Here is a 130,063-nt window from a genome sequence, read left to right as displayed (position 1 = left end):
TGTGTGTGCCCTGATTTGTCAACCCAGCTGCAAACTTTTGCATTGGTGAACTGGTGCAGGTGGCTGAGGCACATGAATATGATATAATAGTCGAGGCGTGATGGAATAAAAAGCATTAGTGCTTTTCCTCATTTTTTCCTTATTTTGTTTGGATGTCAAACATGATGCCAAGATTTTTCATTGCAGATTTCACATTTGGAGCACACAAACCTATCCCATCCAAGGCTCTCATCGTAATCTCATCATTCCATAACTCCACTGATAACAGCAGAGACATCCTGCAGCCTTGCTGCAGTCCATCATTCTGAGCAGTGTGTGTGATATAGACTTTTCATGGACCATGGGGAGAAGCAGTCACCTGTGCACATTACAGCTGCTGAAAGAGGAGGAAATGATGGATGAGAACATTTTCAGACATTTTTGGAACATCTTGATGACTTTTTCTTTTTTGTTTTTGACTGCATGATGCATAACATAGAGAGACAGGAAGTGAAAGCCCTCATGTGTTGTCTCTGAACTAAAGTGGGGTTAGACAGTATGACTGGAACAGAAGAAGACAACAAAAGCATCAGCCCATTGTTCAGACCTGAAAACCAAACAAATACAGCTGCTTCACATCAGGCAAAGGCTGTTTTTTATGGAATTAAATCCCAAATTAATGGACATGCTGTTACATTGTCAAGATGAGAATCTATCTATCTATCTATCTATCTATCTATCTATCTATCTATCTATCTATCTATCTATCTATCTATCTATCTATCTATCTATCTATCTATCCAGTTTGTCATGAATGTTGCATTACACATTAAAAGAAGTTCACAAGTTTACAAGTCTTCTGGCAACACAGTGGCAAGACTGTCGCCTCACAGCTAGAAGGTCCCGAGTTCGATTCCCAACTGGGGCGTTGTGGGTGCTGAGGGCGTGTCCTCCACCATGCCTTCGGTGCCTGCTGCCCCTTATCTTGAGGAAAGGGGCCTTTCTGTGTGGAGTTTGCATGTTCTCCCTGTGTTCACCTGGTGGATCCTCCTTAAAAAAATGAAACCCCCCTCTAAAAAACATGCATGAAGATCACCACCTGACCAGTGGTGATGAAAAAGGAAGTGGGTCCCCGGGCGCCAGTCAGCTGGCAGCCCACCAGTCGTGGTCTGCCACGGAGGAAGATCTACCAGGAAGGGTCAAAAGCGGAGAAGAATTTCACTAAGCATGGCATGTGTGTGCATGTAATGTGGTGTGACAAATAAAATAAAGGCATGTCTTTCTTTCTTTCTTTCTTTCTTTCTTTCTTTCTTTCTTTCTTTCTTTCTTTCTTAAAACACTACTCCACTGAGCATTTCACTCCTACGACATTTTCAGCCTCACAATAGACAGAAAACAAGGGTCTGAGGCAGCAGCACAAGATAATGTCTTTTTTATTCCACTCATTATTCTTCCTGGTCAAAACCTGGTGCCTACATTACCCACAACGCAACTCGAAAGCTGCAGGTTCAGTCAGCAATGGGAGTCATGACGGCGGCACCTAATGTATGTTTGAGCCTCTACCCTTGAGACATGGAGTGGGCAAGATGCAGACACAACCGCTGAGCCGATGATGAATATGATTCAGTCGTCACAACAGGCGGGAGCAAACTGGACCTGGTCTGTACCAGTGTGGGTGAGCTGGTGCTGACAGTTGGCAGAAAACTCATATAGTGTGTGATATGGAAAGTCTTCAGATCCAGTCGTTGCCAGTCATTCTCATAAAGATTTTTTCAGACATGTTTGATATTTGCATCTGACATTAGCGACTGATGATGTCACCTGTGTGTCACCTGAGGGAGACATCCTAGTAAATAATTAACAGCTTCACCTGAAGTTACCTTTGTTTTCCAAATCTCACTTATCTCCAGTCCCCTCTGTAGGTCGCCTCTCTATCCAGCATCCCAGCCTCATTTTTTGGCCTTTTCAGTCACTGCACAGAAACAGCACAAACTGCTGTTGGTTGCTGGTTGTTGTCTGTGTTTGTATTGGCACCAGAACACCATCAGTGTGAGTTCTCACAGGATTTGTGGGTTCGTCTACTGCCAGAACCCATGTTGGTACTGACCGGTGATGCCTTGTGTATTTACTCAGTCGTACTGTAGGTTCATACTCCTTTTGAACTGCCACAGACTAAAACATCAGTGCAAGTTGTTGGAAACAACCTTTATGTTGGTTTGTCCAGCTTTCACAGGTTTCAGCTAGTCTTCAGTTTTGTCCATAGATTTAATGTTTTCCATTTTCAAATGTCTGTTTCCTCAAGCAACACTGACTCAAGTGACATCACATGAGGCACACATCTCCCTCTGGATCCGCAAAAGGATTAATAATGCAGGATCTTTTTTTTTTTTTTTACATATTCACTAGTACTCCCCAACACTGTTAAACATTTCGATGTGTAAAACTGGTGCACTCCCCCTTAAAGTTGTGCTCAGGTGGCCTACTGAAACAGGATCTTCTTACTGTAATCATTCTTCCAGTACGTTAAGAGATCCCTTGCTAATACACCTCCAGCATAAACGATGGGGGCAACAAATCTACAGTCCTCATTCTGTGGAAAAGTACCTTCCAAAGTGTTTCTGAATCTTTAGCATTTATGAGTTTACAGAATCCTACTGGAACAACCCAGGGTTGAATTTGAGAAGTCAAGAGGTTATGGAGCTTTAAATATTTTGGTTGCATATGATATGAAATTGACAGACAGATGGTTTTAGCTTCCATCCAGAGCTTCAATGCTGGTAGAGAGGAAATACTAGAAAGCAGAGGAGAAGTGAGTGATGAAAAGAGAGCAAGCAGAGGTGAAGAGAGGAGGAAAGTGGTGGAAAGTAATGGGAGAGAGAAGAAATAGAGAAGTGGAGATGAGAGGAGGAGGAGAGGGAGACAGGAGAGAGAGCTAATGGGTCCCCCAGACATTAGATTTCAACATCTGGTTTGTTACTCTGAGCCTTTCAGACACACAGAGAAAAAACACAATTCATAGACACGTGAAAATGTTGCTGTGGTCCACACAAAATGATGGAAGTAACACAAACATAACAAGCTGCTCAGGTCGCATATAAAACTGCAAGGAATTGGATGAAAAGTGTAAAAGAGTTGGAGGCTAGAAGATGTTAAATCACACTTTAATCACACACTAATTCAGTTTCCAATGTCTCTCTGCAGCCAGAGTTTGGGAATGTAATAAGAAATAAAAAGTCAGAATTAGCTTATTTTGAACGCTGAGTTCCTGCATGAATCTGCAAATATTGCACTTTTGTCAGACTCCTGCAGTTCACTGCCAAAAACCTTTTCCATTCTTTTGAGTAATGGTTGAGCCCCCAAAGAGTGAAAATCACCTTTCCTGTAAGTCTAATCAGGGCAGCAGATCTGATCTGAGCAGAGTGCTTTTAAAGGAGAAATCCCGTCTCATTCTCCCATGAGCCCACAGAAACCGCAGAGTCACAGGGTTGAGGGCTTGAATGTGACTCACATCCTCCATCATGTCACCCCTTCGCTCTCCTGCTGTCGTTCCTCTAGCTCTTCATTGGGTCAGCTTACAGGAAGCAGGCTAATCAAAGTCATCTTTAGTCTGGAGAAAGCAATAAGCAAAGCTAGAGTGTCAGACATCCACATGAAATCTGTGCTTATTTAGATGGTACTAACGAGTCCAGACGGCAGCAGGACACATCTGCTGCATTAATCTGATCTGGTTTTCTCCAAACAGTCAGTCCTCTCCATCCCAAACTCACTGTTGCTTCTTCTGTGCAGGGAAATGACAACACTAACTTCAGTCTGCAGAAGTTTATGACCTGACAGTCTGCTTTAAAGTGGTTAAAGATGGCTTGTCTTACTCTCAAGTGCATTTTTCAAAATGCTTGTACAAAATATAGCAATCAACCTTTCAAACATAAATGTTTCATATTTTCAGTAATCTGGCAAAGTCATAACACCACAACATCTGAGAGCAGGTGAGTCTTCAGATTCAGTTTGTTACATGTTCATCCTTGACCCCTGAAAAAAAAAAATCTATATACTTAACAAAAAAAGGTGAAATAACTGAAAACATGTTTTATATTCTAGTTTCTTCAAAATAGCCACCCTTTGCTCTGATTACTGCTTTGCACACTCTTGGTATTCTCTCGATGAGCTTCAAGAGGTAGTCACCTGAAATGGGTTTCACTTCACAGGTGTGCCTTATCAGGGTTAACTAGTGGAATTTCTTGCTTTATCAATGGGGTTGGGACCATCAGTTGTGTTGTGCAGAAGTCAGGTTAATACACAGCCGACAGCCCTATTGGACAACTGTTAAAATTCATATTATGGCAAGAACCAATCAGTTAACTAAAGAAAAATGAGTGGCCATCATTACTTTAAGAAATGAAGGTCAGTCAGTCCAGAAAACTGCAAAAACTTTAAATGTGTCCCCAAGTGGAGTCGCAAAAACCATCAAGCGCTACAACGAAACTGGCACACATGAGGACCAACCAAGAGTCACCTCTGCTTCTGAGGATAAGTTCATCCGAGTCACCAGCCTCAGAAATCGCAAGTTAACAGCAGCTCAGATCAGAGACCAGATGAATGCCACACAGAGTTCTAGCTGCCTGGTTCCCACTGTGAAGCATGGAGGAGGAGGGGTGATGGTGTGGGGGTGTTTTGCTGGTGACACTGTTGGGGATTTATTCAAAATTGAAGGCACACTGAACCAGCATGGCTACCGCAGCATCCTGCAGCGACATGCCATCCCATCCGGTTTGCGTTTAGTTGGACGATCATTTATTTTTCAACAGGACAATGACCCCAAACACACCTCCAGGCTGTGTAAGGGCTATTTGGCCAAGAAGGAGAGTGATGGAGTGCTGCGGCAGATGATCTGGCCTCCACAGTCACCGGACCTGAACCCAATCGAGATGGTTTGGGGTGAGCTGGACTTCAGAGTGAAGGCAAAGGGGCCAACAAGTGCTAAACACCTCTGGGAACCTTCAAGACTGTTGGAAAACCATTTCAGGTGATGACCTCTTGAAGCTCATCGAGAGAATGCCAAGAGTGTGCAAAGCAGTAATCAGAGCAAAGGGTGGCTATTTTGAAGAAACTAGAATATAAAACATGTTTTCAGTTATTTCACCTTTTTTTGTTAAGTACGTAACTCCACATGTGTTCATTCATAGTTTTGATGCTTTCAGTGAGAATCTACAATGTAAATAGTCATGAAAATTAAGAAAACACATTGAATGAATGTTGTGGCCATTTTCTATACCGCCTATCACTTTCGGGGTTGCGGGGGGGGGGGGGGGGAGCCTATCCTAGCCGTCAACGGGCGAGAGGCAGGGTACACCCTGGACCGGTCACCAGTCGATCACAGGGCACAAACAAACAACCATTCACACTCACACCTAGGGGCAATTTTACAGTCACCAATCAACCTAATGAGCATGTTTTTGGTCTGTGAGAGGAAGCCGGAGTGCCCGGAGAGAACCCACACATGCACGAAGAACATGCAAACTTCACACGGAAAGGCCCAATCCAGGTATTGAACCGGCAACCTTGTTGCTGTGAGGCACGCGCACTACCTGCTGCGCCACCGTGCAGCCCAGCAGAAAGCATTTAAAAGCAATTCAAATGCTTCAATCTGTGATGCTACAGGCCAGCATTAACAAATGTGAACTCCACACAGGAAGATTTAAACACAGAAGATGATAAATGATGACAGAGAAGAACACACAGAAGATCTGATCACTATTTCCAGCTTGGCACCTTTCACCATATTTATTTACCAGAGGAACAGTCAGCAAGGCCATTAAAGGAAAAATCCAGGCATCGTGACAGCACACGTGACAACAAAAAAGAAATCACTGAACATTTTCTGTGTTTCCAGCAACATCTGGCATCTGCATCTCTGCTCTTCACTTTATCACTGCAATCATTCATTGTCAGCGTTATCAGCAGACACACCATTACAGACGTTCAGGGGCATTAAAGTGAGAGCATCGCTGTCCTGGGACGCCACCAACACGTCTCTGCTCACCAGATCAGTGACTGCAAACACAACCATTCACTTCAGTTAAGATGCCTTGTAAACGTCCTATTGAAAGCACTTAAACAAGGATTTCTTAAACTCTGAAGCTCTTACAGGCCATAAAGTTAAATAAAACCACCTCAGGACAGAGGAGGATGATACGTTTATGGACAGTTGGAGCATTTCACCCAGCAGCACTGTCTGCCAGGAGGAGCCCAACATCCCAACAGACCTGTAGAAAATCACTGACTCATTTAAGCTTTTAAAATGAGGTCTGACATTTCATAACATGTTGTAAAATAGCATTATAAGTATCAACTTTAGCCTCTGCCTCAGAGAATATAAAGTGTGAGCCAGCTGTGAACAGACAGGCAGAGAGCATCCTGTCCCACAGCTTTTAACTCCAGTTCCATTAGAACAAAACCGTCAACTGTCACATCACATCCTACAAAATCTGAATGCCATGTTTCAGCCTGACAAAGCCACACGTTTGCATTTTCATTTAATGGGTCTCAACCAAATTTTACCTCAGCTTTCGTGATAGCAGGTGATGTTGAACTAAGTGTGTAACTCTGCTGATATTCTCTGTTTTTCCTTCTTGTCAACACACTCGGAGGTACAGCCTGTGCCTGAGTGCCATAGAGCTCCGCTGCTTTCCAAAAACCATTAAAACACACCAGTGAGCCACAGTGCTGCACTGGGTGACATGTTCCTCCATTACACATCACACACTGTAGTTTCTTTGAACTCGGTCCCACAGATGCGTCCTGTTGCCAGGAATACTCACCAGAGCACCAATGTGAATTATTCTGCTGCTGAAATTTCCCAAATGAAAAGCCTCCAAAATATGGACCATTTCCTCCTGTTTGAGAGACATTTTAGGAAAAGTACAGCATCCAAACACATAGTCACACACAAAAACACAAACATGCTGCATAGATTACTTATTTTGAAGATATCTGTCGTTAACATGTACCAATGGGCTCGGGGCTGAGTATAATGGAAGATACAGACACCCATTCAAAGGTGTGGAACCAGGCTAACATTAAAGTGCAAGTGAGCTTTTCTAATTGCTTTTATCTTGTGTTTATTTTGAATTCTTGTCTTAGATTTGTAAAAGTAACTTAAATTCCACATATACAGTATTTGACTGCTGTTAACCAGACTACAGCCTCATGTTGAAATTAATTTAACATGTTGTATTTCACAGCCTGGGCTGCCAGCCTGGAGTCTTTGATTAGCTTCATTGTAGAGATGCAGCAACACTCAACCTGAAAGTGCATTAAATGCACACAGTAGGATGTTTCAAGTTTGTGCATGAAGGTCGTTACTGTTCAATGGCAGACTTATGTCATTGCCACAAAACATTAGGCCGCTACAGATAGTATGAGGTATTTCAGCTCGGTGGAACCGGGCTTCCAGAAACGAGCAGCCTTTTTTGGAAAACGTCTTTTCCTTCTCTGATGATGATTGCTGTTGATGTGGTGAAATATCAGTTTCACACTTCTCTGTTTTGGTCTGCGAACGCAGTATTACAGCATCCTGGATAACTGCTCATATCCCACTTATGGTCTCATGTGTTGCTCTCTCTCGTACACACACACACACACACACACACACGCACACGCACACACACACACACACACGCACACACACACACACACACACACGCACACACACACACACACACACACACACACACACACACACACACACACACACACACACAGTAAAGTGGGAAGTCCCCTTTGATTGATTCGTAATTCCAGTGCTTATGAGAGCATGGAAAAGCTGGACCGCATCGCCCCCCTCTCTCTTTCCTCTCTCTTCTTCTCATTTTCACACATTTTCACTTTACCTTATTTAAACCCTTTTTCCATCTCTTTTACATAACCCTCTCTTTCTGTTGGCAGTCACCGTTGTCACCTCCTCCTCTGTGCTCCACAGTTCCAGTGTGTGTACTCCAGTTTTCCAGGTGTGCGTTGGACAGAACAGCTGAGTTACAGTCCAGCACTGGTGGAACAACCTCACTCAATACCACTCGATGTAACAATCCACACACTTTACTTTGACGCTCACATGGATCTGACATCTGGACTCGCTGACACTGTCACACTGAAGAGCCTGCACACAAAAAGACTCTGTGCATGAAAAACTGTCCTAGAGATGTGTGTAGTGGTGGAGCTAGAAAGGATAAGGTGTATACTGTATGTATGCACAGGTAGATGGAACCTGAAATACACCTGCCCACAGCTGACAGTTAATGTCTGATGGTTCATCTGGAATAATGACTTTATTTAGAATTCATTTATCTAACAGCTACAGTTTCAGTCTTTACCACAACTCTACAGTGAGACCAAAGATGAGGATAATAAAGAAAGCAGAATTAAAACAATTTATATAATGATCTTATCATCCATTTTGTTGTGTGATGTGCGATTACTGCTGAAGAAAAACTTTGTTACTGTAAAATGTGGATAAGCTGCTCAAGCCTCATCTGAAGAGGTCTCTGTTCCAGACAGATTATCATGTGTCATTCTGTTTAGTTTTCCATAATAATCACTGCTTTGCTAAGAGGCTTGTTTATCTGCAGAGAGTTGAGTTTGCTGTTACAGACTCAACTCTGCTTCAGCTCTTTGACGGGTTCAGGCGGCAGAAGCACTTCTCTGTGCTCATGGAGCTGATGCGCCATCTTATGGCGCCTGCATGTTACTACAACTAATGTTTGGCACAGCCCTTTCAAAGCAGGAGACTCCATGGGAAAACAGCAATTTCTCAGCAGTGTTTTGTTCATGCATTGTTTTTCTAAATGATACATGTGCTGTTTGAATACCAAGATAACAACATGCTGCATGAAGAACATTAAGGCAGCAAACTCAACACTTTCTCTCAGCCGTCCTCTGGTATAACATGAGGACGCTGCTCCTTGTTTGGTCCACATTTGGCAGCTGGGCTGAGTCACATCTGGCACCGTCAGCCAAGAAACTATGACACTGTTTATGTTGATGCATTGATGTGTGAGCAGCGTTTGCCTGCTGTAGCTGGATCAGGTGGAACTACATTAAACTACTTTACATACAGTTCACTGGTTTAGTCCAGTGGTTCTCAGCCCAGGGGTCAGGCCCCCTCAGACAGGCACAAGATAAACTGTCAGGAGATGATTAATGGGCCAGGAAACACAACAAACAAACAAAAGTTCTGTCTTGGACTTTGGAAAGAAACTTAGCTTTTTTGTAAATTCATTGATAATTCGACCTTTTTGTGCCTCAAACATCAACTGAAATGAAACCAGAAGTTTTGAGGGGAAATAACACTTAGGCAGAACTCACACAACTTCAACCAGATACTTTTTTTTTTTGGTTGGGGTCGCACGCTGCTTTACTCGTTAACAATGTCTTTGTCAGTCTTTAAAAACTCATCCATGTGTTTGTCATGCAGTCTGAAAAGTATCAAGCAACTGCAGCTGTCAGAGGAATTCAGTGAGAAAAAGTACAAGACTATATTTAGTGATATAAAGTAGTATAAAACAGAAATGTTATGTACCTGGAAATTGGACTCAGGTACAGTACTTGAGTAAATGTACTTAATTTCCACCAAAAGCTGTGTATTGAGTACTGTGGTGTCCACGATGATGTGTATCTTTATTGATATGTAATGTTGACAGTAGTGGACCACCGTGTTATGCTTTTTTATTGTCCATCTAGCAGCTGTGAAGTACTAGCAGTTGAAAATCCTTAACAGGTGAGTTCTCTCTACATGAATTCCACTGATGAGTTTTGGTTGAATTAGACCTTCAACCCCTCTAAATAGATCAGCAGAGGCCCCTCATGTGGACAACTGTGATCAGAGGACAGTTATTTTGCAGCTGTTGTAATTCTGCCTCTCCACCAGCTAAAGCAAGGCGATAAATCCCAGTGAACTTGAGGGAATATGATGGATTCAACATAAAACACATTAACATATTCATAAAATTTCTGTGGAAATTCACCTTCTCTATGAATCACTGTTATTGACAGGCTCCAGTGAGTTTATCTGGGCTGCAGTTGTAGAAAATGTTATGTCATTTGAATTCCAAGTGAAGAATGTGCTGTGTTTTTAACATCAGCCTGTCAGAAACCAGAGTCCAGAGCAAATAAATCAGCTAGAATTCATCCTGATGTGATCTTTGTGTTGGATCAGGCCATCGCTTCAGCACAGTCTGTCTGTCTGTCTGGATCTGAACCAGAACAACACTATCTGGAGAGGACCAACAGTGAAGAATAATCTAGAAACAAGGGAGGAAGAATCCAGACAGCTGTGTTTCCATCACTTCAGACGATATTACATAATCTGACCCCAAAAACCTGGCCTCAACCCCAAGGCTTCACCCTAAATTTAAGGATTTACATTATGGAGACTTGCTTTTTGTCCCCAAAAGGAAGGCGAGTCCCCACAATGTGACTGTCAACAGATTTATGTCCCCACAGCATGAGGAAGACATGGCCACACACACACGTACGCACGCACGCACACTCGTGGGGACATGAAATAGCCTTACATTAATTTCCTGGAGCCTTATCCCAACCCTAACCACTATTTTCCTATTCCTAACCTAACCCTAACCCTAACCCTATCCTAACCTAACCCTATCCTCAGTCTTCACCCTAAAACCTAATGATTTAAATTGTGGGGACCTGTATTTTGTCCCCACATGTGACTGTGTAAACAGATTTTTGTCCCCACAACGTGAGTAATACATGAGCGCACACACACACACACACACACACACACACACACACACACACACACACACACAAAACAGAAATAAAACCTAAATATCCAGATTAATTTGGACAGATGGCAGCAGACGTATTTTTATAAACAAGTGTTTTTATTCGTCGTTTATTTACATCATCTGAGTGTATTAGAGAAGAGTCAGATTTAAAACATAGTGCAGGTCGTGTCAGCTGAACCCTCCTCGTACGGGACTCTTAGCTGTGGTACAAAACTGACTGTTGGTGATGGTTAACTCGTTCATTGTGAACGGCTGCATGTTATATAAGCAGTTGTGGGGTGGGTAGCAGGTCTTCCACTGCTGTTCAGGCTGCAACAAATCTTTTTTCCTTAATTTATCTATGATGTCAGCAACCATCCACAGACGTCTTCAAATTGTCTGACCAACAATCCAAAACCCAACAACACTTAATGAACAATGAAACACATTCACATTTGAGAAGCTGTAGTCAGTGAGTAGTTTACCCAGTCACTGACTGATATTTAATATTTATCCATATTAACAATGGTTCTACAAATGTGTGCGATACAAAAGGTGACCACTCAATGGAGCTTTTTCACTGCTTTTAGCATATCAGATGAACACAGACATGAATGATAATGTTGTTCTAGTGAGTCTCAAACTGTGTCTGTGTGCTGTTTCGTGCTGAGCAGGTAGTGGGAGCTTCTTCTCGGAAAACAGCTGCCTGCTGCGGCCAAAATGACACTAAAAAAATGCTATGAGAGCAGTGAGAGCGGACAGTTCAGATACGCTGTGGGTAAGACCGTTAAACAATGAGCTGAAACTCATAACCAGCTGATAAGTAGGTTCGTCACTGTGACTGACTCATCACACTGTCATTTCATACATTAGCATGGTAAAAATATCCAATCAAACCAATTGACCGATGTTTGGATCAATCAAATAACTGATTGTTTCAGCAACATTTCTGTAAAATGTTCACAGTCCTTTAAACATTTGAAAGGCCTCCTGATGTCTTGAATTTTAGAGTTGATGTTCTTCTTTCTTCGGTCAACTTCGAAAGTGCCCCCCACTGATCCCTCCTACAGGGTCTGTACACTCCAGTCACATGTGGAGCCAACAACAAATAAATGCTGTTCTTCAAAATCTGAGCAAGACAATGGAAACATCTGAAAACTCTATTTCTTGCTCAACTGTGTGTTGATGAGCTGGTTCTTATCTCTGTTTATGCTTGCAGAGACTGCATTCGTTTGTGTGTGTGTGTGTGTTATTTCTGCATGTTCAGTTGTCGGATCTCATCCACTCTGTTGCGATGCAGCTGGAAGGCGGGAGTGACCCAGCGACCACACGAACACTGATCACCACACCAGCTGAACGAGCCCAGCTTAGAGCTGCACTTAGGACACAGCAGCTACACACATACACACAAACACAGGAAATGAGAGGAGAGGACCATAAGCGCACAGATAAAGAGACCAGTGTGTTTTAAGAAGCATGTGTGGGAGGATGATCATCATCAGGTGTTAAAGTGGGTCAGGGCTGTCCAGGCTCAGGACTATTCACACCCAGAATATCAGCCTAACCCTATAGGACACAATTATGAATGAAAAGATTCATCTGATTAGAGGTTCCATATGAGGCTGGGAACATCTATCATAGTATTTTATGTCAGTTAAAACCAATGCATTTCCTGACGTGTGTGTGGGTGTGTGTGTGCGGACATGTGCATGTGTGTGCATTACCTGTCCATCCATCACTCCAAGTAAAGCTTGTTCCATCCACTGCAGTGGTTCAATGAAGTAAGAAGTACACTGGACGTCTCCTACACAGCAACACATTTCATATCATTACTCATGATAAGCCACACATTCCGTGTGTGACCACTGCAGTAAGATAGTTTGACAGCAGGTACTTTGACTTGTGACAGCAGGAAAAGCAAACGGTTATTAACATCAACAGTCGCTCTGCTCTGTTCAGGTGTGCCAGTATGTCATGACAGTGTGACAGAGAGCCAGCATGAACAGCTGCCGAATGTCACAAGATTTTGGCAATCATATTCTGATAGGAGACTAAAATCCTTAAGTTGGCACAGGGGGCAGCTCTGAGTGCAGCAGGTGGAGGTGAGATGGTGTTTACTGATGGTAGTACTGAGGTCAGGCTGCAGCCTGCAGTGCGAGTGCCTCTGTGTGCCCCTCATTCACCCCTGCCGCCCTGCTGAGGCCTCAGTCTGAAATGCTCTGGGCTCGATGAGCTGACCCACAGTATGGTTGTGTTCTTACCAGTGAGGTTACTGGACTTCTTGTGACCAAAGGCTGGCGCTCCTTCTCCTACTGGGTGACTGAGAATACTGGAGTCACGGAACAGAATTCGTCTGCAGAGGAGAAGGTGGAGCTGGAGTCAGGATGTCTACATCCCAAAGTATTCCTTTAACTATGACACCAAGATGATTTAGGCTCCAGTTCATTTAAAAACAAATGCACCACTTTCAGCACTCAGCCACAGGTGCTTCCCTGATCTTAGGATCAAAATTCATGAAGAAAATGGTAATGTCAGTGAAAATTCCTACTTAAAGGCATTTGACTGTTCTAATGTGACATAAATTCATAAATTCAGCATCATTGGAAAACTTTGCTCCATTCAGCCACAGTATAAACATGTCCAGCTCTCACCTGCACTTCCTGCAGCGATAGGACACTTCAGAGGAGCTGGAGTGAGCAGGGTCAGTGGCAAACAGCTCCCTGGGAACATGCTGCAACTCTGCTCACACACACACGCACGCACGCACGCACGCACGCACGCACGCACGCACGCACACACGCACACACACACACACACACAGAAATACGTTGGACACAATTTATGATCCATGTAGAAACAAAAAGTGTGTGTTGTTATTTTAGATGTGAGGAGTTCCATATGAAAATGTTCTGGATCTACACGCTGGTTTCCCCTCTGCTTCTCTGATGTCCACCCTCACTCCTCTTCAGATATTTTCACATCTAATTCAGAGAATTCAGAGTTTACTTCAAACTAACCGGACCTGGTGATGGTTGGAACAGTTAAAGACAAACAAAGAGGGTTTTGATGAGTTTTACGTTGTTTCTGTGGAGTTTGAATGAAGTGTGTTTTACGATGATAAAATTACAGTTTCTGTAAATGGAGTCTGGTGGCTTTGAGAGGTGCAATATAGCGGCTGTTTCTGTTTAAACAAAAAGGATCTTACACTTCATGTTGTCAGCCACTTAGAATAACAATCTGAGCCTGTCAGTGGCAAAACAAGCACTTAGGGTGGACGTACACTGCAGCCTGTTGGCTGCCTTGTGCAGCACTCTCACTCAGTACTGGACCAGTTTCAGAACTTGTCTCCATTAGTCACTTGGACACAAAAACATCTTCCAGGACACATGGACCGAAAACTCTGGGGGTGTGTGTGTGTGTGTGAGAGAGAGAGAGAGAGAGAGAGAGAGAGAGTGTGTGTGTGTGTGTGTGTGTAGTTACCAGGGTACTTCTCAGTGATCTTGGTCAGTCTGTACTGTTTGTACAGAGGACTGGAGGTGTCCACTTCACACTGCATGGACTCATATAGACACAACTGCTCCTCAAAACCACTGTTGACCCTGAAACACATCGACCAGCTATCAATTATCTGTCCTGAGGCTAATATTAATAATAACATCGATTCTGACAGACTCTTTCAGGGCCAGTTTACCCAAACTACCAAACAACCCAACATTCCAGACATGTTTTCAGTCAGTTCAAGCAGTCAGTAAATTAACGAGAAAGTGCATACACACATACACACGCACACCAACACAAACACACACAGAGGCACTTACTGTACATCCTGTTTGACTCCCTTCAGTCTGCGGTAAGCCTCAGTGAAGCTCAGCTGGTATCTCTTCATTAGATAAGCAGTGATGATGGTGGCACTGCGACTCCGACCAGCCTGGCTGACACACACACACACACACACACACACACACACACACACACACACACACACACACACACACAAATAAACATTTAAAAGTCCTTCACAATCATTTTATAAATCAATTCATAACTTAAAGACAAGAATTTAAATTTGATACTATTGCAAGTTCATTCATCTTGCAGCTGTAAAATGTCCCACTGAGGACATGTCCTGCTGATAAGTCTTTAATAATCAAATGATCAATACATTAGTCATTGTGCAACATGCACGGCATGCCTTGACCTCTGACCCTTACCAGTGAACAAGTGCAGCTCCGCCTCCACCCACAGCCTCCTGAATGAACAGGAAGCAGGCGTCCATGTGACTGAGGAGGTCAGATGTCACCTCATCCAGAACATTAATCCACTTCCTGCGGAGGTCCCCATCAGCTGGCAGCAGAGGGGTGGGGTCCACGGAGTCCACAGACAGGATGTGAGTGACGGCTGCATCGGCCAATGCCTGGATGTCGTTGAGGTCAGCCGCAGTGCCGATATACAGACCGGGGTCCACCAGGAGCATGACTGCAGAGACACAGAGCTGAACCCAATCCTGTTACAAACCTAAAACCAGGCCTCAGAAAAATTCTTAACTTCACGTGATCGTGTTTTCCACGTCTGCTGATTGTTTGAGCAGCTGTTACGTACTTATTTGAAAAGGCTGGATGCCCACAGAGCAGACAGAGTCGCCTCAGGTACTCCTACTGACACAGACATGTGTGTTTGTTTGGATTTCACGTACTTCATTTAAGTTGAGGAGACGTGAAGATACTGAGGTTGAGCTTGTTTGTTTATACGTGGGGTAAATGTGTGTTGTCCCGTGTGCTATGTTTTGCTTTCTTTTGCCATTAGGGGTCTTTGTTTTGACAATGCGGGAAGTGTACAGTATATGATGTAAATGATATACGTTGAGATATTTAAATAAAAAGCACAGAATTCATTCATTCATGAAAGATACACATTCATGCATTTATCCATGTATCCGTGGCTTCCTGGGCTCTCCCATGACAGGTGTTTCACGTCCGATCTGTTTTCATGCTGGTTTTACAGACACAGGGTGAAAATGACTACGACCAAACTTACAGTCTTAAGTTTACTCTCCATTACTAATGAACCCACAGTCAGACTAACCTTCCTAAAGCCGACAAAACAGATGAAAGCAAAGCAAGGCAAGTTAAAAATAATGTTTTTAACGACATTTCCGGACTTTCTTCTCGAACATCTTGACCAAAGTGTCGCATGAACACCGTCGCTGCGGCTCCATGATGGCGGGCTGTGTAGTCTGAGCGGACGCGGGGCTTCACTCACCTCTCAGCGGAGCTCCGCTCTCTGCTGCCGCTCAAACTCTCCGCTGTTCACCGTTGTTAACATGTACTGTGCTGAGTAAAGAACAACTGTCCACAACGACACACAAGACGGAGTTAAACAAAAGGGAAAACGTGTGGTATCCCAGGTGTTTGGTCCATCTTTGACACTGTCCGGGCGGAAACACACAGGAGGAATCTTTTGTTCCGGTGTCATCGGTGTTCATACATGTAGAGCACGAACATTGCACTACTCAGTTGTATTAAATATCATGAAGAAATTGGCACTCTCTGTTTCATTGTATATAGTGATGTCAGAAACTCCAGGTGTTCAGTAAACATAGTTTCAAAAAAGAAAAATATTGGAAAATCTAGCTGAAAACAAGCACAGAACTCATAGAAAAATCTCACTGTTGATCACGATAACCATGCTCCTAATGAAAATCCTCTGTCCCAAGTCTGCTTACATTTTTAAGGTAGAGAAAAACATCAAAAGATTGATCTGGCATTTTCTCAGTTTGGATTGGGTCCATGTGACCACACACTTAGAGTAAACAAAAAGAGAACATTCTTTGTCCGTGAAGACAATAAAGTTCACCATGAAACTGGCCTCAGCTATAAAGCTGAAATAATGAGTAGGAACAAGTGAGGGCAGAGAGGGAAAGATACCAGGAAGATGAAGTAATGCAGGCAGACACCGGTCAGCAACCCACAGTCTCATCAGAGAGTCATTACCAGTGTCAACTGAAGAAAGTAGGAGCTGTAAAACTGCAGAAAGTAAGCCTGGATCCACAAACATCCTGTCAGCTCCCAGAGCACTACAGAGAGACACATTACTCAAGTGAACTGCCTGACTTTATGGATTCAAGGACCACTGGGGGAAGAAGGATTGAGATCCTTTACTTAAAGTAAAAGTACAAACACCACACTGTGAAAATATTCCACTATGAGTAAAAGTCCTGCATTCAAACCGCACCTTAGGAAAAATATGTAAGTATTATCAACTAAATGCACTTAAAGTGTCAAAATTAAAAGTACTCATTGTGTCTTAAAATGGTCCCCCCCAGCTGAAGTAAGAGGGGTTTGAAATAGTTGATTTAGTTTAAGGAGGAGATTTTTCTGTCCATAAAGGAACAGTTTATCAGGAAAAACCCAGTTCAGAGTCGCCAAATTTGGACGTACATGGCTTTCACTGGACAGGATGAGAACATTTTAATCTGAAAAGTAACTAGTAAGTAAAGCTCTCAGACAAATGTAGTGGAGTAAATGTAAAAGTAAAAATGGAAATACTCAAGAATAGTACAAGTACCTTGGATGTGTATTAAGGTACAATACGAGAGTAAATGTACTCAGATACATTCCACCACTGTTGAGGACTAAACTTCAATCACACAGTCAGGTTGAATGAATCTATTCTTCTTTCAGTCATGTTTGCTTTGCCAGACACTCTTTAAATCCATGTTTCATAATGTCTGTCTGGCCTCCTGTTTCTCAACACCTACCAAGCGTGTGAAATATGTGTGCGGTGCTCTCTGCTGCCCGGCAGCGTGCGTCCCACTCCCACTGTCTGTACATGGTCACAATGTGGGGTGCTAATAAAGTTTTATGAGCTGCTTTAATCTGACCATCTGACCAATCACAATACCTCAGTGTGACCACACCCCTCCCTGAGGGCTCATTAGAGGGCTGCCCATCACACATAATTGACTGTTAGAAATGAAGCACATGAAAACAACAGAGCACACATGCATGTCGTCAGTCAGGCCAGCAGGTGAATGGGAACAGAGTGGGTGTGTTGATGTGTTTGCGTCTGCTGTTCTGACTTATTCACATTGTATTATCTCCCTAGCAGATGGCCTGTAAGAGTGTCAACACTCTCATTTATAACAGACATCAAACTGCCTTTTCCTACTTTAAGAATACTTTTGTCAAGCTTCAGTTTTCATGGAAGCCATACGTGTAAGATTGTTGAGTCTTTCAGTGTATGAGTCTGAATGTGTTGGTGTGTAGAAAAATGAATCTCGCTGCAAACTGATACAGTTTGTGTTTTGCTTTCAGCCCATTCTCAGAGCTCCAGAGATATCAGGTGCATCAGCATGTGATGCTTTCTGCCATATCGTCTTGTTCATACTACTGGGAGTTACAGAGGTCACACATTTTTAAATCCTACACATACAATTAGGCTTTTAAATCACATTGGATTTCATATAGACCTGAAATTGGCCTTTCATTTAAATACAGTGTCATCTAATGTGAGGATAATCTTCAGTTTATCTAATTACCATTTTGATTGCATAGCTGATTGATAATACAGTTATTATAAATGGGAAACGGTGGTTCCACACCTTGCAGTTTTTTTCAGTGCTGGGTGAAAATGAAATGATACAGTAGTGTAATTATCAGGCTGATCTTTCTACTGAACTGACTCTAATGGGATGTTTTGATTAGATCTCACATGTTCAGCATAGAGATGATCACCCCAGCACTGGCAACAGCTTTTACAAAACTCCTCATTTACATGGTAGCATACACTATATGGAGTTAATACACATGTCTAACTCTGATGAGGATTTACATTATATATCATAAAATAAACTTTCAACTGCAACATGAAGTGGAAACCCAAGAGCTCGTCTTTCATTTAATAATATTCCTGGTATTTACTGTTTGGAAGTTTTCTTTGTGATTTCAGGGTAAGGAGAGAGTTTTACAACACAAAGTAAGTGAATTCAGTTTAGTGTGCAGTCAAAGCTGAGCATGACTCATTCTTGACCTTGGAAATCATAGTTTGATAAAATAATCTGAACTCGAGGTACACTTCCTTGCTCTTTCCAGAGTTTTCTACTGCATATCATCTTCAGCGGTGGGTGAGCTTGCTCTGTTGTCATTGGAATGGATGAGATGCCCTCACACAACCAAAGTATGGGATTTCAGCCATGTGAAAGCAGGTGGTCCCATGCAGTCAACTCCATGACAACAGTGCAAAGTCCACCATCTGAAGAAGACAGTGAGATGTGGCTCTTGAGTGTTTATGGGAATCAGCTGATGTTATTCATGAAGAATAGATGTTCCTTCTTTGTTTCTACACTTTATGATATCAGTCATTTTAACTGTGATCATCTTTCTGCATTAGCCAGCCTCCCTTGAGATTTCTGTGCTGATCTTTGCCGGTCTTAATGCTAGGAAGAGATTAAATAACTGAAAAATTAAGTAGTATATCCACATTAAATGAAGTAAATACTTCACCAGATTGACCCCTATCATTCATTTTCTCTCTTTCCCCTCATCCCACATGTAGACACTTTTTATGACCCAAGGACTGAGCTGAACAATTGAAAGTCCACCATAAAATTGTCAAAACCACATGACATCATTCTGGCTGGCTCAAGCAACTCATTCCTCAGGCTGGCTGGCTGGGAAAATGTGGCCAAAACACAACAGGTACGAGTCACATCACATGTGGGCGAAGCCACAGACCTCACAAGTGGAAAAAAAACACTGCAGTGGTGTGCTTGAGTTTCACAGTGCTTTAGGTTAATCCACCTCTGACTGAAAGGTAGTCCCCAGTTCATAACTGCATGTTGCTATTAAGGTGTGTATATGATGCACATCCTATTTGCTCCCAGGGAAACGTGGGAGATTTTAGTTGATTTATGAGTCAGTGAGAGTGAGGCGTCTGCAAAGAACAAGTGAAATGTAAAACACTATTAACATTGAACAAAGAAGATGAAGCCAGACTCTGTTGGGATAATACATAAATGCTTTTAAAGTAACAGGAGTAACATGTAATCAGTTACTCTCCATTGCTGGTTTGAAAGGGGTCACTGTGTGTAGGAGTTCATTTACTGTTGGTGTAGGAAGTTTAAATACGTCTTGGTGGTTTTTAATTGGTCTGTGGGTGTAGTATGAGTGTGCTTGTGTGTGATGCTAATTAAAAGCGTCCTGTCTCAGAGAGTTTCTCTAATATATAAGACCAACAGGCAGACAGATTGAAAGAAGACGAGGAGAGGTGACACACAGAAGGTAACTGCTGATTCTCTCACTGTCTAATTCTGTGGCAGTGTGGCTCTCTCACACTCTCTTTGTGTCTCTCAACTGTTGTCCAACTCAGATTCCTATCAGACACAGTGTTGGATGAAGATGATGAACATGAAAATGTCAGCGTGGCTTCTGCTGCTTGGACTTGCTGTGACCTACACTGCTGCTGCTGGACCAGGTATGACACATATCGACGCGTCGTTCAAAATCTATAGTATGACACTTGTAACACCAAAAATATGTACGTTGTGTTTTAACTGACCATTTAATGCCTTTCTAATGCTTTATAGTGTACTTTAGAATGTCTTATAATGCATCTAATAATGTATCATTACAGCAATTGTCCTTATGACCTCTAATACCTCTCATATACGTTATGACATGGTTAAGCACCTATGATGTTTTAAATTGTTTATTAATGCAGCTGTGATCATATAGTGTCTACTAAATTACATGATACCTTCTCATGTGTTACAGTTATAGTACCTTGTAATCAAATTCTGATAATGAGTAATGCAGATATAATACCTAAATGATATTGAATAATAATAAGAATTAAAAGATAATAATGTCCCTAGTATGCTTTGAATAAGCTGATAGGACGCCTGCACTCCTAACATGCCCTAAAACGACTAAGAATGAAGCCATAGTAACATCTAATGTTTAATATTGTACCCGTAATACTTTGGAATGCCCTCCAGTCATATGAATGAAAATGAATGGATGAAAAATTGTTTGTGCAGGCAGCTGTGTGGGTCGATGTGGTGAGAGTTTCACCAGAGGCCAGCAGTGTACCTGCGACTTCAGCTGCCTGCAACACAACGAGTGCTGCCAGGACTTCCAGGCTGTGTGCACCACTGGTAGGACACTCATTGAAAGACACAGCAGACAGTTCGACTAATGCAGATGTTACCAATCACATTAGCAATGACTGCATTCAGTTCAAGTGTCCACAGCGAGCCCGCATGAGCAACAGCAGGAGACTGAATCTGAAGCAGCTATCTAACTATCGTTAGTTTTATCATTTGCACCTGTGCTTTAATGTGACATGTCAAAACCTGCTGTATGATATGGTTTATTTGACGCATTTTAGCTTTTTTATCACCTTGTTTTGTTTCTATGGGGCTTTTTAGCCTCTTTTTAGCTTATCATTGATTTTGATGGTCATTCTTTTAGATTCTTCTAGCTGGTTGTTTTGGTTTTGATAGAACTTTTTAGATTCTCTCAGCTCCTGATGTAACATTTTGGTTTGGTGCTGTCTCCACGCCCTCATCAACCTGCTTTCCAGCATTCGGCTGCTTTTGGCAGAAGAGCTCTGATAAACTCTCTCTACATGACTGTCCCAGCTCTGACAGGTAGACAGATGAAGTTAGCCACGAGCTGGTGAACAAAGTGAAGCATTTAGCAGCTAAAGATAAACACATTCATCCTGTGCACATAAAAACGACTAACTGAACTGAAGTGTTGCTTCATGTCTGCTGGATGTAACAGACAGTTCTTTGCGAACACATCAGCCATTTCACTCCAGGCATGTTTTATAGTGCAGTTTTGACCCACTGAAAACAACATGTGCTGCACTGTGTTGATAACGATGTGTTTGTCTGGCTGTTCTCAGCTCAGTCCTGTCAGGGTCGCTGCACTGAGACGTTCAGGCGCGGTCGGCTGTGTGAGTGCGATCCACAGTGCGTCAACTTCAACACCTGTTGTCGTGACTACCAGCAACACTGCGGTAAGGGCCACGACCACAGCTACAGCAGCACAACTGCTCACAGCGCCCCACTGTGACTGAGCATCATCACACACACACACACACACACACACACACACACACACACACACACACACACACACACACACACACACACACACACACACACACACACACACACCTGCAGTGTGTGCTTAAAGTTTAAAACTTCCAATGAAGCTTTAAGAAGCTACAAGATATCCTGATTTCAGTGGAGTAACAGTGAATAAACCCACAGTGCTTTTTCCCACCTGGTCTCTCTGTCCACAGATGCCAGTGTGTCTGTCTCACAGCCCAGGACGTTCCAGCCTCTGAGGGCTGCAGCTTCAGGTTAGCAGCCATCAAAAACAACTGACCAGCAGCAAATGTATTACTGTTCCAGATATCAATGCAGAGATGTGAAGGTGGAGGTGCAGAGAGGTAATACAAAAGGCTTGCACAGGCAGCTGCTCACCACTGGAATGTGTTTTTAAAACGTATTTTCTTCAGGCTTCAGGCTTGACACATGTTGGAATCTTTGCGCTGCGGCCTGTCCAAGCCTTTCTGTGTTCCTTCATGAAAACTGAACAGATGTTGGAGAGCAGGTGTATCTTCACAGCCTTCATAACATCTTCCTCTGTGTTCCATTGTTTTCTCCTCCTCCTCAGGAAATCGGAAATCACAGAAGAGCAGGAAAAAGTCCAACAGTGAGAGCGAGGAATGGTACACAGGTAGATGTTCTGCACTGTATCCAAACAGCATTCATGAATCACACGCTGAAAGCTGTCACTGCTACCCCTGCATGCAGAAATGTACTTTTTGCATGCTAATGACGGGGACTGGATTACTGAATGGGCAAAGCAGTATTAGGCTTTGAGGCCCCTAAACACACAGGGGCCCAACAACTCTGGGCATGCTGAGATTGTTATACTTAGCGTAGCTTAGCATAAATCTTCCAAAAAACCAAAGTGTAAACACATGTGGAGGTTTAACAGGAGGTTATGTGCCAGTAGAGTTTCTTTTTCTTTTACTATGAGATAGAGCCATAGAGCCAGGCTCTATGGCTGCTGGTGGAAGCTTCAAACATGTAAACTGCTAAACTGAATTATTTCACTTTATATTGTGCTCACACTATACAGTAAAAGTCACAGTGTGTGTACTTAAATGACCACAAATTTACAGAAAAGTCCATCATAGGAGTAGCAGAGATGGTGGGAGGTAGAAGTGGTCAGTACTGGCCCAATAGCTAATGTTTGATGAATTATAACTTATTAGATTTCATCTTCTTACCTGGAAGCTGACCTGTCCATGTGCCTGTTTTTTACTCACTGAGACATCAAACTATAACCACACCATTCCTCTCCTAGTCCACTGATCAGTTCAAAGTAACACAATACTGTTAACTCTTAATGGATTGTGCCAAACCTACGAAACACAACTGTGTCAGTGTCTGTATAGTTTATTATGGTGATAGTTATGGTCACCTGAATTCATGTGTGTTTATGTAGCAAGGAGTCCCTGCCCACAGTACCCTGGGGCCCAGTGTCCAGGTGCATCAGGCCTCCTCAACACGCTGACTGCCACATCCTCTGACCCCAATTTTCCAGCTCTACCAAGCAATCCACTGCAGCATGGTTTGGAATATTTCTTTATTCCTTAGCTTTTACTGTTACTTTAATTACATCTGAACATAAAAACATTCATCTCTTTTCTCCTGTAGGCGTGAGTAACATCCCTGTCGGTCTACTGCCAATGTCCAGCGCTTCCTCTCACGGTGGAGCTCCAGACTCACCAGCGCCTGGCTCCTCTCTGCACAGCTACAGTGCTCCATCTCGGGGCAGCGGTGCTTCTGGTGGTCCCTCTGGTCCTGGAGCAGCTGGTGGAACAGTTAATGTCCACCTGGTGCTGACACCGGGTGGAGTGGCTCCATCTGGCCCAAATCAAGGTTAGTTAAACAGAGATCATTTCAATTTGACTCTAACGTTTGTTCAGTTCCATTGGGATGAATTCTGAATAATTGCAAAGATCTTTTTTTATTCTCTGAATTTGTTTTGAAAATTAGATTTTGTAACTGTTCTGTTGAATAAGAACATATTGCATCCTTGATAAGTTTTAAAAAAAGAAAGTATTGAATTAATTTATTGCATTTGACCACACAAAAATGTCTGTGTGTTTTGGTCCCAGGTCTCAGTGGCCCCGCAGGCTCCAGGCCCAGCACCCTGCAGGACATAGCACGGGGACTGGGTTTTCCTGTGGTGGAAGCAGGCTCTGAGGGACCAGGGACAGGTAGGACAAGTGGTCCTGTGGATATGTGTGTCTTTACATATACTAATATTTAATTTTTTTAGTAATGACATGTAAACTAATGGATTAAACACGTCTGAAAGATGTTCTGAGATGTGGCAGAAGGTGAAAGTGTTGTTTTGATCCATTAAGCCAACAGAAATACGAAAACAACACATGGAATCCATTTTAGCCCAGTGATTTTTGGTGTGTAAGATAAAGTCTGTGTGTGTTCAGGACTCTTAGATGATGTCAACCTGTGCAGTGAGTCTCCCATCAATGGACTGACAGCTCTCAGCAATGGAACCATCCTGATATTTAAAGGTCAGTATCAGTGTGTTGCTGTTTGTCACTGTGGATGACAGTGGAAGTGCAATGACTCAGGGAATAATCATATTCTAAATACACATTTAAGTGTATAATGTCAGATTAGTGTTGATATATGTTGGTGATCTCTGCACGTTAATGTGGTGTGATTCTCTGAAGTCTCTGAGTGGCCTGTGTGAGCACTTACCTGTGTGTTTCAGGTGAGCTGTTCTGGTCAGTGGACCCTGTCAGTCACTCAGTTGGTCCACCACAGAGTATCACAGACACTCTGGGTGTCCCCTCTCCCATCGATACAGTCTTCACACGCTGCAACTGCCTCGGAAACACCTACATCATCAAGGTACAACATTACTATAGCCCATTATTACTGCTGCTACAACCACTGTGTCACTGTGCTACTTCTGTTACTGCTGGAGCTCAGTCTGCTTATTTATCTGCTACATGTCTAACCTAGATCAGTACTACTAGTAAAATCTCAACTATTGTTATGACTCTTACCACAATTAGACACCGCCACTGGTAGTAACATCACTACTACAGCTGCAGTACTGTTACTGCAGCAAGTTCTGTACTACTAATATTTCTTCAATATTCTAAGTACTTCTTCTCCTATTACCACTGCTGCCATCACATCAACAAGTTGTAGGTTCTAGGGTCCAGTCCAGAAGAGTCCAGTTCATGGAGAGTTCAAATCTGAAATCATCCCATATTTTTTCCCAGATAGAAAAAGTCCATAGGTACAGATGTTGTCTGAAAAGGAAGGTTATTACACCAATACCTCTGTCTTTGTCTCACAAAAGTTGTCAAATATCTGATGATGCTGCTTCAATGATGCCAAAAGCATTTTTGTGTTAAGATGTGCTCCAGTGCTGGAGATATGAACACAACAAAAGGAAACTTCAGAAAGCTTGCTCTGTGATGATGGAAGTCAGCGTGCAGGAAGCAGTTATCCTCTTTGTCACTGCTGCAGGGAGACCAGTACTGGCGTCTAGATGGAAACATGGTGATGGAGCCGGGATACCCCAAACCTCTGACCTCTGAGTTCCCAGGTCTGACAGGAGGCATCAGCGCTGCACTGCCGACACCAGCCAGCAGGAACGGACCGGAGACCGTGTATTTCTTTAAGAACGGTGAGGAACACAGGAAGACACAAAGGAATAGAGACACGTCAAAAAGGAACATCCATGCTCAAAACAAATGAATGTGTGGAACTGTATGGATATAAAGCAAAGAGCTCTGTCACCTCTCTCCAGATATAAACAATAAACGAACAAAAAGAACTCAGAGAGATGCACAAACAGTGTGTCTTTGTAATGCTGTTTGAGTTCACGGAGAAGACTAACAGTAGCTCTCCCTGTTTGTCCTCCAGGAGACATCATGCAGAGGTTCACCTACCCGTCAGGCAGCACTCCATCCTGCAGCAAGAAACCAAGAAGCCCCCCTCAGAGGCGTGCCGCTCCCCCTGCTGGTCAGTACTCAAAGTATTTTTCCCAGAATCTTGGATTGTTCCTTTAAAAGCCTGGGGAATTGGTTAAAGGGACAGTTCACCCCAAACTCAAAAAGAACTTTTTTCCCCTCTTACCTATAGACATCAGTCATAGAGAGGTCTGCACTCTCTCAAACACAATGGAACGAGAAGGCACACGGCTTGCGGTGCTCAAAGTGCCAAAAAATCCATTTGAAAAACTCAAAAGCAATGTCTCTTTCCAGAAATCACGACCTTTTTACTCAAGATAATCTGCAGATCTTGTTGTGATCATTTCCTGTATGAACTATTTTCTTTCTACTGAATTACACCCACCAAGTGTGCAGCCTCTCTCAACCTCTCATCGATGAGTAGATGCACACTTCTTTCTGGACCTCTTTGCAGCCGATATCTCCAAAACTTGACAACTTACCCCAAAACAATGTAGATGGAGAAACAGCAATACAGACAAAAGGAAAAATATGTTGGATTTTGGGGTGAACTGTCCCTTTAAGAGAAAGTTTCACATGTTTTCATCAACAAGCCAAGAACATCCATTATGATCCAATCAGTTTTATTTTTCTGAATGGGCAGTTAGTTTGTAAAAAGTACTGAGATCATGACATAGAAGCTTAGGTTTACTTGGTTAAATTAATTGCATAATGAGGTTAAATCAGTGTTTCTAAATCCCGGTCCTCAGGCCCCCCTGCCCTGCATGTTATGGATGTTTCCTCCTCCACCACACCTGATTCAAATGATCGGCTCGTTATCAGGGCCAGGCAGAGCTTGATGACGAGCTGATCATTTGAATCAGGTGTGGTGGAGGAGGAAACATCTAAAACACGGAGGGCAGGGGGGCCCGAGGACCGGGATTGAGAAACACTGGGTTAAATGGCCTTCCTCTTCTCACTTCTTAAATGTACTTTTTTCTTTCTTGCATCCAGAAATTCTTCTGAGTGGAGAGATCAACCTCAAAGTGTCTCTGAAGGGATTCCCCTCCCCGGTCACCTCTGCTCTGTCCATGCCCAGCCCTCAGAGCAGTGACCCGTACGAGCACTACGTCTTCTCTGGACGTAAGAACCACACACAGTGCATTGTTTATTGTCGTTAGAGAGCAGCAGGACTGGAGGCCGCTAGCTGTCTAAGACTGTCTCAGCTGAAATCGTCTACTTTTGTCTTCTCTGCAGCACTCTTCTTCAGAGTCCAGATTTCGGGTAACCTGCCAGCGCTGGCCAAACCTGACCCATCTGCAGCCTTCGCACCCCTACCCATCCTCAGCCCTGCTGTCATGGCAACCAGCTCTGCCAACATGGCAGCCCAGAATGCTAACCCTCCCCACCCAGCCCCAGCTCCAGCCAATTCCATCACAGTGTGGCTGCGCTGTCCTTAGAAACATCCTGAAAAGGAGACAGAGGTCTTATGCTGGTACTTTCTGCGTTTCTACACAGTAAATATGTCCGCTCAACAAAGAGTAGCAATCTACCATTTTTAATACATTGATATCATTTTTAATTCTCGGAAGTGATTGTTTCTTAAAATAAACACCAGCACAAAGGAGGGGAGCTCAGACAATGCAAAGTATTTCTTCTTAATCAGTGTAATCTTTTATCAAAATTACTGCTGAGTTATCACTGATTGGCCTTCTCCATCCACTCACAATCACTGGGCTCCCACAGTGATTATGAAAACAAACCCCACATGATATCGCTGCTATCATTTTTCGACTTTATTATTAAAACAAGTGTATTAACAGCTCAAAGACAAAATGAAGACACTAAGAAAATGAAAAACCCAGGACTACTCTCATGAATACATATGAAACAAAACGACCAAAAACTGGATTTCACAAACAATGTGATCTCCCAGATCTCAGAAAGGATCACAAATACAGCGCAGTCAAATCTCTCCTGGTGTGATTGTTGATCGTGACTGGACAGAATATTTATGGATATACTGTGTGTCTCAGAATCAACAAAAAAAATCTGGGAATTAAGTGTTGTCTTTTATTTCCTTGTTGGGTGAGATGACAGTGAGTTGCTTCTTCTGACATCATTAGGCAATGCCTCCTCTGCCCATGGCTCCTCCTCTTCCTCCTCGGGAGAAAGTTCCTGAAAAAAGACAAACACTTAATGACCCAGATGATCCATTTGATCCCACACATCGCTGTTCATGATATTATCCTCACATGTATGCTGCTCTCTGCTTACTGCACTTCAATAAACAGCTTCATCATTAACCTTTGACTGACTGCACTTTATTCTGTTGGTGTGTACAGTATCAGTGACCATCAAGTGGATGTTAAGACCTCCGCGCTGTGCTGCCTAAACTTTACTGAGACACTGACAGCACAGTCCTCCAGGACAGCTCGTGTGTCTTACCTCTGCGGCTGAGTAGCGTCCTGGCCTCTCCTCTCCCTCCTCTGGTTCCTCTGCCTGACAGGTTGCTGATCAGGGGCTGACTGGTCACTGTGCGCCGCTGAGGAACACTGCTGGTGTCTATGAGTAAAGGCAGAGATGAGCAGTGACAGGACAGGCTCATCACATCAGCAGAGAGTGGGGCATTCTATACATAAGAATCACAAATCGACGCTCATTGAAACATCACCTTTCATCCAACAACCTGTATGAACTTCATCAGTCTGGCTTCAGAAAGTTTTACAGCACACAAACCGCTTTGACAAAAGTGCAAAGCACAGCCTTTGATGTGATTGATCAGCACGTTCTATCGCCTAGAAACATATATTGGCCTCACTGACACTGCTCTGTCATGGTTTAAATCACATTTATTGGACAGATGTCAATCAGGCATCAGACCACAAGACTGGCAACAGACAGAACTGACTTCTTCAGAAAGATTTTAGAGAGAAAGGTCTCCTCCATGGATGCTTTACAGAAGATTGCTTCTGTATCTGTATCTTGAACTGCATCATAAATAGGAATGAAGAGCATCTATATAACAGTTTCAGTCCCTTTTGTTAGCTGTGTAAGAATGGTGTGTGACCTGCTGCTGTAAAAACTCAAGATTCTTCCAGTTGCTTACAATTGGTATCTAATATTTATCATTATTGCATCTAAATCAAGGTGAAAACAGCAATTCATGTTTTAGTTTGAAAGCTGAAAGTAGTCAATTAATTGATAGGGTTAGGGTTGAAAATTAATGAGCAACTATTGACTTTTGCTGGCTTCAGCGCTTTGAATACGAGAATTTGCTGCTTTTCTCTGTGTTAAAGACTGTGAAAGAAACAACTTCAATATTCAAGAAAATAATCTTCAGATTCATCAGTAATGAAAGTAATGGTTAGTTGCAGCCCTATTGTGTTGATATGAAAGGCAACATGTTGGAATGTGAAAGGCAACACAAGCCTGTGAATGCAGCCTGAAGTTCTGTTCACAGAGAATGTTGCTTGGGTTTCATGATGAAGCTCAATCTATTAGGGTTTGAGTTACGGTCAATTAAGACAATAAATTACCGGGGTCTTGGCTGGTAGATGGCAGAGATGCATCATCACCGTGCTGTCCTGCTGACTCCATGTCTACATGGCTCTCCAACGAGGACTCAATACCATGACTGGAAAACACAAACATGAATACATGAAGCTCAATCTTCAGAAGGTTCCCTTAACTGTCTGAAACCTTGCAATCTGACTCCAGTCAAATGGTACCAAACCTTTTTTTTTTTTTTTTTTTTACCACAAATACACCTGAAACATTCGGGAAAGGGATGCAATAGTCATTTACTTTCTCAAACTCAAGCCTTGCTGTCACATCCGGGCTTCTCTAATAAAATGAATCCACACGTTTACTGTAGCTGCCTTCTGCAGCTTTCTGTGTCTGAAACACATTTTCTGACACCTCAGGCCTGTCTGCTCAGAAGTCGCTCACCCTTCTCCTTCCTGCTCCATGAAGACTTCATCTCCATCATCTGCAGCAGAAACCATCCCGGTGGAGGCGGTTACCATGGGAACTGACTGGGATGCCATGTTGTCACCACTGTCTGAGGGTAGAGACTCTGTGAAGACGGTCACTGACAGAGAGCGAGAGTCAGGGAGCATGATGGAGCGTTCACAGTTAAAACTGTTACAGATTCAACTGTCGTAAGGTGCGGAGTGTGAGCGTGTGTCCTACCTGGTGCAGCCACTTGTAAAGGTGTGGTGGGGACACTCCTTCCTCCTCCGTCTTCATCATGAGCAGCCAGGAACAGAGGAGACTCATACATCCCGAGACCTACACACACACGGCAGTAGTAATGCAGACAGGATCAGCTTAGAATGCTAAAGTGTGTGTGTGTGTGTGTGTGTGTGTGTGTGTGTGTGTGTGTGTGTGTGTGTGCGTGTGTGTGTGTGTGGTACCTCCTTGAGATGCCAGCTGTCCCAGGTCAGAGTGCGAAGCGGATGTCTGAGGCAGCAGGTCCTCTGGTGGTCCAAACCTGAACCTTGTGGACAGACCTGCTACCTGAGGAGAACTGAGCAGAGCAGACACACACGAGAGGTAACGTTAGTTTCCACCATTAGTTTATCCATTTTTGATTTATCCCCATTTTTGCTTTCTATCACCAGGGGAATTTTCTGAAAACTTTCACTGCAAAATATGGTGAAGTGTTTTCTTGCAGTGGGCTTTAGGATACATACGGGGTTTGCCTCTGACGTCTGACTGGCACAGAAGTTAGTTTTTCTTCCACATTGCTTCATGCTGCCTTGATTCATTAACATGTTTTCAGTCATTAAATATCATTAAAAATCATCAAGTCCATAGCCTTTGCTGTGTGATGTAGCTCCACTGCTTATTGTCACTGATGCTTAGTAAACTTAATGTTATATTTTGTAAAAACGGAATAATCTCTTCTGACATAAGCAGAGCAGCTCCTCAATCTGGGGGCCTCCACTATAAGCCTGCGTCAAATCTGGATCAATCTATTGTTCTATATGTTTGTTTGTAAATCCGGGTAATCCATGTATTTGCGGCTCAAAGTGAGGATTAAAAAAAGAAAAGTGGAAAAAAAAGAAAAGAAAAGAAAAGAAAAGAAAAGAAAAGAAAATGAACAATGAAAAAGAGGAGCCTTTGTAACAACTAATGAAAGTGTGTGTGTGAAACATTTTGTGAAGTAAGCCATTGGAAGAATCCTCTGATCTTCTCTGACTCTCACACAGAATCAAGCACACCTGTTTATTCAGTGATAGTCTACAGTCTTTCTGTGTGTGTGTGTGTGTGTGTGTGTGTGTGTGTGTGTGTGTGTGTGTGTGTGTGTGTGTGTGTGTGCGTGCGTAGATCTTACTGTATTGCCTCAGCAAAGCCATCAGTTCGGTGTGGGACCACAAGAGTGGGAGTACTGGGAACCATTCTGTCATCGTCATCAAAGAAATGTTGCTGCAACACACAAACACACTCTCTCAGCACAAATTCAGACCGCGCAGCTCACGTGTATTAATGACCATCAAAGTATACTTGGAAGAGAACTGCAGGCAAAAGCAAGGTGAGCAGATTAAAGTAGTTTATGAGTAAACACAAAGGCAGAACTAAAATGGTGAAAATGGAACCTAATAATTCTTTTTAGACCAATAATGTGTCAGATATGTAACTGAACTCCAACACACACTCTCACACACACTTCTTCTCTTACCATACTGCCTATTCCAGGGGTTAGTTGAGGTCCGCGTCCTACTGATGGTCTGCGCAGCTGAGAGGGTTGTCTCTGATGAACATATACACACACATCATCACTGTCACTGTCCAGGACATATTCAAAGCAGTGATTTATATGTCCAAGTCAAAGACACTGTCCTTCAAACAACCTCATGACTTACAGTCTAATATCTGGATGCTTGGAGAGAATCTGCTTATCTCCAAATTCATCTTTAGCACAAAGAAATTAAATCATCTTATTCCATTTGATCAAACTGTGTGTGTGTGTGTGTGTGTGTGTGTGTGTGTGTGTGTGTGTGTGTGTACCTGTGTGTGTGGTGGTCCAAGCTCCGGAGCCGGAGGTTGGATGTAGAGTCGTGGTGGGAGGGCGTGTGGGGGTCTACGTGGGTGGGGCAGGCGGGGTGTGAGGGAGGAGAGGGAGGAGGGGGAGGGTGCAGAGGAGGAGGGGGTTAGGGTGAGGTGTATGGGGTCTCTCGGGGGGTCGCACTCTGATGCGGCGTTACTGCTGCCTTCACCTGGAAGAGACGAGTGAGTCACATTAAGTGATTTCAACACGAGGACCAAACCAAACCAATCAGAGACCACCGCGGATGCTCACTGCTGTGTGGCGGCTCAGAGGGACGCTGGGAGTCAGAAGAGGCTCCACACACACTCTCCTCAGCGCTGGGGGCTTCTGATGGCTCCTCATCCCCTCCCTCCTCTTCTGCCTCCCTGCTCTCCTCATTACTCTCCTCTCCTTCCCTCATTCCGCTGTCACCAGCATCATCATCATCGTCGTCGTCCTCCTCTTCCTCTTTGTACTGAGGTAGATACAGAGAGCTGGGTTATTTACTCCAGACAACAGATCAAAGCTGAAAACATTCTGACATGTTCAGAAACAGAACAGAACCTGCTCATCCTCTTCCTCCTCCTCCTCCTCCTCTTCTTCTTCCTCCTCCTCTTCACCTTCGTCCCCCTGCTTCTCCTCCCCCTCTTTGCTCTCACGGCTGTCGCTGTCCGTCTCGATCACGATGACGTCCCGAATAATAGCGGAGCCCTGAGAGGACATCTGATCAGAGGGGACAGACTGGGACACGCCTTCTTCTTCGATGTTCTCGTCGTCTTCAGCTAAGATGGGGAAACCCTCCTCTGGAAGCTCCTACAATGCAAACACACGGCCGTTATCAAGCATTTTAAACCACTGCAGGCAGTTTTAAGAACCAACATCTTTACAACACAATATCAAACAAATACAGCTAATATCTACAACTACACTGACTAAAAACTGTCTGTCTCATCTCCGGCTGCAAACAACACCATTTTCATTCTAGATTAAAGACAGATTCACAACTTTCTTAGGCCAGCCTTTAAACATCGTCAGGTGTCCATGTGTACAGTGAAACTGTCTTCGCTTGCTGTTTTCGTTTGACTGCAGCTCAGCAGAGAAACAGTCTCTAGAGACACAAAGACACTGCGACACAATTTTGGAACATATGTACAGAAGCTGAGGGGGGCTGTACTTGTAATTATTTGTTGGTTTTTAAGGCTTTTATGTCCAGATCACAAGTTAAATATGTTATTTTGAGAAAATGAACTTTGTAATCTTGAAATGTTCAGATAATCGACTCATTATTACAAGAAAACAAAAGGCTGTTTCCTCTTATTACTTCTAATGTTTATCAGAGCTCAGCAGTAACATGCCAGTGTGCATAGATGACGTCTTGCCAACTGCAGCATTGATCAACTCAACAGACTGTACATCAAAGTCTAACATAGGCAGAAATAGCATCATGTCTTTCTGTAAGGGAAGTACAGGATTTCATTTCTTCTTCTCTGCATTAGCATGTGCAGTATTTATACCTTTAAGCTCAGGTGAAATCTCAGGAGCCCTGTCAGGCCGTAGGTGAGCACAGAATCTATTCAAAGATACTGATTATATAAACATATAAACAGCGTCATTTATGACAGTATGAGATGTTCAAACCCTAAATTCATAAACAGCATGTTCCTCTTTCAACAATACAATACCCCTTCAAGATGGTGCTGCGGATGGCTGCCTTGGAGTATTGGTGCGCGTTGTTTTGTTTTGTGTGGTAAATCTGTTTTTTGCGAAGGTACCCAGAGCTCTTTCACCAGAGATGAGCTCATGAACACCAGGGGAGCCTAACCCTAACCCTAACCCTAACACCAGAGGATTTATCTCCCAGTTTTCTGCTACCAACAATGGAAATTCTGGACATCCTTGTCAAAGGTGCGCTAACCTTTGCTCACGCAATGAAACGCCGGAGGACAGGAAAACGGGCCGGTGAGCTTGTGCATCTCCACCAATGCGGACTACACACAGCGTTACTGGGAATATTTCTCTCTAACGTGCGTTCACTGTCCAACAAACTGGAGGAATTGCAACTACTGTTGGGTAGAAACAGGGACTTTTCTTCATCTGCGGTTCTGTGCTTCATCGAGTCCTGGCTCTGTGGATTAATACCAGACTCTGCGCTGCAGCTGGCTGGCTTCCAAGTCCACCGCGCAGACAGAGACATGGAACTTTCCGGCAAAACTAAAGGTGGAGGAATCTGTTTCTACATCAACAGTGGTTGGTGCAACGATGTGACAGTGATCCAGCAGCACTGTTCTCCTGACCTGGAATCTTTTACCATTAACTGTAAGCCTTTTTATTCTCCCCGTGAGTTTGCCTCATTCATTCTGGTCTGCGTTTACATCCCGCCGCAGGCCAATGTGCAGGACGCACAGTGCGCACTCGCCGACCGGATAATGTGTGTGGAGCGGACCAACCCGAACTCTTTAGTTATTGTGCTTGGCGACTTTAACAAAGGTAACCTCACCCACGAAGTCCCTAAATACAGACAGTTTATTAAATGCCCAACCAGAGAGGAGAATATTCTGGATCACAGTTACACCACTGCCAGGGATGCTTATCACGCCATCCCCCGTGCTGCAATGGGCCACTCTGACCACGTCATGGTCCACCTGATTCCTGTGTACAGGCAGAGACTAAAGCTCTGCAAACCTGTAGTAAGGACATCAAGGAAGTGGACCAGTGAGGCTGTGGAGGATCTCCAGGCGTGTTTGGACTCTACTGACTGGGATGTGTTCAGGACTGCTACCAACAGTCTGGATGAGGCTACGATGTCCTACATCAGCTTCTGTGAGGACTGCTGTGTTCCATCTCGCACCAGGGTGAGTTACAACAATGACAAACCCTGGTTCACAGCCAAACTCAGACAGCTAAGGTTGGCAAAGAAAGAGGCCTTCAGGAGAGGGGACAAAGACAGATTCAAAGAGGTGAAGTACAAGTTTAGCAAGGTGGTGAAAGAGGCTAAACGACTGTACTCTGAGAAGCTCCAACACCACTTCTCAGCTAATGACTCTGCTTCTGTCTGGAAAGGGCTCAGGCAGATCACCAACTACAAGCCTAAAGACCCCCACTCCATCAACGACTGATGCCTAGCCAACGACCTGAACGAGTTCTACTGCCGCTTTGAAAGACAAAGGGACAGTCCAGCAACCATCCCCACGACACCTCCCAACAGCTCGTCACCTCCACCAATTCCCACCCTAAAGGACCCCCCCCCCCTTCCCACCCACCTCAGTGACAACTCTTTCCATTCATAAGAGGGACGTCAACAAACTCTTCAGGAGACAGAACCCCCAGAAAGCAGCTGGACCAGATTCTGTCTCCTCGTCCGCCTTGAAGCACTGCGCTGATCAGCTGTCTCCAGTGTTCACAGACATGTTTAACACCTCACTGGAGTCACGTGCCAGCCTGCTTCAAGTCCTCGACCATCATCCCAGTTCCCAAGAAGCCAAGGACCACAGGACTTAACAAGACCCAGACCTGTCGCCCTGACCTCTGTGGTCCTTTGAGCGCCTTGTACTCTCACACCTCAAGGACATCACCGACCCTCTCCTGGACCCCCTGCAGTTTGCATACAGAGCCAACAGGTCTGCAGACGACGCGGTCAACTTGGTCCTCCACCTCATCCTCCAGCACCTGGACTCCGCAGGAACCTACGCCAGGATCCTGTTTGTGGATTTCAGCTCTGCCTTTAACACCATCATCCCAACTCTGCTTCAGGACAAGCTCTCCCAGCTGAGCGTGCCTGACTCCACCTGCAGGTGGATTATGGACTTCCTGTCTGACAAGAAAAAGTGTGTGAAGCTGGGGAAACACGTCTCTGACGCAAAGACCATCAGCACCGGATCCCCCCAGGGCTGCGTTCTTTCTCCTCTGCTCTTCTCCCTGTACACAAACAGCTGCACTTCCAGTCACCAGTCCAAGCTCCTGAAGTTTGCGGACGACACCACCCTCATCTGACTCATCTGTGATGGCGACGAGTCCGCCTACAGGTGGGAGGTTGACCATCTGGCGACCTGGTGCAACCAGAGCAACCTAGAGCTCAATGCTCTAAAGACAGTGGAGTTGGTTGTGGACTTTAGGAAAAACTCAGCCTCACCTGCCCCCATCACCCTCTGTGACTCCACTATTGACACTGTGGAAATATCATCTCCCAGGACCTCAAGTGGGAGCCGAACATCAGCTCCCTCATCAAGAAAGCACAGCAGAGGATGCACTTCTTCCGGCAGCTGAAAAAAATTCAATCTGCCAAAGACAATGATGGTGCACTTCTACACAGCCATCATTGAGTCCATCCTCACCTCCTCCATCACCATCTGGTACACTGCTGCCACCGCCAAGCACAAGGGCAGACTGCAGCACGTCATTCGGACTGCAGAGAAGGTGACTGACTGCAATCTCCCATCTCTTCAGGACCTGTACGCCTCCAGGACCCTGAGGCGTGCAGGAAAGATTGTGGCTGATCCCTCCCACCCCGGACACAAACTCTTCGAGTCACTCCCCTCTGGCAGGAGGCTGCGGTCCATCAGGACCAAAACCTCACGCCATAAGAACAGTTTTTTCCCGTCTGCTGTCAGCCTTATCAACAAGGCCCAGAACCCCCCCGACACTCTTCATACTCCACCTCTGCCTCTACTTGTCTGACTGACATTGCCATAACCATAACCCTACGTTACATTAACTCTCTGCTTGGACTTCCTTTTGAAAAAAACAGACTGTGCTTCTGTAACTGTAACTTCTGTAACAGACATGTATATATATTTATACTGTTATATTTTTTTCTTATTGTTATATTTTTTACTTTTTTAATAGCTTCTTTTTAATAGAAGTGTCATGCATCAACCTCACCAAAGCAAATTCCTCGTATGTCGAAAATCGTACTTGGCGATAAAGCTTTTCTGATTTCTGATTTTCTGATTTCTATATACATCTATCAAATGACAGAGGTTGAGTTTTTTCATCCTCTCCAAAGCTGCTTTCACTGGTAACTGACCTGACTGTCATCTGGTGAATCCTGTTGTTCTGCCTCATCCCTCAGCTCTCCTTCAATCTCATCACCTTCCATCTGAAACACACATTACACTGCTGTAATTACACAGTTAATAAGCTAATAATAAGTCAAGTGAAAGATGCACACAACACAAACACAAGATGATGATGCCAACAAACAAAGAGAAGTTAGAAGAACAAAAAACAGGCTTGGTAAAGCAGCTTCTTCAGTGCTGAGCTTTTTCTTTCTCAGGAAAGTAGCAACATTCGTGGTGTACCACTGCCATCCCGATGTTTCAGAGGCTAACGTCAATGCAGTTTAATTCTCGTACATGTCTTACGGAGCCTAGCTGAAGACTCTTTGTTTATTGAATTTCTAAATATTACTCAGCCTGTTACAGATGGTGTCTGCTGTGCTGCTGACAGGAACACCATAACAGAGCTGCGATATTTAATACATGCATGTGGAAGTAGTGCTTAAGCACTGTGGACTTCTCACACCTGCTGGAAATCTGGGGTAATTATTTGTATTACAACCGATTACTTGATTGCTTTAAAAAACAAAAAGTGAAGTCACACAAGGTGAAAATGCTTTAACCAAGTGATAAATAAATAAGCTAAAAGCAGTACATATAAAAGCTTGTCCATCTTCAGTGAGCCATACATTTGAAGCTTTAAGTGTGATCCCAGCATCCCACTGAGAGGATACAGAGAATTAAAAGAAGGCCTGAAGAACATTTTGAGGGTGCATTACTGAGTTTCGTTTTTGTGTGTTTGTATTTACCTGCAGCGCTATCGTTGGCTTTAGTCGAAGTTTTTTAGTGGTTGGAGGTGTGTGTGAACTCTCTGGTCTGCTCTCCTCTTCCTCCTCCTCCTCCTCCTCTCTGCCTCGCTTTGAACCTGCTTTGATCACACCAAACATGCACAAACACAGACAGGATGGAGTTATATGGAAGTGAAGACAGACTGCACTTGTCTGTGGTGACCACCTTTGCCATCATAGCCATCAGTGCTCACTCTATCTATCCTGTTCACTTGTTTCAAAGTCCTGCTCACCTGCTCCCATCAGAGATGAGGACGTAGATGGTCGCTCTGCCTCCATGCTGGGACCGGCATCCTGACTGATTACCTGCTGCTGGGTGGGCTGGACAAAAGCTGTGGCCTGGGTGCTGGTTGGCTGAGTTATTGATGTGGATGTGTTCCCCAGACTGGAGCTGGTAGAGTGAACAGAGGCTCCTGTGCTCATCAGCACTGAAGAGAGAAACATTATATTACACTCAATACACATGATTCCGTGATCAGTAACTGTATTACCAAACATTACCATCTGAACAAACAGTATATTCAACAACGCTTAAAAATATCTACTAAGTTCTTCTTTTCTGTTTCATTTCTTTCCATCCCTTGCTCTCACCCTCTTGGCTGTCAGTTTGTGTGGTCGGCATGACAGTGGCGGTTGGTGTCGGGATGGGGACAGTTGCTGGGGTAACCATAGGCCGGATGCTGGCACGGGGTGTGGCCTTGCTCCCAGGTGAGGGGCTTGGCTTGTTGCTAGGAGATGGGGTACTTGGGGTAGGGCGGATGTTGGCAGTGGGAGGGTCAGACAGGCTGGAGCTGAAGGAGAAACCATGTAAAGTTGTTATTTCTAGTTATCATTAACTACTTTTTGGTGTCTGTACTTTACTGCTGTGCACATTTCAGTTTAGGCTTTTATAACTCATACTACATCCATTCCATATCTGCCTCTGAATACGTAACGTTTGTGAAGCTAGAACTCTTGGATTATATTCACTGACTAACAAATGTGACTTTCTATGAAAAGTGTCAGTGAAAATGCTTATTTACAACCATTCAGGATAGATTCTGGTGTTTGTGCATGTGTAGGTCTTCATTAGTCACCTTCCCCTGTCTTGGGCAGGACTCTTCAAAGATATCTGTCTCTGGTCTGCAGATCTGGCCTGATCACCCACCTAAGTACAGATACAGGTTTGTAATATTCAATTAGAGGATAGACATAAATAATGATTATTCTGATAATCGGGTACCAGATTAATCATACATCAACATATTTTGAAGAAAAAAGTCACAACATTTTGAGAAAACGCCATAGTGTCTGTCAGGTCATATCACTGTGCTCGTTTGAGCAGGAAACGACTGCACCAGCTCAACAAAGAGCAACAAGCTCTGGTAACCAATTCCCTGCTGTGCTCCAGCTGCTGCTTTAAAACACTTAAAGTTACTGACTAATGCATCGTGACTGGTTTTATTTTCATTTCAACATCTTCAGGTCTCTGGTAATACAGGTGGGGTCTGCCACGTTGACAGCCTGCGTGATGCACGTACCTTCGCTCCACTCTGGTCCTGCGGCTCCTCTCTGGAGTCAGAGTGTGCTTGTGTGTCTCTCAGTTCTCTCAGCTCTCTCTCCAGCCGAAGAATTTGTGCTTTATATTGAGACTTGAGGGCGTTCATTCTCCCCTCCATTTCCTCCTTACTCTGTTTCAGTTCTTCTATCTCCTGAGTGAGCTGCTCCTTGGTACCTACAGGTTAAGGTGCAGTTTCCAAACTCAAGTTACTCCTAAACTAAGAGAACAGTCGCTTTGTTTAGTTGTCCCTTGTCAACAACTCTTCAAATTAGCTTCTGTGTGGGTAAGTGCTTGTGGAACTTACTGTTTAGCTGGTTGATTTTGGTCTTGGCTCCCATGAAGACCTTCTTCGTCTTTTCTTCTTTTTCAGCCATCTGCTGTCTAAGCTGCTCCTCTCTGTTTCTGCCCTCAGACAGCTGTAGAAATCAATACGATTATTAAGACACTGAACTGCCAAAATCAATGTGTAGCTCTTGGTATTGATTTGTCCAAGGCTTTTGACCCTGTTGACAGTCACCTTGGTTATTGGGCTCTACAGCACTGGCTTATCAAGGCAAATTGTAAAATGGTTTAGAAATTATTTGTTAGCCAGAACTCATTGTGTCCAGTTTACGTCTTCTCCCTGTCTCCCTGTGTCAAAGGACATACCTCAGGTTACTATACTTGGACTACTACATTTGTTGTATGTAAATAATTGTGACAATTTATCAAATGCAATGTAGCGTTTTCATGTTAATGAAACCGTTCTCTATTTCTCATCAGTAGTACAAACCCTTAAATTCCTTTAGTCTGCTCTCACCTAACTCTAACTCTCTGATGTTGCTCTGTCCCATTTGATCCAACTTAAGTTGGTGTTAAATGTAGACAAATCCAAAATGCTATTTTGCAATGGCAAAAAGTCACCATCAAGCCTTACCAAGCTTTCAACCACTCCAGGAGTAGAAATTTAAATGGTATTTTTATCTTATTTTTTTAAAATTGGATCACAGTGATCTTTTCTTTATCAATGCACCTCCACAATATATAAAATCCAATCTAGCAATGTGCTTTGTTATATTACTGGTTGTAGCTTTCTTGTACACCACTGTACTTGCTGAGTGGCCATCACGGTATGTGTATGCCCCGATTGGTTGACTGTTACATATAATCTCTCACATGTGTAGAAATCAAAATCAATGTGGCCTGTGTTCTCATGATGTTCTACAGATGTTGGTTCCCGGGTAAGGACAGGCTTTTAAATATGCTACTCCTTGAAACTGTCAGAGCTGATTATGGATGGTGAATTCAGGCCACCTGAAGGATCTGGAATATAGAACTCTTGGTCAATGTGTTTGTTTAAAATATATCATACTACTAATACTTTATCTGAGAAAATCACAGCTGTTTCTGCACCATAACAGGATGTTGTCTCTACTGTTCTGTTGTCTGTGACAGCAGTGTTTCGTATGGTTTGTATTCTTTGTTCTAACAATGTAATCTCAAAAAGACTTTTACCTGCTTATGATGAACTTTACTCTTGCAACTTGAAACAGTGTCTGCATAAACATCCTAAATCAAAGAAAACTTTGCTTCTACTTCAGTATACATTTCCTGTCAGTGGGTAAAAGCCAAATCAAACTAAAAATGTACTGTTAGCAAGAATGTATGGTGTATGGTGAGAAATGCAAATCACTAGGATTCCAAAGTACCTCTTGTCTGAGATTTGCTAGCTCCTCTTGCAGTGCCTGGCTAGCATCACCAGCAACAGTTGCATCACTGGCATGGAGGGACTGGGAACTCTGGCTCTGGTTGGCCTGTGTGGCTTGGTTAGCTTCATTAGCCTGGTTAGCTTCAGTTAGCTGCTCTTGCAGACGCTTGATGTCCGCTTCACGCTCACCAACCATCTGAGGATCAATTAGGAGGGCAGGCGTGTTGTGTGAGGCATTTAAAAGGGAAGAAGGCATAATGCAGTTCATATGAATACAGAGAATGGATGTAATTAAAAAGCAATGTTGTCAGATTGGAAAGTCACAGATTGGAAACATGGATAAATCAGTGATTCATGGTAACATTGTGTAACACTTGTGCATGCTGTGCTGTTTGCAAATAAAGAAAAAATTTAAAATAAAACAAAAGAAAAAATAAATCAGCATAAAGTTTCTCCAACCTTCTGCAGGCTGTCCAGGTGGCCTTGAAGCTCAGTCACCTGGTAGGAGGCAAGTAGAGATACAATCCTCATTTCTTCACATAATGCACAAGCAGACAGAAACCTTTTGAACAATTCATAAACAGGCTTGTTTCTTTTCTAATACCACAGAAATAGAGCAGTTTCATTGGTATGTTTGGAAACTATTGATAAGCAAGCTGCCTTACAGAGCTGTCACTGCAGTTAAAATTCCACACTGTCAACACTTGGTAACGCAAATTTGAATCATTTTTCGGCCAATTTTTGCTTAAACATCATTTGAAAACATTAGATGTGTTGGATTTTTAACTTTGATTTAAAAACTTTGGTATTTTCACCAGAAATTCCATTTTATAAAGGGCCATTCTTCACAGATGTGCTGACAGATGTTAGACTCCACCTGAGAAACTGCTGTAATGTCAACATGCCAAAAGTCTAAAATGCCTCCATTCTGTGTGAGACAACTATAAATGCTGTCTAAATGTATGTATGTACTGTAAGCAAGTACATTAAAGGGAAAGAAGGCTCCTCACCTTGGTCTCTGCTTGGCTGAGAGCAGTCTTGAGGCTGCTGACTTCCTGGTTGTGGCTCTGTTGACTGCTTTGGTGGGTTTGCTGAAGCTCTTTCTGATTCGCGAGGTTCTGCTGAAGAGCTTCTTTAGCCTGCTGGAGCTCCCTCTGGATCTGTTGAATCTGGTTCTGACGGGCCTGAACTTGAGACTGAGCTGATTTTAACTGGTTCTGTGCCTTTAGATTAGAAAGGAGGAGGTAGTAAGGCTGCTAGTGTGGGTCTGCTGTCAGTGGTTGGCTGAATTTTTTTAGTGACATTCATGCAAGAAGAGGAAAATGTAAACTATAGAACCAACAAATAGGTTTGTATAATTTTAAAAGATGCTATCACAAAATGACTGAAAAATAATGATTTTTTTTTTTACCTGCTGAGTGTGTGTCTTTGCTTGCTGAAGCTCTTTCTGACTCTGGGTCAGCTGGTTCTGATTCTGCTGCAGTTGGGTCTGGGTCTGGGTCAGCTGGGTTTGGAGCTGCAGAAGCAAAGAGGTGACGATCGAGCCAGTGCTTCCTGCCTTTCTAATGTGTTTACCTTACTAAATGTTTCTACACGCAGAGCTACAAATTTCCTTTACTTCATTTATTATCAGGTGAAACCTTCTATTTTGGTGTTAGTACCATCTAAACCTCTCTAAAGGAATTAACAGTAATTACCCTATAGACAACATCATATTTCTCACATCAGATCAGAGTCTAGATCACACACAGACTTAGTCGCCACATAGATTAACTTGAATGTGCTACAGTACCTGTGCCAGCTGATTCTGGTTCTGTGTCAGCTGGTTTTGGACATCCTGGGACGTTTCCTTCATCTGCTGGTTTTCCTTCTGGGCCTCCTCCAGCTCCTGCTTGGACTTCTGGGCCTGGTTGGGGGGAAAAAATGCTGACACTTTAAGGACATTCTGGTTTTAACTGCAGAGCCATTTATGTATGTGAGTGATGTATTCTTGTCCGAAAAAGTCCTGAGTTATTTAAGCAATACATCACGACAGGCTGTGATATACACTCATTATACCACGCGTCGGGCCGAGGAACACCCCTTAGCTGTGGTATAATCAGCGTATATCACGGACTGGAATGATGTATTGCTTTTATAAAACGGTTACCAATGATGACAATATGAAAGAGGAATACACAATAATTTTCATGCAATTTTTAATTAAACAGAAATACATATTATCTAATAAAATAGCCCTGCTGTGAAAAAAAATAGTCCCACCTGTCTGTACATTAGCACTGCATGTCGTCTATTCCTCGCCTTTTTTTCGGGAGAAAGTCACTGCTCAATCAACTCTACCATTGTTACCCTATCTGGAGGTGAAAGTTAACCTTAAACGTGTGAATTCAACTAATTTAGTCTATTTGTAAACGTTGTCAAAACACCGCAGCAACTTTTTGCTACCTACTGTAACAGTTTGTTGTCATGGATACATTGTTGCTTCTCTGACTATCAGCCACGCAACGTAAACATGCGAGGCCCCCCCACAGTTAACTATGAGTGAGTGGTCTGGAAGAATCCACCCAAAACCTCAATGAATGAGGATTTTTTTTAATAGTTTTAGCTTTGAGTGATCGCTGACTTTATCAAGCCGACTATATGTGACATTGCGGCAGGCACCTGGAGACGCAGCAGCTGCATCTTCAATCTTCAATCGTTAGCCCCCCATGTTCGAATGTTGTTAACGCCTTAAAAAAATAAACATCAAAACCGGCTACTTTCTGCTGCGTACTGTAACAGTTGGTTGTTGTCATGGAAACACTGTTGCTTCCCTGAAGCAAAGTGATATGCTGTGATAAGGCTTTTTAAAATAGTAGCTGTGGTATACGCTCATTATATCACAGTTAACAGCCAATCAGATTGCCGGATTTCACCTTTCCGTTTTATAAGTGTTCTTATCTAACAACCTGTAATTTGGTTTAGCATTTTTCATGATGATTAGACAAGAACACAATACTAAGAGACTTTTCTGATGACTTAAGTCACCTTCAGACTGTGCAACAACTACAATTGTGTAAGTTAACTGCATGTCACACTGTGAGAGATGAGTCAAGTAAAATATTGTTTGAGGTAGGTGTCCGACTGTATAAATCAATTTTAGGCACATGGGATTGTGTGTATACGTGTTGAGTCATATCACTACAATGTGAACAGACAAAGTATAAGAGAGCAGGAGCTCATCATCAGTTCACATCATCCATCTGCACTACTCGTATTTTGAAAATGCAACAAAACAATAATTAAGCTTTGACCAACTTCTTTTTCGTTTGCCACCACATTTCTCCAATGACTGCCAACCTATGTCTTGACAGCCCAAAACTGCATACTGGAAAAGGGCCTTAGCTATAAATTGTAAAAGCAATGCAACAAATGCCTCCAACATTTTGTGACCACTGATGTGTCTGTTTCTGGGCTACTCCGAGGCTTTGTGCAGACAGCTGGGCCAGCAACCCAGGCGGCAGAGGCAACTTTGCTCAGAGGCTCAGGTGTCCTTGATTAAAAGCAGGGGACCCTGAGTGGATTTGGGGACCCTGAGCACTTTTGTTCAGAATATGTTAACTGGCAGCTGTTGGACCATAGACAAATTGAAACCAATTTAAATAGGAATTAGACAGTAGTGTCCTTGTTCAGTGTTTCTTTAGACTAATCCTATATGACCATTTAATACTGGCTCATCTGTAGTGGTTATGTGTGTCACTGATACATTTGGCAGGCATATATTCAGTTGCTCATCGTAGCCTCTTAGCTGAGATAGTATGGGGAAGCTGAAACAAGGACAAATGGTGTGTGTCAAACATTTTATGAAAGGTCTCGACGGCAAATTGTTCCACCTGGAAACTATGATAAAAGCCTATTTCGTGCCACATAGATCAGTGCAACATGTAAGCTGGGCAGCCACAGACTGAGCCTGTGTAATTAAATGCACTGTATGTAAAGCTGGGTATTGTTAACAGAAAACATGCTCCATTATCGTTTAATGGTTTAATAAAGGCTTAAAATGCCTTCCTGCTCACCTCCTCCTGTTTTTTCTGCACCTCCTCTTTTAGGGTGTTCAGCTCCTCTCTGGCCTTGTTGAGCTCCTCCTGGGCTTTAGCCAGCTCTTGCTGCACCTCCTGGCTTGAACCCACCTCACTTCCTGCTTTAGCAGCCGTTTCCTCAACCAGCTGGAGCACACACAACTCACAATTTCAGTTTTCATTCATACTAAACAAGGTGTTTACTACAGTCTTTAACTTGAACTGATTCCATAACCACAGTCCCACCTTATCATGCTGGGCCTTGAGCTCCTCATACTGGGTCTTGTAGCGTCGTCCGATCTTCTTGACCTGGGTGATGGTCTTGTTCTTCTCCAGAATGTCGCTGTTTTTGGTTTCTAGGTCTTTCTTCAGAGTGTCTCTCTCTGAGGTCAGACGGGCCACAGAGTCTCTGAGGGCTTGCAGCTGAGACTGAGCAGCGTTACTGCTGGCACTGGATCTGATGCACACATAACAGAAATGTCACTTAGATTATTTTTAGGGATGTATTGATCAATCAGGCACTGACCATAATAGTTGCTTGAAGTTCTGCTACGGTCATTAATACAAAGATCAGGTACAAACCGCAGGGCATGAATGAGACCTAAACAGATACCATCTATTATTCTATCAAGAACAGCCAGTCTCTGGATTCAGTTACCTTCAACTAATGTTCAGCTAATGTTTCACTTAGTGTTGTTGTCAAATCTGGATATTTCAGTGTTTTGGCCGTGTTTATGGTATGCTTTTTGTTGCCTTCATCCGGATGGTGAGAGTGTTCTACCTTGCCAGCTCAGTCTTCAGCTTGGCTGTCTCTTCAGCGAGCTGAGTGATGCGTCTCTGCTGAGCTTCTCTCTCAGTGGCAAGTTTCTGTTTCTCCTCAACATTGCCATCTTTCTGTTGGTTAATCAGTTGCTGTAGAGGGACAGTCAAGTGTAAGTGAAATTAATACTAAACTGGAGAAATTAAACTGGAACAAAATGGAAAACATGAGCTATATTAAATATAAGAGTGACAAAACACTAGAATGTATAGTACATAGAAAGCAGTGTAGCTGCAGCAGGAGGGAGACACAAAAATAACAAATGCAGGCATACTCTCTTGCCCTCCTTCTCCATGGTTATTAACACACACACACACACACACACACACACACACACACACACACACACACACACACACACACACACACACACACACACACACACACACACACACACACACACACAAACTGCAGTTACTTGAGTTTTAGCCTTCCAGCGTTTGAGGTCTTCCTCAAGTATCCTCTTGTCAGCCAGCAGGGAGCCATTTTTCTCTGACAGCTGAGACAAAGTGTGATGCAGGGGGCTGATGTCGGACTGGAGCTTTGTAACCTGACAGAGATGGAGGAAGACACAAGAGGAGATAAGTGCGGGTATAAGAGAGAAGAGCTCTCAGATGCAACACGAGGTTACTGAGGGTATTCCTACACAACACAACTCAACTCCAGAGAGGAGTTTTAATGTAAAGACAAACATAATTCAAAGTGGGGTTGTATTAGAACAGTAAACTGTGTTGCGCAGTTATCATTTGTTTGCATCAGTGTTTCAAATAGGCCCTAACAAAATATCCTATTAGTCCCACGTCACCATCACAGTAGGTGTTGCTCAAATGGTTTCAATGTAACACTAGATTCCATGGTAATTAATGCTTGTTTGGCACAAGCTAACAATGAAAGGGAGCTACAGGAAAGATCACAACATGCAACACCTGAATCTTACTTTAGCCTGAGCTTGCTGCAGCTCTTGTTCCAGTTTATCTCGGTCAATTCTCAGCATCCTGCTGGTCTCTTGGAGAGCACTGATAGTCTCGATCTTCTTCAGCTGCTCCTCCTGCTGGGCCAGAGTCTTCAATGTTGCCTGAGTCACAGAAGGAGGTCAAACAGACTAATTATAACAAACCGTTTTGTCTGTGGCCACTTTTCTCCTTTTTCACTTTAAGAGATGATGCTAATGGATCCTTAAACCAAAAGTTCACATAAAACACAGTGATGCTTCACTGTCATGATTTACAGCTAAACTCATCAATAAGCCCCCCAAATTCCCTTTATTTCACTTTCCCTCTTGACTATTCTATCTCTCTATCACTTCATTTCGTACCTGTATTTTCTCCCTCTCAGCATTCAGAGCTTCCTGTAGCTCCTTCACTTCTCTGTCTTGGTGTTCCACTCGCTGTTTGTGGCGAAGAGCTTCTCCTTCAGATGCCTCATATCGAGCCACGGCGATTTCTTTTTCACGCCGCACAAACCTGCAACACAGACACACACCCACACCAAACTCAATTCTGAGACACTTTTCTATGTTAACAATTTCAAAGCCCTTCTTGCAAACACACAGCTACTCTTGCTGTTGCAGTATTACCTCAGTATTTCTAGTATCTGCTCAGTGGTCTTTCCTTCCTCACTGAAAGAGTGGTCGAGCTGCAGCTGCTGTTGTTGTTGTTGCACCTGACGACTCCTGGAGGCCATGTCATCCATCTGTTGGTGCAGGAGTGCATTCTGCTGTCCCAGCTCTGCACAGCGACGATCCTTATTCGACACATCCTCCTGAAGAAGAGCCAAACTGTTATAAACTGATCAGAAAAAAACATTCCCCAAAAGCAAGTTTGCGCAGGTCGCCGTTGAGGACACTTGAAAGCCAACGAAAGCAAACTAGTTACATTTACATTAACTTCATTCACTAGAAGCAATTTTAATTCGTAACAATTTTCTGAATGTTCTTGATAAATACAAAGCTGTGTAGAAGCACCCAGGGATGCCTAGTTTCTTGCCTCTTGGATTACCCACAGATTCAACCGCGCACGTCTGCAGACAATACTTGTGATATCACCAGTGTCAAGAGCAGATCTCCGCTCTGTTCTGTTGAAAATATGAGCCTTATTTAATTTTGATGGATGTCATGTCAAGCTGCACAGAGCAGATGAAGCCAAGCAGGAAGTCAGACAGAAACAGCGTTGAGAATCTGGTCAACTCTCAAAATAACACACTCTGTTGCAGACTCCCAATCATATAGCAACAATAAACACAAATAGACTGAAAAGAAGCTATTTCACTATGTAGCCTAATTACTCATGGTAGACGCACAAACATCAAGGACAAATGACCAAATCAACCAAATCCGAGCAGATAAAATGCTCTGAACACTTCTGAAATGCTCCCAGTGGAGTATGAAAGTGTTGGGAAGACGGAACAAAACCACACCGCAGCCTTTACGTGACACAGCCCTGCCTGGTGAAATCACACCGTTAGCTCCTACCTTCAGCTGTTTCTCCAATGTGTTCCAGGCAGCAGTTTTCTCCCTCAGGAGGGCTGAGGTCTTGCTCAGTTGCTCCTCTAATTCCCTCTTCTGTGCCACTTCTTGCTGGGATCTTTTCTTCAGCTCCTGCAGAGCTTCCACATCAGCAGCATGCAGCATTAGCTCCCGCTCATACTTAGCCTGCGCCTCTGCAGCTAGCTTTGTCTGAGAGGAGGACAGAGAGGAAACAAGTTCCACACAGCTTTCAGATTCATGTCCAGTGTGACGTTCTGAATGCTGGTGAAAAAGTAAAGAAGTAGGAGTTGAGTGTGTGTCTGTGTGTGTGAAAGAACCTGCAGCAGGCTGTCCTGTATGGCCTTCTGCTCCAGTGTGACAGCAGCAGCTGCTCTCTCCAGCGCCTCCTGCTGCTCTGCCTGGCTGGCCTTCAGACTGCGCTGCACCTCACACACCTTGGCAAGACAGCAGGGGAAAGAACTATATAGACACTTGGAGGTCGACAATGTACAGGCTGACAGGTCAGTGCAAAAAATCTAGTGACGTTAAAGTGCAAGTGAAATTGCTTATTCCGGCTGTCCAAGATGCCTTAACAGTCATACAATTTCTTACACTAATTTATTAGGTGACTGAATTGAGATGGAGGCTAATCTGTTTCCCCTGTTGATTATTAAGAGAACTGATAACTAATCATTATACTAATGGTCATTGCTGACCAACAGTCCAAAACATATTACATTTACTGTAATATCCAAATGGAGAAAATTGGCAAACCCACATATTTAAGAGACTATGGACGTTGAATGTTTTGCTTGATAAATGACTTAAACAATGAACTGAGCATTAAAATGGCTGCTGATTAATTCTCTGTTGACTGGGACAATGACCATCAAGCAAAATGTCCACAGTTTGAGTCTGGCTGGGAGAGGTTCACACTGTTAAAAAGTTATTACCTTAAACGCACAATACCTTATTTTTGGTTGACTTTTTGGGCAGCAGAAACAAGTGACATTGAACATGTCACATTTTAAGCTGATACGGTGAACTTGTTAACAATCGGTTGCTTATTCATATATTCAGCAGGTTCCTATCAGGCTCCATTTTTGATCCTGAGGGAAATATCTGAATCTTTAGCTTCTAAACGCTCCACTACATTCACCAGCTAGTCTCTGCATTTTCTTTGAAAACAGGTGCCTGCGGCAGCGGAAATTGAGGCTATGACAGCAGTCAGAGTGAACCAAAGCAGTAAAGTTGTGGGTCAAAGCAGCTAAACAATGAGCTGAACAGCTCTCTCTAATGCCAAGATCTGCAGATTCAGCTGATAATTCTCTGTAGGCTCATCATTCCAAATGACTCTTCACACTGTCATTTGATACATTGCTCTTGTAAACATATCCATTAGAGCCGTTTTAAGTCATTTTGTGTATGTTGATCTTATTTTATGTTTCCCTCTGCAGACAAAATCTAGATTCAAAATGAAAATCCAGCACAACAAGTAATGGAGACAACTTCAAAGGACATGCGGACAAGCAACGGCAGGTGTGATGTGCCAGGAAGGTTGTGGTAGTCAACTATTGAACATGCAAAATTTCACCAAAGAAACCTTCATAAAAGACGGAATGTCACAACATTCCTGCAAAGGTTCACTTGTATAAATCTGTGTTTACTTGTTTTTCCACAGCATCCACAGCCTTTCTCCTCTGTTCTTGCTCCTGCTGCTTCATTGTCTCCGCCTCTAAAATCCTCTTCTCCAGCTGTTTCTGCATCTCCTCTGACTCCTTCAGCCGGATCTCCAGAGGGGAGCGAGACTAAAGAATGGAGGAGGGTCAGTTCACGTGTGTGGACAAGTGTGTGTGAGCAGTCAAGAGAGTGAGATGTAGGAGAAAGACAGAGGATGGATGTTGTTAAATTACTAAGAAAAATAAAGAGCTGCACCTGCTTTTCTTTCTGCAGACTGTCTTCCAAAGTCAGTACCACAGCCCTGTACTGCTCCACACTAGCATTAGCATTCTTTAGCTGCTCTGCTAGTTCAGCCTTTTGTTCCTCAGCAGTTCGTAGAAGAACTTTCACCTCTGCAAGCTCCTGCTCTGATTGGCTGGGCTGCTGGGAGGCTGCTGGCACTGGAGAGCGTACTGACAAGTTTTGGGTGAAAAAAAAGAAAGAGTTAACAGCCAGTGACAGTATTAGCATTTTCCCAACCATTTCCATCAACATGAACCTGATTGTGTGTACACCTCAACATTTCAGATGTCTGATATGTTGTTCGGCACTGTAGTGATGACTGACACTTTTTGAAGCTCCTATCAGTTATCCACATCACTGCTGAGTACTGCTCTTTACCTCTAAGAGGTGCTCTGAGGCCTCCAGCCCTCGTAGCTGGGGTGGTCGCGTTGCTGGAGGTGGTGACGGCCTCAGAGGAAGAAGCAGAAGCCAGCTGGGCTTTCAGTGCTGCCACCTGTTGTTCAGAGCTACGCAACAACTCCCTGGTCTTCTGCTGCAAGGTGTTCTGGGTCTCCAACTGTTTCTTAGCTTCTAATAACTGAGCCTGGTGAGGAAGCAGAGGTGACAGAGGGATTAGACAAGATTACATGCTGTGCCTAACAACTCTTATTTAGGAGCAAATAAATACACATGCGTTAAACACATATACTTGACATACGTCCATGGTACGCCCAAGGCTGTGTCTCTGTGCTACTTCCTGGTCCAGCCTGGTCTTCATTGAAGCCAGGTCTGCCTCCAGATGCTCTATCTTGTTGTTCAGTCGCTGGCGAGTGTCTGTTTCTGTACGCTCCATAGTCAGCTATATCGATATGAGAGGAGAAGGAAAACAGGAGTCATTGTGAGATAATTAATTTTAAGTTCACCTGAATGTTTGGTGACTTGTAGCAGCATAGACTGTCAAACCCTGAATCATAATGGCTGCAACAAGATGATGCAAGAAATCCCATTTCCCCTGTGACTGTGGTCAGTTGAAGTCACTACCTGGATCATAATCATTAAACACTACTGGACCAATGAGCCTAATATTTATTGTGCACATTTATGCACGCTCTGCCTGTAAACAGGAAGAATTCATTATATTACTGATTTGTTATTGCAGCAGGACTCTTGCTTCCTAAGATCTTTAACAGAACATACATACACTCATTGCATGAAATGAAGAAAAACAAAGTGAGCTCTTTCAATTCATTCAACAGAGAACAAAAATACTGTTCTATGATATGGTACCTGTATAGTCTTGAGATTGGTGAGCAGCAGGTTCTGGTTACGTTGCTCAGCCAGCATGGCTTCCTTTTCTCGATTGAGTCGACTCTCTGCTTGTCTTAACATGTCTCTCTCTTTAGTCAAGTTCTCTACACGCACCTACAGACACGCACAGAGGAAAATCTCAGAATTAGCTAATTGGGAAGCAGTCAGAATTAAGAAGTAAAAAATTCACCAAATTCACTGTGAGTTAAAAAGGATCATGGAAAACAACATGGGGGGGGGGGGGGGGGCAGCTATGAAGAAGGCTCTGTCACACCAGGTCTGGTGCTGGGTCCTGAGTGGTGGGGACAGGAGGCTGACATCAGAGGAGCAGAGGTTGGGAGAAGGAGTGTGGTGGTGAAGCAGGTCTGGGAGGTAAAAGGGGCCTGCTTATGAGCTTGATGTGCCATTAAGAATGCTGCTGCAGTAGCCTGCTCTGAATGTGATGGATCAAAGTTTCAGCAGCAGAGAAGGAGAGTGATGGGTGTAGACAAGCTATGCTTTTTAGGTGGATAAAGGCAGTTCTGGTGATTTGAGAGACTTGATGTTGGAAAAAGAGGTTGCTGTTGAAAATAACCTAGAAGTTGCAGATGTAGGCAGGGAGTCAGAGTGGAGTTACTGATGGCGAGGCAGAAGTTGCGAGTGGTTTTGATGAGGGATTTGGGACTAATGGGACCGCAATGTCTGATTTATCGCAGTTTAGATTTAGGAAGTTGGCTTGCATTGATGATTTAACTTCAATGAAGTTTTAATTTAATGATTTATATGTTAATGAGTGGAGCGGGGCGGCTGGCCCATAGTGGGCGATAGTGCACCGCCCTCCTTAAGCCACAGGAGAAAAAGAGAGAGAAAAGAGTTTATTTTGCCAGTCTAAGTCTTAATATTATTGTCCAATCAGCAGCCTGAATATTGCTGTGACATATGTACACATATGAGCCATGTCTACATGGCTCTTGGCTTGTTTAAAGTATAAGGATGCTTTTGTAGTCTACTTGCAGGCTGAGAAAACTGCAATTAAATAGAGTCACACAAGAAAGACAGAAAAATTCCTTTCAATATGAATGACTGTTTATCAGATTTCACTTCTGTTAGATCCAGCTCTCACAGTCTATCCACTATCATATCTATCCTTGAGATAATTAAGCCTCTGTTCTTCCTCACCTCTTCCAGTGCCAGTTTTTCGTTAGCCTGTCGCAGGTCCTGGCTCATTGTGTGGATGATGTGCTCGTGCTGTTGGGCCGTCGCAGCCATTTTTTGACTCCTGTCCTGTAGAGCAGAGATCTCTCTGCGGTAGGCTGACACAGTCTCCTGGAACATCTCATACCTGACACACACAGAGACACACAGAGCAAACACACACAATATAAAAATGATCTCTAAGAATTGAAATACGAGGCAGGTGTGGCAGCAGCACTGGGCCCCACAAACCTCTTGTTGCTGAACTCCAGTTGAGAGGTGAGCTTGGCATGGCTGGAGCGGAGTTCTGTCAGCTGCTTCTGCAGCTTGTCGTTTGTTTCATTCAACATCCTGTCGTTCTCTGCCTTCTCCTTCTTATAGAGGGTGAAGGCATCATTCAGCTGGAAACACAGAGGCACACAGCCACTCAGAACAACGACTGAACTGAAGGATTTCCCTTTTTCAATGAAGATGAAGAGGAATGCAAATTGAAGTGTGTGTGTACAGACACACGTGTGTACCTGTTTTAAAGCAGCTTTAGCCTGAGCAGTCTGCGCTGACTCTGCAGCAGCAGCTCTCTGAGGAGTGGACCGAGTAGCTGGGACTGAGGGTCTGACTTGTGCAGGGAGGGACGAGGAATCTGGCCCTGCAGGCACACATGACAACGTGAATCAATATATATTCAAATCGTGAATATTTGTTGGTAGCCCTAATTCACATAAAGGCTAAAATATGTTAGTATTGTGTGTCACCTGGAGGAGGCAGGCTGAAGCCGGTGCTCTGTGTCAGCAGGGCCTTGTACATGTCCCTCTGTCTGGCGCTGGAGTCAGCCAGCTGTTTCTGCTGGTTCCTCTGCTCTCTCAGCTGCTCCATCTCCTTCTGAAGCTTATCCACACTAGCCTCCAACTCTGACACACTGAAGGGAACCATAGAGACACAGCTCATGTTTACAACACATTTCAAGCAGCTTTATTTACAGCATGACCAGCTGAAGACACTGGACTAATGGCTGGTTTGTTGGCTCAACTTCTGGAATGATGTCACTGGCTGTTGTAGCGGATGTCAGTTTGATGTTTATTGAAAACTGTCATATTAGTTTTAGTTTAGGTGAGTAACAGATCCACAAGATCTACAATCTTACTGTTTATCCATTGTGTCTAATATGTGTGTGTTGAATAGAGCTACAGGACAAGTAAAAAACTTGCTTATTTGGACTGTCTGACTAAAAGAAAAAACAAAAACAAAAACAAAAAAACCTAAATCCCACCAGTTGATCAATGACATATTGAAATCACATCATCAACTAATGACAGCAAGTATATTACCTGCTTATATTCCATTTTTGACAGTACATGTCATAAATGGTATGTGGGTTATGACTCTCTCTCGTAACTGGCGGTCCTCAACTACATTTGTCCAAGGGCCAGAATTTCTCAAAGCAGACGCTTCATTTCACATAAAAAGAGAATGACCAGCCTGGGAGCTGAGCGGTTTGGTGGTTTTTGCACAGAGTACAAAAGACAGACTTGGAGGATGCTCTGTGGAATGGGCAAACCATGAATTGCAGGATTCTTGGCTCTTTGCCAGGTGATGGCAAGCAAATCTACAGTCACTCCTAGCAGAGACTGGCCCCTTTCCACTGGTGAGTAACGTTAGATGTGCACATATTCTGATTTAATCAATATTCCGCAGGCCAGATGGGAAACTTTAGTGGGATGAATGTGGCAGGCACGTCTACAAATGAACAGCGACTACTGCTTCTGTCATTGTGATGCAGGAAGTCTCAGTCCAAACTCTTCTCCTGTGTGCGCCCTCGGTCAGTCAGCAGAATCTCTCTTTGAATCACCAACTCTCCTACTGTACTCTTCCCATGAAAAATCCTAAAACTTGCTTCCATAAGTTCCATGCACTTATGACCTATCTTACCACTTGTAAGTCAGCAGTTGTAGCAGCATGTAAAAAAAACAGTAATAGCTGTTATTACCGTGCTGATGTCACTTGGCTCTGCTGTATGTCCTTCTCTTCCTCCAACTCTCTCAGCCTTCCCAGCAGGCTTTGGTTCTGCCTCTGCAGCTCCTCCACACTGCGGAAGGACAGCTGGCCTGGACTGATCAACTCAGAGGTGCTGGAAATGTTGGTGGAGCTGCCATCATCCTTGGTCACCTGATTACCTCTGGCTTCTTCCAGCTCCACCAGAAGAGCACATACCTGGAGGAGAGACAAGCGAAGAGAATGTTTCATCAATCTGCTCTTCACATTATTGTTAAATAACTGGATCAGTTGAGTTGGCTGATGAAGTCTGTTTCTTTTCCTGCTAACAGAGTGCTGCACACGTTGTACAATCACAGTGACAGAGTGAAGAGTGCGGCGGATTAAAACAGATTCATGTAACAGCTCTACTTCAAAGCATGCATTGTTTGCCGTGTGTGTGTGTGTGTGTGTGTGTGTGTGTGTGTGTGTGCATGTGCGTGTGTGCGTGTGTGCGTGTGTACCTGTGAAGATGTATCGTCTAGTTGTCTCTCTGTCCTCAGTTTGTCTCTCTCCATGCTCTCACAGTGCTGCTTGGCCTCTTCTTTCTCTTTCTGCAAACTGTAGATCTCCTAATGACACCAAGTGAACAAAATGCATGCTGAACTTAAACGGATATGCGCAAGGAATCAAATGTGACTTTCAACTCCGATTTTTGCTTCCAATAATTCTGAAAACAAGATGATCAGAATGAAACGATTATTGTGCCGCACTCCATTTCGCAATGATGACCTCGTTTTGTCATGTTATAAATCCAGAGCACCTCTTTCCTTCAGAGTGGTGTGCTTACACATGATCGTGATTTTTAAGGAGCCCCAGAATGTCTAAAACCCCAAGGTGAACAAATGTACTTGAGAACCCATTCTTTGATAAACACAGAAGGAACATGAAGTTATTCCACACCGTTCGAGCCTGTTCCAGCTTGTTGCACAGGGAGGCCATGGACCTCTGCATGCTCTCGTACTCCTCGCGCTGACGCTTGAGGACAGGAGCCTTAGACTCAACCTCCTGGACAATCTCATCCAGCACTCTGCTCACTCTGCTGGTCTCCTGCTTCTCAAGCTGAAGCTGCGTCTGACACTCCGCATAGGCGTTATACAGCTGAACAGAGACAGAGGAGGAAGAATTCAGACCTGCTACATCAAATACATAAACCATGGTGTGTGTCTGCTAGACTAGTTGCATAACCTTCATTATAAAAAGGGTACATACAGGTTCCAAAGAGCCAATTCTACACTTCCGTGGATAATACTGCTGGTTTTCTATGTTTTAGTCCCAAAAGGACCAACTGCATGTGCATTATATCATCACTGTCTGCACTCTTTCTACAGTGTACTTGTGTTAACTAAAAATATGTATCAACTAAATTAATGTTCACGTGGAATTAAAAAACTGAAAAAAAAAACAAAAAAACAAAACCTTATGAATAAAAAATACAGATTTGGTGCACTTGACAACAGCGTTTATCAGCAGATTGCAGCATTTCCTTGTTTCTGAGAAATATGAAAAATTGTAAACTTAATAAAATAAAAGAGATAAAAAAGAAAAAAACAGTGCTGGAGCACACCGCAGCACCCAGCAGCCTCTGTATTTTTGGTCCCAGGGAACATGCATTTAACTCAAACATTATCACTTGAACACGGAAAAATATTTGAAAATAAAAAATGTGCCTCGTGTCTGACGTGTTTGCAGACATTTTTTACTTTGTCAGCCTCATCAACTGGCTGATGTTGATTATCTCAAAATGCCAGAATATGGATGCCAATTAATTAGTCTATCACTACTTACATGAATCTAAAAACTCACATTATGCAAATAACAGTCACAGTTAATTACTGATTAAGGTGACCAAGGTGCTCTGCTTCTTTATCTGTTCTTTTTCTTTTCTCTGTGGAATCTAATCAAATTTCTGTTGCCAAATATTTGTTAAACAACATTTAGTAAGTACAGATTATGATTAGATGGGGAAAAAAAGAAAGAAAAAAAGAACCCAACTGGTGTGAAGCAGCATCAGCAGTGACACATCAGCCAAGACACAAACTAATTACACGGGTTACATTAACTACTAACGAGTACTGACTTGTCTAACTGATATACCATACGTGTGGTGACAATACAAAGAACTGAACTGCCAATAAACATGTGAAGATGTGGTATAAAATAAGACCCTAAATGAGCTTTAATGGGTTTTAAAGTGTTAAGTTTAAGCAGCTTTGAGTGCTGCCAGATGCTTCGGGGACACATCTAGCTAATATGATGACTTACTTATGTTTTAAATGTATAAAGAGTGTCTAAGTGTCTAACAGTGTAAGACAGGAACACAGTTTGTTGCTTGAGTAAAGGTTATTATATTCACATTTGACATTATACTATATCATGACATACAGTACCACAAAACAGCTCAACATGTCACTCAGCTCTGGTATGTCCCAGTAAACTCACATCAAAGAACTTCATGCCAGGCTTGACAATTGCGGCGATGGCGGCAGCTGATGGACACATGGAATCCAACTGCTCCTCAGTCAGAGAGGGCCCACCTGGAGCAGAACAAAGGAGGACAGGTGGCCGTGTGTGTACAGACATACTTGTAAAGTTAGATAAAAAAAATCCTGTGTCTGCGTGTTCTTACAGCAGTGTTTGCCGGCAGCCTTCATTGTGGCATTTTCCATCTCTTTTTCCATTTTCTTGATCTTCTCTCTGAGCTCTGCCTCAAGCCGAGTCTTTACTTCTTCCCCCTCTGACACCTTCTTTTCTAGAGCCTTATTGGCTGCAAAGACAGTGGCATCAATCACACAGGCCATCATTCACACTTATTATTTGGAAAGCTACTCTTCACACACAAACAAAGGAATTAAGAGTAAGATTATGCAATTACAATTCTCAGTTTGTGTCACCTTCCACAGGTGAGCAATGGTCATTTAGAAATTCAGTGTTGCAAACTGATAAGACTACCCAAGACAAAGCAGCAGTTTTACAGTTTGCATGTGCGCAAAACTTTTCTGGAAGTCTGGATGAAAAGTTGAGTGATACCTTCCCCAGTGTCTTTGACCAGCTTGCTGAGCTCTTCCACTGCTCTGCTCAGCTCTTGGTTCTTGGTCTCCATGTCTGTTGCTGCCCCCTACAGGAAAGCAAAGACATCACACACTGACTACATGACAGTACAATGCACAGATAATGCCTAGTACTAATTTTAAAAATCAGAAAATATGCTTTTCCCCAGGTGCCCTGCAGTGTTTTTCACCTTGTACAGTGAAGACAGCTTGACGTGAGCGTTCAGCTCATTGCGGTATTTCTCCTCCATGGCACTCTGCTCATCTTTAGCCTGGAGAGAAATGCAGACCACAAAAACAATGAACACCTCATTTTTTTTCCAGTCGTAATAAATATTTTTGCCCTGTACTCATTAAGTCATATATAAGATAAGATCTCCTATCTTATCTTATATATGGTGCTCTTTGTTCCACTGATAAAACACTGAAAGGTGAAACTGAAAAACACATTTCTAAAGCACCTGCTGTTGTAGAAATAAAAAAAAGACAAAAAAGAAGGAGAACATCAAATAAACATCTGTGACTATCATTCGATCACACTTCATTTTCAGCTAGGACATCAGAGGAGTCAACAGTCCCTGCTTTGAAGACCTCGGTGTCTTCACAGTGGTGTGAGGAATATCAGCTGTCTTATAGAGCCGTCTACATCTACCCATTGACCATTCAGACAGGCAGAATGTAAAGTGAATGAGAGGAAATACCTAAATACTAAACCTTGTCTGTTCATTAAATTCTTAGCTGAGGACAACGTCGGTTTGTTCATGTTACCTGCTTCAGTTTGTCGTTGAGGTCTGCAGCTCTTTTACTCTGGCTTTCACTGCTTTCCTTCAGAGAAGTGAGCTGACTTTCCAGTCTGGCCACCTGTTGAAAGAGAAATTATTTCAAAAGACATTAGAGTTGCTGTCGTCTGCCACTTCATCTGCCAGACTGGCTCGAACAAATAACAGTTCTCTCTGTTTTAGTGGGAGGTTTGAGGGTTATGTGACTTCCCAACAGGTGTTCTTCTGACAAAGGTCACTTAGGGTGAATCCCATTTCTCTTTTCTACCCCTACCCCTTAGCCCTACCCCTTGTCCCTTGCCCCTTGAAACGGAGTGCCAAGGGGTAGGGCCGAAAGTCAACCCCTCCGAATTGGGACACCCCTCCGACAATCGCGTACGTCATCAGTAGTCGCCGCTGCCTCTTACGTAGGCAGATGCGACAAGCTAATGCTACCGTCACATTCGATTTGTGTATGACATTCCTGCATGTTGTATCCCACAACGCTGTCAATGTAACTAAATACCAGCAGCGAGGTTGCCAAAGTTATTATTGATAACGTTATCACTGCAGATTATCAGGCTGCCCACAGAGCACCGCTAGTGGCATTCAGCCTGGCAACGGTAACCACGTAACTGAAGCCTTGACTACTATCAATTTTTTTCGGGGTTTTTTTTTTTTACAAGGAAAATGACCACTACACATTGAAACAACGTTAAAATAGACAATAAAGTGGTTTTCGTACATTTTAAAACTTCGTTCATGGAGAAAATACCGGTCTTGCAAAGCATTCTGAGAAATCTGTCGTACCCCTCCGTTTGGAGTGTGCCTCGGAAAAATCTCCGTTTGGAGGGGTACATAGCCCTACCACTTCCCCCTACCCCTCCGTCATAATGGGAATTGGGACACCCCTACCCCTCCACGTGAACGCGCAAAACTGAGGGGTAGGGCCAAGGGGGAGGGCCAAGGGGTGAAATGGGATTCAGCCTTAGTGTACACGCAGTCAACAGCCAGACCACTGCATACATTTTACATTTTGTTTGTGTGTTACCTGCTCCTTGCTGTTCTTCAGACTGCCCTGGAGCTCCAGCGTCTCTTTGCCTTTCTCTCTGTTGGTGTTCAACAGCTCTTCAGTTTTGGCCTTCAGTTCTGCGGTTAACCACTCGATTTTATTCTCCAGTAACTCCTTCTCCTGCTCCATGCGTTTCTCCCGGTGCTACAACATACGAACACAGGACATACAATCACCAAAGTACATTACAGGTTTGAGACTTTAGAGCTGGCTGATTCCAATAAAATTACACATGGTGGGGACCTGAGGATTTGTGATGCAGTGGATCAGTTAAGAGTTTTTTGCCACTGCTTTAGGAACGAATTAAGAGCACACCAAAGGAGGAGCCAACAGCATCCAAAAACACAAACATGGGAGGAAGTGGCATTAGCTAATAAGAATGTTACTACTGGTTGAAAACAGCACTGACTTTGTATTTCAAGAGATTTTTTTTGTATTTCTTTACAAATCAACAGTTTTCTTTGTGCCAGCCTCGAGCGGATGTTGGACCAACTGCAGCTTAATGCAATTTCACATGAGCTTAAACGCTGCTGGTTTCCATGAAATCTGATGTGTACCTGTACAGAAGCCTCAGATGACTGTATGTCATCCAGTTTCAACTGCAGCTCCATCTTGACTTTGCTGGTCTCCGTCAGCTTCTCATTCAGGCGCTTCACATCCTCTGCAACCACACACACACACACACACACACACACACACACACACACACACACACACACACACACACACACACACACACACACACACACACACACACACACACACACACACACACAATTCACTACAAAAACTTACAATGGAACTCCTTCTTAAAAAGGTGTCATTTGTTGCAGATTGTAAAAACCATTGAGGCAAAGTTGTGGTATTGGGCCATATAAATAATAGTGCCAGTGTCAAAAATATTGTGTTATTAACGTGTTAACGCAAATCAATTTTAACAGCTTCATTTTTTTTTATCGTGAGATTTACGCTCTTTGTGACCTAGTGAACTTGTAGTTTTTTATAAGCTGTGGCCACTGCTAGTAACATAAGAAAAACTACAGGATCCAATTCTAAACTGGAAACAAAACAATAGGCACGCCCCACGCACGTGTTTGGTCTTGCCTGCTTGTTTAAGAGTAGGCTACCAGTTTGTGTGGATGTCAAGTGCGAAACGCCGAAATGGATATTGTTAGAGTTAAATATTTACTCTCATCTCTTAATAAGCTACATACACATAGTAATACAACCAACATGCCCTCCAGTAACTATAAGCTGCACACACATAGCCACACAGGCAATGTGACCTTCAGTAACCTCAGAAAACACAGACAACGAAACTTAAGATATCTCGTGTCAGGTAACACATAATTTACATATAGAGGGGGGGTCTAGCTATCTTCTCTTTCAGGGCGCTGTCTCCTATGGATTGGATGGGTCGTGTGCCAACAGGCTGGGGCCAGCCTGTGGACCAAGGAGAGGGCACTGAAGTCTAAACCACGATGATCACCACCTGTTTTGACCAATCAGATAGCTACACATTTCTTTTTAAAACTTTGTATAATCACAAGTCAGGCATTCTCATTCTGGCGGGTGGTTGCAGCTAACTGCTTGCAGACTGCGATTTCCCAAAAGACTGAGATCCATGTACATGTTATCTATTTTATCAGTGTGTTAAGAAATATCCTTAACTGAAGACAGAATATCTCCTGACCTCTTTCTGCAAAAAACGACCACACTCACAATATGAACAAGATTCTGAATGGAAAGTTTAGTTTCAAAAAGTTGCCAGATGGGTCGACTGACAAGACCAAAGTTATCTGTGTGTATTGTCGGTGTGAACTGAGTTATCACTGTAGCACTGAAATACCACTGGATGGCCAAACACACAGTGAATGCAAATTCTCCGCCGCCTCCGTGACAAAACCAGGTGACAATGGATGGCTTTCGACAGAGGCATGTGGATACCGCAACTAAGAACAAGCTTACTGCAGCCATAGCCAAGTAATGTTTATACTTTCTGGAGAGAAATAAGAGGCTGCTTGATGAGCCTCTGGTGAATAAACAGAAGAGCATCATAGTCTGACTGCTTGTATGTTCAGAGGAAACTTAAGAAAGGAAAGTTTAAGCCATGGGTTAACTGCACTGTAGGCTGAGTCCTAGTTTACAATGATGTGCACTTTGTAACTTTATCTTGTATCACCCTGTTTTGATCCCTTAGAAAGGGTTGTTGAAGGGGCTTTTTTGTAACCAAGCATTTATTTTTTTGTCATCTGTTTATTAACAGTGTTAAATTGTGAGATTTGATTCATTCAAATGTGAATGACTGCTCAAAGTGAGAATGTTAGTGTGAAATATAACACTACACGTTGTTGTTTTCAATAAAAAACATTTACACAAAGCAATCATCCACTATCCACTTTTCCATGTTGATAAGAGCATTAAAATGATAATTCAAGGGACATTTAGAATAAAAATGTGCGATTAATTTGCGATTAATCGTGAGTTAATTATGACATTCATGAGATTAATCGCGATTAAATATTTTAATCAATTGACAGCACTAAGAAAAAAATTAACTTGACCTGAAAAACAGAGGACTTAACTGTTCCCACTACAACCAAATGCCTAAAAAAAGATACGTTTACAGAAACTCAACATGCAATAACAAAATAAATGTCTCCAGATTTGTGTCCGCAGACTATTTCTGTGTGTGTGTGTGTGTGTGTGTGTGTGTGTGTGTGTGTGTGTGTGTGTGTGTGTGTGTGTGTGTGTGTGTGTGTGTGTAAGCCTTCTATCCTACCAGTAAGGTTTTCCACCTCCTGCGTTCTCTTCTCCAGCAGCCTCGCCAGCTCTCTCTTCTCTGCCTCGATCTCATACTTGGCCTTGGTTTGCTGTAGCCACACATACACAAATACACGGCATTTGTAGAAAATTAGAAATGTTTGGTTGATTGAATAACTTTAAATGAAGGGTCATATAGACTTCAGCGGCTTAAAATGGTCGCAGTCATTTGTATGAGCTACAAGTGTAATTCCACACGTCTGTTCAGAGTAAAAGTCTAATTTGAATTTAAGCATTTATAGCTACATCGTGATTGACACATGAATTTCTACCATGTCAACCACGGCCAGAGAATGAGCTCCACATTCAACACGTGGACAGCTGAAGGGTTCTATACAGGTGATTGTGACATATATTTACACCAGTGCAATGATTTACAAATGAACTGCGTTTACCAACAATATCCTTCATACAATCATGTGTTCACAAAGTGGTGAACCTCTCTCCATCCTTCCTTGTGAACCACTGAGCCTTTCCAGGATGCCCCTTTCATACCCAATCATGATCCTCTCACCTGTGACCAATGAACCTGTTTACCTGTGGAATGATCCATACAGGTGTTTCTGGTGGGTTTATCAACAGGAAAATAACAAACATATACTTCTTGGGTGAAGCATTTCATAAGCACCAGCGTAACCCAAATGAAACAGAGCATTATTAACACTCTATCCTCATGAGGTGCATGGGTATGTTTACCTGTTGTGGTGGTTTGTCTTCAGAGGTCTCTCCCTCTATTCCCTTCAGGGCGCTCAGCTCCTCATCTGCACAGAGAGAAGCATTAAGAGACTGCTCACACTGACGTCAAGAGGGAAAAGAGGAGGCTGCACTAGTTCAAGTCTGTTCAAATCAAGTTTTAGAGATTTAGAGATGCTTAAAACCTGGGTTTTCAGAACTATCTCTGCTAGATTCAAAATAATCTCAAATACAAATACTTGGTCCAGGGCACCACACTACCTCTATAATTAAACTGCAAATACACAATGTTGAAAGGCAGCTCCTCACTTGATTCCAAGTAATTCCAGGATTGTACATGATGTGATGCTCTTGTCCTCCAAATTGGGTACAACTGATACTGTAGTATTTTGTACATACCTTAAGCTAAATGGACATCGCCATTTGAAAATATATAAAATCATTATTATTTTCAAAATCTAGCATCAGTTAACACCTGGAAGCTGTAGCTGTTAAGCTGTATCAAGAAAACCAGAATAAAACTGTCAACCTCGTTCTGTGTTCAGCATGCAGCAAGAGGACACCTGCCGCTGCATGATAAAAGACTGTTTCAAAGACAATTTGATTCATGGTCTGCATTAGAACGAACAACACTTTTACATTTTCACAGACCTGTGCATGCCCATGAGTGCCTTGTGGCCATTCTAAGCCAAAAGTACAAAAGACAGAAGAACAGATCATGTAAGCAACTATTACACTTTGACTAATTCAGGAAGTTGAGTCTCATGAGTGGCAACTGTGTACATGAAGCACTGATTCCTCAATAAGTGAAGGTAAGAAAATGTGTGTTAATAGTGCAGTTGTAGTGTGTAAAAACTCACTAAGTTTCTTATTCTCCTCCTTGAGTGTCTGCAGGTCTTTGGTGGCAGACAGGATCTGTTCCTGACTCTCCGCCAGTCTCTTTTCAATATCAAAGTACTGCTGTTCTGTTGGGGCAGAGAACATTCAATGTGAGCACACACCATCACATCTAACTTACAACACACAGACAAATGCAATTTTAAGTTATCTTTCACTACTGTCTGTTGAAAGACTACAGTTTGAGAGAGCAACAGATTTTAATCGGCAGCAGCTACCCAGCTTTGTAAACTGGCATCGTAGTGTGCAACAGGACATGTACACAATGATTTAATGAGTGTTACTGATAAATATTTAATACATGTGCAGATCTCACATACCGATAACTAAGTTTTTAACATTAATATGACCATCATGCTGTAATTTATACAGTCAGTGTAGGATAGATTAATAGGAACCCATGTCTTCTTAATCTAAGAATTAATCCAGAAGTTGCTATGCTGAATTCGGCTGAAGGGCTTGTAAGCAATGAAAACCGCCATACCAAACTTCACTTACAGTTATAATGTAATGTTTGCTCGTTTAATAACAAATACATAACGACACACATAACAGACCTTTCCCAAGTGTTTAGGAATTGTTCTTCAGTTCGGCATTAATTCAACACATCATACCGTTCATAAACTCTGAATTAAGCAGTCAGGTTTTAAGAACTGTTAGCATAATGATAACTCTCTTCCGCCAAAGTTAGCCTGAACGTGACACCGCGGCTACCTTTAGCGGTCAGGTGTAAGCACTGCCGCACGCACACACAACATTGATTTTTGGCCGAATTTGCCGGAAGAAAGCTTCATAGTGCACTGGAGTTTGTCGTGACGTTTCCATTATAGCTTACATGCTCACCAGATAACTAATTTCTACATGATTGTAGCTACCTACCACTGTCTGCTTTGAAGCGCTCGTGCTGCGTCTTGAGCGCCTCGTTAGCATTCTGCAGCTCCGTTACAAACTTCTCGAGCTTGTTTTGGGCGCCTTTAGGGAGTTTGTTTAACTCCGTCCGCTCCAGAACCTGCAGCAGGACGGCCGCCATCTCCACCTATCCCCCCGAAAAATAACAGTAGATAGACCCCAAACTCCAATAAAATAATTTTGTACTCTTGCCGTCCTTAGCCCCCCTGACAACTTCCCGAGAAAGTGTCAAGTTACCCTCATACAAAGACAGGATATTCAGTTGAACCTTTCAAAATAAAATAATCAAGTTACACCAGACAGCGAAGTGAAAAACCAACAGTCCCTGAATGGATTTGCAGAGACTGAACTCAGAATTCAACACGATGTGTTGAAAACTAGTTTATTTGACAGCTTTCAGCCAGGAAGACTTGACACAAACACATCAACCGCACCAGTGTTGTTCCTCCACAGACACAAGTGTAAACATTGCCTCTTTCATTGAAATGTAATGTCACAGCTACAATTATTATTAGTTGCCTTAAGAAGTTAACTGTGCTTTAAAATGTAATCGTTGTCATCATAGTACATACATACGCCAAGTGCAACTTAAGTAATAGCTAACGATGTCTAACGAACCATTGCTTGTAGCAGTGACACGTTTTATCTTGAAGAGAAGTGAACAACGTTCCGTTATTTGTTCGTCTTTCTAACTTGACCAATTGACCTCGACTAACTTACTACGACAGAGACGTGCGACGGAAATACGTCACTGCACTAAGCAGTGCTGGAAATTGAGTTTTTTGGCACTGCTGACGAACCACTGCCAGCTGTCCAAATTAATAGCAAGCTCCCTACCCTGAAGTTCACGTTTTATCCGCTGTTTGGCTTCTGTTAGGTATTTTCCCATATGTTACGTGGATAAGTACTTGAGAATCAAGCTTTTTAAACTTTTTCGAATTGCAACTTTGACGAGCTATCGTTAGCTAAATGTAATAAATGAATGTCTCCTAGCTAAAGGAGGGGCAGACAGCCCTTAACCATACCATTTACGTGCTTTAACTACTTGTGGCTTTGAATTTAATCAGTAACTGCATGTTTGTAGATAATGCTAAACGTGAAGCCTTTGTCAAGACTTCGCTTGACACTTGTCATTGCAGACACAAGTTAATTGATGAAGAGAAACGGTGACTGTGTTGTATCTTCTCTTCATCTCTTTCCACCCTCTCCATAGGCAGAATGGGTCGTGGCTATATAATAGAAGACGCTGTGGAGGGATATTTGTCTAAACTATGCGAACAAGCGGGTCCAGTAACGGGCCTGCTTATTGGGCAGGTAAGGTCATACTCTAACACCTGTCTGTGGTTTAGCTTTTTCTCAACACGCTGTAGAAAATCAGTTCAGGGTGTCAGCTAGTTAATATATCTGTTGGTTTTGTCTGATGTATTGGAGCGCATAATATGACATGATATGATGTTGAAGAGTATGAACTGCATGTGGAGTGAACATACAGTGGTTGACTGATTAATGACGAAACAGAGCTCTTTCAGAGCTCAGCGCAAAGGGATTTTGTCATCATGGCAACTCGAACACCCCAAAGGGAGGAGTCTTCTTCAGCATCTGGAAACTCTCTGGATAAGGAGTGGGTGACTGAGCATGCTCGACAGGTAAGCAAATACTCAATACTATCCCAGTACTACCCCACTGTGAACAGTTGAAGTGGCAGCAAGACAACTGCGGTTGCTAGAAAAGTTCAAGTGTTTTTGTAGGCTTTTAAATTGTTGTGGAGTGTTACTGATTACATTTGCGACTGTTTGATCACTTTTCAGGTGTCTAGGATGCTGCCCGGAGGCCTGTCTGTATTGGGAGTCTTCATCATCACTGATACTGATGCCAAGGACACACTAACCACACTCCGACAGGTGAGATTCTGATAAAGACGCTGTACTTGGACATCATGTACACACTCTTAAAGCTGAATTAAGGGATGTTCAACCACTAGGGGGCAGAAAATCATTAAAATCAGCTGACTGATAGATAGCCATCAAGTATCCCTGACTGAGAACACTGTTGTGTATTTGCCAAGTTTACTTGTGTAGTGTATTCCAAGAGTAGAATGCCACAAAGCCCCTCACAGTAAAGATCTTAAGGCAGACACGAGGAAGCACCTCAAAAGCACAGTCTTCTTTAGTTTTAAGCCTTGTATGTGGGAGCGTCTGATTCTTCTGATCTTTGTGTGTGTGCGCTGTCTGTGTGCAGCTGGTCTTTGCAGTGGAGAACCTGATCTCCTCGGAGTGTCTGTGGAACCCTGCAGAGGATGATGTCACAGACTGCATCGCACTGCACGTCAACCCCAAAACCAGAAAGTATCCTTTTGCACGGACTTCTTATTGAATCAAATAGCAACCAGATGCTGTGTGTGGACATTCTTTAACCCCACATATCAGAACTGTCTGCAGAACCTTTGACGTCAAAGATCCCAAGGTTAGTTGACATTTTTCATTTCAGCTTCCATGGCAGTCATTGAATTCAAGCCACTGCATATTGCCTTCAAAAAGCACTCCAAAAATGTTGACTACCAGTAACAAAGGAAAATGCAAACGTTTGAAAAACTGAATCCTTTTAAAGAAACATTCCAAAGGTCCATCCAGATTGTTTTGAATGTCTTGTCTTTGTCATCCAGCTGGGACCAAATCAGTTGACCTGCATGATTTGGACCAGGGACTAAGGATTCAAGCTTGTGACTGACTGAAGAGCTCTCAGACTTGACATGATGTTTAGATTTGAACATGCAACACAGTTGCACAGTTGTTGTCAATCATATCAATGTCCTTGGCTGTTGCAGAGCACGGCCAAGCCTGCAGACTGGAAGTACCAGTCAGGTGTGTGTTCTTCCTGGAGCATGGTGTCATGTTGTTTGAATGTGGACATGTTGGTACCACTACCAGACAACAGAACTGGCACAGAAAACATGGATAAATGCCTTAAGGTGGGTGCACATGCACACACACACGCATGCATGTACGCACGCACGCACACACACACACACACACACACACACAGAGCTATGATAACTTCTACATTATATACATATGTATATAGTGCAAATCACTCCATTGTGAATGCATCTTTAAGATAAGAACACAAACTGAGTTTCCAGCAGTGTCAGTGGACCCGTTCACAGGTCATGCTTTGTTTCAGGACGGACTGAAAGTGTGGGCACACCAGATTCAGAGTGGAGTTTGTCTAATCGACGGGAAAATGCTTCCAGAGGACACAGAGCTCACAGCTGGACAGGTTGTATAAATCTCACCAACACTGAGGAAACAGTTCAGAAAGTCAGTCTATAAAACCCTTTACTTACCTAAGGAAGGTGGCTGAGAAAAGCACGTTTTTGAGCCTTTGCTCAGGGGCACTTTGGCAGTAAATGTAGTAGAAAAAATATTGTTTACAATTAGGCTGTCTCATTCCTCTCTTGTTGTATCATAAACTGGTTTGCAGTATTTCTGTGTCTAATCAGACAATAGATCAGACCCTACCTGTCTGAACATGCAACACACCTACAACAACACCTAGTACAAGCACTGGTACTATCAGGCCTCGACAGTTTTTTACAGTTTTTCTCCATTGGTTTGGCTTATTTCTCGAAAAAGAAATTACATTCTTAAAACTCTAAGATCATTTGGCAAAACAGTCTTACAGTTCAGCACAACACCATAGCTCACTTGCAAAAGCTCATATCTCTCCCAAAACTCTTCACTCATGCTTCAAAACTAAATTCCTTTCCCATATAAATAGTCAGTGCCACCAAAATGCAAAGATCCTTCTCAGTTGCTTTGGCTCATATCTTGAAACAGACCGGACGTTCTCAACACTCTTGGTGCTCACCCAGAATAACCTGGATGGTTCAGCACAACACCATGGTTCACCTGCAAACGCTCATATCTCTCCCTAAACAGTTCACTCATGTGTCAAAACTAAATTCCTTTCTCATATAAATAGTCAGTGCCCCAAAATGCACCGTCCCTTTGGCATTGTGTAAGACTGCAAGTCAAAATGTTTAGATGTTTTGTCACTATGGCAGAGGACCATTGAAATATCCCTCATTGATAATGGTTACTGTACTAGTTTTTTTGTCTAGCTGACAGAATACAATTGTGTACAAAACTGGAAAAAAAAAGGATTTTACGGTATGAGTAGCCTCCAAGGTTTGACATCACACATTGCACTCATACTGCCATGGAAGTTGTAACCATTATTGTTCACACACAGAAAGTAACTTCCATACATCAAAGTAAAAAGAATACAGCATAACACGTAAACAAAAAACAAGGAAAATGATATGTAGCCTTCAGTGCTGTAAATAAAGCTGGAGTTTCACAACTAACACTTCTTCACTGGTCGCTGTCCTCATCCTCCCTCTCCTGGCCACGCTGCTGTCTGTCTGGCCACAGATTCTCGGCCACATCACAGCGTATATTCTCCCTTGCAATGCAAAGAGGGAATAAACGGAGTGCATGTCACAACCATCCCCTACACTGATTGAAGGGGATTGTACTGGCTCTGGTCAGGCTCTATATATACATGTTTGGCAGCATTCACAATCACAAACAGCACCTGTCAGGTAACTAAACACACTGTTTGATTGGTCATCTGAGATGTGTGAAACTCCTCCTTCGTCAGTCAAGTTCTAGTTTCACCTGACTGTCAATTACTGCAATCAGTTTATCAAATGCTCCAAGAGATTCATATATGGCATTCATGATATTATTTCTTGACTAATTTTGACATTTGAACAGACTATTGTGCATGTGATGACTTATACAATGAAATGATGCTGACATGTTTTGGAGAGAACAACCATTCGACTGAGAATCAACAATCAGTTTAGATCAACAAGATCTATTCATTTGGAAATTGTGCTAAATGTAGGCTAACTGAGCTAACTGCAGGCTACCTGTACTTAATCATTTGCAGAGATACACTGAGGCATTGAGACATGTACTAAGACATTTGCAATTTGATGAAATGAATGAGAGATTCAATTCTGTTGTGAAGTGGTTTGGAGGTTTGTCCATGTTATTTTGAGAATGTTATTTCTGTTTCAAGAAATGAGCCAAACCAATAGAAGAGAAAACTGTAATTCCTTACTGGCAGGGCTCCCAGCATGCTCATTAAAACCCTGCAGATGATCCAGAATGCGGCGGCTCGCCTTGTCTTCCACCAACCCAAAAGACAAGTTTGAGTTGACTAACTGAGATGGGAAACTCAGAGTTTTTGGTTCAAGAACAGATCAGAATTAGTTCAATCAACTCTGAGTTAAGTGTTGGGAATGAAATGGATCATCAATGGATCCAGATTGCTGTCTCTGTCCTTACATTGATGGCAGGTTGATCTTAAAGTGGTCATGCTAAAAATTGTCCTTTGGTGACAGAGTAATGTCTAACTGGGATTTCAGTGATTCTGAAGAACCTCTGTAAATGAACGTGGTCTGATATGTACTTTAATATGGACTCTGATAATGAAGAAATGAAACGGTGTATTAGACTGCTCTTCAGGGTCAGCAGGAGGGAAGGAGTCAGAGGGAAAGTCTCTTGAAGAAAACCCTCCAGTGAGCGGACGAGGTTGACAGAGTTCATTACCACAGTAACTGACCCAGAGTTTAGGATACCTGTTTTTCTGTTTTCATGAAACCTGCTTTCTGAAACAGGGCCCTGATGTCCTCACAATGTTCTGCTTTTTTAGAACTTACAGCTTACAGCTCCTCATGCAAAACAAGAGTCTTCTATGAGAGCGGACTAAAATTTGAACACAGTTACAGCCTTAGAGTGATTCTGAGAGACACTGTCACCTGTAACTTAGCAATGTAAGTAAATATGATGTACCACAACTGAATATTCTAACCCACTGTTTCATATTTCTCTGTAGAAGAGGAACGCGAGACAGACCTACACAGCTCAGCTGCTCATCACACCAGTAAGAAACACAGACACAGACACACACACACACACACACACACACACACACAGAGCTGTCGTAACATCTACATTATATACATATGTATATAGTGCAAATCACTCCATTGTGAATGCATCTTTAAGATTTGGTAAATTAAGTGATCATAGTTATATTGAAGCTACTAAATCAAGTTGACCGTTTACATGCTGATTATAAAAGAGAGCCATGATTTCCTGTGTGTCAGGATGACCAGAGGTTAACAGATGTCGTCCAGCATTGTGGAGGCAGTGTGTCGGTCAGAGGAGCGATCCATGGGAGAGCTTACCTACACAGCAACAAACCAAAGGCCAGGCTGGCTGAAAAGGTAATGCTTTCATTCAGTATAAAAGACACTGTCAGATGAAGACAGATCCATCATTTTGTCCTGAAATCTTCATTCTGGACAGCTGCTGAAGAGGGATGTGGTTTCTACGGTGGCCATAAGGGTTCAAATGCTGCTGGAAGAGCTGTTGATATCTGAAGAGGAGTGTAAGGGCAGCAGCAGAGAAAAACAACAGACAGGTACACACACATACACACACAAGCTAACTAGACTTTGCTCCACCAGTCGTATGCTTTTAGCTTATGGTGGCTAATGGCTATGTGGCTAATGGTTAGCTAATGTTAGCTAAACATTGCTGTTTCACTGACATTGCAGAGTAAGTTCACTGACTTTCTCACTCTTTTTACCTGTTCTTCTGGAACACTATGTTTTAGCATATCACAGGTAAAAACAACAAGTGGATACGATACCTGGCCCGCCACAGGGCCTGTCCACTCACAGTGCGGTCAGACTTTGCCAGGTGAAATTTAAAGGCATATTATGCTGGCTAGTGGGCTAACAGCAGCATCTAATAACTAGTAAATTCTACAGCTAATTATCACACACCTTACTGTCATTGACTTCTATCATTGTCCTTGCTCTCACTTTGACAAGGAGCAAGCTTTGCCGTTCGTATTGTTTTGCTGTACATTTATGTAAACAAAGGTAGAAATGCTAGCTTGTGTTAGTAGATATTAGCAATTTCTGAGGTCACGGGTTTCTGTCTGCCCGCACCTTCAGTCAAGCTGCCTAATGATGATGTCTTTAAAACAACTGACTCAATAAATTGTTGGGAAATGAGCCCAAATTTTGTTTCATTATCCTGTAATTGTCACTGGTGGCAGCAGTGACTCCTGTATACTTTCATGTCCTTATTGATAAACTTAAACGTCTTCCAAGTGTTCAGCCACTATTCTCACTGTACCTTTGACTCTTTACCTCTGTCTCCCTTTCAGAGCAGTTCTGTCTGCCTCATCGAATCTTCTGTCCAGTAAAACGGAGTGGGCCAGTGTGTGTGTGTGACTACCAGTTCAGCGACGAGGGCCAGTCTGAGGTGACTGACAGGTTGAAGGAGATGCTGGACATTGATGCAGCCGAGGAAGACTTGGATGCCAGGCAGGAAACACCTGCTGAAATCATGCAGAGAGATGTTGTGGCAGGTAAGGAAGAAATCAACTGTGTGGTTCATGACTTCAGTTTAAAAAGCGCTCTGATTTCCATCCATAACTTGATTTTTCCCACTAACCACATTTGGGTTACTGAGGTATTTTATTAATATGGTTTATGAAATTGTGTGTTTCTAGAGCCCACTGTGGAAACTGTTGAAGCACTGGAGCCCAAGAGGAACAAATACATTGGTAAAAAACTTCACTGTAACACCTACATTCTCACAATGTCACTTTAACAGCCAAGTAGACATTATTAATACATTATTAATATATGTTATTTTATCTTGTAGAAATATGTTTGAGGAAGGTCAAATTGATAAATACCTTGCCCTGATTCCCCTCTGTGTTGTTTAGGTGTTGCCATGGCTACTGCTGTCGCCCTACTTGCCACTGCTGCCTCGATGCTCTATCTCAGTGATGTTTAATACACACATATGCACACACCAAATAAAGTGTTTGTTTGTAACATTTCTACAAAGTGTCTGTTGGTTGAATCAGAAAATGTAAATTTGGGATTCTTAATTTGACTGACTGCAACCTGTTAAAAACAGTGTTCCTGACTTTTGCCCATTATTAGTTTTTAGTGGCCTCTTCTGTATTTTATCATATCATCATTTTTATATCAACAATGTCTTGAATTATTAGATTATTATGTGTAATCTGAAAGGGGTGGCTCACAACGAATCATCACCAACTCTGCAGGTAAGAGAAATCATTAAGAGCGAACCAAGGGAGGTGTACAGTATATTGATAAGAAAAGGGGACCAAGCATCGATCCTTGTTGTACCCCCGTGGAAATAAAGTGTGGCTTGGAGTCTTCTCCTTGCATTGTCACTTTGAACAGTCACCCTGTGAGGTAGGACTCAAACTAGAGAAGTGTTTGTGCTCAAAATGCTGAGTTTGGATGTCCAAATCACTGAAATGAGTAAGAAACAGAAAATCCTCATGACAGGTTTTCCTCTCTGTTCATATTTAACATAATAGTAACATACTCAGTAAAACAGCATAGATCTACATGTGGCAATCCCCAACCCACTGCCCATTTATGCTTCTCTGCCAAAACCTCTTGCCACCACACTGCAACCCCATATAAATGTTCTACATCCACCACTGCTCCAGGGCCCTCGGTGCTGTCCTAAATTTGGATTGCAGAGACACAACCTTACAAACACTTTACTGTATGTCTGTTAACCGGCCGGTACACCTTCCACCTCTGGCTTCAGATAGCTGATGTTTGTTCTGAGGAGAGTGAAGTGCAAGGTGCCTCGTTGCCGAGCCTCTAAACCCGTGTGATGCATTGTTGCACTTATTAAACACCTGCTCCTGAACTGAGTGGCTGTGTGTGTCCCATCTCAGAATAAGACTTGAAAGCCCCATCCACCTCGACTCCTGTGCCATACAGGAGCCGCTAAGCACAATGGGAGACAGAAAATTAATTGATTGGCTGTTACAACAACACTTACTTCACCATACTTCATCTAAACACACAGTCAAATGAATAGATAAATGAGTGATAAAACTAATATGAAAAAATAATACAACTACACCTAAACCCATGTCCTGGATTTTCTTTGGGGAACCCAAACAAACAGCAAAGATCAGTGCGGCAGAGATCAGTTAGTGATTAGTGTCTTCTGTCCTTGCTTACTGATTGGGTGTTTACAGTTCAACTCTACTGGATGTGAAAACCACAGGCATGACATCGGCGTCAAGGGTGGCAGCTCTTAAACATCTTGAAGCTCTTAGTGAGACACAAAAACAACAAACAGGCGCTCTGAGAGGCGGTACTGACAAAGAGGCAACAAAGAGGAGACAAAGAGGAGAAAAACACGGAAGAATTTACACATTACTGAACTCTGACTTATGTATCTGAAAGCAGAAAAATACACGCAGAACACAAGATCTGGAGTTTGGACCGCAGAGTTTACTGTAGTCGCTGTTTGATTTATCCAGAGCTCAGGTGCAATGCACTCAGAAACCTGTCTGCCACCCAGTCCTGAAGAACTTCGACCCTCAGACTACCTTATCGCCAGATCAGAGGAGAAAAAACGGTTTTAAAGCTGTTGTCTTCCTGTCAGTGAGAGGGGTGGACCTGATAAGGAAGACCAGCCCTCACGTTGTTCCACTCGTGAGCAGAGTCGTCCCGGACAGTGATCCGGACCTCTAATCCAGAAACCAGCGACAGTCTCCAGAAGACCTTCGCAAACCAGACAGAAGCATCATGTTAAGTAAAGATCTCCCAGACATCGAGGTAAAATTTGCTTTCTCTTTTGCTTCTTTTACCTTTTCCCTCAGCAGGATTGTCTAATTACTGTCCTAAATATCTAACCTTGTGTTGAGAGTAAATGTGCCTCAAACGCACAGTAAAACACCTATCTATGCTACTGTTCATCTTTCTGATATGAATCGACAGCTCACTTCTTAATACATAGCATCAAACTAATGTTAGTTAGGTGGTACGCACTGAAAAGTCAGAAACTCAAAATTCTACATTTTCTGACTGTTAGTACTTTTTTGATCATGCTGATGCTTGTTTTTGCTGTTGATCACTGAAGGTCTCTTCATCATGTCATTACACTGTTTACAGCACAAGTCATCTCACAAGTGATCTTTTTATGTGATCACAAGCCTCATGCCATCATGTTTGCTGGCTGCATTGACAGGGTTTTAGTTGTTGCAGGACAGTTGTGAAGAGAAAGTCTGAACCTGCAGCCTGTGCACCTGTTTGGATGAATAATACCATAGTAGAACAAAGGCACTATCAATTAACTGATTGGCAAATTCAAATAATATTTACACACTATGAGTCCTTAGAGGAATTTTTGCAAGAGTATATATATATATATATATACACACACACACACACACACACACACACACACACACACACACACATATATACACATACGTATATGTATGTATATGTATATGTATATATATATGTATATATATGTATATATATATGTATATATGTGTGTGTGTGTGTGTGTGTGTGTGTGTGTGTGTGTGTGTGTGTGTGTGTGTGTTTAGTTTGGGGCTTAGCCTCCACCTCTTGAGACAGAACACTAATCTGAGGCCACCCAAAGGTTAACTGCACATGTCTTAACCAGTGGTGGCCTGATGTCATAGCTCTGAGCTCCAACAGTGGCAGTTCAACAGCAGATCTCTTCAGATATTCACACTTAGTGCTGCCCAGCTGTAATCACGGGACCATAGGAAGTCAGATTACTTTTTTAAAGTAACTACCTCAATTTATAGAAACTCAAAAAGCTTTACATTGCAAGCAGAAACACCACAGTCTCGTTGACAAGTATCAAAGGGGGAGAAAGAATTCAAACGAGTTTTTTGGGGATTAGAGGCCTCTCCACTACTTTCATACATGGAGTTCAGTTCATTCAACATGAGGAGTCCTGCTCTGTTGTATCAAGTCTTCTGTGGCTCTGGAAGGAAAAATAACCCTGATGATGTTTTCAGATTACCTTGGCTTTAGTTTAGAAACAAACAGAAAACCTGGGCTACAAACAGCATGTGTGAGCTTTGACAGAAATGGGCATTTATGAGACACGAAAGGTCAAATGGACGATACTGAGTTGCATTATGGGAAAAGTAGGGTCCAAGTTCTCTCTGAAGTTAGGGTGCAAAGTCCACTCTGAACGATATGTTGAAGTTAGTTAGTTTGGTTTCACCACAGAGACAGTTTATCTTAACTTTTCTGATGTAAAGTCCAAACCAACCAAAATATTGTCACAGAAAATGACGTTCTCACTTCATGCAGCCAATCAGTGAAAAGCACTAGTCTGAAAGGACACATTACAACTGAATACCCCCTCTCTCACCTCATCCTCTCCTCCAGTGGCTGTTAATAATGCCAAAGGGGCTATTGTAGAAACATGGTGGTGCAGCATGGTGGCCTCTGTGGAAGAGGACCCACTCTCACTCTAAAGTAACAAACATGCAACATTTCTTATTTTTGGGTGATTATGCACTAATAAAAACATACTTGTGAATATTTCATTCCATTTCTACCAACAGATTCCCCTAAATCCCACACACTGGACCTTTAATTCAATGTTTATTACCTTGTTGTCTCTCGTGCCTAATTGTCTCCTCCAGATTATCCCACCTTTCAAAACAATGCACAGTGCCAGCCGCTATTTACCCTCACCTACTGAGGGCTAAGAATAAGATTTAAGATGCACTTTATGCCTAAATTGGAATTGGCATTAAATACATCTATGACTCTGAATACAAGAGAAGTCATTGCTGAAATATGTTGAAAGAAATTGAAAAGCATGCAAAATTGTTGAATAGTGAAGTCACACTCTGTCAGTGACCACACGGATACCACTGAATAATCTGCACAAGTAGACTGGACCTACAGTCAGATATCCATGATGGCATGACAAACAGAACATCAACACTGACTTCAGAGTTTATGTGCTGCCCATTGAACCTATATGGCACGAGTCAGTCACATTACAAATACTAGAAATTTTGTTTGGTTGATAAAAGTGACTTTTAAATGTGAAACTAATCTCCAGACCAACATATATCACACATTAATATGCTCTAGAGTAAAGCAGCTCATTTCACACAGGACAAAATCAAACAGCAGCCATTCAGCGGTCTTAAAGTATCCATGAAATCAGAGAGCATCTTGCTATCTTAACAGGATATAGTTCCTGTTGTAATCTAGTATGGGAGATCATTAATCATTCTTTTCTGCGTCCATGCCACAGGTCACATAACCTCAGCACATTGACCTGGCAGCTCATCAATATCTTATCATCTGTCAAACAAGCAAACTCCCCAGAATGTTCCATAGATTCAGATTCAGATGTCTCTGTGTGCTATAGATAACAGTAACAGGTCATGACTAACATGACTAACATTAATTGTTTCAGTTTATTTTCCACAATTCCAAAACTTTTGGTTAACCAAAGATGAAATCTGTTGTCAGTAGCTAACCCATAATCACTGAACAGAGCCTAAGAATGATCCATTCTCTTTGTGTCTGTGGAAGACTCAAGCATTTGTATTGATGTGTACATGTGTGTCGCCTCCTTTTGTACAGAACATCCTGGCTCTGAATCCCAGGGTGAAGACGCATGCTCAGACCATATCCACGGCGACCAAGAAGAAGGAAAAGAAACACTGGAAGAGAAACCATGACAGGAGCTGTGACGTAAGATATACCACACATACACACACACACACACACACACACACACACACACACACGACTTGGCTTTGGTTGTGTGGTTTGGTCAACAGCATCTTCTTTCTGTCCATCAGTCTTGTGTGAAGTTAGAGAACAACTTTGACGACATCAAACACACGACGCTGAGCGAGCGCGGAGCTCTACGAGAAGCAATGAGGTGAGAATCAATGACTGTCTGCTGTTTTCAAAGTCCCACTTTCAGCTGATTTCTAACACACACTTAGTGGCATTTAGCAGGCTAAAGATTCTGCATTAGGAAGAGCTCTTAGGTCATTAACACTCCAATTCTGCACCTACCAAGGAGCCTAATAGCACATCAGTTTAGAACTGCAGATGAAGACACATTGATGTTGCCTCATCAGGTAAAGAAAGTAATAGCTACTATAATTTTAACACTTGTGCCACCTGCAGGCAGTGAGTGTTACTGCTGCAGGTGTTGGTCCATACTGAAATATCTCTGCAAGTGTCGTGGAATGTGAAGGCCATATGAACGATCCACAACAGGCCAGAAATAGTCGAATTCAGCTGTCTGAGATAAGTGCTCAAAAAGGATCTGCAGGAGTCAGAGTCCGAGAAGCAAACACTTTATTGCTGCGACAACAAAGGGAGAGAAATCCAGAAACACACAGGGTGTACATCTGAAGAAGTCTCTAACTCACAATGGTCAGTGCTCTGTCTTTTATACAGTTCTGCTCAAGGTATTCCCCGCCCTTGGGGCATCTTTTTCTTTTTTCTAGGCTCTTCTATTTTTTACACCATTAGGTACTTTTTGGCTGCTGTCTCCTCTCTTCTCCTCTCTATTCCTCTAATTTTACACCGTTAGTTTTGACTTTTCATGGGCTCTGTTTTTTAAAAAATGACATCAAATTACAGCTTATTATCATAATTGCATGTAAGCATAAGGACATATCACATAGAGAATGTATTAAAATATAGCAAAGTATATTATATCATCCCAAACCATCATTCGTTAAAGCACAGTAAATCATAGTTATGATTATAAGACCGTTCAGTTCTTTTATGATTATAACAAATATCAAACATAGATTAAATACAGTAAGGTTATGTGAGGACACGTAGGGTTATATCAGGTCACAATCATCCTGGTCTGAAACTAGTCGGAACCGGCTAAGACAGCTGCAGGGACACCTGCAAGGCCATGGGAAGCCCCAAAGACTCATGATACAGGTGCCCTGCCCTCACAACTTTAGCTGCACGGTGTCACTGTTGCACATCATCATTGCTGCACAGCAACCTCTCTGCTTATCTTTGCACCATGTCGTCTCGACCTTTTATGTGCTCCTTCTTTACTCAAGCAATCAAGCAATCAATTTACACTATCATATCAAGCTCCACAGAGCTGCTACTATTGTCTACCATTAGTTACAGTGTTGTACTTAAATGTTCTTCACATATCTGTTAGAAAAAATTATACTACATCTCCCCCCTTTGTGACTGTAAAGTCACAGCGTCGCCGGCTCAACCAAACTATTATTAGCAGGGATCCCTAATCAACTAATGAACAGCAATTCCTCATAAGTGAGCAATTCGTCATAAGAAAGAAGATACAGCAAACCGTTCCCAAGGACAGTGAGGCCTAAATACATACAGTATAATCATTAGTATTGAGTTTCCAGTTATAACATGCAGTAGTAAGGCACCTTTGATTACTTCAAAAGAATACATCGTAATAAAACAGCATATCATAATAAATGCAGAAAAACATGAGATGCATAAACATACAGATAAAGACTCAAATCACTTCTGCGTATTTCCCTTTGATGAACAGCATCGTAGACAATCATTCAGTGGTTCATAATTTCAGTACAGGCACTAGTGATTTTCAGTAGGATTGACATGATTAGAAGCATGGAAAGTCTCTCAGTCCACATGGTTCAGGGGCTATCAGGACCTTGTGGATCAGAGGATGGGGAGGTTGGAGAAAATGGACGGGAGTCTGGGCTGGATGGGACAGGGGAAGTAATTGGGGGTGGAGTGGGAGATGCAGGTGTGGCCTGGGTAGGTGTGGTTGGAAACCTTTGTCTCAGGGCTTCGATTTGTGCCCCGAGCTCTTCAATACGCTCCTCTTGTCTGCGTATTTTGGCATCTCGTAGAATAATATAAGTCTGTTGTTGGTCATAAGCCTCCCGAAGCTTGTAAAAAGCCTGTCGTGCAACATGATATTTTTTTAGGAGGGCGTCCTTTCCCTGTAGGGCAATGTTTTTGTCAAGAACAGCAGCATATTTTTCACACAACAGGGCATTTCTCTCTTGTATCAGGGCATCCTTTTCCTCTACAAGAAGTGCTTTCTCCTTCTCCCATTGCTTCTTCTCGTAGCAATACAGAGTGGCATCAAGACGCATCTGCCGCTGCGCTCGTTGAGAGAGACGGTTTGGAGTGGGGGCCACAATGTGGACAGGCGTGACCACTTGAGTGGGCGTAGCCTCATAACCAGCAGCAGGAGCATTACTAGTTTGAGGCTCCAGGAGCAAAGACACTAGAGAAGCTGGCGGGTCTTGGGGTGTCGCTGCAGCAGATGTGCTAGCATAAACATGCTCAGCAGGGTGTGACTGATCTGTGGTTGGCCCTTCAGCAACCTGATTGTCAGACGTGGGTTCTGACCCGTCCATTGGCACCAGTGGGGCTCGGGGACCATGGGGTTGAGCCATCCAAGTGCCTCCTCGAGGGGTAGAGATGGCCGGCGAAGCAGGAACAGCCAGGTGTGAGGCCTGTGGTGTCTGCACTGAATCGCCAACTGCCGTCTGCATCTGTCCAGGAGGTGGATAGGGTGGAGGAGGGTGGATGGAACCACTTGGAGTCTGCAGATCACGCTGCCAGTCGGTACTTGGACGGTCAGACATCTCTGTCTTTGTAGAGTGATATGGAGAGATTAGTGGACACATACTGCTAGAATAGCTCCTTTTGCTTTTTCCACAAAGTTTCTCTCCTATTTTAAATGAGTATTGGTTTTTACATTCAAATAAACGTGGACCGCTCTTAAAAATGCCATCACCTGCACACACATAGTGTTGATTAAAAAGCTTTGACAGCTTCCTCACCCCCTTTCTCTTGTGCTTTTGTAAGAACATATGGGTACTAAAGAGTATAAGTGAACTGCAATACAGGGAAATTACATGTACAGTATTCTTCGTAGTGAGCAGTCAGGTGTTTCGGGAGTTACTAGATCATAATCATATTTTAAAGTAAGCCGGGTACATTTTGCTGTGATGCCCAGGGGAAGATCATAATTCTTTTCTGTCCATGCTGTTGCTTTTATGGCTTGTATTCGGATACCTTGGGGAAGTGGTGGCAAAGGAAAGTCTTTGGAATGTACAGAGGTGCCTACATATTGTACGTGCGTTCTTGATTGGGTTACTGCTTCTAGTTTTGCGTCTTTTTAGCACGTTTTGGGTTAGCTTCGTTACTTCTTTAGCAGTCGTGACTTGTAGTGTGTCTACTTCCGCGCATAGGCCTTGTGAGCATTTCACTTCCATTGCCATCACTCCCTCAGTCAAGCATTTGTCGTGAATTGTCCGTGTTTCTAATTTCATACCGTCTGGTCCTAGAATTAATGTTTGGTTGTGGCGGGCAGATCTAGCATACATGAGTATGATCGCTTTATTAAACTGTATTTCCCCACGTGAGGCTGCTTCCGAGCTTACGGCTAAAAGGCACTGTACAATTCGGTCTTTCTTTGTCTCGTCTTTTATCGGCAAATGTTTTGTACTAAGGAATATCAGACTCATCCCCACAATTAGTATAGTCAAAGTTCTTAGTTTAGCTATCTGGAGACCAGTCTGGCTCTCTCTCCAACCAGTGGAGGGAGCTGAGTGGGTCGAGTTCTGGCGGACATGTCTGTGCTGATGTCCCCTCTCCTGCGCTGAATGGAGACAATGGAGTGCCCTCATCTCCTTCGCCTGCATCTTCCCCTGTGGAGGATGTTGGCCTAGGGACACTCTCATCTTCTCCTACACTATCTTCAGGAGTTTGTCTGGGTTGCAGTGAGCCACTACTTGCGGCGCTACTTGTCGAGCCTCTACTCTCACGCCTTCTCCTTTCTGCAAGTCTTTGTGATCGTCTTTCTCCTTGCGGCTCTGGTGTTCGCCTTTCCCCCTGAGGGGGAGCGTGGCTGTCCCTCTCTGGTTGTCTTAGGGCGGCATCGCCGTCCCTGTCTTCCTGCCTTCCTGGTCCCTGCAGGGCGGCTGTGCCGTCCCTTTGTGCTTGAGTTGGATCTCTGGCTCTGCAGCAATGATTTAAATGAAACCAAACTCTCTTACCCTCGATTTTTAGAGCAGTTGGGGTAGATAGGATAACCTTAAAGGGCCCCTCTCGTCTGGCTTCGTTCCACTTTCGTTTGAACACCTTCACGTAGACCCAATCACCAGGCACAATCTTTCTCAGTGGCTCTGGGATGTCGGCGTTCCTCTCCTCTGAGACAGCTTTTATCTGTTGAAACACAGCTTTATGTATTTGTGTTAAGTGTCGCAAATATCAGGTTAGTTCTCTTTCACACTGCTCAAGCGGTGGTCCCTCATATGGACCTCTGTAGAAGGGAACTGGCATTGGTCTCCCTGTTAGGGCCTCATGTGGTGTTAGATGTGTTAGTCGGTTAGCCTGTGTGCGCATAGACATCAAGGTTAGAGGCAATGCATTGTATTGGCTGTCTGCTATAATTTTCGCAAGCTTGGCTTTCAACGTTCCATTCGCTCTTTCCTCTGCTCCCTGTGACTGTGGATGATACACACATCCAAACTTCTGCTTGATGCCTAACATTTTTAAAGCCACCTTCATTGTTTCTGCTACAAATGCTGCCCCATTATCTGAACTGATGGTGTCAGGAAAACCAAATCTCGGAAAAACGTCTTTACACAAAAACTTTGCTGCCACTCTAGCATCTGGACCTTTAGTTGGAACAGCTTCTACCCACCTACTGAACCTGTCCACGACTACCAAAATGTATCTGAATCCTTTTACTCGTTGCGTCATGTCAATATAATCCATCATTAAATGTCGAAAAGGTCCCTCTGGTGGTGGAATGTGTGCAAGTGGCGCTGTGAATGATTTCCTGATGTTATATTGTGCACATACCTCACACTCCTGTAGTGTTCTGTTAACCATAGCCGCCAAAAGCGGAGACCACCATACAGGCTGAAGTCGTCTCAGTACCTCCCCCCTTGCGCAATGGTCCTGACCATGCGCATCAAGAATGGCAACCTTAGTGAGGGAAGAAGGGAGAACAAAATGGCCGCGTGGGCCACGCCAGAGACCTGGTGTGTGACCTGACCCACTGTTTTTGAATGCTCCCCTTTTTCGCCATACAGAATGTTCATAGGGGCCTGCTGCGGCTTGTGCTGCTATCAGAGATGTCAAGGTTGTGAGAGGCTCACAGTCTCCTGCTAACAAAATGGGTCCCATACAGGTAGATGTGGCTACACGTTTGGCAGCTTCATCGGCTAAATTATTACCTTTAGCTATTAGAGTGTTTGTGGTTTGATGAGCTGCGCATTTTATAACAGCAAGTGCTTTAGGATAATGTATTGCTTCCAAAAGATCTGAGATGGCTTGCCCATGAGTTACTGGTGTTCCATCTGCTCTGAGAAAGCCTCTCTGCTTACAAATTATGCCATGAATGTGGCAAACTGCATATGCGTATTGTGAATCCGTGTAGACATTCAAAGTTTTTCCAGCCGCTAGGCAGCATGCTGCAGTCAAAGCTTTGATTTCTGCAAGTTGGGCAGAACAAGGTTGAGCACATTTCATAGTTTGTACCTCAGTAAATGTATCATCAGGATGCAGCTGTATGATAGCATAACCAGCATGATTTCCTACAGCATCTCTAAAACAGGAACCATCCACAAAAAGGTAAGCTCTGCTGGTATTCTTCTGGTAATCTTGTCTTGGCTTTAAGAACACATCCGTCTTTTCAACACAGTCATGTGGTGTCCCGTCTGCAGGTGTCACCATTCTCGTGGCAGGATTATTGTGTTACAGCGTTGAATAGTGAGCTCTGGGGCTGAGAGGATTATCTCATAGCCTGTCCTTCGAGCTTGTGTTAAGACAAATCTGGGACTTGTTATTAATGCATGTAATTGATGTGACGTGTACAAAATGGTTGGATGTCCCATTGTAATGGCTGATGCTTTCTGGAAGGCAAAAGCAGCTGCTGCTAGTCCCTGGTAACAGGGAGGCAGACCTGTTTCAATGTTATCTAGCTTAGTGCTATAATATGCTAGTGGCTGCTTACCAGTAGGAGTTTCCTGCATCAGTACCGCACATGCATATCCTGCTTTTTCTGCAACATAGAGATGAAACACATCAGCATAATTAGGATTGCCAAGTGCTGGGGCCTGCTGCATGTCCTGTTTAAGGGACTCAAAGGCTCCCTCAGCTTCTGGAGTCCACTGTAGTTCGGCTGAGCCATTTGTTTGACCTGCAGCTCGAACTAAACCACGCAGTGGAGCTGTTTTGATAGCATAATCACAGATCCATGGTCGACTGAAACCGGCCATCCCCAAGAAGGAGAGCATTTGTCCCACCGTTTGCGGTTTGGGAGCTTTTGTCACTGCCTCAATTTGTGAGGGTGCAATGGTTCGTTTATTACCACAAAGTTGTCTGCCCAGATATTCGACTTGTGATTGGCAGAACTGCAATTTATCTTTGCTTACCTTATGCCCCCCTTTTTCCAATGCCATCAGAACGGAAACTGAATCCCTGAGGCACTGTTTTTTGGAAGTGCTGCAAATTAACAAATCATCCATGTATTGTAACATAGTGCTTGTGAGTTCCAAATGTTGAGGATCATTGGCCAATACTCTGTTGAATATTGATGGGCTCTCAACATAGCCCTGTGCGAGACGTGTATAAGTTTATTGCTGTCCTTCAAAAGTGAAAGCAAAAAGATACTGTGAGTCTGGGTGTAGCAATACACTAAAAAACGCCGAGCAGAGATCAATGACTGTATACCAGCAAGCGTCATGTGGGATATTGGAAAGAATGGTATGTGGGTCTGGTACTACAGGTATTTCTGCCTCAACAATGGCATTTATAGGGCGCAGATCATGCACTAATTGATAATCGGCTTTTTAAGAGGAAAGATTGGCGTATTACATGGACTTTTGGTTGGTTTTATCACTCCTGCTGCTATCGGGCCCTTAATAATAGGTTGTATTCCTGCTACTTGATGTTCTTTTAGTGGATATTGCTTTTTGTATGGAAAGACGATCTGAACTGGTTGTGCTGACTTCACTAACCCTATATCTGTTTTACTTTGTGACCACAATCTAGGTGGAACTTGGCTGAGCAGTGCTTTGTGTTCTTCTGAAAGTGGCATTAGCGTTGGGATTCTTTGACTCAGTAATACTTGAACTCCTGTTCCTTCATCATAAGTCCGTATGGAGATTTTCAAATATTGTCCATTGGAGGAAGACTGTATTTGTGGATTCTGAGTGGGCCTCCAGTTCGTCACCTGCAGAACATCTTTCATCATTGGTCCCAGGTGATGTGACTCTTGTCCCCCAGCTATCATAAGAGTGACATGTGGAACAGAGTTTAGCACTTGAAACCACTGATGCAATTCTGGTGGTAATAATACTGCTGCAGCTGCTCCTTGTGGGCCAACAAACAGGTCTTGACACACCATGGAGAATATTCTGCCCGTATCAGTTCTGTCCAGCACTCTTTGTAATCAGCATGCTGCTGTTTCTCATCAAACATTAGAGTGCAATGTAAGACATTGGGCCATCTTATTTATCTGACCTGCTTTTCTCATATCAGCCCTCACGGACCCTGAGGTCCTCTGGTACCGACCTTTTAACCATTCCACGAATTAAGACAAAAACCCACAGTGAGGCTGCATTCAGCCATTATGGCCCTTATCGGTGGAACAGCCTGTACTAAAGTACTGTAGTAAAAATCCTAGCAGCGTTAAAATCTCTAAACTAATATGCCCAATTAAGGACTGGTGAGTTATTTGCTGCAGATTATCAATTTTTGCTTCTCTTCTTTTGCTCTCTCCCTGGAGTAACTCCATTTTGAGGCCTCTGGTGTATGTGTTACTCCACGACTTTCCCTCCTGTGTGTGTGTCTCGACTACTCTCCTCCTACGCTCGCGCGTGTGTGTGTGTGTGTGTGTGTGTGTGTGTGTGTGTGTGTGTGTGTGTGTGTGTGTGTGTCTGTACCTGCACCTGCACTCTTCTCTGTGTGTGTGTGTGTCAAGGACGAGTGTGAGAGGGGAAGACCAGCTCACCCCTCCTTTCGGCTCCGCTTACTTTTCTCCTTCTTTTTAACCCTTTCTCCTCCGAAACTACCACCACTTTTTTAAACTCTCATTCTCCTTATTTTCTGTAACTCCTTTTTTTGTTCTTTTAATATTTTCCCTTGAAATCACTTCCTAGTGATTTTGTGCACTTCTCTATCTCTCGCTTTCCCTAAGCGAGGTGACCACTCAAACAGGTGGTCACTGCCTCATTCTGGGCAGCGGCGCGCTGGTCAATCAATCACCCATGCAGACCTCCCGTAGGAGCGGTATCCGTGTTGATGACCCACCGGTGTTGTCAAGCATTTACCCGTTCAGGCCTCTTCTAATAAATTTTCTCTTAATTAATTTAGGAGAGCGGTATCCATAAATGTTGACTACGTCGACGGCCAGACAACCCACCCATGCAGACTCGACTAATCTTCTTTAGACGGCAGTATTCATGGGCGTCTGACTAAACACATAAGAAAGACAACTGTGCCTGCTTTGACTTGGTATACTATAATCACACAGGTTTCCCTGCTACACACGATCCTCACTTTCATCTGTCTTCTGTCTCTGCACGTTCAATACACTCCCTCAACATGAACGGCCTGCTTCTAGCCTTAAATCAACGTCTAAGGCGCTTTAATACCTCTTTAAAGCTTCGTTCACTCCTTTCCCGATCTGTGTTACATCTTTTCCCTTCCAAATACACTTCCTCAACATTGGAGAGGCGTTTATTAATGAAACTGTCAACTTAATAAAACTTCTTACGACAGGGGTCCGTGTCACACTCGATCTCTGAATATTCAGACTTATCTCTACCAGGGACGTTTGCTCTGTTCTTTCTAGCTGCCCCTATTCAATACCAGCCAAACTAGTCCTCCAGCAAATACCAGTGTCGCAATCAACCAGCATGCAATACATATATTAAATATGATTTTTTCACACTTTCCCCATTCATTCATGTCCGCACCATGGTTTCTGCTGAAGCACTGAGACAGACACAGACATATATGCAAACATAAAGTTTAAGCAGACATAGACAAAGCCCCTCGGCTGCCCCCTGCAGTTCATTAAAAGTTTAATCATTTTTGAAATTTAGGTTAGGTTCGGTAGAGGTGGATCATCAGAGAATCATACCAATCACCTGGGCGGACCACCCCCGTCACTCAGACACTCTCTTCTAATTTGCAGAAATAAATGCTCTGCTTACCTTTAAATTTCGTGGGCCCAAGTGTCTGGTGGCAGAGTGTAGCCGCCTCTGGCGTTAGAGACCTCCTTGTCCGTGTCCTCTCCCGGGGCTGGCTCGCCACTGCTATGTCGTGGAATGTGAAGGCCAAATGAACGATCCACAACAGGCCAGAAATAGTCGAACTCAGCTGTCTGAGATAAGTGCTCAAAAAGGATCTGCAGGAGTCAGAGTCCGAGAAGCAAACACTTTATTGCCGCGACAACAAAGGGAGAGATATCCAGAAACACACAGGGTGTAAATCTGAAGAAGTCTCTAACTCACAATGGTCAGTGCTCCGTCTTTTATACAGTTCTGCTCAAGGTATTCCCCGCCCTTGGGGCATCTTTTTCTTTTTTCTAGGCTCTTCTATTTTTTTACACCATTAGGTACTTTTTGGCTGCTGTCTCCTCTCTTCTCCTCTCTATTCCTCTAATTTTACACCGTTAGTTTTGACTTTTCATGGGCTCTGTTTTTTAAAAAATGACATCAAATTACAGCTTATTATCATAATTGCATGTAAGCATAAGGACATATCACATAGAGAATGTATTAAAATATAGCAAAGTATATTAAATCATCCCAAACCATCATTCGTTAAAGCACAGTAAATCATAGTTACGGCTAAGACAGCTGCAGGGACACCTGCAAGGCCATGGGAAGCCCCAAAGACTCATGATACAGGTGCCCTGCCCTCATAACTTTAGCTGCACGGTGTCACTGTTGCACATCATCATTGCTGCACAGCAACCTCTCTGCTTATCTTTGCACCATGTCGTCTTGACCTTTTATGTGCTCCTTCTTTACTCAAGCAATCAAGCAATCAAGCAATCAATTTACACTATCATATCAAGCTCCACAGAGCTGCTACTATTGTCTACCATTAGTTACAGTGTTGTACTTAATTCTTCACATGTTCTTCACATATCTGTTAGAAAAAATTATACTACACAAGCACTGCATACATTGTCATTTTACGTGGTTGTGAAACGATGGGGTGACCCTACTTTCTGGCTAAATACCTGCAAAACTAATGGCATTCCCATCATCCTCATGTGTGCTTTGTGGTTTGTGCTTTAATGTAGATTAAAAAAGTCTCATTACTTTCTAAATCATTATCAGTGCATCATTCCATGTCCAAGCTATTATTTATGGCCTTTAAATTGTAAAAAAAAAAAAAAGAAAGAAAGAAAGAAAGAAAGAAACTGTGGCAGACAGGAATGCATGCTGATACTTCATGTGTGCCCTGATGCTTGCTGCTTTCTTGGACCAGTCTGAAACAAGGATGTTCTTACAGCTTGGTTAAACTGTCAAATAAAAGTGAAATCTGTGCTTAGGTGTCTGAAGTGTGCAGATGCTCCCTGCCAGAAGAGTTGCCCCACTAACCTGGACATTAAGTCATTTATTACCAGCATCTCTAATAAGGTACTATAAAGTATAGACACACAAACACATTCATGCATCCATGTCTCTGAAGATTTTAAAGCACAAACAATGGATGAAGAGTTGTAAAATATACAGAAAATTGGAAGTTGCAGTATTAATGTCATGATCTACGATTCACATTTGTGTGTATCTATGTGTGTGTGCCTACATCAGAACTACTATGGAGCAGCACGGACCATCCTGTCTGACAACCCCCTGGGTTTGACCTGTGGAATGGTTTGTCCCACATCAGAGCTGTGCGTGGGGGGCTGCAACTTATATGCTTCTGAGGAGGGACCCATTAATATCGGAGGGTTACAGCAGTTTGCTACAGAGGTACAGCATTTATAGTTGTCAAGTTTTCTGTTTGAAAAATAAAGGCTAATAAAAGCATTTGCAGAAGTTCCTTTGAAACCTGAACTTTTGAAGTTCATAGCCACCTACTACTCAGATGACTACACTGTAATGAGTTACAGTCATGTCTCTGTTGTGAGGGAATTTTCTATCACAGGCCTTCTGTATTAAGGCGCCCAATAGTTCAAGGAATAGAAGGGAAAACATGTGACATTGGGGGTATTAATACACCCCATTAGATCGGACATCTTCAGAGTTTGGTGTGGCACTACCTTGTTTCATTTGTGGACATTGTGTTGCTCATCAACTTCTCATTGATGCATCAAGCCTGCAATAAATACCTCTGCATAACACATCTGAAGTCTCCTGGTGAACTCCCTCCTTCAGCTTACAAGAATTTCCACCACATCTGTCAGTTAATTTATAAGGCTGATGAGTATGCCTCTATTCTTGTACTTAAATGTTGTTTAAGGGCTCAAAAAATAATATCCTCATTCATACATAATAATCCATACAACAGGCTCTTTAAAAGACTCAGCTTTAGGTTTCATATTACAATAATGATTTGCTTTATGTAGTTTTGTTCATACAGCCTTACTTGGTCCTCTAACTTATGGTGGCTAATGTTAGCTAATGCTAGCAGACTTAAGATAGCTCATGCTGTGTAAACTTCATTACTGAGTCAGTGTGTAAGTGGTCAATGACTTAAGATTTTTTTTGTTTTATTCTATTTGTAGTAGCAATACAGTATACTTTATTTTAATGTTAAGCATCATCGTCTTATTACTGTGGTCACCGTGGCTGCTGTTCAGCAAAAGTTACATAGGCTCACTTTAAAATCAACCACACTGTGTAGGGAGTTATTTTAGTGTTATGTTATGAATGCAGTTGATTGAAGGGCTAGAAAAGTATATTATTTCAAGTGTGTGTGTTTGTTGTGTGTCTTCCCAGGTGTTCAGTAAAATGGGCATCACTCAGATCAGGAATCCTGAGCTCCCACCAGCCAGTGAGATGCCAGAGTCTTACCACACCCCCATAGCTCTGATTGGTTGTGGCCCAGCGTCAATCAGCTGTGCTTCCTTCCTGGCCCGTCTTGGATATGATAATATCACCATATTTGAGAAACAGAAGTACACTGGAGGCCTGAGGTAACATGTCATCAGTATCATACTATAAGTCATGTCAAATCAAAGTTTGTGAAGTATTTTAGCTTATGTTGTATAATCTAGGGACGTTTAGCAGGATCCAGGTTTCTGTGAGAAGGACTGACTGCAGGGCTGTTTAAAATGGTCCAAACCAGAAATGAGAGAGAAAGACTCCTAAAACCTCTTCAGCAATTGTTCATGGTAGAAAAAAAGATGGCAGGAGGAGAAATATGTGTTAAATAAAGGGAAATTCAGCATTCATCTAATGTGTTTGCCTCTCTGCAGCACCTCAGAAATCCCTCAGTTCCGGCTTCCCTTTGAGGTTGTCCAGTTTGAAATAGACCTGATGAAGGACTTAGGAGTCAAGGTAATCCAGTCATACTCACACAGTTTTTCAAGTGCCTTAACTGTCCACAGTGTGAAATGATGGAGTATGTATTGCAGATACTGTTTAGCTATGAAGCCTTCTGTTGGTTGTTAGATTTGTTTGGTTTTTAATCATCTCAATGGACTCAACGTGTACTGAAATACAATACCAAAGCTTTAAAATATATTGTCAGTACCACATTTGACAGAATGAACAAAGATAAATAATAAGTGTTTATTCGTGATACTGGATATTCATGAATGTTAAGACAATAGTAATGTGTAAAGCGCTTTCTGATCATTTCTTAAATGAATGTTTGTGTGTGTACACACCAGGTGGTGTGTGAGAAGGGTCTCGGTGTCAATGGAATGACTCTGACGTCCCTGAAAGAGGAAGGATTTAAGGCTGTCTTCATTGGGATTGGTGAGGGCTACATTCCAGCAACATGGCTGTGCTGCTCCATTAACAACTAGATCTGTCCAAACAGTTTTAGAAAACACACTCTTTTCTTTCAATGCATGTGTTTTTGCATGTGTGTGTGTGTGTGTGTGTGTGTGTGTGTGTGTGTGTGTGTGTGTGTGTGTGTGTGACTCCAGGTCTCCCTCAGGCCAACAGAGCTAAGATCTTCCAGGGTTTAACCATGGATCAGGGCTTCTTCACGTCCAAAGACTTTCTGCCCATGGTGGCCTCAGCCAGCAAGAAAGGTACTGATGTGAAGACACACACACACACACACACACACACACACACACACACACACACACACACACACACACACACAGAGTTACAGTTACAGAGATTTGAATTTTGTCCCCATAAGGAAGGCAAGTCCCCACAATGTGAGGAATACATCACCACACACATACACACAAACTCACTTCATTTGTCAGTGACAATCTCTCACTACCTGTCTCTCTGTCTCCGTCTCACTCTGTCCAGGAATGTGTCAGTGTCGCTCCTCTCTGCCCGAGCTAAGAGGTGTCGTGATCGTTTTGGGGGCCGGTGACACTGCGTTTGACTGCGCCACCTCGGCTCTTCGCTGCGGAGCCAAGAGAGTCTACGTCTGCTTCAGGAAGGGGTTCACTAACATCAGGGCTGTTCCTGAGGAGGTGGAGATTAGGCGTGGATGGATGGACAGATATAGAGGCAGATGGATACATAGACAATACTGAGTGCACGTGTTTCTCTCTGTCAGATGGAGCTGGCTAAGGAGGAGCAGTGTGAGTTCCTTCCCTTCCTGTCTCCTCACGAGGTCATCATGAAGAACGGTCGGGTTGCTGGGTTACAGTTCTGTCGCACTGAGCAGACTGAGGATGGTGATTGGCTGGAAGATGTGGACCAAATTGTCAGGCTAAAAGCTGATTACATCATCAGTGCCTTTGGTTCCATGCTCAGTGAGCCACAAGGTAATTATCAATCAGCTAAGGAGCACACTAACTGATCAACAGTTTTTACTTTTTACTAATAAAAGTGTTGAAAAGAATCAAAAGATGTGTGTAAATCCTTCCCTCACTTCTGAAAGGTATCTATATCTTTGTGTGTTTGTGTGTGTGTGAGCGTGTTTGTATTTTTGCAGTAAGTGACTTCAGAACATTTATGTTGTGATCAGATGTTTTCATGAATCAGCTGATCCATACTTTCTGTGTGCAGTGACTGAGGCCATGTTTCCCGTGAAGCTGAGCCGCTGGGGGACTCCAGAGGTGAACACAGAGACCATGCAGACCAGTGAGCCCTGGGTGTTTGCAGGAGGAGACGTCGCTGGTTTGGCAAACACTTCAGTGGAGTCAGTGAACGATGGCAAACAGGCCTCATGGCATATTCACAGATATCTTCAGGTAAATTTGTCTCTGCTTCAAACATTCACCACGTCTTTGAAATACAGATCTAATTCAACTTTCATCGTCAGCGAGGAGCTGAGACACTTACATGTCATCCAGATTGAGTAACATTAGTGATGTAAGTCAAATATTTGTCCCGTCTCTCCCCCCGTAGTCCCTGCATGGACAGATGGTGGACCCAGTGCCAAAGCTGCCGCTGTTCTACAGTGCTATAGATCAGGTGGACATCAGCGTGGAGGTTTGTGGAATAAAATTTCCCAACCCCTTTGGCCTGGCGTCTGCTCCCCCCACCACCAGCACAGCTATGATCAGAAGAGCTTTTGAACAAGGATGGGGCTTTGCTCTGACCAAGACGTTTGGACTGAATAAGGTACACTATGCACACACACACACACACACACACACACACACACACACACACACACACACACACACACACACACACACACACACACACACGCACGCACACATTCATCTCATGGGGACTTACCCAAACCATAACCATTACATGTCTAAACCTCACCTTAATCTAAAAGTCTTCACCCTAACGTTTAATCATGAATGTTATGGGGACTTTTCTCCACAACGTGACAGTATAAACAGTTTTATGTCCTCACACACACACACACTCAAACAATATAAGGTGCCATGCACGCTAGTGTACATAAGTAAAGGATTTCTTCACCCAAAATGAAGTCCAAGCGGCAAAACCTTTAAGCCATTTTGGGCCTAATAAATCTCTCTCTCTCTCTCTCTCTCTCTCTCTCTCTCTCTCTCTCTCTCTCTCTCTATATATATATATATATATATATATATATATATATTACTGCTGTCAAAAATATTGTTTTATTAAGGCGTTAACGCAAATCAATTTTAACGCCGTCATTTTTTTTGTCATGCGATTAACGTTCTTTGTGACCTGGTGAACTTGTAGTTTTTTATAAGCTGTGGCCACTGCTAGTAACGTTAGAAAAACTACAGGATCCGATTGTAAACCGGAAACAAAACAATAGGCACGCCCCACGCACGTTTTGGTCTCGCCTGCTCGCTAGCTGTGAAAGTGTAGGCAGATGTCAGGCGCGAAACGCCGAAATGGATGCGAACAACAGTCTGAATAGAAAGTTTAGTTTCAGAAAGTTGCCAGATGGGTCGACTGACAAGACTGACGTTTGGACAGAGGCATGTGGATACCGCAACTAAAAACAAGCTTACTGCAGCCATAGCCAAGTAAAGTTCATTCTTTCTGGAGAGAAATAAGAGGCTGCGTTGATGAGCCTCTGGTGAATAAACAGAAGAGCATCACAGTCTGACTGCTTGTATGTTCAGAGGAAACTTAAGAAAGTTTAAGCCATGGTTTAACTACACTATAGCCTGACTCCTAGTTTACAATGATGTGCACTTTGTAACTTTATCTTGTATCACCCTGTTTTGATCCCTTAGAAAGGGTTGTTGAAGGGGCTTTTTTTAACCAAGCATTTATTTTTTTGTCATCTGTTTATTGACAGTGTTAAATTGTGAGATTTGATTCATTCAAATGTGAATGACTGCTCAAAGTGAGAATGTTAGTGTGAAATATAACACTACACGTTGTTGTTTTCAATAAAAAACATTTGCACAAAGCAAGCCTATCCACTTTTCCATGCTGATAACATTATTAAAATGATAATTAATGGGACATTTAGAATAGATAAAAATGTGCGATTAATTTGCGATTAATCGCGAGTTAACTATGACATTTATGCGATTAATCACGATTAAATATTTTAATCGATTGAGAGCACTAATATCTCTCTCTCTCTCTCTCTCTCTCTCTCTCTCTCTCTCTATATATATATATATATATATATATAATTGAATTAATAGTTTCATAAAATGAACCCATTGACCAATGTCTGAATGTGGCCAGAAGTGGAACCTTGTGGAGCCCAGTTTTACAGCCACTTACCTGTCAGCACTTGCAATCTAACAGAGAGGGTAACAGTTTCATTGTTGATTAGTCTGCCTTTTTTTTTTTTTTGATTAATCATTTAGTCTGCAAAATAAGAAATAAAGAAAAAAAGATGCCCATCACAGTTTCATAACACTGAATTTGCATTCACATTTCTTGTTTTGTCCAAAACCAACATATTTTCAGTTTTCCAGTAAAGTGATTTATTTGCCATTCATGCTGAAAAACCTAAAATATCGAAATAATGTATCGATTATAGAAAAGTGATTTTTAGGCAATCATTTGTCCATTGATAATGGATTTAATTAGTCCTCCAGTTAGTGCATTGACCAATGGTTTCAACTAAAGTATTGAAGATTGAGACCAAATAAATCAGTTTGTAACTCAGACAGCTGAGTGAAAGGGCCGTCAGCTTTTCACAGTCACCACTATCAATTCATCCGATTGCTCTAAATCTGTGTCTGCAGGACCTGGTGACCAACGTGTCTCCTCGTATTGTGCGTGGCACCACCTCAGGTTTTATGTATGGACCAGGTCAGGGCTCCTTCCTCAACATTGAGCTAATCAGCGAGAAGACAGCAGCCTACTGGTGTCAGTCAGTTGCTGAGCTAAAGAAGGACTTCCCTAATAATGTAAGTTTACCACCACGTCACATCGTGTGTTTGTCATTGTGTCTGAAATGTGTCGCATGGACGAATGGATCAATAGATGGATGACACTTGTACACACCCCTCTGTCAGGTGGTGATCTCCAGTATCATGTGCAGTTACAACAAGGAGGACTGGAGTGTACTAGCCAAGATGGCAGAGGTGAGAAAAATTACATGCGAGTAACAGAATCTTCACCGTTCACAGAATGCATACAGTAAAACTACTGTGTAATTGTTTTGTTTTTTTTGTTTTTTTAAATTTTAGTTTAGTTTATTTTCCGTCTTTGGTTTGACACACATAAACATCAACATAAATACAGCAGCTGGTCAAGGTCCAAGAAAGGAAAACAAAACAAGATTAAGCAAATCAAAATAACAAATAAGGAAGTAACTAAAGAAGGCATTCAATAAATATTCAAGACTGAAAAGGTGTAGGCTGAAGCATAGCTTACTGAAGGTGTAAAACAGGAATATTTGTGTGTTTAGGAATCAGGAGCAGATGCATTGGAGCTCAACCTGTCTTGTCCTCATGGGATGGGAGAGCGAGGCATGGGACTGGCCTGTGGACAGGTACACACACACACACACACACACACACACACACACACACACACACACACACAAATGCAATTCTGATCTCCAGCACATGCACATAGACATGAGCATACAGTATATATGAACATCGTGTATAGTTCTAAACGAACTGCATACGATTGTTGATATCCTGTTGTGCCATGTTATACCATGTCATATAATGTTTCAAAAATGATCAGTTTTATATGCTAAATGGTTTGTGTAGAGACGTTTTGATTCTTTTGTTTGTCCTTGTCATTAGGACCCGGTGTTGGTGCGTAACATCTGTCGCTGGGTGCGTGCATCCATTTCCATTCCATTCTTTGCCAAACTGACACCAAACGTTACCAATATTGTCGACATCGCCAAGGCTGCTCAAGAAGGTAACACTTCATCCCAGCACGCTCATGCCTTTTTCTTCCCTCCACATCAGGTCGGCTTTATCACTTCATTTTACATTGCAGAGTGCAAATCATTTCAATTCGACCGTGTGTGTATGTAACGAATGCACACAAGCTGATTGTTGTTATTATTGTGTTGTTTCATAGGTGGAGCAGATGGAGTAACAGCCACCAACACAGTCTCTGGTATGATGGGACTGAAGGCCGATGGCGCCCCCTGGCCGAGTATTGGAAAGGGCAAACGCACCACATATGGAGGAGTGTCTGGTAGGGACCCACACACACACACACACACACACACACACACACACACACACACTATCCCTTGTAGCTATTAGTTACCAGTACATTATAGATGGCTGCTTCTAGAGAGAAAGAATTGCACTTCTAATATTCCTGAACTTGTAACGTAATAATAACATAACTTTCACCCAGACATAAGGCCGTAGCTATGGATACCTATCATAAGCAAATATCAAATCTCAGTGTGCTGATTGGTGGAAGGTCTGGATGGACCTTAGGTGTAGGATTTTCAGGTAACATGAAAAGACACCAGTATTATCCTTTAAAAGAATAAATGAAAGTGACACATGGTGTACGCTGAACCAGCTGTTACTGAGGCATGTCTCCCAAGCACTTAGTGATATTAACAATGTGTGCAGGTAATGCCATCAGACCCATCACTCTCAGAGCAGTGTCAGCCATCGCCAGAGCAATTCCCGGTTTCCCAATTCTGGCCACCGGAGGCATCGACTCAGCAGATAGCGGACTACAGTTCCTTCATGCCGGAGCCTCTGTTTTACAGGTGATAATCTTACCGTGATGAACCGCAGGGTGAGACTGAAGTAACAGTTTCTTCTAGTAATTTAGAATTAAGTCAAATCTGACGTTAATATCAGTGCCTTTTGAATGATTTGAAGGAAAAGAAACTCTTTCATACATGTCTTGCTGTTGTCTATGTCTGATTTCCACAGGTGTGCAGTGCAGTGCAGAACCAGGACTTCACAGTGATCGAGGATTATTGTGTGGGTATGTAACTCTTTCTGTTTCTCATCCAGGTCTGAGGAGTTATGTACACACACTTTGTATGCTCTCAACCCTCCAGAGTGATGTGATGATACCATTATGGATCTGTGTGTTCAGGTCTGAAGGCTTTGTTGTACCTGAAGAGCCTGGAGCTGAAGGACTGGGATGGTCAGTCTCCTCCAACAGAGAGACATCAGAAGGGAAAACCAGTGCCCAGACTGGAGGATCTGGTTGGAAAGGTACCGCTACTTACTACCAATAGTATTATGGTGACTACCACTCCAATTAGCACCACAGCTGAGTTGGATTGGCTGATCAATCTAGAAGGTTTGACTTAAAAATCTCTGAGTTCAACAAAATCATTCTGTTAGCAGCCAACCAGCTGCGCAGCCTTAAACCCCAGCATGCAAACAGCAGGACATGGTGAAACGTTTATGTTCATAATAATCAAACTGATTCTGCATTGTACATCTCTGTCCAAAAGGACTTGTGGACAGATATGAATCAAAGTACACACCTGTCCATAGCTGTGCCAGCAGACTTCAGAGGAGCTTGGGTCATTTTTTGAAGTCTGGAAACAGTGAAAGTAGCTCTGTGTGATATTTCTATTGTGTAACTGAATCTTGCTGATTTGGATATTTCTGAAAACTCCCTCCATATTCTTTCCTACCCTGCAGAGGTGAGGGAAACCTCAAAGTGAGTGCCTCTGAATACTGGAACAACTAAACAGACCTGAGACAGAACCTTTGTCTGAGGACCTGAGCTGTTTGTCTTTCTCACACTTAGAATTAAAATATTCATTCATATCTCCTGGTTTATCCTGAACATCCTCATAGCAGTTATACTGAGATCAACACCATATCTGATTTTATAGTACTGCAGCTTTTGTTTTCTATCACCACTACTGCAGTATTATTATTATTATTACTGAAAACACTGACTGTGTGTGTGTGTGTGTGTGTGTGTGTGTGTGTGTGTGTGTGTGTGTGTGTGTGTGTGTGTGTGTGTGTGTGTGTGTGTAGAGCCTTCCTAGCTTTGGTCCGTACCTCCAGCAGAGGACAGACGCCATTGCAGAGTACAAGAAAAAGCTCAGAGACACTGGTGAAACTGATGTGATGGAGGCCAAGATCACCCGGGTCAGCACGCCCAAAAAACCTGTTCCTGCTGTCAAGGTACACACGCGCACACACACACACGCACGCACGCACGCACGCACGCACACACACACACACACACACACACACACACACACACACACACACACACACACACACACAGTCACTATTTCTTTGAATGATTTATGCTTTGTTCTATGAAATACGTTTTGAATTTTTAACCAATAAAACATTTATGCATACTGTGTATACGTGTGTGTTTGGTGATGGTGTATTTGCAGGATGTGATAGCCAGAGCGCTGCGCTACATTGGAGCATACCAGGAACTGAACAACATGGAGCAGGTACTTATTTCTCACTTTTTGTAGCCCTTTTACATTTTCAGAATTAAATTGGTGCAGTTGAAGTGGAGCTCTCGTGATCAATAGATAAAATGTTATGTAAGGTTACAATATAAACTTGTACTGCAGTGTTACAGTGAGTCTTCATGAGGTGACAGCAGCTGTAGTACCAAGATAAAATGAATATAAACTGATCATAATCATGACCCCCCCCATGTTCTCAGGTCCAGGCTCTGATAGATGAAGAGATGTGTATCAACTGTGGTAAATGTTACATGACCTGCAATGACTCTGGGTACCAGGTACGTCTGTCCGTCTGTCTGTCTGTTAGATAAAGCTAGTTGTCTCTGTTTTTAAGACTTATCTGCCTCAGTTCTGACGCGTGTCTTGCTTATTGTCTTTCCAGGCTATAGAGTTCAACCCGGAGACCCACCTTCCCAATGTGACTGACAGCTGTACGGGCTGCACTCTGTGCCTCAGTGTCTGTCCAATCATAGACTGCATCAAGATGGTTACCAGGAAAACGCCCTATGAACCCAAGAGGGGAGTGCCCATTAATCCTGTCTGCTGAGGGGAAAGATAAACAAAGCGTTCCACCTATTTAATAATGGAGATCAGATGTTCTGAAGTTCTGTTTCTGCCACGAGGCCTGAGACATTTGTAAAACTGTTATAAACACTGTGTCCCATTTACGCGAGCTATTTGGATAATGTCAGGAGTTCAAAAAGGATAGAAAAATGACCTCCAATGCATTTATATGTTCATGGCAAATGAAGTCTTAAGTCTAATACTAGCACCAGTAATATCACTGGAGAAAGATACAACCAAGCTTTAAGGTTAAGGTTCACAATAATAGTATCCACATGAATTTGTCAATAATTTAACAGTAATTCTGACACAAATTATGTTAGCAATTGTGGATTTGGTTTTGTTATCCCCCTGGCAATGATTTATATTTAATGTGATAATAGACCATTTCAAATTAACTTTGCATATACTGCATATAAAAGCAAATGCATATTTGATATGGTCTTTGATTTAAACAAAGGTTCTGCGATACAGCGAGTAGGAGCGGGAGGTCATCAGTCGTAAGACATGTAAGACAGAACATACGCATACTCGATGTCCTGTCACATATCTCAAACACAGTGGATCAAACTGGGATGAAGGTCATGGGCTGTGCTTACAGACAATGGTGGAAGAAGTATTCAGAACCTTTATAATATAATAATTACAATTAAAAATGTGCAATACCCCAATGTAAAAATACTCTGTTACATGTGTTATCAGCAATGTACCAATGTATATTAAAGTATAAGCAAAATAAATCATTGGGCTGGATGTGTCAAATAATATAAATGTAATACATACACACACACACACACACACACACACACAGTTATACAGATACAGGGATTCCTCAGCAGCATTTATTGTTGGTCAAGATGATGCCTATTTCCAGTGTTCTACATACTGTTTGGTAAAATCTGCACAAAGAAGCACAAAATATGACAAGTACAAGTACAAGTACCTCAGAAATACAGTGTAGTACTTCTGTACCCTTCTGTCCTTCAAACTGCCTGTGAGTGTTAAACCATGCTGCACACATCCACATGCAGGTTTTAATGCAGTCACTTGCATTAAAGAAAGGAAAGCCAGAGGAGCCACAGTCTGTAACAGATCCCTGTGTTGTTTGCCTACTTACAGTCCAGAGAGCATTTTTAGCCTTGACCCAAATAGCATGATTTGTGAGTTGAGTAGCATGAGTGTGTTGAACATACTTAACAGTTTAAAGGGAATATTGAATGGACATCGTGTACAACACTGTATGAGACAAACTATCCTATACTTATACCCTGCGCTCAAGTTTATCTGATTCCCTTTCCTTTGTTTGTGTGACCACTCCAGCAACACACTCAAATCCTTTCTACTTTGTCTCATCAGGGTGATACAAAAGGTGTCTTCACATTTGTGATGTTTCAGATTGACAGCAGCCTTTATATTTTAGATCAAATTTGGTCATCAGATTTGTGAATGCATATTGCTTTTCCTTCACAAATCTGTGCTTTGCACCAACTATTACCTGAAGAGTGATGCTTGCTCAGATTTATTTTGTGCTCACTTAGCAGATTTGATGTTAATGAACTTCCTTATAGTTATGTACGTTACTGTGGTTGAGAGGTCTGAAGATGTTTTTACATATTCTGACTATTATGCAATTCTTACCTAGATAATTTTCTCTCTAATGTCTTATTTTAGGCATTAAAGGAACTTGCAAGACAAATTAAGAAAGGCATAAATAGGTGATTGTGCATGTAAAGTCTGTAAAGACGTAAAGAAACTGATTTTGATGTAATCCTAAGAAATATGAGCACAGACACACCTCACTACACACAAACAAGAATTGCTAAGGTATTTGTTGACCATGTTACATGTGGGAAAGAAGGCAGAGGAGAGAGGAAGTCCAATTTACACAAATAAAACTGTGCAACTGCAACTTGAAAGAGTTCAGTATATGTGAGCACATGTAGGAGCTGAAGACAACATTTTGCTATGAGCGCAATTTACCAAATGTCACTCACACTATTTTGTCTCATTATTAGCAAGCCAGTCACTCGCTGAGGTACCCTCCTAAGCAGAAGGTGGCGGTACTATACCTAGCATTACTGTTGGTAGCCAATAGCTATTAATAGAAGAAGATACATAAGTAGTAGTAGTAGAAGAAGAAGAGCAGGAAGAAGAAGAAGAAGAAGACGAAGAAGAAGAAGAAGAAGAAGAACGCCCATTTTGCTCCACGCTCGAAGTGTGCTGAAATATCAACAGACAGAAGAGGACAAAGAGCTGCAATGGACGGGTAAATTTGTTTATATTACAACTGCAGCTTTTGGCTGCACTTCCGACAGCTGTGCATATGACACAGGTTTAAGGTATCGTTCCCTGTGCTCAATTTAAGATATGCTAACTGTTAGCTCAGGAGGAACCTTTAAACATGACTGTATATTGCGAACAACATAACGTTAGCTAGCTAACAACACCAAGCCCCAGTCCAAAAGGTGATAGTTTAATGTGGTCTTGCTTGTGGGGAAACGCACATTTATGGGAGAACATGACTTGAACATATTTTACGTCTCATGTGGGTCCTCTATCTTCGGCAATGTGATAATTGTGAAGTAAGTTGGCGAAAGGTCGTTATTCAGTTCAGTATATATCAACTTCTGTCATGCGTAAGATGAACGTAAGGCTAAACGTTAGCTACATTAATGTCGCCACCGGTTAGAGTGAAATGTATCCGTTGAATGCTTGTTTGTTTGATGAATGGCGACAGTTGTTGCGGGTTATTATTAACGCTAGTGTATAAAACCAGCCTATTTCTTGTTAATGAAGCATGTAATCGCCGATATGTTACGCGCATCTGTCATTTTCTAAGGGTCCTTTGTTTGAAGCTACACGCTACCTCCGCCGGCTTATCGTTGTTGTATAAAACGTCAGCTACTCCATTATGAGAACAGGTGACTTAATTTGAGCAGGTGCACCATCGAGTGATCGCACATGTGACGTTAGAGAATAACAAAATGACGTAAAAAAGGCATTTATATGTCAGTAAAAAAAAAAAATCTTATATTTGCTGGCAAGGTCTCGAATATCTAAGAAGTAATTGTGCATTATTTAGTTCTCCAGTTTGATTTTGGGTACAGTCATAATGGTTTTGGTTGTCCTTGATGTTCCTTGGACAAAGTGGTGTGCATAAAAGATCAGATATGAATAAATGAGGGTGAGAATGAGAATGGAAGCAGCAAAGGTCTGCCCACTCTACCAATCAACCTCTGAGGCAAACAAGCATAACAGAGTCTCCCAGTTTCCTGACAGACACAGATTCACCACCAGGCTTGATTAACTGAAATAAGCCTGTTTCAGCCTACCCCAGAACATCTTCCCAAGGGTTTAACCTTACTGTTGGTATTATCTGTGGCAGACACAGCCTGACGCTGCCCTGGAAAGAAAACACCCTGTTGTGGTGCTGTGAAGGTTAAAAAACACAAGCCACGGTCTTTTATAAAGAGAGTGCACAACGTAAGATGGAAAATAACTGTATTTCCTTGAGAATATTATGTAACATTACCTTCTCTGTTTTTCTTTTGTTTTTCATCTCCCTGCATTGTGTCCATTGGCAGTGATGTTGCGGTTGGTGTGAAGGCAAGCACTCTTTATGTTTTACTGTTTTTACCTAAACACACTTGCATTTATCAAATCTACATGATATTGTACCCAAATGACAATAAGATAACATGTGGTTGAATTTTGTTGGATATATATAAATGACAGAGGGTGTAGTTTCATTAAGCGAAAAGTCAAGCCATTAAAGTAATTTGTGATTTATATATTTGTAATTTTATCCTTTGCTGCTGAATGTTACAATGAGCAAGATATCTGGAAATTTTCTAGCATTGCAAACAGAGGTTATGCAGTATAATGTTTGACGTACTTTTTGTAGTAGTATTTCATCACTGTTTTTCAGTATTTTCATCACTCACTCACTATAATGGTAATGTTTTTAAAATTTGTCAGAAGTTGGGATGAAAATGAAAGTTTAATTTCTTTTCCTTTTTTTTCCTTGATTTTCCAGAGAGGCTCAGATGAGCTCAACATGTACGGTAGCAGCCCCAACTCCATGACCGGTATGTTCAGTGTTAACTAGGATTGGATCAGCAAACACAACCCACCATCATTTAAGGCTGGAATCCACGTTTTTAGTGCATAGGGAAGTGGTCATGAAGCAAAGGTCTGATTGTGGTACCTGAGCTCAGATGGGTTGAGACATGTCAGAGGCTGGCAGTGAATACATACCTGCACACATGATCAGAAACCTGTAAAATGCTAGAATCATGTAAGTTACTATGGGTTAGAAACCTATTGTGAACATATTGGATATTTAATGTGAATAAAATAAACAAGTGTATGACACCATGGGACAAAGATATGCATTTCTTTAATAAATTAGCAAGATTGGTAAAAACTTTGTAAAAACAGAGCCACCATCAACGTGCAGAGGGATGCAGCTGAGCAGGAAATTGGCCATGCTCTGGAGTAGGCCTACCAGAGCATTTTGAGGCCAACCCAAAGGGGGCACCATGAATCCCAAAAAACCCAGTGGACAGAATTTCACCAATTTAAGTTGTGCGCAGTCTTACACCTTGTTTCGATAGAATTTAAGTCACTGAAGGCACTTTTCTCACCATTGTGAGGCCTGAAACATGCTTGTTGCTGCTCGCTGCTTTAATTTTGACCAGTTGTGCTGCTTCCCTCTGTTGTGTACCAAACGGCTTGAACCTACAAATTGCCCATATTTTCAGGTTATTTTTCTATTGACCCAATGATAGATTAATCCACCAAAAGGCAATTTTCACAGCAGCTGTTTTGACAGGTCACAGCAAGAAAAGCACAGGTGTTACTAACATTAACAGTGGCTCTCAGTGTGACACTGAGCCAGCATGAGCAATAGCAGGACCTGAAACTGAAGCAACTAGATGAAGCTTAGTCACTGTTTATTTTAGAATTTGCACTTGTGTTTTATTTTATCTTGTTCTTTCGAAATATGCTTCAGCTTCGATCTGGAGTTGTGGTGTCATATGATGACTTATTAATTTTTATTTGTCCGTGTGTGTGTGCTGTGTTCAGCAAACGGCAGTGACAGTAAAAAACAGCGTCTGGACGAATCCCCTCCCTCCAGAGTTCTCCACATCAGGAAACTTCCCAACGAAGTGTCAGAGACAGAAGTCATTGCTCTGGGGCTGCCCTTTGGAAAGGTCACCAATATACTGATGCTGAAGGGCAAAAACCAGGTAAAACAAACAGAACTGTACACCATCAGCCAATATTTTGGGATGAGGATGAAACATGAAAAGCACAGTGACTACGCAGCATCCCACTATTATTCCGAATATGACAGTATTCTGAATTTGATACGAGTCATGTAAACAGCATATTCCCTTGCTGACAGTTTGCAAGGCTGGGTTAGAGATGCATGCACAAAAGAAAAGCCCACATTTCTGCTGAGAAGGAAAAACACACCTACTTTCAAACATTATGAAAGAAATGGAAATCAGCAGGTTTATGGATATGTGTAATATCGCAACGCTGACCTTTTCAAGAAGGCGGTTGAACAACTGAAAGAGGGAGGTTGTGTTTGTTAAGCAGAGTCTGCATGGCTGCATGCACATGGGAATATTAGTGGAATATTCATTTTCATGAGCCATGTAAACAGCTTTGTACAAACACTGTCTTGTTGGAAAGAGGGAAAAAACCTTATTATTTTGTGCATGTAAACACAGTCATTGTCCTGGAGGTGATTTGCTGTCCTGCTAAATCTCAGTGTTACTGTGTGCTTCCAGGCGTTTCTGGAGTTGGGCACAGAGGAAGCAGCCATTACTATGGTGAACTACTACACAGCTGTCACACCACAGGTCTGAAATACATCAGTGTCCCTTCAAGTTACACATTATTAGTAAGTTCTGTTCTTGTTGTAAGGGCAACTGATTGAACTTTGTTATATGGATCTTATTTTCTGAAGGTCAGGAACACTCCTGTCTTCATCCAGTACTCCAACCATAAGGAACTGAAAACAGACTCGGCTCTGAACCAGGTATATGCTCAGGTATACTGTATTTGAACACCAAACACTATTCTGCAACGAACCATGGTTGGACTGATGCCCTGCCCAGTGATGATGTATGTATTGTTTCTTCTGCCCACCCAGAGGGCCCAGGCAGTGTTGCAGGCAGTGTCAGCAGTTCAGGATGGAAGCTCTCCATCCTCTGACCCTGGAGTTTTGGACCTAGCTCCACCCCCCAGCCCTGTCCTGCGAATTATCATTGACAACATGTTTTATCCCGTGACTCTGGATGTTCTCCAACAGGTGAAACATGAACACATTGTTTATATCCACCATTGAGACTGACATGCGCAGCCCCATAGTCAAGTTTTACATTTTTCCATGTGTTTGGACCTTCTTCTCTTTATAAAGAACAGCATCTATAAGGCAAAAAAGAGCATCTTTGGAGAGGATAAGATGAGAAATCAACATTTCAACGATGATCACTGCCACCCTCTCACATTTTGTTGACCTCTAATTGTGATAATGATTGTATGTCAGCATAGTTTAAGCTGCAATGTCATAAATGAGGTTTGGTTGTCCAATCATGTTTCTGGTATTCTCTGTGAATTCTGTGATTCTTCCAGATTTTCAGTAAGTTTGGGACAGTGATGAAGATTATAACCTTCACCAAGAACAACCAGTTTCAGGCCCTTCTGCAGTTCAGCGACCCGGTCAATGCACAGCAAGCTAAACTGGTAGGATCACACACATATGAAAATTATAGCTGATAACCAGCAACCAGTCGAAAATTTTTGGTTTTATTTATTGGTAGAACAATAACCTGCTTTATGAGAAATTCTTTACATTTTATGTTTAATCTCAGTGACTTCACAGAGGTCTCCTTTGTCATTCTGCCTGTTTGTGCCCAACATTCAGATTAGATACCTCACTTTCAGGCCTTTTAACATTCTTAGCTGTAGAGCTAGACTGATATATCGCCTGACCGATTCATAATTGTAGTATGTCCTGATTAGTTAGTATCTCAAAAAGGGGATCTGTATCAAGTTTGTTCATGTCCAAAAAGATTATTACTGCAGTATCAGCTGATACATGGTTGTGAGACTTTCTTAAACTCTTAAGTATCAATATCAGTATTGGCAACAAAAATCCTGGCATAAAACAAGTTAAATGTAAATATGTCGAAACACTATAATGAGTCTTTCTCTCTGGTTCACTTCCTCTACTCCAGTCTTTGGATGGACAGAACATCTATAATTCATGCTGTACTCTGCGGATAGACTTCAGTAAACTGGTTAACCTCAACGTCAAATACAACAATGATAAGAGTCGAGATTACACCAGACCAGACCTTCCTACTGGAGATGGGGAGTCAGCCAGCAAGGATCATTCTTTACTGGGTAAATCCACCTCGGCCTTCATCCATCACATCCATTCATATCTTCTTCTGTCGTATCCATTATACTTTACTGTCACACCTGTGGCCCCTTTCATGCACTGAATGCAAACCCGTCTCTTGGTCTTTCTTGTGCCAGTAGTGCTGCTCAGTCATACGTCTGTCATGGGCAAACCCAAGGCAGTAAATGTGAAGCCAAAGACGGTTCTCTTGGGAAAGACACACCTCTATGGCTCTCCATCATTCTGACCAATACATCACCCTGTCCACTCCACCTCTGTTTGTGCATTTGTATGAAAGGTTCAGCGTATTAAGTGTCATCCCAAATCAGTGAACAGGGAGAGTAAGAGGAACAGTGAGTGGTGGTGTGGAATAATGGAGGAAAAAAACATGCACATCCTGTTTACGAACAATTGAGGAGGGTTCTAAAGCATCACGACAGCTTCTACAGGGACGTTTCAGAATTCAAAGTAAAGCAATTGGTGCAAAGCAGTAAAATTCCTGTTTAGTGGTCAGTTTGTATGTGCCACTTGTACTGGGATTTCCAAAACAAGCCGTACTTAAATAAACATCGATGTGCAATGGTACAGTGAGAAACAACAGCGACGAACACTAATAACAGCAAACCGCAATACAGACTTCATCAATGGGCCACACAGGTCAAAAACACAAGGGTGCCCCCCTCACAAACATTCTGTATGAAAATCTTAAGGTAATGTCAAGAACACAGAAGTCCCTGTCTGTATGAATGCTTGTATGTAAATCCTGCTGTTCACCATCAAAATATACCAGATCTTAAATATTTGGCGGCTATGTTGTATTAGTGCCAAGCCTCTCATTAGGTGTAATCGCACTGTATACAGGCAAAGCTATGCACATAATCTGTGTCAATGCAGGATTTAAAAAGTATTATTTATCAGCCACACATGTCTATGATTATTTTTCCCTCTAAAACTTTTGAAGCACAGCACCGTGATGCGTGCTGTCACCTCTATCAGCGACCAGTGTGCACACTAAAAGTCTCAATGCACAACAAACTGATCACCAGTGCACTGATCATAGAGCCTGACAAATGCGTTTATATTCATTAACAGCCAGAAATACACAGTAACTGTGTGAGCTGCCTTACCTTAAATCAATTCAGTTATGTTTTTGCTTTCATTTGTTTGTCTGTTTATCGTCAGGATAATGGAAAGTTATCATGTCAGTCTGTGGACAGGTGTAGCCTGAGCCAAAGAAGGACCCTTTACATTTGGAGCAGATCTGAATTACGGGGTGCATACACAAATTATTTTTCACTTTTATTAACATTATGAGATTGGACATTTGGCCTTAGTGGAATAGATGGCACACCTAGATGATAGTAAAGTTCAGTAGAGACAAAACACAGCCAATTGTAGTAAAATGATTGCTCCACATCACAATCCAGCCTGTTAGCGCTGGAGTTGCCAGCAGATGCAAGTCACCCTCAGTTTCCATCTCCCTTCTCTACTTCCATCATAGTCAGTGTTGTGGTTGGTCATTTTGAGAGTCTGTAATGTTTGCAGCCTGCCCTGCTCTTCCTCCTGCTCTGTGAACAATGACGCAGCTAAAAACAGTGCAGTGATTCAGCGGACAACATATGGGTCAAGGTCAGCTGATGACTCGAATCATCGATGTTTAGGGGGCAATCCTAGAAACAGCAAAAGTCATAACATCAGCTGCGTGAGTAAAGCCTCCGTCAGTATCCGTGGTGACAGACCTATGCGAGTCAGTACTGCAGGGCTCATGGAGAGGGACTGCTTTGTCAAAGAGCTCATCACTTCCATCTCTCCATTATTGTCGACTGATTTCTCTTAAGCGCGGTCTGTCTCAGGGGGGCCTTCTTTGGTGAAGCATCAGCCAGAACAGCTAAGACTGAGCAGGACTATGGCCAACACACCAATTGGAAGCAGGTTTTCAGTGTGGTGCACATGGTAGCATCTGATGCTGTGTGAGAGCATTTGGTCGCCGTGGTTTATTTAGCATTCTGAATGTGAAAACCAGTATACACATTGTGTAACCATATTTTCTGTGATCATACAAAGATTCTCAACAAATAAATTCAGATTGTTCCTTTGTGTGCCATTTTACACATTCAGAGCATTTATGCTTAAAAGATTCAAGGTTCACATGAATAAGATTGTTCATTTGCGGTATTTACACTACATTGAGACAGTTTGCTTTCTGTAACCATTCCCCTGTTCATACTAGCCTTTGAGAGATGAACATCTAACATACGTCCGGTCAGTAACTGGATCAGTAAGCAGGAAGTTAGCAGCGGGTGTGCACCTCAATGAACTGCTCACTGACAATAAGGTGCACAGGTTTTTTTATATAAGAGAAATAACAATTTAGAACAAGGTGCTTAACTGGTTGTGGAGGCAAAGGCAAAGAGAGCGACTCCTCCATTCACCCTTTCATTTATATCTTCCATCTCTTCCAGCCACCAACATCTCTGTTACAGTTTTTTTCATCCGGGTGTGATTGTGGATCTGTCAAAGCACACACTAACCATGATACACTTTATTTGATAAAGAAATCCATTTCTTTTCTTTCTGTAAGGTAGGTCCATCCTAGTTAACATTATGACGGCAATTTGTGCCACTTTGACCCAGCAGCAGTATTATTCCTGTTTCTGCTTATTGTCAGTGTTTCCAGAATCTTACTGTGAAGTGATGTTAATCTAATCCATAATGAATTGTATTTAGTTATTTAAATACTAATGCTGATACGCTGTGATGCACAAAGAAATCCCATTGGTGCAGTGGATGAGAAACAAATACTGTGCATGATTCAGTTTGAAGTTGGATATGAGACATGAGCCTTTTTTAAGCTCCCTCCTGAGGAATGTGCGTCCTTCCTGCAGTGACATGCGTCGGCTCAGGTGGATGTGTTTTGATGTCATGAGCCTGCTGGTGTTAATTAGTATGGCTGCGATAATGGTTCAAAATTATCAAAAGCTTTCAGTGTTGTCAGTGTCATGACTATTTGATCAACCTCAAGCTCTATTTTTGAATGCTTGTACTAGCACTGGCATTTATTTATTTATTTTAATTGAGCTCAGGCAAAATTACTGTAAATGTCAGATCTTTAATTTGAATATTTTATCAATCTTGAATAAGTGCAGTTCTAGTAAACAGAGGATACAGCTACAGACAGTATTTACAGCTTCTACCAGTGTCCCGTTGAATTTTATGTTCAGTGACATTGGGTCCTTCCTAATAGGACCAAAGAATATATACACTAGACAAATAAATAAGAGCACTGTTGCTGCAGTGCAAACAGAACAATGTTTTCAGAGTCTGGTGAAGGACATATTGTGCAACGAGCAGACTGACTGGAAGAATACATTTCTACTCTTTCATTCACAATAGCTACGCCAGAATCACCTTGCATGTACATGTGACTTCTACGTGAATTATACAAACTCATATGTTAATTTACTTCAATGTAGTTCAACTCTAGAGGGGCTGTCTGTTACTCATAATATGATCACATGACCCTGATATGGCTTTCACTTACAACTGGACAGTCCCTCTTTGGTTGTAGCTCTGCCCAGCTCAGTGAAGTTGAAGTGAAGAGCTCCACTCAGCGACACAGAAACTGTTAAAGATCTGGCTACATGTATGAAGTAATGGTGACTTCTCAAAATGCAGTATTTGTGATAAGAAATTAACTGGAATATTCCATGTTAAGTCCCATCTTTGTATTTGTTTGTTGATATATTAGTATGCTGTCATAACTTAGTTTAAGTCATCGGTTCCAGATAACTGATTGAACTGACTTCCAGTTACTTTCTGGTCCCTGTAGGCTCTAAAACCAGGTTCATACTGTACATGTGTAATTTTAGATATATGTTTGGCTTACTGATAATGTTTACTCACTCTAGTATAATGCTGTTACAGTGTAAGTATTTTACTGGCTTTAGGCTGTTTGGTGTCTTGTGTTAATTGCACTCATGGTGTGAGGTTAGATGAGTGTTTTTTGGTCTAAATCTAGTTGTCATTGTCTTGTAGGTACCCCATCTGGAGCGCTAGCTTCCTACTCTAGTGGAGGAGGTTACTCATCTTCTCTGTCCCTCTCGCAGGGTGGAGGTACCTATCCTTTCTTTTTGAACTCTTTATTCTGTTTTTCCATCACTCTGTCTGCTGTTTTCTGTCCCGCTGCTGTCCTGTCTCTTGTCATGTCCTCTGGCTGTCTGATTGTGCCAGGGCTTAAAATAGGTTTTGCCTGTGTGGCATTAATGGTTGGTTGATACTACAGCATTTTTTGATTTGTTGATCAGTTGTCAGATGTTTACTTTATTTCAGTGATTAGAATGTAAAGAATTTTTTTATTGGCCAGTTGACAGTTAGCTTCTGTAACTGTTACACAGTACTGTTTTAGCAGAGCCTTACATTAAACTAAAGGTTCCTCAGCTAGTTACCACGTCACCAGCTTCCAGATTTTAGTGGAAAAAGGCCTTTGCAGATGGAGAGTCAGTTCACTTTCTTTCAATATTGGCACAAAAGAGTTCAGTTTAACTTTATTGCAGTCATGATCATAAATAGCTGTGTCACAGACGTTGTTGTGTGATGTTTTCCATATGCAGTAACAGATCATGCACAGAGTTGAATTTACCTCTGAGACTTGAATATTGGGAAAACTCTTCCAGCTGTGAGGGGACAGTGCTAAGCACTGAGCCACCATGCTGTCGTACATTTACACTCAGTCATTTGGCTTTTAATTGCATTCAATGGGAGAGTGCATAATCCCCACTTACACTAAGTACATAGTTGGGATGGACAGCAATGAGTTATTTGAGTCGTTTAACCCAATTTGTAAATAGCATGCTCATACTCAAACAAATGTTCATTACTGGAATTAAAGCAGCTTTGATGAACATTTATTCCCTGGGGAAATTCTGTTTTGCAGCGAGTGCAGCTTTCTCAGCGTACCTTTAAATAGGAATGTGTGTTTTGATCAAGGTGATGTTGATGTTGTTTATTTATTGCAAAATAATGACAAAAAGATTGCTTTAGCTCATTAGCTTGAAGGTTAACCAAGCCTAACATGACGTAGCATATCACCATGGCATCAAGCATATCACCATCTCTGATTTGGATATCCTTTTTGTTTTTTCTTCATTCCAGTTTCTCTGCATGTTTCTTGATGCTGTAGCATTGCATTTCTGTTGAAACTGTTCCTGTCATTTGGAATCTGTTAAATCTATTGAACAGGAAGTGTTCGTCTTGACAGAAGTTAATATAGTTCGTTTTCAGAGTTGATGTTCAGCATGTTAAGTCTGTAAGATTTAACCTGTATCTGTTGAAGTACTGCACATGTGATTCTCACCTTTTCATTGTCTTGTGTTTTCCTAACAGGAGCCATCAGTCCACTGAGTGCTGCAGCAGCAGCAGCAGCAGCTGCTGGTCGTGTTGCTCTGTCTGGGTCCGGGGTGTCAGGAGTGCTGTTGGCGTCCAACCTAAATGAAGAGGTACACTAATCACAAGTGGAACTGTCAATGAGTTTTTGCGGTCTCTGCTTTAAGTCACTCATTTCAACTTTTGAACAGATGCTGAATGATTTTCTTGAGTTGATAGTCATGTGATTCCCTGTGTGTGGCTGTATGTGTGCTTAGCCCACTTCACAGTATGATTTATCATGTATCTTCCACCGAGATGTAGTCTGTGTAGGACAGTTCTAATGGATTACAGTCACAGCTGACTGAGTGTCAAAGTATAAAACATACTCGCCAACTATAAGGTGTGTAAACGTTTAAAAGTATTGAAATATCTTAGTTGTTCATGTTATGGGCATTGTTTCTTAGCTGCGCACTGAAAACTCACCTGTAAACTCTCTTCTTCTAAGAAGGAAAGCTTGACAGAGTTCATGTTCCAGAAAGTCCACACAGGACGATCGCTGCATGTCACTCCCCCTTAGAGTGTATTCATACATCCTTTTTGGAGTGTGGAAAGCACTAGAATGCTTCCTAATGGTCAGTTTATCTTGTTTTAAAGAACCTTCTCTGACAGATTCAGGAGACTGCCATCACTGTTAATAACTGTATCAGACTGAACTTGCTGAGCAGCTCTTTCTGACATTGCTTACTTGCGAATGGCGACCTTGTGAATGTTTGTTTGCGTGCATGTGTGGGGTGTGTGTGTACTTGTACTTGCTACACAGTGAGGACCAAAACATGTTGTAAACCAACAGAGTAGGGACTTTTTTAGAAACTTCAAAGGGCTGTTTTAAGGGTCAGGTTAGAATTAGATAGGAGTTAGGGTTAGGCATTTAGTTTGAGTAAGGTTAGGGAATGCTGCCATGTCAGTATGTAGACACAGAGTACAAGAGTGTGCGTGTATGCATACATATGTTTTGTGTGTGTGTGTGTGTGTGTGTGTGTGTGTGTGTGTGTGTGTGTGTGTGTGTGTGTGTGTGTGTGTGTGTGTGTGTGTGTGTGTGTGTGTGCGTGCGTGCGTGCGTGCGTGCGTGCGTGCGTGCGTGCGTGCGTGCGTGCGTGCGTGCGTGCGTGCGTGCGTGCGTGCGTGCGTGCGTGCGTGCGTGCGTGCGTGCGTGCGTGCGGAATCTCCATATTGATTTGGGTTCTTCATGGACTGTCACAGGTCCTAAAATGAAATGTCTTAAATATTTTCAGCTCCTTTGTTTGAGCACCATGTGTCTGTATATGTATGTATCAGATCTTAAATGTTCTGTTTTTGAAGCCTTGTGGTTTTCTCTAATCTGAACACCTACATACTTCTATAATTTTATGTTACATTTCTGTTTCTTCTGTCAAGTTTCAGTTTATTCTCTAATTGTAACTGTGCACCTACTCTTACATCTGTATCTCTATACCGACAGTATCTGTTATCTGTTTCCGTGTGTTCCATCTATCTCGGAGTCCCTCCCTCTGTCGTCTTTGTTGCTGCACAGTGGAGTTTTCACACTTGTGCCCCCTTTCTGGTAAAGTCTTGGTGCAACAGCTGAATCGTGGCTGTCTGGTAGCAGCTAATGACCGATCAGCTTGAGAACAGCAGCTCCTGCACATGTGTGGGAGTGCACTCATGACAGTCTGTGGCTAGGTAGAGGCTGAGTGTGGTGTGGCCATTCTTCATGTTGTGAGTGTTTAATCCAGGGGATTGTCTTTCAGTTACTTGTTCTCTCCTTTCTCAACTTTGTCTTCAAATTGGTAGATGTCTGTGGTCAGCTTTCAGTCATTTCCATGCGGTACTCTTACCCATGTTTCCACGTGGAGTAGCAATAGAAACCCCTTACAGAGACTAACATTTGCTACCATTTACTCCCAGTCTACTAAATTAGAGGATTAAATTAAAATTTGATACTGGTGAAACATGTGCCAGTGCTGATGGATTGTGTGATATCATGTCCTGTATTTCCAGCAGAGCCACAAAGTAGGGCCCTATGAAATCCTTTTTTTTTTTTTTTTTCCAGATTCTGTTATATTTTTTAAGTTCTGTCCTTTCATTTTAATTTCTCTGTGTCTTTCAATTGAAGCACAAGTCGTCACCAGAAAGAGTGACTAATTGTGCGGTGGGTGAATAAAATTCCAACAAATTAATAAGAAAATGTTCAAAATGTAATGAACGATTTGACGTAACACAGTGTTCACAGCCTCCACATACAGCAGGAACACTTGGAGCAGGTGGGTCTGACGGAGGCTTCTCTCACGTTCAGGCAGCGCTCCACCTTGTTTACAATGCTTGATCACAAATGCACGTAGCTTTTTCTTTTCTTTGCAACAGAATCTACGTATACAGACACCAAGTGTTCAGGGAACTCACATCTTGTCGGTGTGGTTGCATTTCTGCTGTCTCTCTCTCTCTCTGTGACGATCTGCAGTTTACGGTCGATTCTGTTATTATTCTGAACTTCAGGGATTCTGTCTGTGTTCCTGCAGCACAGAAATCATAGGGCCCTACAGTTGAGCTGGACAAGAGAAAATGCTTTGATTAGTTTCGTTCATGTGTGGCGTGCAGTGATCATGGACAGTTAGTTGAATACCTGCCTCTGTGGCAGACCCTCATCCCCTAACCTCATTTCCTTGTATTGAACAAGTGCTGAATCACTGAGAATGTAGCCTGTCCAGATGATTTTCAAGTTTGATGGCAGAGTTTGTGTAGATTTATATCCCACAAAGTGAAACTTTGCCTCAGCAGTGGACTGTTAGCGCAGTGTGCTGAGCGTCCCATTCAGAGGTGATGGCCAGATGACGCAGGTCTCATGTGGGATGCTGGACATCCTGCACAGTCAAAAGAAATATGGCAAATTGATTTGTGTTCCATTCTTAGCACTTTTGTAAATTGTATTTGAGGATTTTCTACTTTGAAAACAGTGAAAATCTCTTTTTGCAGGGAAGTAGTCAAACTGAAGTGTCATTGTTTGTATGCAGCTCCTTTTCTATGTGCCTTTGTCAGTTCAGTTTGCCAGTCATAGACAGTAGTCCTGTGGCACCTGTTGCTTCCAGTTACATGTGATCTGATTGGCTGTCTGCTTCATGGAACTTCCCCCTTTTGGTTTGATATCTCCTGCCACTCACTCTGTCATTCACTTATTTATTTCATGCTTTATTCATTTTGCCATCCTGGTGTATTATTTTCTACCTCCCTCACATCCTTTTTTTTCCTCACTGATAAATGCATCCAGCAGGGCGTGTGTGCGTGTGTGCGTGTACGTGTGCATGTGTGTTTGGAATCAATCCAGCAATCATTCAGACTCCGTTGATGTTCCACTGATGCTCTGTTTACTGACCTCTGCTTTGGTTTTTGTCCTCCTCTCCTCCTTTCTCCCTTCCCCGCCTCCTTCCTTCCCTCCTCTGCTCCCCCCTTCACACATTTATTTTCTCTCCATTTGGCCATACATCCTTTAATGTTGTACACTCCTCTTAAAACCCTCCCCCCTCCCATTTACGTTTGTCCCAAATTTCTTTCACCTCCTTTTTCCTCTCTTCGCTTTTCTTAATCCGGTCTAACCCGACTTTGGGTTTGCCGTTTTGACCCCTCCCTAAACCCCCCATGCCTTTCATCTTTGCTGCACCCCGCATCATCATGGAAACCACCACCTCCCCCCTCGTCCAACGCTGGGCGGTCTGATCTCTACCTTCGTCTCTCCTCTTCCTCCTCCTCTGCTCCTCCTCTTCCTGTCCTCTGCTCTGCGGTCTCTCTCTCTAAAGATGGTCACGCCTCAAAGTCTCTTTACCCTCTTCGGTATGTTCAACCTCTACTATTCTATCTGTATATCTCTCTCTGTTAATCCAATTTTGTTCACTTTCTTCAGTGATGTCGTGGACACGCTATTCCTCTATATCTTTCTGTATCTCCAAGCCTCCCTCTATCATATTGTACACTCCAGAGTTAAAATCTTCTTCCATCTCTACATTGGAAGAATAGTGAGTCTGAGAGACTGTCTGATTGGTCAGCTTATCTCTTTACTGATGAGAACAAAGACACCAGAATTATTCATGTGTCGTCCTTTGTCTGTGTGCGTCAACACATGCAGACAAACCTGATCCACAGTTTGTAAATGTCATCAGTCAGACTTTTATCACATTGGGATGTCTGGCAGCTGTAGCCACTGATAACTGGAAGCTGCTTTTGTGGACAGGGTGCTTCCATAGTAAAAAGTGCTGCTTAATTTGACTTATTGTTCGCTTCCTGCCATTAAATGATTGGCTTATCTTTTTTCTGTCTGCCTTAAAACAATAGTCAGGTCTATATGAACATTGAAATGGGTTTTGCTTGCTCTTCATTCATTCTGTTCATGCTGGCTAGAATGTGTTTCAGTGTAATTGATGGGGAACAAAATCCACAGTCCTCAGTTTGTACAAAAATATATTCCAAGTTTACACAAAGCTTCGTTCAGATCAAGCACATATGCTCCAGAGCTTCTGTTTTTAGTACAAAGGTCCTTGTTATGTTCTAATTCTCTGTAGCTCAACAGGGAAACACTGTCAAAATGTGTCATGTTTGTTAGTTTGGAGGATGTCAGGAAGTGTTATAGGAGGGGATCTTTGAATGGATAGCATGAACAGGAGGAATGGCTACAGCAAGCAGAACCTGTTTCAAAATGTTCATATGGGCACTGCCCATTGTTTTCAGACTTAACCTTAACCTGCATAAAAGTGATCTGCCAGTGAAACTCTGGTTTTGACTGATTTTAAGGAAACAGATACTAATCAAGGTTAGATCTTCAGTAGAGCCCTGACAGCACAGCTAGAATGACGAGGAACCAGTCTGCTAGATGAAGGGAGTGGGGTTGTGTCCCACTACTGACCCACTGTCCAGTTTACAAAATACCAGATTTGCGAAGCTGTGACGCTAACAAACCTCTAATCCAACCTCTAATTCCCATTGCACTCTTTGTTTGTATTGGCAAAAAGCAGCATGGAAACATGAAACGCTGGCAGGTTTTATTTCTGTAAGGAACACAAAGACAAGTTAAAACTCTGGGACAGGTTTTGGACTAATTCACTCAATATTTGCCATACGAAGATGTCAACCTAGAGTCTGTGTGCTCATGGTTTTTAGACCGTTGGAGCTCCACTCTATCAGGGACACATGGATGAATGAAGCGTTCATGTTCTCACCACAGCATTGGTTAAGTTGATCATGACTGTGCGGTGTACTCACTAAGACTCTCTCGCTCTTAAAGCCTCTGCATCTCTTCCTTTCTTTTTCCCTTTTCTCTAGATTTGGTATGATTAGTTATTCTACAGCTTTGCAGTTGGGATTATCTGCCACTCACACACTGAAACTAGGCACATCAGAAGGGTCACATAAGACTGTCAACCAGCCCAGCAATATTTCTGGTTTTGTCCTTGCACCAGTTTTAGCTCCTCTCAGGTAGACGCAGATCTTTCAGAAAGAATGAAATAGAAAAATCTGAAAAGACCTTACTTTTTGTTGAGGACTTCTTTCTGCATTTACTGTACATGTTTGTGTCTTAGGTTAGTGCATGTCTGTTAAAAGGTTTTCTAAAATGTGTCCTACACTGCCAAGCATCATCAAGCTGGATTTCATTTGTCATGCACACGTTGTTCAGTAGAATTCTCCCTCTGAGGCAGACGCCCAGCGGGCTGAGGCGCATGTCAGTGCTAAAGCTGAGGTGTCTGACTCTTCTCACTGGTTGACAGTCGCAACATAAAAGCTCTCGGTTACACAGACGCGTTGATTGAGTTTCTAGTGCAAGTCAAAAGGGAAGATTCCATCTTTTCTTTTCATTTGTCTTTCTAGCACTAACTTTATTCCTTCCATCCCTCACACCTCTCCTTCTTTTATCTTCGTCGGCTCCATCTCTCCTGCTCTGTCTGTTCTGTTCTCCTCCTCGTCTTCTTCTCCACCCTGCTCGGTCTGCCTCTCTCTCTGTCTGTCTGTCTCTCTCTGTCTCTCTCTGTCTCTCTCTGTCTCTCTCTCTCTCTCTCTCTCTCTCTCTCTCTCTCTCTCTCTCTCTCTCTCTCTCTCTCTCTCTCTTCCCTAACTTCAGGGGTCTATGGTGATGTCCAGAGGGTGAAGATCCTCTACAACAAGAAGGACAGTGCTCTGATACAGTTGTCTGATGGCAACCAGGCTCAGCTGGGTGAGTGTGTATGGGAACGATATCCCTCAGTAGTGTTAGACTGCAAAATACAACGAATCAAGACACGCTGTCTTTATTCAAATATGAAGTGATTGGTCCATTTTCAAGTACAAAACATACGACAGTTTGAAAGGAATACAGCATGCTGTCCAATGAGAGTTCAGAAATAAATGTTAAAGTGATCGTGATGGGATACATCATCACGTCTTATCGAGCTTTTTTGACAGCCTAAATATATTGTGAAGTAAAGATAGAACATAAGTGTGTATTCTCGCATTGCTGTGTGTAGAATTCACTGTCCACCACATTTTAGCACGTGTTTAACATACACAATTAGTTTTATTCTACATTATCTACCTAGTATAGGACTTTAAATGTCTTCAATTGTCTGCGTGTGTTTTCAGTGTTCCATTATATTTGTGTTTTCAAGCTGCCAAAAGAATGTCCTCTTGTGGGACCATAAAGATTTGAAGTGTAGAGTCAGGTTCAGATGTTAATGTTAAGGTTTACCTGTCGATATATACTGTAGCATGAGTCACTTCCTCACTGCATTTTTGACCATGGCTTCATGGCTTTGTTGTGATTCACATGATTCATGTATCAAACTGATCTGCTTTCGTATCAAATGTGGAAATGCTGTCAGGCTTTTAGATGAATCACTGGCCCATATTTTCTTTCTTTCCTTGCTTGTAGCCATGAGCCACTTGAATGGTCAGAAGGTGTTCGGTAAGGTGATGAGGGTGACGCTGTCTAAGCATCAAACTGTGGCTTTGCCCAGAGAAGGGCTGGATGACCAACTGCTAACTAAAGGTAAGGGGTAATCTGCATCCTGGAAGGGAGCTTTTCCCTATCTTTGAATCTGCTTATTGAATATTGAGCTGTGATGATGCTCAGTCAGCAGTTTACGTCGTCAGCAGCCAGATTGGACATTCACAGGCCTCGGATGAAGTCCAGTAATATAAAGCCTTTATTCTGCAACATTCAGAATGTGCAGAAACAAAGCAAAACATTTGCCCCAGTAGACTTTATCTTATACATTTTTGACCTCAGTCACAGCATTGACCTTAAATCTGAGAATGCCTCTGAACAACATGGAGTCCATATCCAAAACATCTTAATATGAATGTGGAAGTTATTGTTCTCTAACGATCACGAACAGCTGCTCAGTTGCTCCATGTCATGAAGCTCTCTGTCAGTATCAGTTGCACCTACATTTATTGTCATGTCAATATTTTGTTGTTGTTGTTTTTGTTGTTGGGCAGATTTTTCTGGCTCACCCCTGCATCGCTTTAAGAAGCCAGGATCTAAAAACTTCCAGAACATCTTTCCTCCGTCTGCAACTCTTCACCTCTCCAACATCCGGTGGGACGGCCACGACACATTACTCAATGAGTTCTGTTTGTGTTAGACGGCAAATAGTTGAATCGGTGGAGCGATCACTTCTGCTTCATGCTACAATGATAGTTTGTCTTTGCATGTCCAGGGATGGAGTGGGAGAGGACGATCTACGCCTCCTGTTTTCAAACAGTGGAGGAACTGTCAAGGCCTTCAAGTTCTTCCAGTAAGAAGCACGTCTTGATGACACTACAGATGTCTATCTATGCTTTCATTTCTCACTTCATGTCCTACTTTTAACAAACCACACTATTAATATGTTCTGTACTTTGTGCATGAAAGATGAGTGGCTTGTTCAGCTCTGGGCTGACCTACCCAGGAAGTACACAGAGCCATTCAGACGGACAAGAAATCTGAACTTTCCGTTCCGTAATGTTCAGCTGTGTGTCTCTGCTCCTTCGTCATCAGGGACCGTAAGATGTCTCTGATCCAGATGTCGTCTGTAGAGGAAGCCATCCAGGCTCTGATGGATCTCCATAACTACGACATGGGAGGGAATCACCACCTGAAAGTTTCCTTTTCAAAGTCGACCATCTAGCCCTCACACCTGACCCTGAAACCTTAATATCTGCGATGAGCGAGGAAGTCACGGCCGTTTGTCTTCTTTTCAACTTTTTCTGTTAACCTCTTCTGAGCTATCCCCCAACCTTAAATTAAGTAGTACAATATTTTATCACTGAGATGTGCTTCAATGTCCAAAGCTTGAAATTCAAAGTAAATCATTTGATATGGTCTTCAGTTGAAATGGTGAGGAAATCCAAACCCAGACAGCACATTGTGTTGACAGTAGAAGCAGCACATAGACCAGTCCTGGCCTGGAGGGACTTGACAGTTTGCTGATTCCTGCTTTGACCCATGTGACGTCTTAAACACCAGCTCAAATGTGTCTTTTTGTGATGTAGACGTGTACTCAAGGGTGAATCGGTACACTGCGATGATAGCACTGTTGGGTGTGGTTACAGGTGCAGCAGAGCACACTTCTGACCACACCCAAACACAGCTGTGGGTGGTGCTGGTCAGAGGTGAAACACACTTGAAACCCTCAACCAGAGGAGAGCGAAACAAACTGCTTCTGTAAGGCAGTGGAGAGGGCTGGTTCTGTCACTGATCGGTACCTGTGGCCGTGTGTCGTCCTGCCCTGCCCGGTCATCACCTGTCGGTCTGACTGTCGTCTCCTTCTCTTGGATTTTCTGTCCAGGTGTAATGAGTCTGTGATTCCTGCAGTCATGTGACCTCTCTTTCCTTTTCAGCTGCTGTCATTGGACGATGTGTTTTGAACTGTGTTCACTCTGGCAGATGTCATCCTGCTAATGTGTGCGCTTCGGTCCTCTCACAATCAAACAGGACATCTCTTTTCTAGCCAAAAGGAGTAGATGTGGTCGTCACTAAAGGTCAAAGTGTGGTTCAGGCCGTTCTCTCATCTGCAATGTAAAATGCAGTTTGACATTACCAGCACTCAAAGTTACTTCGTGGGCATTTAGCAGCCTGCACTTAAAAAGCTTGTAGCTTTAACAAACTTACTGCGCTACAGAGTCACTTTTAAATGTAGTTTAAAGACCAGACATGACTAAAGTTTGTGGACCTGGAAGCCAGAAATCCTCAAAGGAGATAGAACTACTATTTGTTGTGCAGCGTGGTGCCGTTTCTAAATTTCAAGAGGCAGCTCTTCTAAACTGGCGTACTCTCTTGCTGTTACTCCCACAGCTGAACAATCACTTTGAAGCTGTTTGTACATGATTTAATTAAAAGCAGCAAGTTCATCGCGGGCATGTTTAAAGGCATTCTGGGAAATGGGAGAAGTAATGTGAGGCTCACGGTGTTGGTTGAGCTCCTTACAAAATAACCTGGAACGTATTGACATGAACTCACTGCTGACATGTCAGGATGCTGAGGACACTGAGGTGGAGCCTGCCGTGAAGAACAGAGCCACCTGTAACGTTCCTGCTCAGATCCCATCCCACTGTTTTCTAAACCGAGGCTGTGAGTGGGTGCACACACGCATGCATACACATCCACAGGTAGACAAGGTTTCAACATGTGATTCTGGTCTGGGGACCAAAGTACATGTGCCTTTAGCGTGTGGTCTGATTTGATCTCGTGTGTCTTCTGAACACACTGTTTCCTGCTGATGTTGGTGACCCTGTGCTGTAAACCTGTAGAACCTGTTCATTATTTTGAAGTTGAAGTGAAGCTCATCTCCCCGGCCCTCGTGTTTGTTTTAAGTGTGAGTTTACGTATCAGGGGAGATGCACAGAAAACTGCGTCAGTGTTTCAACGGAGGCCACCCCCAAAGTGGGTTTTTATTTTTCGTTCGTCGGGTTCTCACTTTTTTTTGTTCTTCTGTTAGGAGATTGTTGTAAATTTTCTACTTGAGTTCATACTCTTTTGTGCTAAAGTTCCCGATTACCCCAAATTAAACATGTCTTTTCTACCAACAAGCCCAAGTTAAATTGTGTGTGTGTGTGTGTGTGTGTGTGTGCGCTTGTGTGTGTTGGGACTAGGTTCAGGCCTCCGCTCTCATCTGTATCTTACCTGTCAATAAACATCTCTCACTCTGCTCAGGTCTGTCTCTCTGCTCTCGCTTCTTTCCCTCCACTTTTCCCTCTTTGAGCTGTTCTGTCTAGTGTGACATGAGGTCAGGATCTCCAGCTCGTTTGTCAGCTGGACTGCGCCGCTCCTGCCTGTGCCAACAGGTCCATCCCTGTTCAAAGGGGTCTGTCTGAGACGGATGAGAAAAATCTGCTCTACAAAGCTAGAGCTTCCTGCATTAGCCAGCCACAGACTGTGAACCTGCAGGGTGCAAATCACCATACAAATCCTTAAAGGCATCCTACTGCCTGAATACATTGAGCATGTTTTATTTCTGCTGGCATAATTCATCTATCGTGTAGCGAGACGCTGAGAAAACCATTTGAAAGTGCTGATGTGGCTTATTCACACAGTGTCTGACTGTACGTCTTTGGATCAAACATTATGAAAGAAATCTTTAAGAGTTTAAATGATTCATTTCAGTGATGTCCATCAGCATACATAGACTTTCAATGAGAATAGCACTGAAGCTAGTTCCAGTATGTCTTCACTCAGACCAGACATATCCAGAGCATACAGGAAATGTTGACCTGCAGCGAGACATGCTGTAGGACTAAAGCTGTGTCTCTGGGACCAAAGCAGCAGGCTCGTGAACAACAGGTTGAAAGCTCCGTCCTCAGACCAGTAGGCTGCATCTGGACAGAGAAATGAAAGAACAGCACTTGCCTTTCCCTCATTCTCACCACTGACGTGTCCTTGAGCCAGGACTTAACCTGCAGCTGTCCCAGCGGAGACGTCCGCTGTCTGAAGATCACCAGATCCAGACGAATGTGTGGAAGAGTGAACCACCCCTGGGTTCATGAAGGTTAAGAAACCCCAATTTTTAATATGCAGGCAGATGTCTGAAACACAGGCCTCAAACCCCCCTGTCAAAAACTGAACTCCTGATGATCTGCAGCTTACTGTACATTACAGTGTGCCTTAAGTGTGTTAATGTTGTACGATGATTCAGTTTCCAGTATGCTGGTTTGAATAAAGTCAGGCAGCCGACACACGAGTTCTGCATCACAAACCTTTTCCATCACATCCATTAAGCAGAGCTTTGCAGTGCTGCTTTCTCCTGAAGATGACACTGTGAAGTGGAGAATGAGCACTAAGTGAAACCTTTGCTCTCCTCTCTCTGCTCTCTCTTTTTTTTTTCAAATGGTGAGTGATGAAGGTCCTATTATGGCACAGCGAGTCCTTAAAAAGGGGAAGACAGAGAGCATGAGAGAAAAGAGAAGACAAAGGAGAGTAAATATAGACTAATGGACTCATTCTGGGTGATTACCAGTCTTTGGTTTAATCAGGCGTGATTCGGTGAGAGAGGCGCTGCTGTGGCCTCGGCAGCTGCACAGAGTGCTTTCTAATCCTTCTGTATAAAGTGTGAAGTCAGTGATTAGCAGGGCTAACAAACACATTCGGCAGAGCTGCACTTGACCTGACAGTCTGTCTAATAATAAGAGGAATGATAATAATGAACTATTTGTGTAACACCTTTCACACAAGAAATCGCATGCACCAAATGCTTCACATAAAAAAGGAATGACAAAAATAAAATCAGAAAAATAATGAATGATAAGAGTAAAAATATTTTGCTGCTTTATGCTTCTGCTCCACCACATCTGAGAGGCAAACGTTGTGCCTTTTTCTCCGCTAGATCTGACAGATGGAGCTGCTTGTTTGTAGGTTTTATATACAAAACACATGATCAGCTTGGAAATCCAACTGTATCTAAAATACTTCAGAACTGCTCCACATCGAGCAACTTAAAATGCATTTCTAATAATATAATAATGCAATAATTAATAATGCAGTTAATGCTTAATGCATCAGTAATCCAGTGGTGTTCTATAGCAATAACTCTGAGCCATTTTGCATAATGATGACTTGTGATATTTTAAGTACATGTGGCAGTAATACCTTTGAACGTTTACTCACTGTCAGATTTTGAATGCAGGACTTTTACCATAATGTGTAAAAACACTCCATTACACTGTGGGTCCTGAGTACTTCCTCCACCACTGTATATGTGTCACGCAGTTGCACAGGCCCAGCTCCAAAGACACCAAATGTACTCGACTGCTGCAGCACTTACACAACATCAGTCAACAAGTACCCAAACTCTTACATATAACATCGCACACAAAGACAAAGACGTTTCTTCTCTGAAAGCTTGACCAATGAAATCATGGCTTCCTTCTTAAAACACAAGTTGTCAGAGGTGAAGGACATTTTACTTAAAAAGTACAGCCATTAAATCATCATCTAATGAGCAACACACATTAAATGGGCTTTGTCACACAGTGTTCTGTCTTCAGGGAGACCAGTCGACATGCCTGTCAAACTCAGCTTCACGTGAGCCTCTGAGCCACCGTTGTTTCCATCAGACTCTGTAATTTTAATTTGTGCCAAACATCAGGGTTTTTTTTTTTTAATTCTCAGCTGGTGACTCCAGTCTCATGTTGACAAAGAAAGAAAATGGACTGCTGTGATGTGAAACGATGAGCTTCAGGCAAAGTGTGTGTGGATGGGAAAGCTGGCTAATCTGAGTGAACAGTGAACAGAAGGCCGCTTTCACCACTAAAACACATCACTACCAAGTGGCTTAATGCAAGATGGAACACTTTTTCTCCTGTCTTATTAGTTGGACTGTGTCCAACAAATCTGTGGTGCGCTGGATCATGTTAGCCAAAGCTAGCCTGCCAAGTTCCACAGTGATTCATGGCGAATGCTGACTGAACTTTTTATATGGCTGGAGGGTGTTGATGAAGAAAGTGAGAGCAAACATTGTTCAAAGCAGTTTGTCAGGTAGTTAAGCTGCGGATGAGGTTTGTGTGTTTGATGAGCAGAGTCGAATGTGAGCAGGTATGATAGAGCAGCAGGTTTATGCATACTGCATAAAGCATAGAGTTACATCTAAGGTGTGAATGGGGGGGGGATTAAATATGTCATTTTGCTGAACAGACATGTTTTTAGGGGTTTAATCAATGCCTGGAGAGGAATGTCAATGTTTTGTGATGTTAATGTTGAATTTTGTTTGAGAACAGCAAGAAAACAGGCTTATATTTCTAACTATGATCAGCTGAAAAACACAAAATGAATTTGCCATCAAGACAAAGATAGGCAGGTTATTGTGATTAGCAGGCTGTGGAATTCAGCGCTGCTATGGCAGAGGGGACCAAACTTCTACTAAAAATCCCTGTTTCCATCTGAGTTTTCTCTATCTGTCATCAGATGGGAGTGGATTGAAAAATAGACTGAGGGCTGTGCGGGGTTATGCGTGAGTCCCAGGAGAGAGGGCTCTGTTATTGAGATCAGAGTGGCTGGGGGTTGAAAGACCAATGATTTTGGAAACACTGTGCATAATACAGGACAACTTGTTCTTGTTAGAGACAGACAGCATGGTGAGAAAACCGGAGCGGCAGTGTATTAGCATGGATTGACTTGTGCTTTTGTTGAGCAGTAACAGAAGGTGGGGGACAACAGAGAGTGCTTTGAGTTTGCAAATGGCAGAGAGTGTTTGCTGGCAGAGTGTGTGGATGGTAGTGGTGTGTGTCAAAGCTGAGTCTAGTGTTCAGTGTGATTCCAATGCATCTGAAGCTGTCACGCTGCTCCTCTGTCCCACATCTGATGGAAATGGGGTTCAGGGGTGCGCAGTGTGTTGGGGTGCTGAGGCCTCATTCCACAAAAACCCACTGGTTGTTTCAAACACAGGAAAAAGTCTTATCTTCCTGTTACAAAAGCAACTCCTAAACTCATGCCTGTGATCTATCCTATCTTATCTTAATAAATCCTAAGTAGAAATGTAAGCTGGAGGCTTCATTCGGCACTCGTCCTGTCATGTCTGTATCTGGCTTCAGAATGAACACAGCACTGCCTGTACCTATCATTAGAATACAATATCAACGGCTGTCTCGCTTCACTTGACCACTGGCAGAGCTCCACACCTCCTTGTAGGCCTCTCCAGAGCCACATGGAGCACTTCCATCAAATCCAAAACGAATACCCGTTCATACATGATAATACATGCAAGTAAACTGAATTTGTTGTATAAAACAGGTGCAGTGCCCCTTTAAATGCAGTCATTGTACGTGCAGCTCCTGTGTCATCCACCAGAGGTCAGTGTGAGCCAGGTCCAGTAGCCAGCGTCATGCTGAGACTCACAGTCAAACACCTCCTTCACCAAGAAAACACTTTCGATACATCAGAGCAATGACACCATGATCCAAAATGTGAGTGTACTGAGTTGAAGGTGCTGAAAGGTGGAAAATGAAATATGAGGCTGTGATCTGTTTGACTGTCTGTGTCTGTCTGTTGTTATCAATGAGGGTCATCTCCCAAAATGTTTCATAACCCAGTCCTTATTGCATGACCTGGCAGACACACACACGCAGTATGAGGGGGATAAAGGAGGATAGAGTTACAGCGACAGTGAATGGATCCAGGATGAGATCATCAGACAGCTGTTGTCTCGTACAGATGGTGGATGGAGCTTTAAGCAGGTGCTGCTCTATAGGAAGCACTCCACTGATACTGGAGGTCTTCAGCTCTGTAGGCTGTTCATTTACCTGACTTACCTGTTGACTTACCTGTCTGAGCACACACACACACACACACACACACACACACACACACACACACACACACACACACACACACACACACAGACATGACTCAGAACTGATCATTTCAGTCCACACCCTCCTCCACCAGAGCCCCCCAGGGCCCTCCTTTACACAGACTTTTTGTGAAGTTTGCAGATGACGCCACCATCATCAGGAGGATTTAAAAAACACAACTTCATATCAGGAGGAAATGAACAACCTTGCAGGGTGGCGCTCAGGTGGCTGATTTTTGATTTTAGAAAAAAAGGAGGCGAAGACACACACCCCTGTCTACATCAGTGGAGCTGAGGTGGAGCAGATGAACAGTCTGAAGAATCAGCATCACAGAGAACCTGTCATGGTCATCTCACGTCTCCACCCTGGTTAAGAAAGGAAACTCAAGGAGGCAAAATTCTGGTACAACGTCCTTGTTAAATATTAGAGAGGAGCAGCAGAAAACATTCTGACTGGGAACATTACAAACTGGGTTGGGATGTGCACAGATTAAAGATTAAAACCGTCCAGAGCGTCACTGGTACCACCAAGTGAGCATCAGTGATGACGGTGAGGTGAGGCCCCTGCACAGGGCCCAAAGGACACTAAACAACAACACCCAAACCAGTCAGCGTCCGGTCCACAGCAGAGCCAGCAGACGACGGGGCAGCTTCTGTCTTTAGGCTGTAACACTCCTCAACTCATCCTCTGCACTCCACCACGAGAAATAGTTTCTCATGTAGTGTAAAGAGACTACAACTCGTGTGTCATTACGCATAAACACGAACCACCATTTACTGATCCAGATCACAAAGCTGCAGGCTGCATGTGAGGCCCAGTCAGGTGCACTGACCCTGAACCTGCTCAGGAGCTAACACTGACTGCTGGAGGTGTTGGACGGTGGATTCAGTTACTGTACATTGAACAGAGCCAGGCTGGCTCTTTCCCCCTTTACTAACTTGTTGACAAGAGGAAAAATATAGAATATCACCAGCTCACTGTGCCTCAACCCTCATACAATGGAGGAGACTGTAATTTAGTAACTTGTCTTTCCAGAATGTTTCCCTGTTCCTTGCTGACAACTGCTCGTAAAGAGTATTTCTTTGACAGAAAGCAGTTCCAGTGAAACCTGACCGTGAGCTCTGAATTATCCAGCACAACATAGACGTCGTTTCTGAACAGACGAGTCGCTGTTGACTTTATTTAAATGTCATTTTCTAATGCTGCAAGCTCATCAAATGTCCATCTATTGTATCTAATTACTCCAGAGATATGTGTCTATCTGAGTTAATCCTAATGGTGGCCTCCCTATTGACCCAATGCATGCTGGGATTGACTTAAGCACTAGGAAAGAAAGAAAGAAAGAAAGAAAGAAAGAACGAAAGAAAGAAAGAAAGAAAGAAAGAAAGAAAGAAAGAAAGAAAGAAAGAAAGATTTTTGCTCATAAAGATCTATGACCTCCCAGCTGACCAATAGCATGTAGCCGCCCTGATGACCTCAGAGCCCCTCCCTTGTGCGTGTGTTCAGTGATGCAGATGATCGACAGATCTGTGGTTGATCTGCTCCTCCCCTCCCCCTCCATACCTCCATTTTCCTCACACACGCTGTCCTTGGTGGTGAGGGGGAGGGGAGAGGGGGAGGGAGAGGAGGAGGGGGTGTTGATCATTAGTCAGCGGGGTGAAAAGGAGAACAGAAGGAGCAGCACACACACACACGCACACACGCGCACACACACACACACACACACACACACACACACACACACACACACACACACACACACACACACAGAGGAGGGTCAATGAGCACAACATGTCCAGGACTTGCAGACATCAGTGTTTTGATGCTGTATTCACTCACAGGAAACATGAAAGACCTGAAGTCCTGACACCACTACAGTCTGCACAGTCACACACACACACACACACACACACACACACACACACACACACACACACACACACACACACACACACACACACACACACACACACACAGAGTGGCTCCTCAGAGCATCATGCCATTCATTCAACCTCACTTCCTCCTCTTCCTCCTCTCCCCCTCTCGCTGACAGGACGATCTATGTTTCTGCCGTAAAGAGAGAGTTTAGAAACACAATTCAAGTCCTTCCTTGTGATTTTAGACATCTGTGGTTCTGGTGCTCATGCAGCAGTTCAGATTAAGAAGATTAAAGTTGAGGTTGCATCTTGTGTCACAGGCTGCTGTAGTTTAAGTTGGTGGGGTTGATGAGAGGAGTGAGACGAGAGCACAACACACTCACACAGATGTCCTTCCTCTCCAAAGGGATAACCAGATCTCACAGATTAACCAGGAGCTCCCTGCAGTGTGTCCTGGGTTTGTGCTCAGTCGGATATGTGTGAACACCAAATGGAGCAGCTGAGGGACGAGCAGTGTTTTTATTAACAAAGACACGTAAAAACAAACTCCTGGCAGTCGCAAAGTGTGTTTTCTAGGTGTCCAAAGCCCTTCACTCTGTCATGCACAGAGACCAGCTACTCTGCAGAGAAACCTGCTTCTACCCATGATCCTGTTCTTCAGTCTCTAGCAAAAGCTTTGACTGTAACAGAGGATCCAGTTAACCTTCACGTGTGAAGACGACACCTGAACTTGTCCTCACCTTGTAAAGAACTGCAGTCTACCGGTGTATTCAGACTGACTACAAATCAGATTTTACTGGCAGCATGATTACATATAAAGTCAGTGTGAGGGACATGAAATTCACCTTTGGTGGCGCGACTGAAAATCTGAAGAGTGTATGACTCCACACTGACAGGAAAAAAAATGGAGTAAAACAAAAAGCACCTCTGCTGCCAGCGTCTGCACACTCAGGTCGCTGGCTGTTTGTGGAGAATACACATGGACACAGCAGTCAGATTTCACTCCTGCATCTCCACCTGGGGGTGATGCTTACAGGCAGCCGTGTGAGGCAAGAATGTGTTTGAGGAATACAAATGCAGAAGCTCAAAGTCTCTCTTTCACTCACTTTGTCCTTTGAGTACATAACTTTATGTTTAACTTAAAGTTTACATCAATGTTGGGACCTCACCACGCGGGTGAACAAAGAGAGGCCTCTATAACATCGCTAACATTAAAACAAATGCGCACCCCTCACCTAATGTAGTGATGCTGGTAATAACCAGCGCTTGTGTGACTGAAGCTGTGCATCGGCTGCAGTGTTTGACCAGTCATTCAGTCACATTCTGCACTGGCAACTCCATGTCAATACTCACTGCAGCGTTGTAAGGTAGCACTCCCAGAGTAGGACACATTTTGGAACCCAGAGCGATGGCTGAGGACATGAGTTTAGACAGACAACGTCCGTGGAGTGAAAACAGGCTATTTCTCTGATTCAAAGCGCTTTACATTGTGCCTCTCATTCACCCTTTCACACTCACACACTCTGTCTCCTAAACATTGGGAGCAATCTGGGTCCAGTGTCTTTCCCAAGGACACTAAAACATGTAAACAGAAGGAAGAGAACTGCCAGCCCTGCTATCAATAGATGACCCTCTCTACCTGCTCAACAGCTGACTCCCCTGACCAGTCCTAGGATGGATTATTAGAGCTGAGAAAATCTGATTAATGGGAGTCATTTTTGCTGTAGTACTGCAGTTGGCCACTAGGACAAATTGGCAGCAAAGGGTCTTATCCAGCGC

General features: G+C 42.8%; 6 protein-coding genes across 8 annotated transcripts; 4 read left to right on the top strand and 2 right to left on the bottom strand.

Annotated features, from left to right (window-relative positions):
* Positions 1–10,866: 10,866 nt before the first annotated feature.
* dusp12 (dual specificity phosphatase 12) lies at positions 10,867–16,206 on the bottom strand. 2 transcript variants are annotated; one of them, XM_070974463.1, is made up of 8 exons: positions 16,023–16,206; positions 14,975–15,239; positions 14,582–14,695; positions 14,244–14,362; positions 13,415–13,502; positions 13,025–13,116; positions 12,488–12,567; positions 10,867–12,156 (listed from the first exon to the last, which is right to left on the bottom strand). In XM_070974463.1, exons 2-8 carry the CDS (start codon positions 15,235–15,237, stop codon positions 12,013–12,015), a joined length of 900 nt encoding a protein of 299 aa, XP_070830564.1. In that variant the 5' UTR covers positions 15,238–15,239; positions 16,023–16,206; the 3' UTR covers positions 10,867–12,012. The 2 variants fall into 2 exon arrangements, with proteins under 2 accessions (XP_070830564.1, XP_070830565.1); XM_070974464.1 differs by having other exon boundaries at positions 10,911–12,156; positions 12,488–12,564; positions 16,023–16,157.
* Positions 16,207–18,910: 2,704 nt separating this feature from the next.
* On the top strand, positions 18,911–27,247 carry prg4a (proteoglycan 4a). Its single transcript, XM_070974145.1, has 13 exons — positions 18,911–18,938; positions 20,130–20,234; positions 20,800–20,916; positions 21,672–21,785; positions 22,451–22,513; positions 23,503–23,727; positions 23,967–24,068; positions 24,303–24,389; positions 24,593–24,732; positions 25,363–25,522; positions 25,762–25,860; positions 26,802–26,930; positions 27,045–27,247. Exons 1-13 carry the CDS (start codon positions 18,911–18,913, stop codon positions 27,245–27,247), a joined length of 1,572 nt encoding a protein of 523 aa, XP_070830246.1.
* A 315-nt stretch (positions 27,248–27,562) lies between these two features.
* Positions 27,563–65,140, bottom strand: tpra (translocated promoter region a, nuclear basket protein). Its single transcript, XM_070973737.1, has 55 exons — positions 64,855–65,140; positions 63,939–64,043; positions 63,082–63,146; positions 62,345–62,435; positions 60,120–60,223; positions 59,542–59,706; positions 58,501–58,593; positions 57,924–58,004; positions 57,713–57,800; positions 57,312–57,449; positions 57,125–57,219; positions 55,586–55,783; positions 55,147–55,254; positions 54,639–54,862; positions 53,407–53,570; positions 53,176–53,300; positions 52,907–53,055; positions 52,640–52,802; positions 51,461–51,595; positions 50,892–51,032; positions 50,573–50,777; positions 50,168–50,364; positions 49,900–50,040; positions 48,571–48,687; positions 48,239–48,442; positions 47,345–47,529; positions 47,084–47,231; positions 46,706–46,843; positions 46,187–46,318; positions 45,730–45,860; positions 45,195–45,405; positions 44,946–45,095; positions 42,683–42,796; positions 42,302–42,406; positions 41,901–42,113; positions 41,350–41,388; positions 40,892–41,086; positions 39,508–39,619; positions 39,184–39,377; positions 38,740–38,810; positions 38,255–38,454; positions 37,897–38,091; positions 37,625–37,740; positions 36,845–36,916; positions 32,386–32,634; positions 32,095–32,296; positions 31,803–32,011; positions 31,474–31,545; positions 31,129–31,220; positions 30,206–30,318; positions 29,982–30,080; positions 29,739–29,880; positions 29,327–29,424; positions 28,236–28,352; positions 27,563–27,965 (listed from the first exon to the last, which is right to left on the bottom strand). The coding sequence occupies exons 1-55, from the start codon at positions 65,003–65,005 to the stop codon at positions 27,910–27,912; spliced, it is 7,617 nt and encodes a 2,538-aa protein (XP_070829838.1). The 5' UTR covers positions 65,006–65,140; the 3' UTR covers positions 27,563–27,909.
* A 445-nt stretch (positions 65,141–65,585) lies between these two features.
* On the top strand, positions 65,586–72,913 carry odr4 (odr-4 GPCR localization factor homolog). Its single transcript, XM_070974457.1, has 14 exons — positions 65,586–65,761; positions 66,098–66,198; positions 66,414–66,530; positions 66,693–66,785; positions 67,123–67,229; positions 67,311–67,347; positions 67,709–67,852; positions 68,065–68,160; positions 70,792–70,839; positions 71,066–71,185; positions 71,268–71,382; positions 72,139–72,342; positions 72,487–72,540; positions 72,706–72,913. Exons 2-14 carry the CDS (start codon positions 66,103–66,105, stop codon positions 72,774–72,776), a joined length of 1,302 nt encoding a protein of 433 aa, XP_070830558.1. The 5' UTR covers positions 65,586–65,761; positions 66,098–66,102; the 3' UTR covers positions 72,777–72,913.
* Positions 72,914–74,559: 1,646 nt separating this feature from the next.
* On the top strand, positions 74,560–98,995 carry dpydb (dihydropyrimidine dehydrogenase b). The gene is made up of 25 exons (XM_070975149.1): positions 74,560–74,602; positions 77,426–77,536; positions 77,647–77,729; positions 88,377–88,464; positions 88,639–88,800; positions 89,770–89,966; positions 90,249–90,330; positions 90,666–90,753; positions 90,927–91,034; positions 91,270–91,439; positions 91,526–91,736; positions 91,981–92,165; positions 92,323–92,538; positions 94,584–94,748; positions 94,857–94,925; positions 95,252–95,335; positions 95,601–95,721; positions 95,887–96,006; positions 96,402–96,544; positions 96,714–96,768; positions 96,883–97,004; positions 97,788–97,937; positions 98,162–98,224; positions 98,446–98,523; positions 98,628–98,995. Exons 1-25 carry the CDS (start codon positions 74,573–74,575, stop codon positions 98,790–98,792), a joined length of 3,066 nt encoding a protein of 1,021 aa, XP_070831250.1. The 5' UTR covers positions 74,560–74,572; the 3' UTR covers positions 98,793–98,995.
* Positions 98,996–100,927: 1,932 nt separating this feature from the next.
* On the top strand, positions 100,928–121,780 carry LOC139338410 (polypyrimidine tract-binding protein 2-like). 2 transcript variants are annotated; one of them, XM_070973378.1, is made up of 17 exons: positions 100,928–101,075; positions 102,394–102,415; positions 102,846–102,897; positions 103,898–104,061; positions 104,611–104,682; positions 104,790–104,861; positions 104,976–105,134; positions 105,458–105,568; positions 106,063–106,231; positions 110,265–110,342; positions 111,612–111,724; positions 115,421–115,454; positions 117,730–117,822; positions 118,516–118,632; positions 119,085–119,184; positions 119,306–119,383; positions 119,626–121,780. In XM_070973378.1, the coding sequence occupies exons 1-17, from the start codon at positions 101,068–101,070 to the stop codon at positions 119,753–119,755; spliced, it is 1,572 nt and encodes a 523-aa protein (XP_070829479.1). In that variant the 5' UTR covers positions 100,928–101,067; the 3' UTR covers positions 119,756–121,780. The 2 variants fall into 2 exon arrangements, with proteins under 2 accessions (XP_070829479.1, XP_070829480.1); XM_070973379.1 differs by lacking the exon at positions 110,265–110,342 and having other exon boundaries at positions 119,626–121,779.
* The last annotated feature ends 8,283 nt before the right edge of the window (positions 121,781–130,063 follow it).

This window comes from Chaetodon trifascialis, chromosome 11, assembly GCF_039877785.1.
Source record: "Chaetodon trifascialis isolate fChaTrf1 chromosome 11, fChaTrf1.hap1, whole genome shotgun sequence".
NCBI classification, from domain to species: domain Eukaryota; kingdom Metazoa; phylum Chordata; class Actinopteri; order Chaetodontiformes; family Chaetodontidae; genus Chaetodon; species Chaetodon trifascialis.
The sequence above is the reverse complement of the archived record's forward strand: the minus strand, read 5'-3'. Positions and strand labels throughout refer to the sequence as shown.

Excerpts from the sequence above, each read along its gene's own strand:
- odr4 (XM_070974457.1), top strand. The coding sequence starts at position 66,103 with ATGGGTCGTGGCTATATAATAGAAGACGCTGTGGAGGGATATTTGTCT. Across the intron at positions 67,348-67,708 it reads TTGACGTCAAAGATCCCAAG|AGCACGGCCAAGCCTGCAGA; the intron begins GTTAGTTGACAT and ends TGGCTGTTGCAG. Across the intron at positions 67,853-68,064 it reads ACATGGATAAATGCCTTAAG|GACGGACTGAAAGTGTGGGC; the intron begins GTGGGTGCACAT and ends GCTTTGTTTCAG.
- dpydb (XM_070975149.1), top strand. The coding sequence starts at position 74,573 with ATGTTAAGTAAAGATCTCCCAGACATCGAG. Across the intron at positions 95,722-95,886 it reads CGCCAAGGCTGCTCAAGAAG|GTGGAGCAGATGGAGTAACA; the intron begins GTAACACTTCAT and ends GTTGTTTCATAG. Across the intron at positions 96,545-96,713 it reads CCGGAGCCTCTGTTTTACAG|GTGTGCAGTGCAGTGCAGAA; the intron begins GTGATAATCTTA and ends TGATTTCCACAG.
- LOC139338410 (XM_070973378.1), top strand. Across the intron at positions 104,062-104,610 it reads TGCTGAAGGGCAAAAACCAG|GCGTTTCTGGAGTTGGGCAC; the intron begins GTAAAACAAACA and ends GTGTGCTTCCAG. Across the intron at positions 110,343-111,611 it reads GTCCCTCTCGCAGGGTGGAG|GAGCCATCAGTCCACTGAGT; the intron begins GTACCTATCCTT and ends TTTTCCTAACAG.
- prg4a (XM_070974145.1), top strand. The coding sequence starts at position 18,911 with ATGGATGAGATGCCCTCACACAACCAAA. Across the intron at positions 24,069-24,302 it reads CTCTGAGGGACCAGGGACAG|GACTCTTAGATGATGTCAAC; the intron begins GTAGGACAAGTG and ends GTGTGTGTTCAG. Across the intron at positions 25,861-26,801 it reads GCGTGCCGCTCCCCCTGCTG|AAATTCTTCTGAGTGGAGAG; the intron begins GTCAGTACTCAA and ends TCTTGCATCCAG.
- tpra (XM_070973737.1), bottom strand. The coding sequence starts at position 65,005 with ATGGCGGCCGTCCTGCTGCAGGTTCTGGAGCGGACGGAGTTAAACAAA. Across the intron at positions 53,571-54,638 it reads AGCCAAGTGACATCAGCACG|TGTGTCAGAGTTGGAGGCTA; the intron begins GTAATAACAGCT and ends GGTTCCCTTCAG. Across the intron at positions 38,811-39,183 it reads AGGACCAGAGTGGAGCGAAG|GTGGGTGATCAGGCCAGATC; the intron begins GTACGTGCATCA and ends ATCTGTACTTAG.
- dusp12 (XM_070974463.1), bottom strand. The coding sequence starts at position 15,237 with ATGCTCCTGGTGGACCCCGGTCTGTATATCGGCACTGCGGCTGACCTC. Across the intron at positions 14,696-14,974 it reads GGAGCTGCACTTGTTCACTG|CCAGGCTGGTCGGAGTCGCA; the intron begins GTAAGGGTCAGA and ends TGTGTGTGTCAG. Across the intron at positions 13,117-13,414 it reads TATCGCTGCAGGAAGTGCAG|ACGAATTCTGTTCCGTGACT; the intron begins GTGAGAGCTGGA and ends TCTCCTCTGCAG.